This window comes from Lissotriton helveticus, chromosome 8, assembly GCF_964261635.1.
Source record: "Lissotriton helveticus chromosome 8, aLisHel1.1, whole genome shotgun sequence".
Taxonomy (NCBI): Eukaryota; Metazoa; Chordata; class Amphibia; order Caudata; family Salamandridae; genus Lissotriton; species Lissotriton helveticus.
This window is the reverse complement of record NC_136069.1, coordinates 1,245,227,881-1,245,372,059: the sequence shown is the minus strand read 5'-3', so window position 1 is coordinate 1,245,372,059 and position 144,179 is coordinate 1,245,227,881. Positions and strand designations below refer to the sequence as shown.

General features: G+C 48.4%; 1 protein-coding gene across 1 annotated transcript; it reads left to right on the top strand.

The window, feature by feature from the left end:
- Window positions 1-33,762: 33,762 nt before the first annotated feature.
- On the top strand, window positions 33,763-101,738 carry NIPA1 (NIPA magnesium transporter 1). The gene is made up of 5 exons (XM_078658233.1): window positions 33,763-33,949; window positions 35,933-35,980; window positions 46,744-46,834; window positions 59,853-60,013; window positions 99,220-101,738. Exons 1-5 carry the CDS (start codon window positions 33,826-33,828, stop codon window positions 99,729-99,731), a joined length of 936 nt encoding a protein of 311 aa, XP_078514359.1. The 5' UTR covers window positions 33,763-33,825; the 3' UTR covers window positions 99,732-101,738.
- The last annotated feature ends 42,441 nt before the right edge of the window (window positions 101,739-144,179 follow it).

Below are 144,179 nucleotides of genomic sequence, written 5' to 3'. Positions count from 1 at the left end.
CTGTACTGAGACTAATGTAAGCTTGCCTGCTACGGTTTGTGCTGTATCCTGGTGTGTGAGAGAAACAAGCAGTGCTGCTGTCAGTGCTGGAATATTCGACGTGAGGGAAGCTTGCACAGCTGCTGCCTGTGTTGTAACTGTTCTCTATGCAGGGGATGGTGTTGGGGTGGGGGGAGTGTGTGTGTGTGTGTGTGTGTGTGCGCGCGCGCACCCTGCTGCTGCCTGTGCTGCACCGGTTATGCAAGGGATGCTTGCACTGATGCTGCCTGTGCTATATCTGTGCGTGTGTGTGTGTGTGTGTGTGTGAGTGTGAGAGAGAAGAAACAAGTAGAACTTCTGTCTGAGATTTACATGTTCCATGTGTGAGGGAAGTTTGCACTGCTGCTGCCTGTGCTGTACCATTTTCTGTGTGTGCGGGACGCTTGCACTGCTGCTGCCTGTGCTGTACCTGTTCTATGAGCGAGGGAAGCTTGCACTGCTGCTGCCTGTGCTGTACCTGCTCCGTGTGTGAGGGAAGCTTGCACTGCTCCTGCCTGTGCTGTACCTGTTCCGTGTGTGAGGGAAGCTTGCACTGCTGCTGCCTGTGCTGTACTTGCTCTATGTGTGAGGGAAGCTTGCACTGCTGCCGCCTGTGATGTACCTTCTCTGTGTGTGAGGGAAGCTTGCACTGCTGCTGCCTGTGCTCTACCTGCTCTGTGTGTGAGAGAAGCTTGCACTGCTGCCGCCTGTGCTGTACCTGCTCTGTGTGTGAGGGAAGCTTGCACTGCTGCCGCCTGTGCTGTACCTGCTCTGTGTGTGAGGGAAGCTTGCACTGCTCCTCCCTGTGCTGTACCTGCTCTGTGTGTGAGGGAAGCTTGCACTGCTGCTGCCGGTGCTGTACCTGTTCTGTGTGTGAGGGAAGCTTGCACTGCTGCTGCCTGTGCTGTACCTGCTCTGTGTGTGAGGGAAGCTTGCACTGCTGCCGCCTGTGCTGTACCTGTTCCGTGTGTGAGGGAAGCTTGCACTGCTGCCGCCTGTGCTCTACCTGTTCCGTGTGTGAGGGAAGCTTGCACTGCTGCTGCCTGTGCTGTACCTGCTCTGTGTGTGAGGGGAGCTTGCACTGCTGCCGCCTGTGCTGTACCTGTTCTATGTGTGAGGGAAGCTTGCACTGCTGCTGCCTGTGCTTTACCTGCTCTATGTGTGAGGGAAGCTTGCACTGCTGCGGTCTGTGCTGTACCTGCTCTGTGTGTGAGGGAAGCTTGCACTGCTGCTGCCGGTGCTGTACCTGTTCTGTGTGTGAGGGAAGTTTGCACTGATACTGCCTGTGCTGTACCTGTTCTGTGTGTGAGGGAAGCTTGCACTGCTGCTGCCTGTGCTGTACGTGTTCTATGTGTGAGGGAAGCTTGCACTGCTGCTGCCTGTGCTGTACCTGCCCTCTGTGTGAGGGAAGCTTGCACTGCTGTTCCCTGTGCTGTACCTGTTCTATGTGTGAGGGAAGCTTGCACTGCTGTTCCCTGTGCTGTACCTGTTCTATGTGTGAGGGAAGCTTGCACTGCTTCTGCCTGTGCTGTACCTGTTCCGTGTGTGAGGGAAGCTTGCACTGCTGCTGCCTGTGCTCTACCTGCTCCGTGTGTGAGGGAAGCTTGCACTGCTGCTGCCTGTGCCGTACCTGCTCTGTGTGTGAGGGAAGCTTGCACTGCTCCTCCCTGTGCTGTACCTGCTCCGTGTGTGAGGGAAGCTTGCACTGCTGCTGCCTGTGCTGTACCTGCTCCGTGTGTGAGGGAAGCTTGCACTGCTGCTGCCTGTGCCGTACCTGCTCTGTGTGTGAGGGAAGCTTGCACTGCTGCTGCCTGTGCTGTACCTGCTCTGTGTATGAGGGAAGCTTGCACTGCTGCTGCCTGTGCTGTACCTGCTCCATGTGTGAGGGAAGCTTGCACTGCTGCTGCCTGTGCTGTACCTGCTCCATGTGTGAGGGAAGCTTGCACTGCTGCTGTTGGTGCTGTACCTGTTCCATGTGTGAGGGAAGCTTGCACTGCTGCTGTCTGTGCTGTACCTGCTCCGTGTTTGAGGGAAGCTTGCACTGCTGCTGCCTGTGCTGTACCTGCTCCGTGTGTGAGGAAAGCTTGCACTGCTGCTGCCTGTGCTGTACCTGCTCCATGTGTGAGGGAAGCTTGCACTGCTGCTGCCTGTGCTGTACGTGTTCTATGTGTGAGGGAAGCTTGCACTGCTGTTCCCTGTGCTGTACCTGTTCTATGTGTGAGGGAAGCTTGCACTGCTGCTGCCTGTGCTGTACCTGCTCCGTGTGTGAGGGAAGCTTGCACTGCTCCTCCCTGTGCTGTACCTGCTCCGTGTGTGAGGGAAGCTTGCACTGCTGCTGCCTGTGCTGTACCTGTTCTGTGTGTGAGGGAAGCTTGCACTGCTGCTGCCTGTGCTGTACGTGTTCTATGTGTGAGGGAAGCTTGCACTGCTGTTCCCTGTGCTGTACCTGTTCTATGTGTGAGGGAAGCTTGCACTGCTGTTCCCTGTGCTGTACCTGCTCCGTGTGTGAGGGAAGCTTGCACTGCTGCTGCCTGTGCTGTACCTGCTCCGTGTGTGAGGGAAGCTTGCACTGTTGCTGCCTGTGCTGTACCTGCTCTGTGTGTGAGGGAAGCTTGCACTGCTCCTCCCTGTGCTGTACCTGCTCCGTGTGTGAGGGAAGCTTGCACTGCTGCTGCCTGTGCTGTACCTGTTCCGTGTGTGAGGGAAGCTTGCACTGCTGTTGCCTGTGCTCTTCATGTTCTATGTGTGAGGGAAGCTTGCACTGCTGCTGCCTGTGCTGTACCTGTTCCATGTGTGAGGGAAGCTTGCACTGCTGCTGCCTGTGCTGTACCTGCTCCATGTGTGAGGGAAGCTTGCACTGCTGCTGCCTGTGCTGTACCTGCTCTGTGTGTGAGGGAACCTTGCACTGCTGTTGCTTGTGCTGTACCTGCACTGTGTGTGAGAGAAGCTTGCACTGCTGCTGCTTGTGCTGTACCTGCTCTGTGTGTGAGGGAAGCTTGCACTGCTGCTGCCTGTGCTGTACCTGCTCTGTGTGTGAGGGAAGCTTGCACTGCTGCCGCCTATGCTGTACCTGTTCCGTGTGTGAGGGAAGCTTGCACTGCTGCTGCCTGTGCTGTACCTGCTCCATGTGTGAGGGAAGCATTCACTGCTGCTGCCTGTGCTGTACCTGCTCTGTGTGTGAGGGAAGCTTGCACTGCTGCTGCCTGTGCTGTGCCTGCACTGTGTGTGAGGGAAGCTTGCACTGCTGCTGCTTGTGCTGTACCTGCTCTGTGTGCGAGGGAAGCTTGCGCTGCTCCTGCCTGTGCTGTACCTGCTCTGTGTGTGAGGGAAGCTTGCAATGCTGATGCCTGTGCTGTACCTGCTCTGTGTGTGAGGGAAGCTTGCACTGCTGCCGCCTGTGCTGTACCTGTTCCGTTTGTGAGGGAAGCTTGCACTGCTGCTGCCTGTGCTGTACCTGCTCCATGTGTGAGGGAAGCTTGCACTGCTGCTGCCTGTGCTGTACCTGCTCTGTGTGTGAGGGAAGCTTGCACTGCTGCTGCTTGTGCTGTACCTGCTCCGTGTGTGAGTGAAGCTTGCACTGCTGCTGCCTGTGCTGTGCCTGCTCTGTGTGTGAGGGAGGCTTGCACTGCTGCTGCTTGTGCTGTACCTGCTCCGTGTGTGAGGGAAGCTTGCACTGCCTGCTTTCTGCCTCTTTGCCGTCCCATCGAAGCCCTGTTCTTGTTCTTTCTGCTCTGCCAGGTCTAAAGTACAGAGTTTTGTGCCATCTGTTCACAAGATGTGCTGTACTCGGGATAAAGACCTCATCTTCTCCTGCCCAGCTAAAAGGAGTCTGTTTCCTCTTCTCCAGCATCCAGCAGCGGTACCTTGTCTTTCTTATCCCTCGCCCCACTCAGGCCCCCACCACTTCAAGCTCCACCCCCCAGCTCCCCAAGATGTGAGGTGTCGGAGCTCCTGGCCTCATTACTGCCAACTTCAAGCACTTCCAAGGAAACAGGAAACAGCAAGAGATGCCAACCTCGTTAAATTTAAAGAAAATGCTGAAATTTTGCCAAATATTGTTTTCTGCGCGTTTTAAGCACGTGTGTCTGATTTGATACCTGGAAAGACAGACTCGGTGGGGGCGGTTGCTCCCATCTCAGGCACCCTTTAACAGAGAGAGGGCTTTGCATATGTACCCTGGAGTGGTGGTGGGGTGGGGGGCGGGGGTGCCTCTAGCTTATGACTGGGGTGTCTGTTTCTCTCTCTCCCAACACACCTTTAACAGACCTCCCTCCCTCGTTTGCTGGGGGGGAGGGGATGGGGGGGTACACCCCATGTCCAGAGCATTCTATGGGGGGGGGGGGTGGGGGCTCGGATCCAAGTGAACAAAGATAAAGAACAAGCTTTCAAGCACCATTTAAAATAAAACATTGTTTTCACATATGTAGCAATACGGATTAAAACACCAGCGTTTCTCGAATTTTAACATTTATAAAATCAGCTGGAGCACGGATAGGTGTTACTTTTTGCAGGTCGCGGTTTCCCTGCAAGAACAGTTTGCTTCACAGCTTATGTTGAAGGTTTTGTATAGCGCGAACAAGACCCTTGCGGGTATCAGAGCGCTCTCCAGGGCATATTAGGTGACTGAAACACGCATAAGAAATAATATAGGTTAGACTAATACAAAAGTAGTAGATAATGCAGAATTTAATGCTACGAAGCAAAAAAAACTAGAAAAGGGGCGGGGCTTAAAAAATAGAGAAAAACGCCCCCGAATCGCGTTAAGACGGGCCTGAACTGAGTGACGCCCCTCTCCTCCAATGGCTGGCCAGCATTTACGAGGCCAGCCAATGGAGAAGAGGGGCGGGTTCAAGCCCCATATTAGACAACATAAAATCTCGGACTCCGCCCACTTCGTGGGACGCTAGTCCGAGACCTAAAAAACTACATCCGTGCTCCAAAAAAGGTGCTGAAGTGAAAAGTTGGTTCACTAGAGTAGCTCAGAAGCGAAAGGAGAGCGTGACACCACAAAAGACAATCCTGTTACTGTGCATGAAACTCCACACAGCACACATGTTTTCCTAGTAGTGCTGATTTTAAATACTGTGACAGTTAAAATGAAAAGTTAGTGGGAGGGTAAGAACTACATCCAGTCTCACAGCAACAGGTGGCACTAACTAATTGTTTAACTGTGCCGGTGCCTCAACCAGCCTTAAAACGCCACTTTGCACTAGGATACTACTCCAGGTATCACAGCCCTCAGCCTGCCTTTCACACCGCAGTCTTAATGTCAAAATTCACAGAATAGCTGCCACAGGCAGCCACACAACCAGCAGGGGCTCCTTCGTTATTACTCACGGCACCCCAGCCTCTTAATCTGAAGAGATCAAAGTTCCTTACGTGTTGAGGTCCAGATCTGCTATCACAAAAATGCTCCTGTGCCCGTCCTCAGTCACCAGTGTAGAATCTAAAACGAAGTGAGTATCAAAAGGGCAAGAAGATCACAGGAAGTGATGTTTATCTTCAAGTAAGCTTTATTCAGCTTAAAAGCAATTGACCACAGTTCACACCGTTGGTGCCTGCCGTCTCCACGCAGGGAGCTTGACTTCGACCCTTCGGTGCGGCACAATTCCACAGCATGTCAAAGAGGGTAGGAACAATAACACCAAAAGGGGAGGGGTGTGCCACAGGGAAGGTCATTCCCACCAAACAGACCATATCACAACACTCTACTCAACTCTAACACTATACTCCACCCTACGCCACTCGACTCACGCCACTCAACTCTACATCTTTCCACTCTACGCCACTGCCTCCATGATACTCCATAACACTGTATGCTACCTCCAAAACACTCAACTTAACTCAACTCTACTGTACGCCACTATACGCCACTACATAACACTCCACCCTACTTCACTTTATAATACTCCACTCCACCCCATTCCTTACCCCACTAACTTTTAGCCATGCTGAAGAGCAGCCACTCTGGATTCCAACATTGCTAAAACATATTGGCAGAGAACAAATGGGATCTCCGCCCAGCTCCTCAGAAGCCTCCAGACCATACAGAACACGGCAGCCAGACTCCTCCTAGACCTCCCCAAACTAACCCATATCGGCCCACACCTGAGAGACCTCCACTGGCTCTCCATCCAGAAGAGATGCCAGTTCAAGATGTCCAATCCTGCCTACAAAGCCCTCTACGCTACGACCTGCCTACATCAACCATCGACTGAACTTCCGTGAATCCTCTAGACACCTGTGCTCCTCCTCATTTGCCCTCACACACTTTTTTTTTTTGTTAAACCGTTTTTATTGCAGTTCCAAATATACAGTACATCAATTAGGATAAGTTCTGTTACCGCAGAATCCTCGCCCCCCTTAGTTGAGCTTCCGTGTGGTATACACAGCCATACTGCCCACATCCCGGAGGCCGGGCGGCGACACTCAACCACCTGTTACATCTTCACAATTTCAACAAGTACGGTCGTCGTGTGAGGAATTCCGCTGTCTGCTTTTAGAGTTTTCTCCCCACTCCCCCAGAATTCTCATGAATTTCGATGTACTTCATTAATTTGGTCTTGCAGTTCCTCCCTCAGTCCCCCCCCCCCAGTGTCCCCCACTGCGCCTAGCACGGGAAAGTTCGTCTGTGTGGTGGTTAACAGGAAAATCTTATCATTTACTGGGTGTGTGTGACTGGCGAGGGTGCCGGTGCTATGGTTGTATCAACTGCGTTATCAGGTTCTTCCTCCTCTTCCCCCTCAGCTGGACTGTCTCGCAGCGCCTGCACTAAGATCTCCCATGTCATTGCCGCTTCCTGGGCCCTCTCATCTGGTTTGCGGCGAGCCAGTTGGTACCTGAGTGTGCTCTCACTAGCCGCCCATTTCAGGAATTCGTTCAGCCATCTCCGGTGTGTGGGACCTGTTTTCGATTTCCAACCCTTGGTCACCTCCCTCTTGGCCAATATTAGGCCCATGTCTATAAACTTGCTGGATATCTTATTCTTGGGCGTATGTGGGAACCAGTGGAGTATACCAACGGCCTTATCGTATTGTAAGTCCCTGCCTGCTACTTCATTTAATGTGTTGCCTATCTCCCTCCAGTAGTCCTGCAGATGTGGGCAGTTCCTCAGCATGTGAACCAGATCTGCTCCTATCTTACTGCATCTGGGGCAAACAGCCTCTTCAGCCCCGAAGTATTTCTTTATCTTACCAGGGGTAAGGTACGCTCTATGGAGCACATAGAAATGAATCAGTTGGAATCGTGCATTTCTAGTGCTTTTCCTGGCTCTTCGCACTAGTTGTGTCCAAGTGGTGTCTGGGATCTCCAGCTGCAGGTCTAGTTCCCACTTGGCCTTTAACGCCGCCAAGGGCTGAAGGGTTTCGTTCAACATTCGCGAGTATAGGCACGTCACTGCTTTGAAGGTGCCTGCCGACATCATAATGTACTGGCAGGCCAATGTTGTCGGTGGCTCAATTAGTCCTTCCCCCCAATGTGCCTGTATGGCCCTCACCACCGACGCGTGCAATAAGTAGTCTCCTCTCTGGAGGTCATAGCGGTCCTGCAACGTTTGATACGGGGTCAGTACCCCGTCAACGTATAAATCCCCCACCATCTGCAGTCCTGCCTCTTCCCATAACTGCAGCCGCGACCAGTCACCCCCATGTGGGAGTGCCGTCACCATGCCCAGTGGGATTTCGGGCGCATATGGGTGCCTGACTCCTGCACGTTTCTGTGAGCGGTTCCAGCAGAGTCGGAACGTGCGCTCCTCCAGGGACAAATCTCTGAGTACCAGTCTCTGCTGAAGGGCAATGTAAGCCAACACATGGCGGGGGGTGCCGTTGTTCCTCTCCTGTTCCGGACCGCGGAATACCCTCGCTATTTCCTGCGTAAAGGTCTGCAGTTGAGCCGCCAGGTAGTAGAGCTCAAAGCCTGGAACCGCCAGGCCGCCTTCATCTTTAGGGCGGGTTAGTGTCGCCAACGCTATCCTGCGTCTGCCCGAGCCCCACAGAAAGGAGATTATCATCGACCTCAGCTGCCTGAAGATCGTGCTAGGCACCCAAACTGGGAGTGTCCTGAAGTAGTATAATAATCGGGGCAAGGCGATCATCTTCAGAAGAGATATGCGACCCGTTACTGACAGCGGCAGGGTGGCCCAGAAGGACATACTGCCCCTTAGGGCACGAATGCAGCGCCCTATGTTGCCCTCCAACATGTTCGCGGCGTCATGGTATACATACACTCCCAGGTAGTCCAGGCAACTGGGCTCCCATCTAATCAGCTGGTTGGTGAGGGGCTGCTTCTCACCCTGCCGCAGGGAGAATAGACAGGTTTTGGTCCAATTAACGTTGAGGCCGGACAGCCTGCCGAAGCGCGCCAGTAGTCTTTCCGCACCTTCCACCGCCCCTTCGGCATCCTCCAAAAAAAGGAGGAGGTCGTCCGCGTACAGCGATATAAAGTGGTGGTTCCCTCTGAATTCTAAGCCTCTGTAGTAGTTGCCCATTCTAGCCACAGCCGCGAGAGGCTCCACGCTAATGCAAACAGCAGGGGAGACAATGCACACCCCTGTCTGGTGCCGCGGCACACCTCGTATTGTTGTGACACCAGCGTGCCCACTCTCACCCGTGCCCTCGCCGAGGAGTACAATACTTTCGTCCAGTGTATGTAGCCGTCGCCCAGGCCAAAACACCGCATTACTCTGTATAAGTACTCCCACTCCAAGCTGTCAAAAGCCTTCTCTATGTCGACTGACAGCACTAGGGGTGCCCTTGCCGCCGAAGGCGGTTCAGTCACCAGTCTGAACAGCCGTCGGATATTGTGGGTGGTGTTACGGGTGGGTATGAACCCGGATTGATCCTTGTGAACTAGTTCTTGCATGTGGTGCAACAACCTGGTTTCCAGTATCGTGCTCAGAATCTTGTAGTCTGTCGTCAGCATGGACAACGGTCGGTAGGACGCCGGATCAGTGCTCTCCCTCCGTGGTTTCAGTAAGGGAATCATTATGGCCTCACTCATAGATCGCGGGATCTGTCCCTTGTTCTTGGCTTCATTGTACACAGTTCGGAGTCTGGGGGCCAATTGCTCCAGGTACCGCCCGTAAAACTCCATGGGCAGGCCGTATAAGCCATGAGTTTTATTGCGAGCCATCCGATTCACAGCTCCCCTAATTTCCGCTATCTCTATTTGTCCGCCTAGGGCGTCCGCCTGCTCTTGCTCCAGGCGTGGCAATCGCAGCTCATCTAGGAATGCTTCTATTTCTTCTCCCTGGGCCACTAGCGCGCTTTTGTACAATTTCTCGTAGTAAGACCTAAAGCTGTCCAGTATGTCCGGTTGCGTGGTACACATGCGTCCCTCCTCCCCCTGTACAGCTAAGATCGGGTGACTGCGCCTTGCAGGGTTCGCTAACCAAGCCAGTAGTGTCCCTGCTTTATCTCCTTCAGCGTGTGATTTAGTCAGATACGTCTTGTAGTCGAAGCTGCGAAGACGCTCCACCTCCACTGCCACCGCCTCCCGTGCCTCGCAGACCCTGTCTTGAAGCTCGGGCCGATTGGGGCGCGCTAATTCGTCCTCCCTCAGCGCGCGCTCGGCCCTGTCCAAGTCGTTCATCAAGGTCCTGCGCACCCTCGCATATTTTCCTATGCAGTGGCCTCTCACCACAATATTGAAGGCATCCCACTCCGCTGCCCTAGAGGTCGCGGAGCCTTCATTCTCTGCGAAGTATTGGGCAATCCTCTCTCCCAGCGCTTCTCGGAACGGTGGGTCATCTAACTATTCCGGCCCAAGCCGCCACGTAGGGACCCGTGGTATTTCATTCATCCAGTCTAGTGCCAGTAATAGGGGATTATGGTCGGATAGTGTGCGTGCCAGGTATTCCGTCCGGGCCACTGCAGAAAGCACTAACGGAGAGCACAGAAAGGTGGCGAGACGGACGTGGAGGTCGTAAAGGCTGGAGTAGAACGAGTAGTCCCGCTCCGCTAAGTGTTGTGCGCACCAAGCGTCAGCCAATTCCCATTTGTCTTGCCAATCTGATCTGCTTTTCGCTAGTCGGTGCATCGGGGATGTGGGTAATGGTGGATGTGACCTATCTAGTGTGGTGTCTGCTACAGAGTTGAAGTCCCCCCCTAACAGTACTGGGCCTGCGCGGTAGCTAGCCAGTTCACCAGAGAGCTTTGCAAAGTAGGTCGCCTGGTCCACATTAGGTGCATAAATGCTTCCTAGAACTATGTGTCTGCCCCTGAGCTTGCCCTCCAACGCCACATATCTGCCCTCCGGGTCCACTATGTGTCTAGTTATCTGGAAAGGTGTGCCCGCCCTTATCCAAATCAGCACCCCTCTAGCGAAGGCGGAGTACGTGGTGTTGAATAGGTGGCCCCTCCATCTACACTGCAGCGCTATGTCCTCCTTCTTTGTTAGGTGAGTTTCCTGCAGAAACGCAATTTGCACCCCTCTGCGGACCAGGTAAGCATACACTTTGTGTCGTCTTGCCATAGTATGAAGCCCCCTCACATTCCAAGTCATACATTTTATGGATCCTGCATTAGCCATTGTCCCACAGTGTCCGGCACATTGCGAAGATGATTCGTTCCCTGGCGCTTGTGGTGACGCTGTGCCCACCCCCCCTAGAACTTCCCACACACCCCCTCCCCTAGCCTCGCCCTGAGTCACCCCAACTTCTCCAGGCCCCCCTCCCCCAGAACAGGACCTAACTTCACAAAAGCTGCTCCCATCCAAACTGTGTTCGAGCAAACGTGCTCTCCCAACTCACCTATTCCGCAGTCTGCACTACAGAGGCCTTATGGGCCCTATGGAGCGTGAACTAGCTTCAGAGACCTCAAGTACCGTCCCATTCCCCCCGCCCAACAATGCTCATGTAACTCACGATAGTTCAGTCTTACTGCAGCCTGCTCATGTGTCTGTAGTGGCCAACCCCAGCCGCCGCCGTTCAGTAGGGGCCCCTTATCCGACACTCAGCCCTCGATTATTTACCCCGACGTCTGCGGCGTGATCACCGGGCCTTTCGTGCTGCCAAGTTCCGATAGTTCTGTCTCCGAGCCCGTCCCTTGGTCCTCCGAGCCCGAGGCCCGCCCCGACTGGGCCAGCGCCGCGCCCGATAAGTCCATCACTGCTTGTAGCGCTGCTCTTCTTTCGTCCTCCGTCTGGGACTCCGTTGGTTTCCTGGACCTGTGCCTGCGCCCTTGGAGGAGTCATGCCTCGGTCAGTCCGATCGCAGCCACCTGCCCGCAATCTTCGGATGTCGGGAATCTTTTCTCAGCGGGCACCAATCCGTCCGTCCCGCAGCCCTTCCCTCACTGCAGCCCCGCAGGTCGCCAGGGAGGCCGGATGGCCGCTAATATTGTCCCCTCAGCGCAGGTACCGAGTGTAGGAAGGTGGATACCTGACTATGGTTGCCCCCAACTTTTTGCCTAGTGTTTTGCTGGTTTCTGACTTAGTTGGCCTGGGATCTTGCTATCCAGGACCCCAGGCTTCCTGCTCTCTCTGTTAAAATGGACTCCATGTACCCTAGGTACATATCTAATTGGATACTGAGTCACCTTATCAGTCCCTGTATAGTATACCTTAGGTATCCAGGGCATAGGTGTAGCCAGGGCCTACCAGGGGCTGAAGCATGTATTATGCCACCCCTGGCTGGCTATCCAAAACTGACACAACTGGCTGCAAGACAGCTGGGGCAAGGTGGTGTAATCACCCTTTGCTTTAGATATAGTATACCTATATCTAACCCTAAAATGGACACATATATTCCTATCAGTCACTCCTATGGCAGGCCTTATCGATCCTGAAGGCAGAGTGCTTGGAATTATGTGAGATGGTGCTCTGGCATGAGCTGAGCCCGTTTGCAGCTTGCGGAACCAAGTCCAAATAGCTGTTCCATGATAACGCTATACCATATACTCTTAAGTGCATTATAATCCTCGCGGTTAAATGCTAACTTTGGTATAGCATTACCAAAACATGTCGAGTAAGGTGTCATACGAATTGGAATACTATCCCCTCGCCAATTCTGGCGACGGGGTTAGCATTCCACCCCTCTAGAGGGACACGACATGTATGTAACTGTGAACCCCGGTTAAAGTCAGACATAGCCTCAGCTCCACAAAATGGATGCTGCCACCGAGACACAAGTCTTCCCTCCTGCTGCTGGGAGTCCTTCCAGCAACGGAGGCATGGACAAAGGGTTTCCTGTCAGGGGCGGTGCCAGCACCATCCCAGACAGGATTTTGTGTATTCCAGGTAGGCAGGGCTGAAAGGAAGGTGACTGCAAGTGGCACCCCGGTGCTCACTGTGCATATGCCGGCTCAAACCAGTTCCTGGGGCACACCAGCCCCTGAGCTGGGGAGAGACCGGACAAAGGAGAGGGGTGTAACCACCCCCCTCCTAGTCCCACCCATAGGGCAGGACTTAGTCGCGTGCCAGCCCCTTTTCTTAGTATAAAGATAGGAGCAGGCCCCCTTCCCACATTAGATAATCTTGAATCTTGAAACTACTTTCCACGAAAGGAACTCTTGACTCTTCTGAAGACTCTCCCTTGTGGCTAAGGAGTAGCCACCCTGCACCAGCAGGCACCATCGAAGCTCTTGCGGTTTGCTGAAGTCCATCCTCTGGATCAAGACTGCCCAGCTCGACAAGACCCGGTTTCCCCTCCATCTCTGACCTCTACCTACATCATCCAGCACAGCTGAGATTCGTGGGTGCGACGAGACCCGTGGGACCGGCCATCTTCAAGACCTGCACGACGCTTCTCCAGCACGACCCCCGAGAGACCCTCGAGTAAGTGCACTGGGGGTTTGAGAAGCCCTAACCCTAAGCAGCTCCAGCACCGAAGTCCAGCCTCCCAGCATCCACGAGATCTGTGTGGGGCCCTTCTGCTTCTTTGCTGCTTGCCACGTTGTCCGGTCACTTGCACGTTGGCTAGTGACCCTCTTGACGACGTACCACGACGATTTCACCGCTGGTCTGGTTGCTCCAGACTGGCCCTTGCTCCCCTCCAACAGAGGAGCACCCTGGACACTCCTGGTCCACTCCAGACGCCATCTTGAGTCCACCGCGTGGGCTTGCCTTTGCCAAGGCTTGTTGCTCCAATCCTGGTTTCAGCAGCGCCGACAGCAGATACCCTCGTGGGACAGCTCGCCCCTCCATCCTGGTCGCCAACAACGCCTCCTGGTCCGAGAGACTGCAGAGCCAAGCGTCGCCCACTCACCTGGTCGAGGTGCCCTCATCCGGTGCCATCCTGGTGCCCATCTGATCACTGGCTAGTGATCAAGAACTGAGTCCCCTCTGCTTTCAGGTCATCTTCAACTCCGATCCAGGCTTGGATCCCATCGAACTTCATCACTGGTCGCCTGCCAGCAACTTCTCCTTTCAGGCTCCATAGACTGTAACGAGGATTCCCGACGTCTTTTGAACCCTATGCAGCCGCAGCCCCTGGGCTAGGTAACTCGAGCATTTCGGTGCTCCCACGTAGGTTCACTATCTAAGTGTCCAGATCCTTTTTCGTTTTCAGCCTAACTGGTCGGATTCGTCCGATAACACTAACTTTACGAAATCTAGCATCCATAGACTTTGTCCCGCATCCGGCGTGAGAGTGCACACTCTGCACCCGATCTCCCTAGGCCTCCTGCTCGTAATCTTAAGGTTCAGTAGCGTAGTTCTAGCGATCCTGAAGCCTCTGGATCTTGTTACTTACCTGCTAGTATTTCGCATTCCACTTTTGTAGTATATGTTTTTTCGTGCCCCTCGGGCATTTGTGTAAATTGTGCAACTTGAAGTATTTTCGTAAGAGTTTTGTATTGTGCTTAGCTCCCTGACTCATAAAGAGTTCAGGGTAGAACTGTTATTAATAAATATCCTATATTTTTATAACAACTTGTGTGGTGTCCTTTCACTTGGTGTTCAAGGGGTATATGTGATGGTGAAACAGCTGGCTTAACACGCCCTCTAGAGTTTAGCCTGAAGACTGCTCGTGTTCATGCTACTAGTATAGCTGGTCTGAAAGGTTAACTTACAACCAATCATCAATAAGGGTTGTTTGGTATGATACAAAGTGATCACTAGAATAGTGAGCACTATATATCAGGCCAACTTCTCACATTGGTGGCAGCGGTGGGATTTGAGCTTGCTGTTGTTTTACCTCGCACGTATCCTAAGAATATCGATTGAAAGATCACATAAGTACCCAGGTACATATAACTTAACTTAGAATACTCTGAGTTCTACTGAACCAGCTGTTGTAGTGTAACAAGGCTTAGCACACCTTGACTACAACTCTTAGCAAGGGATCAGTAGGTAAACCCATAGTGTAGGTAGGTGCATCACTTACACCACACTAGAAGCATGTCTACCCATGGAGAGTCTTCAGAGACTCCGCTTGTGGCTGTTGACCCTCCACAGGTCACTTCCAGATATGCAGGCCTTAGCTTCCAGGAGATGAGACAACTGTGTACCTCCAGGAAACTAAAACAGGGTTCTAACCCTACCACTCCTTTTCTGTTAGGTCTTTTAGAGACGTTTGATGCTAGGAAAGCTTCTCAGACAGATGGGAGCATGCCCCCCTTAGAAGGTACCCTTGGTGATCCTGACCTCCCTGAAACTGAGGAAGTAGAAGGGGAGGTGGAGGAAGAGGAAATCTCTGGGGATGAGGCAGACAATGGTCCTGAGCTAGTCAGGCTTACTAGGGCCAACTTAGACCTACATAGGGAAGGATCTGGGGGACCCCCAGTACTGACCCTAAGCAGGCCTAACTTTGGAGTTAGAAGAGATAGATCTCATTCTAGGGACTCCAACATCTCTGTGCACTCTCATGCCTCTGCTCAGAGGAGACTGACTTCTCCTCAGAGAAGAGAACATGAAGCAAGGATGAAACAGGCTAATCTGAGGATTCAGAGGGAAGAACTTGCCCTTGCCAAGGAGAAGCTTGCCTTTGCTAGAGAGCAACAGTTGTGTGGGGTAGTCCCCACTGGTGGCAGCATTATCCCCAAGGATAAAGACAGGAGTTTTGATACTAGACACCTGAGTAAAATAGTGCCCCCCTTTAAACAAGGGGATGACATCCACAAGTGGATGACTGCTTTGGAGAGGGCCTGCACTGTCCAGTGCATCCCCCCAAATCAGTGGGCAGCTATATTGTGGCTCTCCTTTGAAGGTAAAGGTAGAGATAAGCTCCTCACTACTAGAGCTGAGGATGCTAACAATTACCAAGTCCTGAAGAATACACTGATTGATGGGTTTGGCTTAACAACTGAGCAGTACAGGTTGCTGTTCAGAGACACCCAGAAAACTCAGTCTCGGGATTGGGCTGACTTTGTTGATTGTGCCAGTAAGGCTTTGGAAGGCTGGCTACTGGGTAGTAAAGTTACTGACTTCACAGGATTGTATAATCTTATTATGAGAGAGCAAGTCTTAAATAATTGTCAGAACCAGTTATTACACCAGCACCTGGTAGACTCTGATCTGACCTCTCCACAAGAATTGGGTAAGAGGGCAGACAAATGGGTCAGAACCAGGATTAGGCCTAAGAACCAAGGTGGTGACCAGAAGAAGGAATCAACCAAGCCTCAAGAGAAGGGTGGGAATAAATCTACAGATCAAACCACATCAGGGCCCCAAAAATCCTCTGAGGGGGGTAGGTCCCAGAATCCTTCCAATACCCAGAAGAAACCTTATTGCCAAACCTGCAAGCAGGTGGGTCATTGGAAAACTGACAGCAGTTGCCCAAAGAACCCCAATAAGGAGAACATACCCCCAAGTAACATTCCCAAGCCCCCTGTTACTACTAGTAGTAATCCCCCAGGTGGTGGGAGTGCCCCCAAGAATTTGGGTGGTTTTACTTTGGGAGTTCCTGGGGACTCTGGCCTAACCAGGTCCCCTAACTTAGATACTCTTGTCTGTGAGGATGGCATGGGGTTTGCCAATTTCACTGATTGTCCCAACACTTTGGGCAAATACAGACAGGAGCCCCTCATCAATGGTTCAAAAGTTGAGGCCTATAGAGACACAGGGGCTAGCATCACTATGGTGACTGAGAGCCTAGTCCCCTCAAGGCAACTTATACCTGGTGCCACATACCAGGTGACAAACATTGATGGAGTGCAGAAGAGTCATCCCATAGCAGCGGTAAATCTCAGCTGGGGAGGTGTCACAGGCCCCAAGAGAGTGGCAGTGTCATCAAACTTGCCTGTAGATTGCCTACTGGGGAATGATTTAGAGATCTCAGCCTGGGCTGAGGTAGAACAAGAAACCCATTCTAAAATGGTAAATCTTCCTGAACAGGTTAGGAGGGATGTGCCAGTCTCAGCCCAATCTCAAGTAGATTCCCTCCCTGAAAAGGTTAGCAGGGCTGTGATGGTAACAGCCCATACCCAAACTGAGTCCCTTCCTGAAAAGGTTGGTGGGGTTGTGATGGCCACAGCCCAAACTCAGACTGATAATAGTGTTGTGAAGCCTGAAACTATGGATCACTCCACTCAAACAGAGAGCATTGAGGAGGAAGAGAAATCTCCCTCCCACCAGACTTTAGGAAAGGATCAGCCTCCTCAGGGAACTGATCTTGCCCCTTGTGAAGGAGCTGCCCCAGAGGTAGTCAGGCCTAGCCTGGCAGAGCCCCTGATGTCAGTGGACCCTTCCAAGGTGGGACCCAGTCTGGAGCAGGTAACCTGCCCCTCTCTACCCTGCCTCAGTCAGCCCAGGGCTGTGGAGGTCAGGGAGGCCAGTGGTGGACCCCAAAGGGCCCCCTGTCCAAAAGAACTCCCCAATCAGCAGATTAAGGGCACTGAAGCTAGTAGTCCTAGCCAAGTGAAAATAAAACAAACTCCTGAGGGGTCCCCCTGAAAATTAGTTAGGGACCTCCCACAGATGGACACTGTTGGGCACAGCCAAACCTGGGACCTAAGGGCCCCAAACCTGACCTGTCCCTCCAGTAAGCCAACCAGAGGGACCCAGCCTCCAGCTTTAGGTAGCCAGAGGTTGACCCTGAGAGCATACAGCAACTCAGTCTTGGAAAGAAAGGCATGTATGGTGGATTGTGATTGGAGGAAGCTGAGCCCAAAATAAGTGGAGCCTCACTTCAGTACTCCATATCAGCACCAGCCTTTTTCTTTACCAAAACACACCACAGGTAGAGATTCCCTATGGTGGAGACCCTTAGATACCCTTAGGGTGAGGGATTGCTTAGTGGACCATGAGATAGGGGGTAACCATGCCAGTGCATGCACCTCTTCATATGGCCACTCAGGCAATATAGGCTTACCTGGTCAAGGATAGCCTTATCTCCTTTCGTTTGGGGGGGGGTTATGTATGAAGGTGGATACCTGACTATGGTTGCCCCCAACTTTTTGCCTAGTGTTTTGCTGGTTTCTGACTTAGTTGGCCTGGGATCTTGCTATCCAGGACCCCAGGCTTCCTGCTCTCTCTGTTAAAATGGACTCCATGAATTGAATTGAATTGAAAAGGTTCTTCTATAGCGCATGGCTACTCTGAAGCATCCCAGCGCTTGATATAAAGCAGAAGGAGGTGGCAAGGAAACTACAATATAGGAACCAGCTTATCTATATCTTGGGGAACAGTGCTGTTTTTAGTTTTTTTCGGAATGCGGGCAGGTTGGGTTCTTGACGAAGTGGGAGGGGGAGGGCATTCCAAAGCATGGCTTCATTTCGCGAAAAGAGACGGTCCCCTGAACGGGCTCTGTTGGTCCTGGGAATTATGAGAAGGTTTTGTTGTTTAGAGCGAAGATCCCTAGATGGTTTATATGGTCTAACCATATCATTTAAGATGGGGGGGCCATTCCCATGAAGAGTTTTATGGACCAAACAGAGGGTCTTGAAATGGATCCGTTCCTTTATTGGGAGCCAGTGCAGGGTCCTTAGTAAAGGTGCCGCTGAAGTACGACGGCTGGTACCAGTGAGTAGCCTTGCTGCAGAGTTTTGGGCAGTCTGAAGGTGTCAAATGACTGAAATGGGGGCTCCTAGGTAGAGTGCATTCCCATAGTCCAGCCTTGACAAAATAAGGGACTGGACTATGGTTTTCCTAGCACTTTCGGGTAGCTGGGGGAGAATTTTACGGATTGTTTTCATTAAACCAAAGCAAGTAGCCACAGTCTTTCTTGCCTGGGTTTTGAAGGACAGTTCTGTGTCAAGCCAGAACCCGAGACTTTTTATCTCGGATTTTGGGATGGGCCCAGGCCCCATGCAAGGAGGCCACATAGAAAGGGTGTTAAAAGTGGCCTTCCTTCCAAGCAGCATCAGCTCCGTTTTCCCCCCATTCAGTTTCAGGTGAGACGCATCCATCCACTCTGCAACCGCTCCCAGGCAGCTGCAGAGATTAGTCGGAGGGGATTCCACCTGGTTTAGGGAGACTACTAGCTGGGTATCATCAGCATAACTCACCAGCTGGATTCCAAAGGGGGCTACTACCTCTGCTAAAGGAGCCATGTACACATTAAACAGTGTGGGGCTGAGGGAGGAGCCCTGTGGTACCCCACACTGTAATGGCACTGGGAGGGAGCAGTTGGTTTCTGAAAAGACCCTAAAAACTCTGTTGCTAAGGAAGGACCCGAGCTACTCAAGTGCCTTGCCTGTAACTCCGATTCTCTCAAGGCGGGCTAAGAGGACACGGTGGTTAACCGTGTCAAAGGCGGCACTGAGGTCCAGGAGGATAATGGCCGCGCTGCCACCTGCATCCAGAATCCTCCTGGAAGCCTCGACCACCCTCAACAGAGCTGTTTCGGTTCCCTGTCCCTTCCGGAATCCAGTTTGGGTGGGGTGTAGCAGGTCAAAGGTCTCCAAATAAGATGCTAGTTGTTTATTCACCCATTTTTCGGTCAGCTTACTGATGCCGGGAAGGAGGGAGATGGGGCGATAGTTGGAGAAATCATCAGGGTTGAGATTTGGTTTCTTCAGCAGGGCCTTTACCATGGCTAGTTTCCAGTCCTGTGGTACTATACCAGATTCCAGGGAGATGTTGACCAGATCAATGATGTGTTTGCTAACTTGGGGTAGGGCCAGTTTCAGAATGGACATGGGAGCGGGGTCAAGTGGAGAACCGCTTTTTATTGAGTTGAAAAGGGGGGGAAAAGTTAATCACTGAGCGGGTGGAAGGATGCAAGGTGAGGTAGGATAGAATTAATGTCATCCATCGGGGGAGGGTTGGATTCAACTACGGGAGGAGGAGGAAGAGAAAGGAGAATCTTTTCGATTTTTGTAGCAAAGAAACTTGCTAGTTCGTTGCAACGAGCACCAGATTCCTCAGATGATAGTTCAGATGAAGGGGGATCGGGGGCTCTTATCAAAGTTTTTACTATTCTGAACATCTCTCTGGGAGCATTAGTGGATTTTTCAATTTTTTCAGCATAAAAGGTGGATTTGGCTGTAATGAGGGCAGATTTATATTTTTTTATTGTGAGTTTATATTTGATTTTCTTTTCCTCGTCAAAGTGTTTCCGCTGTGGTTCTGAAATTCTGGATCCTACTGTTGTCCCGGTATCGAGGTCCGATACCCGTGTCCCGAAACATCAACGTACCATGACGAATTTGGTGTCGACGAACCGATAATGATTAGGACATCATTCCTATGCATTTGCGTCATGATCGAGGCATGCTAACACCCCTGAATCGTAGTTTCCGTCCCGACCCCTCAGACTCCATTTTGTAAACGGTATCCATCTTGTGTCTTGCCCTCATGATAAGTCAATTAAAGGTCGAGCTTGATCTAAAAGTACACGTCCACCTTCCCTGACTCCCCCCTGACCTGTCCCAACTGACTCCCTTGCCTCCAGCCAAACCTGTTTGGGCAGCTCCTCGCCCAGTGGCCTAATACGATAGCATCAATGCATAACATGCCCCAAACCATTCACTACATCCAGATCATGTTTTCTACACACACACACCTGTCGGCGTTCCCTGTTTATGGCCAGTTTTATGACTAGGAGGTGCCTTCTTTTATTGGGGCTTCACCGATATCTGATGGGAGTTCCGGGCTTGGCTGGGTAATCTATCACGAATTGGACATCTAAAATACGGGCTTGCCTACATGACTTCGCTCTTTTGTATTATTGTAGAAATATGTGTATAGCCATATCATAAACTCAAGAATTCTTGCTTGCAGCTATTATTTTTGTATATAAGGAGAAGGCTGGTTCTGTAAAAACGAACAGTCTCCTGAGAACACATGACCCGTGTTTGTCGTGCTTCTAGGACACCTGTTACTTGGTAGCTGCCAATAAAACTTGATCTCTGACTGCGACTAGAAGACTCAGTGTTTCTGTGGTCCGGAACAAGGGAGAACTCAGAGGTCTTCGGGTGTTATCCCCTGGCACCAAACGGGTTCCTAAAAACCCGTTACCTCAGTTGGCGCCCAACTCGGGGCGGTATCAAGCGGTGACGGTCCAAGCCAGATGTTCGTGAGGAGCTTCGTGTGAAAATTCCAGAGGACGGCCAGCCACTTCAGCGACCCCTGTATGTCGACGTGGTTCCGAAGGTCTTTGCTGCGAGGTTCCCCGCGTCCCGACGGCTACGAAGGACTGCTGCCCTGACTATCGCCTTGTTTTGGACCCAGTGATCCTTGGTAGAGCGAAACGATAGACGAGTCTTCTAGCGACGTCACCGATCTTCAAATACTTCAGTTAAGTATAAGTGGAGCGTCTCCCAGTCCTTAGTTTGTCCTTAGTTTTTGGTATCCTTGAGATACGCTTTGATTTGGTACTTGCAAGCCCCAAAGCCGAAGGACTTGTGTATTCACGAGAAATATCGTAACAGATAATCCTTTGAAGTTTGAAGCTAGACTAGTGAGCAAAGATGCCTGGTTTTAGCAGACTTGGAAACTTGTTTTGTCTTGGTTATAGTAAGGACTCCCGATTAGAGGATTCCTGTCCGGTTCCTCCGATTGGAACTCCAACATATGAGCTCTATGTAAAGCACGGCGTAGGTCCTATCACATATAATGAAGTGTGGATAAAATACACCCGCAAGGATGGTGTTTTAAAATGGCCCCAATATGGTAGTTTCGACTCAGAAATATTAGATAACCTAGAGGTCAAATTATTCAAGAGAAAAGCCCGGCCGGTGATGTTTGACTCTTTCCGCTTATGGCGCAAAGAAGCCAAACAGAAAGAAATAAAATTAGCAAAAAGGAATAAAAGAGGTATGTCAATGGTGCAAGCTGCCGTTGCATACAGGGATAACGAGGAAGAGCAAGAAAGCGAACAAATGTTGAGGAGCAAGAAACTAGCAGTAGATAAATTCTACCCGATGTTACCAAATAAGGGACAAGGTCAAGAGGAGAGATCCGAGAAAGATCCATTAATGTCCCACTTATTAAGCTCACCTCCACCGTATGCGTTAGACGCTACCGCACCACCAAAGCATTTTACTATACCGCGCCCCGGCGCACGTAACCCAGCTCTTGCACGAACGCCAGCTCCTCTTCAGCTGGTTTCTACTTCTCCGGCGCAGCCTTCTCAAGGGCCGCCATCTCTGCTACATACTCCATCTACTTCTACGACTTTACCTACAGCTCTAACTGTTCCCTATGATACTACGTCTGCCACTGTTTCAACTTCCTCTGCTATGACCTCGATTTCCTCTTCGCCTCAGCCTGTCTTTTCTGATGCACTTACTCCTCCGCAAGGTTCTCCTTCTATTAGACAAAGAGTGACAGGTACCGTCACTGGTCTGCTTTCACCTTTCTTTGGGTCGCCTAAAACAACGCCTAAAACAGAAGATAGACAGTTACGTAGTCAACTGCCTGATTACGAGGAAAGAAAAGTGCTGAATGAACTAGCACGCCAATGGATTACGGATACTGTTAGATATGATGTTCAGTCTGTTATGGAAGTTTTCCGTCAATGGAATGCACCCACTCAGAGATACGTATTCGAAGAGATGTGTGTATATCTGGGCGAAGATTTGGAGACGAATGATCCCAAATACACAATGAACGAACTATGGCGTACACGCTTTAAGTTTCATGAAGGTATGATTACAGGGGCAGATGTTGAGAAAGCGATAGAGTTATTGCTCTCTTATAGGAGTAAGGGAAATGTCTCTAGATCATGTCACGAAGACGATGCACCAGGTGGGAAAAGAGCGAGACAGTACCCCATGAGAGAGGTTCCTCCGGTTTGGAGGGAAGGTGATGCGAATGCGAATTCACCAATTCTGCCTCATTTCCAGCGTGTATGGGTACATGTCCCCTGGAAACGATCCGGTCTTAGCACTCAAGCAGACACTGCCTGATCCTCGTAAAAACCCGACTGGGTATTATAAGGAGTTATCGCAAACTGCAAGCTCATGTATAATGAATTTAGCGGATATAGACATGTTGTTTGGGAACGTTGTTCCACATCCTTTATGGAGCAAAATACGTCATACGAACCATGACCAAGAACTAGGTGACTCATGGGCGAACATTGCCGCTATAGATGCTAGACAAATTGGTGGTTCTAAACCTGAGCCGTTAATAGCTGAACTTCCCGGTAGGATTATCGCGTACATGAAAACAATAATGCCTGAAGTACGCGTAAACTGGGACAAGCTATCTGCGTGCAAGCAGAAGAAAGATGAGAATGTGTCTGACTTTTTCACAAGATTTGAGGAGACTTTCACCGATCATAGTGGTCAGGATATGGCTACCAAGGGTGGTCAAAGATTGTTTGTGGACAAATTCGTATATAATTTAATTCCTGAACTGTGTAATAAACTGAAAGATTCAGAGAGTGCTTGGGCTGTCTCTACGTCAGCGCAAATTTTAGCTACAGCCCAGTACTATGAAAATAGGCGCAAAGACGAGCTAGATAAAGTCGACAAAAAGACAAAAGATTTAAAAACTAAAGTTCTTCTCCAGCAAGCCTATCCGCCTCGCACGGCTAGTCAGCCCAATTATCAACCACAACAGCAGTATTCGAGAAACGCGCAAGGAAACGAGTTTTCGCATCAGCGTATTGCTTATGGCCCGAATCAATGTGCGTATTGCAAGGAAGAGGGTCACTTTAAAGGTAATTGTCCGGCTCTTGCTCGACGTTTGAGCGGTGCTTCAGGTGTAAGGGGAAGAGGTGTTCAACATGCCCCTAGAGGTAGGGGCCGTGGAAATTTCACCCAGAATACAACTTCTTTTCCGCCTCAGAATTCGATGAACAGCTTTGACCAACAGAATAATGAATCGTCTAGGTCAGCTCAGTACTATGCTGACGACTATTACACCGAACACGAAAATGAGGGTAACGATTGCTAGGACAGCCATGGACAAAGAGAGGGAGTTGTTTCAGTTCCAGTAGATCAGAATGGACCTTATGTCGAGGTAATTACCTCAGGAGTGTCAGAGCCATTTCTGCTGGATACTGGTGCTACAAAAAGTTCTATCATGCACTTGAAACTTCCTGGCGCACCTTTGTCTGGCGAAATGAATGTTTCAGTAGGTTTCTCTGGCGCCCCTGTTAGAAACCCGATCTCTAGTCCTATATCCCTTTCTATTGGCCCATGCGAATTAGAAGCACCCCTCATTCTTACAACAGGTTGCGGTGAAAATTTGTTAGGTTTGGATTTGCTAAAAAGGTTATATGCGACTTTGTACTGTTCCCCCTTGGGAGTACAACTTACTTTAGGTAGGAAAGTCATTTCTCCAATGTATTTGTCAAAGGACAATATTCCGACTGAATTGTCATCACTTCCTGATATACTTTGGGATAATGGCTCTAATGATGTAGGTCGTTTGGAGATAGCACCGTATGTCATAACATTGAAAGCCAACGTTAGGTTGCCACGTATTCCCCAAATACAAAATATCTAGCGAATGTGAAAATGCATTATTGACGATTGTTTATGACCTGATTGATAAAGACGTCATCGAAGAAACAACAGGAAATGTTTGTAACAGTCCAGTTCTGCCCGTCTTAAAGCGTACTGATCCTTTACAACCGCCTGTGTATAGGTTCGTCATCGACCTCAGAGAAGTGAACAAGATAGTTATCCCACAGTTTCCAGTTGTCCCCGACATTACTGCTTTATTGACGATGGTTCCAGCTTCAGCAAATTGGTTCTCGGTGATTGACCTGAAGAACTCTTTCTTCAGCATCCCGATTGCCGAGGAGAGTAGAGATATTTTTGGATTCAATTTAGGAGGACGAAGCTTCCGCTTCAAGTGCGCTCCTCAAGGCTACTGCGAAAGCCCATCAATATTCAGTCAGGCCCTGAAAACACAACTAGACACGATTATTCTACCGAATGGTTCAACTCTGATTCAGTACGTAGACGATCTGCTGATCGCTGCAGACACTGAAGAAATTTGCAAACGAGCTACGCTGTCATTATTGCATCACTTATGTAACATGAAGCACAAAGTCTCTCTCTCCAAACTCCAATTTTGTCGATAAGAAGTTACCTACCTAGGTCACATCTTGTCGAAGGAGGGAAGGAGACTGACACCAGAAAGAATACAGGCAATTGCAGAACTGAGTGCCCCAAGGACACAGAGAGAGGTTCGAGCCTTCTTGGGCATTACATCGTACTGTAGACAATGGATACCGAATTTCTCACTACTAGCCAAACCCTTGCTGGCACTACTCTGTAAAGACACGCCAAATCCTATGCCCTGGTCTGAAGATTGTCAGACGAGTTTCCACGAGTTGCGTGATGCATTATGTTCGGCTCCTGTGTTGGGAAACCCCAACTACAGTAAGCCTTTTACATTATACGTCCATGAGAAGGAAGGTTGTGCATTATCAGTTTTAACACAACATTTTGGGGACAAACAGCGCCCATGCGCGTATTTTTCAGCAACTCTAGACCCTGTGGCTAAAGCCCTACCAAGTTGTCTGAGGGCTACCGCCGCAGCAGCTGTCTGCATTCGACAATCCGCTGGATTAGTCATGAATAATACTCTGATCGTTATGGTCCCGCATGCAGTAGACATTTTACTAAACAGGACGAAGACACAACATCTTACTAGCCCTCGACTATCCAGTTACGAACTTACACTGCTAGCAAGTCACATCCACATAAAGAGGTGTGATACACTGAACCCCGCAACGTTATTACCCATTCTGACAGAAACAGACAAGATTGATAACCATGACTGCTGTTTTAGGACAGAAGAAGAGACAAAAGGGAGAGTAGACTTACAGGACACTCCCCTTCCTGAATGCAACGAAACTTTATGGGTTGATGGTTCATGTTTCAAGCTGCCGAATGGTGATACGACTGCAGCATATGCCGTAACGACATTAAACACCATTATAGAGACCGCGCGCATTTCCCATAATTCTGCACAAGCTGCAGAGCTAATTGCGCTTACCAGAGCATGTGTGTTAGCGAAAGGAAAGCGAGTGAATGTGTACACTGACAGCCAATACGCCTTTGGCGTGGCTCACAGTTTTGGGAGATTGTGGCGTGAACGTGGGTTTCTTACGTCACATGGTGCAAAGATACAACATGGTCAGCTAGTTAATGAGCTCCTCGAGTCACTGACCTTGCCACTACAAGTTGCCATTGTGAAATGCAGTGCACACAAAAAGATTCAAGATGATGTTGGCCGCGGGAATGCATTTGCAGACGAGGTTGCGAAAGACACTGCAAGGAACGCAATGAGTCGGATGTATGTTGTAGGTCCCGCTAGATGGATTACGGATGTGGGAATGTGTGTGGACACCATTGAAAGCGTAAAATCTATACAAGCCGAGGCAACTGAGAAAGAGGTGAATGAATGGAGAGAAAGTAAAGGTAGATTAGACGCGAATGGTTGTTGGGTCGAACTGTCAGAACACCAGCGATGGCTATTACCTAACGCATATGTACTTGCAGTAGTAACCATGGCTCATGGAGTTGCGCACATTAGTTCGAGAGGAATCTGTAAAGTATTGGCCCCAGTATGGCAAAATGGTAATATCCCGAAATATGCAGAGAATGTGGTCAGAAACTGTATGGTGTGTTTGAAGTACAATCCCGGTAGGGGAACCCCAACTCCAGCTGGTCATTTTGCGCCTCCAACGTATCCGTTCGAGGTTTTGCAGCTCGATTTCATTCACATGGAGAGATGCAACAATCTGAAGTATGTGCTCGTTGTTGTTTGCGCTTTCTCCAGGTGGGTGGAAGCGTACCCCCTTAAGGACAATACTGCCTTGTCAACTGCCAAAGCCCTTGTCAAAGAGTTCTTTCCGAGATTCGGTATGCCTAGAATCGTCTGGAGTGATAATGGAAGTGAATTCGTAGGACGCGTGATGAAGAGAGTGTGTGAGTGTTTAGGCATACAACAAAAGTTTCACTCTGCGAATCACCCCCAATCAGCTGGATTAGTAGAGTGCTACAATGGCACTTTAAAGCTCAAATTAGCCAAGATCCAAGCCTGTACAGGTCTTAAATGGCCTGACGCCTTGCCCCTAGCACTCTTGTCAACCAGAATGACCGTCCATTCCAGGTTAGGACTTAGTCCTCATGAGATAGTGTTTGGCCGCCCAGCCAACGTCTGGGGCATGCCAAGGCCAAAGAAACTCAGCGAAATAGAGCACCCCGTACTGCTTGACTATTTGTGCGAATTAACAACTAAATTGTGTGTTTTACACCAACAGGTTCACAGTTCCTCTCCGCCAGCCTCTGACGATCCAGGTCACTCCATCGAACCCGGCACGTGGGTCTTGGTGCGGAATTTCCAGCGCACAAACAACGGACAGCCGAGGTGGACCGGACCGTACCTCGTACTTCTTTCCACGAGATCAGCTGTTCGGGTGGAAGGCAAAAAGAACTGGGTGCACGGGACCCATTGTAAACGGGTCCCTCTGCCCCTTCCATACGACCGGTGGGTCAACGAAGGAATTGCCGACTCCGAGACAGAATCCATACCTCGCTTCAATCCCTTTCAGCGATGCACGTTTAAAAGAAACTGGTACCGAAAAGGAGAGTGATCATATTTTACAAGGACTTGTGCCACCATCTATGCAGTTGGACACTTCAGAACCTGAGACATTGTTTGAAGACCACACCGTACCAGGAAAACGACGGTACAATTTAAGGTCTAAACAAAGAGACTAATAAAAAGCAAACTAATGTGATTTTCCCTTCCCCCAAGAACTATTTTTGATTTTTCAGCTCTCTCACTCTCAGGGAACTTGCTCATTTTTGATTTTTGAACCGCCATCCGGTTCTGCTGCTAGGGTCGCGGTTGAAGTCTGGGGAGTGCAACTGGGGACGTTTAGGTCAATGGTTCTGGTTGGTCCAAGGGAGTTACCCCGGACTGAACAGAGCGCACTCCCTGGCAGAATCAACCTACCGCCGCGGGCAGCAACTAGAGGATGGAGTTTCCTAGGGTAAAGAGACCTGCCAGACTCACGGACTTTGAAAGACAATTATGCCCGATACTGGCCAAAAGAAGTTTTTTGATAATATGTATTTTTATGTTGTGTAGCATAGCAATGTTCTTGACTGGTTATACTCTATTCGTCTTTCAAGTTTCCTTGTTCTCAAATGACACTCGGCCAACTCCTCCTCTCACTCTCTCCACACACTCCTTTCACCCTCTACCTGAACACGAGTCTGCCAGAAGACTCGAATTTGTAAATAACTCATTCATTCAACTTCTACACCAACACCAGTCCATAATGAACACATCGAACTGTTGGGTATGCGGACTCATGCCGCACACGACTGATAAGGGTATCCCATACTTCATCCTGCCTTTCAGTTATTATGGTTCTCTGTGGGCTTTCCAGACCATGTTCCTATTCGCCCTAGAACCGTACCAGACCCGTTCTACTGAGAGTGATTCCAGTAACAAGGCACTAGTAGCAGGGATAAGAAATATGAGTAGAGAGTTCGACACATATCTTACGATTCCCAAAGATGAACTCACTCCGTACACTCGTTGGAACGTAACTAAATATGGGGTTTACCTGAGTAAGAGCCAGACAGCAAAGAAATCCCGCCCAGTTTGGATAGTACCCAACCGAGGTCACTTATGTTTACAAGGTATCGGTAGGGATCCCAAAGCACAATTAGGAAAGAGTATATGCGCGGAAACATATGTGTTCGCTTCCCGAACTTCCCCTATATTCTTAGCAGCCAAAGGCACCTATTTCGTCTGCCATGACCAAGCCTACACCTGGTTGCCCCCTGACTTCTCAGGTACATGTTTTATCTCATTTCTGCTGCCTCCCACCTACACGGCCAGAGCAGATTACCATCGGACAAGGACAGCTAGAGGTGTCGTGAGTAAAGACGACACCGCGGGTCAGGAATTCGCTGACTTCGCAAAGGGTTTTCTGCCATTTTGGGGGCCTATGGTGAACAGCAGGAATATTCGCCAGTTATCGAGGATAGTTGAATCTGCCGTGATTACAACGGCCGGAGCCCTTGGCAATTTGACGACCGAACTTCAGTCGGATCGATTTATGACCCTTCAGAACCGAGTTGCCCTAGATATCATACTCGCCGATCGTGGTGGTGTGTGTAGAGTGATCCAATCCAGTTGTTGCATTTTCATCCCTGATAACGCACCGACAGTGTACCAGGCCATCTCTAAGTTACACGAGATATCTGGTTCCCTTCACGTAGAAAAAGGGGACTGGTCCTTACTAGGGTGGTTCTGGGAACTGATCGCTACCTGGGGATGGAAAACACTGATCTTCATTGGGATGATCTTAGCACTTCTGTTTATGTTCTGCCTGTGTGTACAGTGCGCTCCTGCACTATGTGGCCTCTGTGCTACCTCATGTGTACGGAAGCCTATGTCAAGGGACGAACAGAGCAACAGAATGATGCTACAGCAGCATCTCCACGAATTCCTTCATACAGATTTAGACTCGGATTGACATGAATTATTGCCTTATATGAGGGCAAAAGGAGGGTCTGTGGTTCTGAAATTCTGGACCCTACTGTTGTCCCGGTATCGAGGTCCGATACCCGTGTCCCGAAACATCAACGTACCATGACGAATTTGGTGTCGACGAACCGATAATGATTAGGACATCATTCCTATGCATTTGCGTCATGATCGAGGCATGCTAACACCCCTGAATCGTAGTTTCCGTCCCGACCCCTCAGACTCCATTTTGTAAACGGTATCCATCTTGTGTCTTGCCCTCATGATAAGTCAATTAAAGGTCGAGCTTGATCTAAAAGTACACGTCCACCTTCCCTGACTCCCCCCTGACCTGTCCCAACTGACTCCCTTGCCTCCAGCCAAACCTGTTTGGGCAGCTCCTCGCCCAGTGGCCTAATACGATAGCATCAATGCATAACATGCCCCAAACCATTCACTACATCCAGATCATGTTTTCTACACACACACCTGTCCGCGTTCCCTGTTTATGGACAGTTTTATGACTAGGAGGTGCCTTCTTTTATTGGGGCTTCACCGATATCTGATGGGAGTTCCGGGCTTGGCTGGGTAATCTATCACGAATTGGACATCTAAAATACGGGCTTGCCTACATGACTTCGCTCTTTTGTATTATTGTAGAAATATGTGTATAGCCATATCATAAACTCAAGAATTCTTGCTTGCAGCTATTATTTTTGTATATAAGGAGAAGGCTGGTTCTGTAAAAACGAACAGTCTCCTGAGAACACATGACCCGTGTTTGTCGTGCTTCTAGGACACCTGTTACTTGGTAGCTGCCAATAAAACTTGATCTCTGACTGCGACTAGAAGACTCAGTGTTTCTGTGGTCCGGAACAAGGGAGAACTCAGAGGTCTTCGGGTGTTATCCCTGGCACCAAACGGGTTCCTAAAAACCCGTTACCTCACCGCCATTGTCTTTCCTCTCGTTTGCATTCCTGTTTAAGAGACCTTAGGTCTGAATTGAACCAAGGCTGTTTATTCGAGCCTTTTTTGTTTACAATATGTTTTTTTGGGAGCACACTATCCAGTGATTGCTCAATCCATCGATTGAAATCTGTGTTGGCCCTGTCGATATTCTGATTGGCCAGAGGTTCGTTCTGCTTCAACGATTCTATCCAGTCGCTGGATTCTAATTTTGTCCAGCGCCTACCTAAGGTTTTGTGGGAAGGTTGTTTGGTGCTAGGTCTATTTACCCTAGGTACATATCTAATTGGATACTGAGTCACCTTATCAGTCCCTGTATAGTATACCTTAGGTATCCAGGGCATAGGTGTACCCAGGGCCTACCAGGGGCTGAAGCATGTATTATGCCACCCCTGGCTGGCCATCCAAAACTGACACAACTGGCTGCAAGACAGCTGGGGCAAGGTGGTGTAATCACCCTTTGCTTTAGATATAGTATACCTATATCTAACCCTAAAATGGACACATATATTCCTATCAGTCACTCCTATGGCAGGCCTTATCAATCCTGAAGACAGAGTGCTTGGAATTATGTGAGATGGTGCTCTGGCATGAGCTGAGCCCGTTTGCAGCTTGCGGAACCAAGTCCAAATAGCTGTTCCATGATAACGCTATACCATATACTCTTAAGTGCATTATAATCCTCGCGGTTAAATGCTAACTTTGGTATAGCATTATCAAAACATGTCGAGTAAGGTGTCATACGAATTGGAATACTAACCCCTCGCCAATTCTGGCGACGGGGTTAGCATTCCACCCCTCTAGAGGGACACGACATGTATGTAACTGTGAACCCCGGTTAAAGTCAGACATAGCCTCAGCTCCACAAAATGGATGCTGCCACTGAGACACAAGTCTGCCCTCCTGCTGCTGGGAGTCCTTCCAGCAACGGAGGCATGGACAAAGGGTTTCATGTCAGGGGCGGTGCCAGCACCATCCCAGACAGGATTTTGTGTATTCCAGGTAGGCAGGGCTGAAAGGAAGGTGACTGCAAGTGGCACCCCGGTGCTCACTGTGCATATGCCGGCTCAAACCAGTTTCTGGGGCACACCAGCCCCTGCGCTGGGGAGAGACCGGACAAAGGAGAGGGGTGTAACCACCCCCCTCCTAGTCCCACCCATAGGGCAGGACTTAGTCGCGTGCCAGCCCCTTTTCTTAGTATAAAGATAGGAGCAGGCCCCCTTCCCAAATTAGATAATCTTGAATCTTGAAACTACTTTCCACGAAAGGAAGTCTTGACTCTTCTGAAGACTATCCCTTGTGGCTAAGGAGTAGCCACCCTGCACCAGCAGGCACCATCGAAGCTCTTGCGGTTTACTGAAGTCCATCCTCTGGATCAAGACTGCCCAGCTCGACGAGACCCGGTTTCCCCTCCATCTCTGACCTCTAGCTACATTATCCAGCACAGCTGAGATTCGTGGGTGCGACGAGACCCGTGGGACCGGCCATCTTCAAGACCTGCACGACGCTTCTCCAGCACGACCCCCGAGAGACCCTCGAGTAAGTGCACTGGGGGTTTGAGAAGCCCTAACCCTAAGCAGCTCCAGCACCGAAGTCCAGCCTCCCAGCATCCACGAGATCTGCGTGGGGCCCTTCTGCTTCTTTGCTGCTTGCCACGTTGTCCGGTCACTTGCCCGTTGGCTAGTGACCCTCTTGACGACGTACCACGACGATTTCACCGCTGGTCTGGTTGCTCCAGACTGGCCCTTGCTCCCCTCCAACAGAGGAGCACCCTGGACCCTCCTGGTCCACTCCAGACGCCATCTTGAGTCCACCGCGTGGGCTTGCCTTTGCCAAGGCTTGTTGCTCCAATCCTGGTTTCAGCAGCGCCGACAGCAGACACCCTCGTGGGACAGCTCGCCCCTCCATCCTGGTCGCCGACAACGCCTCCTGGTCCGAGAGACTGCAGAGCCAAGCGTCGCCCACTCACCTGGTCGAGGTGCCCTCATCCGGTGCCATCCTGGTGCCCATCTGATCACTGGCTAGTGATCAAGAACTGAGTCCCCTCTGCTTTCAGGTCATCTTCAACTCCGATCCAGGCTTGGATCCCATCGAACTTCATCACTGGTCGCCTGCCAGCAACTTCTTCTTTCAGGCTCCATAGACTGTAACGAGGATTCCCGACGTCTTTTGAACCCTATGCAGCCGCAGCCCCTGGGCTAGGTAACTCGAGCATTTCGGTGCTCCCACGTAGGTTCACTATATAAGTGTCCAGATCCTTTTTCGTTTTCAGCCTAACTGGTCGGATTCGTCCGATAACACTAACTTTACGAAATCTAGCATCCATAGACTTTGTCCCGCATCCCGCGTGAGAGTGCACACTCTGCACTCGATCTCCCTAGGCCTCCTGCTCATAATCTTAAGGTTCAGTAGTGTAGTTCTAGCGATCCTGAAGCCTCTGGATCTTGTTACTTACCTGCTAGTATTTCACATTCCACTTTTGTAGTATATGGTTTTTCGTGCCCCTCGGGCACTTGTGTAAATTGTGCAACTTGAAGTATTTTCGTAAGAGTTTTGTATTGTGCTTAGCTCCCTGACTCATAAAGAGTTCAGGGTAGAACTGTTATTAATAAATATCCTATATTTTTATAACAACTTGTGTGATGTCCTTTCACTTGGTGTTCAAGGGGTATATGTGATGGTGAAACAGCTGGCTTAACACGCCCTCTAGAGTTTAGCCTGAAGACTGCTCGTGTCCATGCTACTAGGATAGCTGGTCTGAAAGGTTGACTTACAACCAATCATCAATAAGGGTTGTTTGGTATGATACAAAGTGATCACTAGAATAGTGAGCACTATATATCAGGCCAACTTCTCACACCGAGGCGGTGTCCATCTTGGCCGCCAGTTCCCTTGCGCTACGGTGTCGTCTTTCTCCCTCACCGGCGCGGCCGCCGGGGTGAAGCTGAGACCGGAGCAGGCCCAGGGATGTCCTCTGAGACGTCCCGGAGTTTCACGGGGATCCCAGGTCGATGGAAGGAGTATATTTACGGATAATCGGGCAGGGGTCAGGAGCCTCGTTAGGCTACGACCATCCTCACCGGCTGCTAGCCACGCCCCCTCATTTGCCCTCACACACGCCCACACATCTGGCACAGCCGCAGCGGTGGATGCTCCTTCTCCTACATTGCTGTCAAGACCTGAAACAACCTTCCCCTCCAGCTCAGGACAGCCCCCTTGCTGGCAGACTTCAGAAAAGAGACTCAAGACCTGGTTCTTCAACTGAGACACAGCGCCCAGATACCCCTGGGGGTGACAGTGTTGTGCTTTACCAAATGCTGTTCATTGATTGATTGAATAGCTCTTGCATAAAAGAGACCTATTAGCTCTGTCAATGCTTGTTCTAACCTTTGAACATAAAGATTCTAAAGTCCGACAACTCACCTTCTGCTTAAGTAGGTGACTGAGTGGACTGCAAACAGGCAGTATCTACAGTCCCAGATTGTGACCACCAGGTTTTATTTTTACCAGCATGACTAGCATTTTAATGTATACATGACTACCAGGCCGGTTTTTACCAACATGAGCAGTAATCTAATGGACTGGTCGATAAAAAGTAGGAAAGTCACCTAAAGCAGGTATTTCTCCCTCTTATCAGACAGCACCTATTCAAAACAACAAATATATGCAGACTACACTTCAAAATGTGTTCTAGAGCTGCCCCTGAACGATCCAAGAGCGATGAAGTTAACAAACGCAGCAACGCCCTGATTAAAATAAATACGGACGATTGTATATAATGTTCGGCCCTTTGCAAAATCTTAAAACATGAGTAACTTGCCGGAGCATCCCACTCCTAGTCACAGTCCCTCCCAGTGTGACCTTTGAATACACCCGGTGTAATTGCCGGTCAGGGAGGGCGGCTCCCTGCAGCAGGAGGGGCGCGGCGATTAGTCACAGCTCAGAGGGAGGAGCCAAGGTGAGCTGTTCTGTTGGCCCGGCCTTCTGGGGGCGGAGCTTGAGGGCGTGGCGCTCTCACCACCCTTAACTGCCGCCCCTCTCGCTAACGGCCCTGCAGTCTCATTGATAATGGAGGAGGTCGGCACGCCGCCGCTGTCCGTGCTAGGCGTGAGCTTGGCCGTGGCCTCCAGCCTGGTGAATGGGACCCCCTTCGTCTTGCAGAAGCGGGGGATGCTGCGGGCTCGCCTGCGAGGTAGACTGCCCCCTTCCGCCTGTACCTCAGCTCTGCGTCTCGCTCACACATCAGCACCGAGGCTGGCACGGAGTCTCCTTATTGGTGTGACGCGAAACCGCTTCTCGTGCCTGTCCCCGCTAGGGCTCGCGGATAAAGTGCCAGCTTCACCAAACCTGGGCCTTCATTACTTTGACGCCTATCAAGGCAGAGCACTTCTATGGGAAGGGCACTGCTAGCAGAGTATGGGAAACTTGTGAGTACCGACCGTACCCGCAAGTTTCCCAAACTGCTAGCAGAGCACTTCAAATAGGAGTAAATGCAATGTAGGGTTTCTAGTTCATTCTGCTCGTGTACTCTCCAGTTGGCAGTAAATAACACACACATTTTACGTTCAATGTCAATTTTCACTGCCCCCCCCCCCAAAAAAACAATATTTGTTCGTGCATGATCTATATTAAATATATTTTTCTCACACACAAGAAGGGGGAGAGGTACAAAACAAACCACTACTCTAGCCTCCCCAAATACAACTGTAAACACATCAAGGAGAGTAGTGTGTGGATGTCATGATTAGAGGTGGTAGGTGCTCAGTGGAAAAATACTGCCCTCACTCACAAAATTGTGACATGCCTCATCGGGCTTGCTTCAGTACACCCCTATATTAAATAATCACATGGTAGTACTTACTAGTAAATGCTTTTCTTAGCTATTCTAACAGGCTAGTAAATAAAGTTCTTTGTACAAATAACTTATTTTAGCCAACATTTGTAACGCTTTTAGTATGTACAAATTTAGGGGCGTGTGAACTGTAAGTCACAAGGAGTCTTAGAAAACTAATAAGTTTACCTGTTTTTGAGGAGGGCGAAATTAACAAAGATAGGGTCTGGTTCTAAGAACAGGTGCACGAGCCGTGCCGTTAAAATAATTGGCATCTAAATCACGCAACAAGAATCATGGGATATGGTAGCCTCTTAAAAGTAAATAAGAAAATATTTATTTAATGTGCAGAAACATTTAACCTTAATGCATCAGATTATTTTTGAACAGCGCACTCTGAACTCATGTATTGGAAGGCACACTCGTATGTAATAACAAAGTAAAAGGACTCTAAAACAACATATTTGCCTAGGATCACACAATCTATTCATAGCCGGCCATGATTAGTCCTAGGTTTTCTGGTTTCAAGTTATGCAAATCCCCCACTACATAGCTACCTCTTTCTCTCTTTTTTTTAAATTCTAAAGATGTATGCTTTATACCAAACGTTTATGCTTTGGTTTTAATTGTTGGTGCATTATGGTAGAGCGTGGGTGACAAGCAGAAGCCACATTAAAACTCAGCTCGTTTTGGGTTCGAGGGTCCAAGAGGACCTCGAATTGAGCCAGACCATGGCCTCTGGCTCGAGGTTTGAATGGCTCGTCGACCTCTACCAGTTTTTAAGTTTAAAGCTTTATTGAGAAGAATAAATATAAAACGAACAGGTTTACATTGACGTTCTGGTTATGTGTTAATGAAGACCATCTAAATCAAAGGCTTTTGTGAGAAATATTCAAATCCAAATGTCTGTAAACCAAAGAACCATATATTAATGAAATAACAATCTACAGAAGTTTAAATAAGGAATGAACATTTTCAGCTAAGGCATGAGGATGAGTTGAGAAAAAAGAAAAGAAGGGAGTAATGAACTCGTTTACTTGAATAATGTAATTAGTGCGTATTGGAAATGTCATCTTATTGATGTAAACATATTGTATGGGCATATTTGATTCAATACATTTATTGGGAGAACATACTATCGAAAGGAATCAACTTAATGTTACCCACTTTCATCTTTGAGTATTGTTTATCGGATTCACTGCTTGTTGAAAACAATAAAAATGATTACCGAACCAGACCCTGAAGACACTCGCCACGTATTATGCATGCAACCTTTTTTAACACAAATCCCAATGCTGGCCAGCGAATTGACCGCACTATTTCTTTTTATTTTTATTTTCACAGGTGCTTCCTATTTAACTGACATTGTTTGGTGGGCAGGCACGGTTGCAAGTGAGTATCTTTACTAAATGTGTGTGCTTGTTGCTCTGTTAAGATTTTAAAATGTCGCATTACAGGGTGGGAAAGCATCACTGGGAAGTAAATAAATCTTGGTGGTTGAAGTGCTTCATTGGGGATAAGATGTTAAGTCTGTGTGACATCCAATTATAAGGTGAAAAGGCATCTGGACACCATTAGCAGCAATATCAAGCACATTGAATTTGGATCTGTGTTGTGCTGCCTCAAAAGAACCTTAAAGTGCTTTACTACTCTACCTCAGGAACATGCCCATGCTATGCTTGTACTAGGTGCTATGCTTTTCTATTGTACCCTGTGTGTGTTGTTACAGGAATATTCCCTGCATGGTAAACAGATAGGTACTCCGCACTGCACGCTGAACGGCTTGTGAAAATGGTGTCTTCAGTTATTGTTTTACCCCGTTATCCCACTAATCTAGCATGGCGTACAGAGGCCTAGGCCTGCACCTTTTAAAGCGAGGTCCTGAATCAGTTTTGTGACTTTGAAAAGCACAGAGAGAATCTCCTCATGGACGATAAAGAACCAAAGCCCTCACCCGAGATGAGATACATCAAGCGGTGGTGACAGCATATCTAGATTTGGGAATCAGTATTGTGACCAAGAGTGTGAGTTAGACTGTTTGGTGAGTCTTGATACTGGAGCTATTTTTTTTTTTTTTTTTTACTTTATTTTTTCAGCAAAATGAACAACATAATCCCCCCCAAAATTGGCATCGGTAGAAAGAAAATACAGGTGTACACATTCCATAGTCGATACTGGAGATAGTTAGATCCAATTCCGATGCCCTGTGTTTCTCATGGCACAAGATGGAGGGTGAATACAGCTCCCCAAGGCAATGGAAGTGTATGTACTGCAGTCCTGTGCCTGGAGCTTGGAGACCCCGATACTAAAGTGAGGAAAGATGGCTCCCATTAGAAATTCAGTGAGCACCTTGTTAGCAAAGGGCTTCGGATTAGTTCTTCCTGAACAATGCCTTTTGGTCCAATTCTATGTTTGTGTTGACCAAGGAGGAGAGAAGTACTATACAGAGAACTGGAACTGCTGTGTGACCAGGCTGGTGTTTGTATAACAACCAGTCACCCAGAGGTGAGGGGGCATCATACCAAATCTGCACCTTCTGCTGGAGGAGCTTAGGGTCTTCGTAGAAGTTTGCCTGCTGAGAAAGAGGGAGTGTGCCTAGACCTGCTGGAGAAGAGACTGTCCAGGAGGTGAATCCCACTGTGAGTAATAGTCAGAAAGACGGAGACACTGTATGGGAGTGAAGCTAGGAGAGACCTGTGTGTGGAAGCGGCTCACTATCTCTGAAATACGTTTTGGTTGTCATCCGCATCAAGCCTTCTGCAAAAATGAAGTATCAAATGAAATCTGGAGCCCTCAATGACTGAGAGACTGGTGCTGGAGGAATTGGAGCTGAACCTTGATGCACCAAGTATCTTGCCTGCAACTTGCCTAGGGAAGCCGCAACTACTGAAGATTAGAGCTGCTGCTCTGAGGCGCTGCACTAATACTGTAGACGTCTTCAAGTTACCACCGACTTGTTGGCCCCAGCTGCGCGGTAGGAGCAGTACTCCTTCATGCATCTAACCCATACTCATCAGTATTGCAACTCCAAGATACTGTAGCCACAGGCCTTGAGTACTGTGAGAGAATGAGAAACTGAATGGCCGGATGAGATCTGCAGCAGATGTTTTGCGCACAGCCAAAGGGGTGTGAATTTCAAAGAAAATATCTTCTTCTCCAAGGGATGTGATACTTCAGAAATCTACTTGTCCTGTGTTAGAAATGGGGTTACCAATTCTACGGGGGGTAGCATGGAGCAGAGCGGGCAGGCCAAACTCCTGAGGACATGTGTGAAGCATCCACCCAGTACCCACAGACGACACACCAGGTACACTACAAAAGAGACACGACACTGGGTTGGAAGTAAAATAATAACTCATGTATTGTCTCCAACCTGCAAAGGTAAAACACAGTAAAGCGCAGTAATCACAATAGGGCGCCAACGGGCGCCAGGGCAGTGGATACCAGGGGTATAATTTACAAGGAAAATGGGAAAAGTAAGAAAAAGGTAAGTAAGTCTTAGTGTCCAGGGTTGAAAATAAAAAGAATGTTATCAATTGGCATGTAACACAAGGTCAGTATTGCAGGGCAAACACAGGCATTAATCCTTAGCATCACCTTAGCAGTAGGCTGTAAGCATAACATAGGACACTAGGCATAAACACAGCCGGCCTGGCATTAGCACTTCCTGGAAAATGGAACCATAAACACCTAGCATCAACATCTGGCATAGGCATGCAACTTTAATATCAGGCCTAGGCAGGCATAATCACATCTACCATGGGGCACATACCTTTGGCAGGGAAAACATTAGGCATGACATCAGCACCCCCTGCGAAAAGAACATTAAGCGTACAGCATTAACATTAGGCATAGACATGCCATAGACCTAAAACATGAGGCCGGGAACACTGCACATAAAAATGGCATAGAACATCAGCAATATCACTGTGAGGGGAAGAAACACTAGGCAACAGCCTTTGGGCATGTCAGCATGAAATAAAACATTAGGCAGGAAGGCACATCATGCATGAACTCATTAGGCCAGTAGCACTGTGCGTATAAACATGGCCTAACACCTGGGGCTTAACCTCATGCAGGTAAGTACACCATAGGCCTAGAAATGTAAGCGGCATAAACTACACAGGTACGCAGTAGACTCAGTGACTGTAACATTTCCTAGGTCCGTGCACCAGAGACAACCTTTCCTATGCACCTGGTCAACATCAACCACAGTTCCTGCTCAAGGACAGGCTGCAAAGAACACTCCCCTAGCCAGGGGTTAACTTTAGCACCAAAAGAAAACAGTATCAAGGACATCGACCACTGCAGGAGGATAAACAGAGCTTTGTAGACGCAGCGCTGTAAGAGACAGCAGTCCTGGCATAAGACAGTTCTTCCCAATAAAACAGTTCCTTCAGGCCAAGCAGCGCTTCTGCCGCACATCGTTTGGGGGCACAGTCCTCCTAATACTGCGCTTAGGAACCAGCAGTTCAGGCAGTAACACTTCCAGCATTGCAGCGCTTCGCAGGGCAACAGCGTCTTCACAGCACAGCGCTTTAAGGTTCTAGCGCTTAGAGTACACAGCAGCGCTCAGAGCGCTTGGGCCAGCAGCAGTTCCCAGGGCAATACAGCGCTTAAAACACTCACAGCAGGGCAGTCTTGGTCACGGCGCTTTGGGGACACGAGGCAGTCTCCTGCAGGCCAGAGCTTTCAAGGGCACAGCAGGCTGCAACAGTCCTGGGCAAGGTTAGAACTTTGCAGGCGCACAGCGCTTCATCTAGGCACCGCGCTTTAGGATTGTGGTGCTTAGGGGGCAGACAGTCCCAGCAGCAAGCCCCAGGGTAAGCCCACTTCCACACCCTCATCCACACAACCACTCACACACCCAGGTTACAGGGACGCTATAGTTAGGAAATAGCATTAAAAAGAAAACATTGAAATCCACTGAAAAAACAGCCAAAGGCTACAGGGACATTATAGTTAGGAAATAGCATAAAAAAACCATACAAATATACTGAAAAAAACAAAGGTTGCAGGGACGTTATGGTTAGAAATTAAAATTTACAGACGCAAAACCATATAAATTCAGCAGTTAGTTATCTCAAGTAACTATAACTCGTGCTGTAAAATAACTATAACTCGTGCCCTCGCTATGCACTGCTAATTGCCCCACATATCACATCACTCATGACATCTTCTATGAAATCATTGATAATATCACTGCTACATGTTGCAGGGAAATTATTGATGAGAAAAATTGATGAGTAGAAATTGGACACAAGTTAAAAAAAATACAGATTTTTATATAATTCCAGACACCAAGATCATCGGATTCAGGTATGTACTTTTAGAGATATAGATTTTACAGTAAAAATGCTCAAATAACGTTTTTGAGGTATGAGTCTAGAATGCAGTAATGTAACCCTATGGGAGAAACATACACTGCATACATATACTTGCAAGCAGTTCTTGAAGGTGCCTTATAGGACTTGAGGATCTAAGGGGGCCAAGGTCCAAAGAGCCACCAGCAGTTCGGTTTTACCTGCCCAGGTGTGTCTGGGGAAAGAGGTGTTGGTCTCATCGGTAGCCTTGAGCTACACGTTAAAGTCAGGGGAAGGGTACCTGTAACAAAAAGCTGCAAGGGGGGACTTGGGAACAATCCAGCAGATCCCAAAGGGAGGCTTGGCAGGGTCTCTGGAGCAAGGGGACGTAGTCGGTTTCCGTGGCCCTGGGCTAGGGGGTTCTGGTACAGAAGTGATGTATCTGGCGGGTTGCTTGAGCCTCTCACAGTTCTTAGGTGACCTGGAATGGGGAAGAAAAACAGGGCAGCAGGGACACTCTCGGTTTGGGCCTCTTTGGCCCTGAAGTCCCTCATCAGCAGGTCGGCTTTTACGATGGTGTTCGGGCAGGACACTTAACAAGCCTTGGTTGCGGCAAATGCTCTAGTACCCAGGGTATAAGGTGCTGGGAGGCTCCTGGAGGGTCTAGGATCTCGAAGTGTGCTGAAGAGGCTGGGCTGACCTCCTGGAACCCCAGTGACTTCTTCCTGATGAGATGCTCCCTCGGTGGGCCCAATGGCCAGCAAAAAGAAGTACCAGACATGTGCAGCCAGTGCCTGTAGATGCAGTGGGATGGTACCTTCAACCCAAAGGAGATGCTGCAAGGTTGTCAAAGGGCTGGACAGTCCTCCAAGGGTTTGGGAAGGATGTGCATGTTCTGGACAAGTCGGTCATGCAGTTGTCTAGGCTACCACCAGCCAGGCAGGGTTTGGCGCCAGTTTCGGAGCAGGCCTATTGTTCTTGCGGTGTCAGCTCTTCTTTGTCCTTCCTCTGTTCCCAGGTAGACAAATCTGTTGGTCTGGTGTCGTAGGCCCACCTAAGTAATGAATTCATGGGCGTTAAGGGAAGTGTAAGGCTTTGAAGCCTCTGTCCCTGATATGCTAACTTAACTAGCCATCCTCCAGGAGGAGGTGTGGACACCTTTCTCCAGATCAGGCATTGTTTCTGGCCTATGAGAGCATGGGCTCTTGCCTACAGGAGGTCAGTAACTTGTCTGTGGTGGCAGGCTGGGCAATACCAGTCAGCCAACACACTAGAGGACTAGTAGGTTTTCAAGGGGCCCCTCAAGGGTGCCCTCTCGGTGCATATCACAATACATCTGATACTGGCATCAGTTTAGATTTATTGAGACGAGGTGTTTGATACCAAACACCATTATTTTCAGTGAAGCCATTATGTAGATGGATAACTCGTAATGATTAGTGCCCAGTACATACCTTTAAAAATGGTTTACTGATCACTTGCAGTGTCTTAGCAATTGAACTAGACATAACAGGGGCATATCTACTCATGCAGATGTGCCCTCACATGTAAAGGCCTGCTGTAGGTGGTGACTTACATATAAGACATGCAGTGTACTTCGGCATTGCAAACAGGGAGTTTGCAATGTCATGTTTTCAGAATGCGTGCGCCATTTCACGCAGTTTTTCTGTGGGGCCCTTTGGGTGCCATAACACATGCTGCAATCCATAGGGGCCCTCTTTTGTACCCATGCCCTGGGTTCCATAGGTACCATTTACCAGGGGCTTACAGAGGTGCTAAAGTCCTTGCCAACTGAATTACAATTGAACATGTTGCAATTTTAGGGATAGAGCACTGGCACTGGGGCCTGGCTAGCAGGCACTCAGTGCACATCCAGTCAGGAACATCAGTGCCAGTGGGCACAAATGAGGGCAACCATGTCAAAAAGGGGCATTTTCCTACAACGTTATCACCAAAATTGTTACTTAACTAGAACGTTACCCACCCGGAGCCAAATTTCTTCAAAAGGGGGAGGGGCAGCGCACCCTACTCCCTGTGCCACTATTGGGTCTGGGGACCCCTTCTCCCATGCCGCAATACATTTCAGTGTCCCGGGGATCCTACCAATGGTGCACTATGGTTCCATGCCTGGGAGAATGCGGGCATTTCCTGCCCGCACTCTCCCGGGCAGGGAACTCAACTTTGCTCTTACCTTGTGGGAGAGAATACAAAAAGCTGCAAGAAAGTGCCAGCTTCCGCTAGTACCCAATATGGTGCTGGCTTGGAAGCGGGCTGGGGCCGCGGGAGCCTTGGGGCTACCCCCTCAGCCCCCAACCACCCCTACAATGTTAGTGTCCCAGGTGGGCACCAGAACACCCACAAAAAATATGCCAGTTCCCTCTGGCACACGCAGTGTATGCCAGCTGGGGAGAAAGCTGGGACTGCAGGGGCTCTGGTGCTCTCTCGCATCCCTCAACTAAAATTAAACACGTAGGTGTCCTGGGTGGGCACCGGGACACCCACAAAAAAATTATACGAAAACGAAAAAAAGTGAATAATAAATGAGTGGCAAGAGCCGTTCATTTTGTATTCACTCCTCCTTGAAGTTATGCCTCATAATGCCCTGCAGTGGGTATTTACAATTTTATTTGTAGCTTGATGATGTCCCTAGAAGGATCAGGGGCATCACCAAGCATTTTCTTAATGTTGTGTGGGGCTGCAGGGAGGTTAGCAACTCCCCAGCAACATTAAAAAAAACAGTAAGTCACCTAGGTCAAATCCATTAACCCAGAAACCTTACCATATTTTTATATCACTCCTAGCTGTAGCTCTATGTTTTTCAGCTGGAGTGCAAGGTGCTCTTATGGTTGTCTTTATGATTGTATTTTGTGGGCTGAAAAATGTTGAAAGAAAGACTCTGAGAATTTGTTGGTTTTATTGAAAAAAAAATGTCTGAGTCTTTCCTTAAGCATTTTTCCGCCCACATAATGCAATCATAAAAAATATGTTAAAAGAAAGACCCACAGACATGTTTTTTTATTTTTTATTTATTAAAACGGTATTAAACATTTTTATAATAATCACTTTCTATTAAACATTGCATTGTGTGAATTACCGAAATATACATTTGATAAAACATATTAGTGATTTTTGGACAAAGATGATAGATTTTCTTTATATATATATATTGAAATGCTTACCCCTTGATAAAACCGATAGCCCCACATTTTATATTTTGGTGTTGTGTAACTTGTGACTCTTTGACAAAGGCGTTAAGTTATGCTGGCCTTAGTGCGGTCAGGCCTTGTGGCGAACTTCACGGTGAGCACAGCTGAATGACGGATGCAGCTACACACGTCTTTTGGCTGAGCGCGGCGTCGGGTTTGGACGCATGTTCTGCGGCCATCTCCATACTGCGCATTGCCATGGGCCATGCGTGGCGTTGGCATTACATATGGTAATAAAATATTACTTTACGTTACAAAAAAATAGAAAAAAACCTTTGAAATTCACCGAAAAATAAAGGGTAAACCTGAGTTATTGCTATCATCATTTAGGCCGATTTCTCTAATTAATAGCGATTCTAAAATTTACTCAAAAATAATGGCCGGCCGACTTGTGCAGGTGATTACCCCTCTGGTCTCTGTGCATCAGCATGGATTCATACCGGGCCGGGACACAGCTGATCATGTCAGACGTTCCATTGCATTACTGGACTAGGCTCATGCTACTAATTCTCCCCTCGGGTTGATCCTGTTGGACGCCGAGAAGGCGTTCGACAGGGTCTCCTGGGGGTTCATGTGGGCCGTCTTGAAATGGAGGAGATTTCCAAAAGAATTGATACAGGCGATTTGTGCTATGTATCTCTTTCCTAGAGCGCACCTTCGCATTTGTGGCCAGCACACAAGTTCTTTCCCCATCACTAGGGGCACATGACAGGGGTGTCCCTGTTCACCCCTGTTGTTTGCCCTGTATATAGACCCCTTCCTCTCCAAAATCGAGGCTAATCAGGGTATAATACCGATAAGAGCTGGTAATACGTCGTATAATCTGTTAGCGTATGCAGATGATATAGTCGTTATAACATCAGACGTCTCATCTGCTTTTAGGGAACTTAAGGAATTAGCAGGGCATTTTGGGGCAGTATCGGGCTATAAGCTCAATGGCTCAAAGACCCAGGTGGTTCAGACTCCGGGTATGCCAATATCAGATGCCCCAGTTGTTTCGGATGCCACGTATTTAGGTGTGCGTATAACCTCTGCAGTGGCTACCATACCGGATTTAAATATCCTACCGGTTATAGATGATGTAAACTCTAAATTAGAACGACTAGATAACCTGCATCTATCCTTATATGGACGCTGTAGCATCATTAAAATGTTAGTCCGTCCTAAGTTTTTATATTTATTCAGGACCATCCCTCTTTTGATTTCCCAAATAAGTTTGACAAAGGCAGACAGGGTCTGTCATAGGTTTTTGTGGGGTTATAGGCGTTCACGTAGGGCAGCCAAATGTATGTGTCTTCCCCGTGATCGAGGGGGTTGGTCGGTTCCTAGTCTTGTCATATACTATTGGGCTGCAATGTTACAAGCAATGGGCGTTTTGCTTTGTGGAGATAAAGCGAATGTACCAATATGTAATAGTACAACTATTTTCGAGATCGGGTTGGGGTCTGCTGCAAAAGGTATTTTACTCGAGGTCCTCGAACCCAGTTACTACAAGAGAACACGCTTTAAAGTCCTGGTCGCTGCATGTACTATTTGGCGGCTGATCAAGAGGAAATTAGCTATCCCAAATATGAATCTATATACGCCTTTTAAAGCCACTCGAATGTTTCCTAGCATCTTTCAGGATCATGTTATGCATAGTTGGCAAAGTAAAGGTATTTATGGGTTGGGTGATATGGTGGAGGACGGAGCAGTTTTATCCTATAGCGATATTAGGGATAAATTTCAGCTATCTTCACGTGATTTTTTCAAGTATTTACAGATCCAAAGCTTTATTAAAAAATACTTGAAGAAAACACCTGCTATGCTGGAGAAAGTACCATTTATTGAATTGATCAAGAAGAGAAGTAGAATAGGAATATTGTATCAATATATAGTCTCAACACTTCCGGATGATCTTACGGCTCAAAGTGTTAAGTGGGACTCTAAATTAGGATGGGCTGGTATCGATTTAACCTCGGTGTTAGAACTTGCCAGTCAGGTTATTGTGTCAGGCTGACTTAAGACTCAAAGCTATATGGCAATGTTAGATTTATATTACACAACCTCTAAGATAGCAAAATGGGGTGCCATAAAGGGTAATGCCTGTGCACGATGTGGGCTGCTGGCTGCGGATGCAATACATATGTTTTATTCTTATCCATCCCTCTGTGGGTTTCTTGATGATATCGAGCGCTTTATCAATGGTACACTCAAGATTAGATGTATTATGACTCCGGCACTTGTGATTTTTGGGGTGGAAGTTGGTAATACACTAGTTGGCAGTAACACCTTAAATGAATTAGCCCTCGTATTTATTGCCATGTCGCAGGTCCGTCTGTGCATAACTTCTCAGTGGCTTTCTCCGGAAGCTCCAACATTTGTGCAGTGGCGTGCAAGACTTTTAGCTATACATCGGCTAGAATTCTCAGTTTTTTCATGTAGAGGGGGGAGGAGGCGGCAATTGGCAACTAGGATTTGGGCGCCTGTGGCGGATTGGGTTGGATAAAGGAAATATAATATTTAGGCCGCCGTATCGTTTACTATTTTCTTTTGTCTCTGTTTTGCTTTCTCTAGTCTCTATTGTTAGGAATGTTTTTTGCCTTGTTACTTGTCTAACTTGTTTAACGACTTTTTTTTCTGTATTATTAACTAATTCTGCTGTATAAGTAGGAATTTGTATTGTTTAATGTTTGGTCTCAATAAAATAAAATGAAAAAAAAAAATGAAATTCACAGAAAAATGCCAAAGGGTAAATTAACGTTATAGTTAGGTGAAAATTTCAGTGACGTTTTAAGCTAGAAAAAAATACACTGAAATTCACCATTTATATGTATCGCAAGTAACTGTAACTCGTGTCCTAAAGTGACTGTAACTTGTGCCCTCGCCATGCACCGCTAATTATCCCATATAATACATCACTCCTGAAATCATCTATGACATTACTGCAACACCTGAAATTACTTCATTGATGGCAAGACTGTGCATGTCGGGGTGCACGTTATAGTCACTTTAGGGCATTAGGGATTCTACACCAGCAAACTCTCCTCGATCCTCCCAGGTGTGATTTTGTTCCCCATCAGGGGTGGGGCGTAAAAAAATGAACATACCAGGGAAAGGTGTGCCCTTTCCCATTGATGAATATATGCGCCATAATGGTGACCTATGGACACCTTTTATGACCTAAATATGTCAATGGGACTGTGAAAGGATTTTGTGTAGAAGAGGTGTGATCTTTCCACTCACACATTTCAAGATAAAGGTCTGGTTTTGCGACTGAACTCCTGTCACTGTCCCTTCTGTTCGCACTTTTATCTTTGTCTATATTTACGAACAAAAATGTAATCATGAAAAACATAAGAAATACCTCGGTCATATCTGATGAAAAACAGAAAATAATGTGTCCGGCTAGTTCTGTTTTTTAACACCAGCAGTATTTATCACAGTTGTTAACAACAAACTTTGTTTGCTTCTGCAATATTGCAACACCACTAGTGGAAATAAGTAATGCCCTCAGCACAGATATTGGTACTAGAACAGACAAAAAATTAGAACAGACCACCCGCGGAGGATAGGACAAATGCAGACTCTGAAGAATATGGCTTGTCATAAAAATGAAAATAACATAATGTGACATACATGTAACTGTTAGTGTCCATTTCTTTAGTGGGCCTTGGGCAGATTCTGAATTTCCTGGCTTATACAGCTGCTCCTGCGGTGCTAGTGGCTCCCCTTGGTGCACTTGGCATTCCATTTGGGTAAGTATATGAGTAAATACTCGTTGTGAAAGTTGATCTTTCTTTTTTTCTCAGAATGTATATATGAAACCGATTGGTTTCTATATATAAATATTAAATGGGGGTTATTTTCATCAGCAAAGTAAAATATTTATTATTAAATACATGAAGTATGATTTTCTGATATTGTTAAGTAACTTTCTAATAGGTGACGTGTATTTATGCTAATGAAGATTTTATTATGAACTGATATCTTTCGTCTGATACTCATATTTTGGGCCTGGCTTCTCCTAGGCACACTTAATCAGCCATGGCTGTAAATGTGGACTATATATAGGATTGTGCGTATAGGTTCAAGGTATTTAGGATGTTTCCTCTTACTTAAAACAATACATCCATGGCACTATCAGATCTTCCCCATTAAGTGTTCTTACTGTTTTCATCTAACCGTGCATCAGTGTTCGCTATCTGTAGACTGCTGATCGATGGAACTTTATCCAATCCATTTGTATATATTGGAGATGCTGTACAATTCTAAACTAACTGCCAGCTGTAGCCAGTGTATATAAGTTTACACCTCATACTTCTAATATTGGCTGGAGGGACTTATTTAAAAAACAGCCCTGGGCTGGAAACACGAAGGGTGGCAGACAGGCATATAAGCAAGGGATCCCTCACTCGCTGGAACAACACACTTTCATCATCTGGTTTCCAGTTTAGGGAGCACTTAGTTTTAAATAAACGTAATTTTTGTTTTGAGGTAAATTGAGAATTATAAACAAGTTCACTGTACTTAGCATCCACAAGCGCACACCAAGGTACGTATACTGTGAAAAAAGGAATCTTGAGTATGGCAAGAGTTGCATCTATTTTCGAACTCTGATTATATGTCTCTCTGCTGCTATTATAGCATTTACATGCCCTGCTCGGAACATCAGTAGGTTCCAACTCTACTCCATTTGGTCTTACCTTTAGTGATGTCTCAAAGTCTTTTCTCTCTCCTAGTGGTCCCCCAAAGTTGTATCACCTCGCACCTCGGTCTCGCACATTTTGTATCTTTTATCATGGTTCAGCAGAAGCACACTTTCTCTTGAATGTTTTCCTGGTCTGGATATATAAATACACAAGCATTTACTTTGATACCAATTTCCTTCTGTTGTCCTCCTGGAAATCTTTTATCAGGAGGGTCTAAAAGATCTCGGAACAACCACTCCCACAACCAGTTAAAGAAAGCTTCTGTCAACTTGTTGTCTGTTCTTGTAAACCTCACCTGGGATTTTTCCACGCTAGCCAATTCCTGCATATCCTTCAACATTGGGTCATCTGTGTTCCAGGAGACTGCATCCAGTGGCTGGGTATTGTCCTTTTAGATACTATTTCCCCTAATGCCTCCTAGTATTTCATGTTCCCTTTGTTAGGCTGTCAAATAATGCTGAGTAGGCACTGCTTAACATCTAATTAATGTGGGAAGCCTTATCGTCACTATAGGCTGTCTAGCTAATACCGCTCTCCAGTATCTCACAGTCGTGAGGCAAACCCAAGTAATATGGAGAAATCCAGCTTTGCCTCCCGGCAACTGTGACATTCTGGTTCGGATACATTCTACTGATCCTGCCAGGCGTCTGGTATCTCCTGGTCTTGTAATTACTTCATAGTAGTATCAAAGTGACATTACTTGCTATCTCATTAACATGTGTGCATATTGTGGTCCATTCTCCATCTGTGTTGGGGCATTATGGTCAACATTCTACTGACCACTCGATTACTCCCAGGCCAGTATTGGTGGACCTAGATTATCTAGTTTTAGGGCACCATAAAATCCAGCAGTAAGAGTTCCCCCAGTTGTGAGTGAGAGTATTTGTAACAATGTCAGTGTGGCAAACTCCTCAAGGATGATGCTCTCGCTTAAGGGAGTCTTTTCAGTACTGTAATATTCGACCATTGCCAGATATTCCTAGCAGACAAGGGGAACCTTGATTTATCATAACAGGTACTTAATAAGTTGTATGGCGTAAGACCGCCATATCAGCTATCCGCTTTTGTAACTGCAGCGTCTATGCACTGCTCCTCTTTTCAGCTGTAAAAACCATCTGTTGGGTTCTTTGCCAACTTTTTAAGAGCTAGCCTCTTATCATGTTATCTATCTCTTCATTGGCAAACAATGCCGAACATTTGCAGCACTTCATCGCTGCTTATCGGAATCATTTCAGGGCCAACATGTTTTCTAAATTCGGCCATCACATTTGACCAAATCACAGCTGGAGGTTGAATATTTAATGTGATTACCATAGGATAAAAGTCACCCAAAGTTTACATAACTTTTGTGTTTTGTCAGACAGCCTTAGTATGAAGGATTTACCGTGACATGGTTCCCATGCTGATTGCCCTAAGATTCAAATCACACCTCACAGATGATGGCCAACATGGGTGAAAAATGACTTTGATTGGATCCCAGTCACTAGGGCCATGAAGCAAGTCCTGGCCGCCCCTGTGGTGCAGCGGGGGCCCCACCCTTTACGGGACCTCCATTAAGCTCAAGTTTTGGAATATCTGTGAGATACTGGAGAATGAGGGGCCATGTCACAACATTCTGCAGGAGAATGGGGGCATCCTTTTGTGTTACGCCTAAGCTAGTGGTGCTAGCTGAATTGTCTAGTTGGGACAGGGGCTAAAACTGATTTCCAAATTGATGGTGCCTGTCTGTAGTGGCGAGGTGAGAAAACAAATGATAGACTGGATTGTGACAAGCAGTAATTACCAGTGACAGAGATTAATTCAGCCATGCCTTCATCCTTAAAACGTTTCTAAATTTCACATCATACATTTTCTTTTATGGTTACTTTAAAGCTTTGCCGTACGAAATTAAAGCTGAGACCAGTTACTGCAGCATGTGCTGAGCTTTTCTTACCTGGTATTTGTGGTGCCTGCATCAATTTATTGCCAGTAGAACTCCTGAGTAGAAATATATGTTACCTGCGTCATGCTGGATGTGTGTTGAGCACTTTGACACATTTCGCAAACACCATTGACCAACGATTTTTCTTGCTTTTTCATTAAGCTATAAAAGCACAACAGTATTGTATTGACCCGTAAGTTTGTAGCCTATTAATGATTTGTCATCTGCAAAATGAAATTCAGCTGGAGGCTTCCCATTGCACAAAACATTGTAGTGAGAAATAAATAAATCTGGCATAACGCTCACAACCATTTTATCTAATTAGTGTGTGGACCAGTTTTATGTAGGCATACCATAAGCAGGTTCTTCATTTGTAGCACTGATACCAATATGACCCAGGCATCAATTTATTTCCGTAGCCATTTTTGATTTTCTTAATCAGATTAATTGCCAAGACGATAAACGTTCTTGGTAAGGTTATTCATCCCTTTTGTATCCCCTTATGTTATGTTGATTTTAATAGTGCATTGTCTGAGCAGAGGTGATAGAGGGTAGATTGGACTGCATGCGGTCAGAGAGACTGGACTTGGGTTGTGTAGTACTTTGTATGTGTGGGTGAGGAGCTTCAATTGTGCATGCTGATGTATTGGTAGCCAATGTATTTCTCTTAGGTGTGGTGTAATATGAGACCAGCGTGGGAGGTTAAGGACAAGTCTAGCTTTTGCGTTTTGGACCGTCTGAAGTCTTTTTGTGAGGTCGTTGGTGATTTCTGTATAGAGGGTGTTCCCATAGTCCACTCTGCTAGTAATGAGGGTTTGGGTGACGTATTTCCTGTTGTTGTTGTACAGCTCCTTAAATATTTTTTCCTCCATCCTCAGAGTAGACAGCCGGGCATGGAGACAGTGTTAACCTGCATGTACTTGCTGTCGATAATGACCCCTAGGTTTCTGCGTTGTGTGTTGGGATTAGAGGTGGGTCCCAGGTCCGTGGAGCACAAGGTTAGTCCCACAGCGAGGCACCTTTCTGAATATCACCACCTCAGTCTTTTTCTTGTTAAGATTGAGGCAGTTGAACTTCAGACAGGTGGCCACTTTCAGTCAATCACCCATTTAAAGAGTGCAGCAAATTAACCCTGAGGGTCTCGAGGCACTGGAGATGTTGCCTGATGCATGGTGGTTTGATAATTCAAACAGCCAGGTCTTGAGTTATTTCCTGAATTGGTGGAGCGACGTTGCAGTTCTGATGTGCAGGGGGAGGTTGTTCCATACCTTGGCTGCCTGGTGAGGAGAAAGAGCTTTCTTCCCTGTCGGATTGGTGGATCCGTGGGGTGTCTGCGAGGGAGAGGGAGGAGGATCAAAGTTATCTGGTTGGTTGGTGGAAGGTCAGGCGCCTGTTGGTGTATGCTGGTCCTTCATTGTGCAGGCCATGGCCTTTGTTGTGCATGTTTGGTATTGCTTGAGTAGAAGTTATTCCTGGTGTTGGGTCCTTTGACAGAGAGAGAGAGAAAATCATTTGTGTGACATTGGCGTAGATAAATATGTTGATGTTGTGTGCGCGGATGACGTCTGCCAGTGGAATCATGAAGATGTTGAAGAAACCTGTGAGACTCCACAAATGAATTTCCAGGGTTTTGAAGAGAGCACTGTGTTTTCCAGTCAGAAGGTTGCCTATCCATTGCAGAGCTGGTCCTTTGATGCCAGTTTTGTGAAGTTGTCTGATCCTGATGGGATAGGAGACTGCTGAATGCTGCAGAGAGTTCTAGTAAGACGAGGGCTGCATTTTTCCTCTATTGAGGATCTTCTGGATGTTGTATATTGCTACTATGAAGATTGTCTCTGTACTGTGGTTAGGTCTGAATCCTGATCCCTTGCATTAAAGAGCTGTGGTAAATGACATGGTCGGTAAGGTGTCTGTTGATAACTTTTTCTAGGACCTTGACCAGGTATGGAAGGAGGAAAATTGGTCAGTAGTATGCGAGTTTGGCTGGGTCTGCTGAGGGCTTCTCCGGGAAGGCATTGATGGCTGCTTGCTTTCAGGCTTCTGGCAAAGTGGATCTGTCAATGGAGATGTTGAGGAGAGGGGTGAGAAATTTGCTGATAGGAGTTGAGCCTTTGTTGAAGGCGTGGTGGGGCAAGAGTCAGACAGGGCTCCAAATTGGATGGCCTCCATTATTTCTGTGGTTTCCTCAGTGGTGATAGGATTCTGGAAGAGTTATTGCTAGATTGGGGTCTGGTTGAAGTTGGTATAGATGTGTAATTACGGGTGTGTTATGAGAGATGTATTTTTTCTAACCCATGTCTAAGTATCTGATATTCTGTTGTTTGTCTCTGCCTTTTTCCCAAGATGATGACGTAATAATTTAGCAAACGTTTTCTAGGATGACGCAGCATCTCGTATGTGTAATGAAGTTCGCTCTTGACCACACGCCAGGCTGTACTGCTGCACAAGATTTCACCTGCATATACCATGACCCCCTTCCATATTACACCATAAGAGCTACCCTCTTCTGAGGGTTGTAGCATACACCTCCATCTTCAGTGATAGCGGTGTGAGGAGGGGCCTGTGATGAAGCATGCAACCCTAGGGTTAGTGAGGACTTACACCGTTTGAAGTATAGGACCAGCTAGTAGTACATACGCAATAGCAGCCCCCTAGTTCCCTCCCCCTCTTTTTCTTCACCAGTTCATAAGGGGTTCCTCACCATTAGCAGCTTTTGTGACTTCATTGAAAAAGGAGGCTATGCTTCTTGTTCTCTCCTCCCTTTTTCACTTTCACGTAGATGCAGTTTACAAGGGGGGAGAGGCATTCGGATTACCGAGGCGCTGAGGAGAACACGCTACACGCTACCTGCCACCTGCTTACAGCCACACGCTTCCTGACAAGGCTCCTGGGTTCCTACCGCTGCAGTCTCGCCGCGCCGCATTGCTCCATCTTGCGGCCCGCGGCTGGAGACTACAGCTCCCAGGGAGCCTAGTGGGGACTTCCGGCTTTGACGCTACATCAGCGGGAGGCTTCCTCGGTGGAGCGGGGGAGAGGCATTCGGATTACCGAGGCGCTGAGGAGAACACGCTACACGCTACCTGCCACCTGCTTACAGCCACACGCTTCCTGACAAGGCTCCTGGGTTCCTACCGCTGCAGTCTCGCCGCGCCGCATTGCTCCATCTTGCGGCCCGCGGCTGGAGACTACAGCTCCCAGGCAGCCTAGTGGGGACTTCCGGCTTTGACGCTACATCAGCGGGAGGCTTCCTCGGTGGAGCGGGGGAGAGGCATTCGGATTACCGAGGCGCTGAGGAGTACACGCTACCTGCCACTTGCTTACAGCCACACGCTTCCTGACAAGGCTCCTGGGTTCCTACCGCTGCAGTCTCGCCGCGCCGCATTGCTCCATCTTGCGGCCCGCGGCTGGAGACTACAGCTCCCAGGGAGCCTAGCGGGGACTTCCGGCTTTGACGCTACATCAGCGGGAGGCTTCCTCCGCGTCGCGGGACGCGCGCGGGTGGCGCCGGGCAGAGGGCGGGCCGTCTGTGGCCGTCCGGGGACGGCAGAGGACAGGACAGGCCGGTTCCCTAACATTCACCACACGAAAATGGGTAAGAGAAAACTCCAGACCTCGATTACAGGGGGTACCAGCAAAGTTAAAATTGCCCGCAAAACTAATGCATCTGAAAGCATTTTGACGTACTTAACATCAGCGGTGGGGAAGCTTAATAAAGAAATTGCGGAGACAGAACGGGAACTGGGCGTGGAAGGTGCAATTGTAGACTCTAATGAGACAAGGATACCCCTAGAACCAAATGTTATCATCTCCACTACTCACGATATCGCATCTGACTGCCAAAATATATTGATTCATCAGGACCCAACAGTGGTTCCTGAGACTCTTGAGTCTTCTCAAACACCGGAGGGGGAAGCTAAAATCTGTAAAAATAGAAAAAGAAGAAGACTCATTAAGGCGCAAACCTTACGGTATAGAGTTAGCACCAAATCACGTCAATTCTCAACTAAACTGGAAGGTTCAATTAAAGACATGCTAGAAAGGGTACTCACAGATACCATAGAAACTATGTTGATTAAGATCTCAAGTGACATAGTAGAAACTTTAAAAGACTGTGTATCTGGTATCCTAAATAAATGCGAGAGAATGAACTCATTGTTGCTCCAAAAGGTGACGGACCACCTCGCTCTAGATCCTCAACAGACTCTGAAACACCATTACCAACCTATGGAGGTGTCCAGTAGTGCTAACCCAGTACTTTTGCCTCTCAAGCCCACCACAAGTGTCACAACTTCTATACTTAAGTCAAAATCTGCTGATAAAACCCCCCACTCAACCCGACAGAATATCTCTGACCCTATAAATAGCCCCAGACCTGAAACCAGAGAAGAGGGTGCTGTAAAGACAGCTTGCCATAGAACGAGTAATGGCCAATACCCTAAACCTATGGTCAATTTACCCCCAGAGGCAACACCGTTTGTGGCAGTTCTGGTCAATGTACCAAGGCTTAAACAAGGAGATCCAGAAACACAGTCAACCCTCATGGAAAATGTAAAGAGTTGGTGCGATAATAACTGCTCAGGACCTAGTGACATTTCTGCACTCATCAGCCTGGCGAGAAGAGTAACCTGGCTGGGTCCGTCCGCAAAATGCTTTCCTGACGATTGTGTCATCATCAATTTTAAAAACCCACATGTTTGCACAAGGTTATTTTGGGACGGAACAAATATCACTCATGGACAAATTCGTGCGGTTCCATTAGGTTTTTTCTACCCCGGCCCTGCTCAACAAAGTCCCTGGTTGTCTAAAAATACCAAGAAAAATACCCCACGATCTAATGTGCATTTAGCTAACTGGGCTACCGAACCTTTAAATTCCCATTTGACTCATAATAATAACAACCCTGCGGCCTTGTCTTCAGGCCTGGAACTCAGAAACAGTTTTGATATTTTATCAAACCTTGACGCCAACATCTGACTGTCCGCGCAGAAGGGGGTGGAGGATCAGCCCGGAATTAACATTGATACTCGAAACGTGAAGCTAATGACATGGAACATATCTGGACTTCAAGCCAAAAGGGAAGACACGATCTGGCTGGAAATTATTAAGCAACATGACGTGGTTGCATTACAAGAAACATGGGACACTGAATGCAATTTCTGGGTTGAAGGTTATACATCCTTTTTTGTTGCTGCACAAAAGTCGTCTAGGGGTAGGAGCAAGGGAGGCCTCGCGCTCTTAATCTCAGTAAAACATATGGGGGTGATGAAAATGCTAAATGTTAACTCTCCCAACTGTTTAATATTGGAGGTCCTGAATAATTCGGGGGAAAAAATCCTCTACGTAAACTTTTATAATTCCACAGAGGGTACACAAGGTAGTGAAAATATCCTCATGTTGACAGATTTTTTAAATGATTACAAAAGGAGTCAAACTACATTTGTTCATTATATACTTCTAGGTGATTTTAACACACACATATGTCTTCTTAATTGTTATCATGATGTTTGTTTGGAAGATGATTATTTGACTCACCCGCATTTTGAACACTCTGTTAAAGGGGGAGCTTTAGAAGAATTGCTGATAAATTTAGACATATCAGAACCCGTCTTTGTGAATAATAAAGACAGAGTAGCAACATATAGTGCTAGGGGGAGCAACACTATCATTGATTTTATTTTTGGGTCACCCAGTATACTCAAAAATGTCATTTCCTATAATGCAACACAGACGGCATTTAGTGACCATAATCCGGTTATTATGGAATTAATTAACGCAAATCCTACCATAATAAATACCGGACCACATTTAATCTATCCTACTGTAATCCGGGCTCATGATCAAGGTAGACGAGTTAAATGGTCTAGAATTATTGCCGATGATTTTTTTAATGATTTGTGTGATAAAGTAAGTCTAGAATTAAACATTTGCAGAGACCCATTGACATCCGGAGGGAATGTTATTAAAGCCTTTGAAGTAATTTGCAAAAATGTTGCCAAGGCACTTACGTGCAAAACTAACAACAAGACACGTAAAGCGCAAGGGTGGTTTAACGCCGATTGTTCCAAGGCACATAAAAACTTATTAGAAGCTTTGAAATGTACACGCGTAATAGAGCAGAAGTGTCTAAACTCAGGAAGGAATATAAAATCACGACTGAGGCACGTAAAAGAGAAATTAAAGATAAGGCCTGGGAATCACTATATGATAAACTTACACTGAGGGACAGCGCCAAGTTTTGGGCTGTAGTGAATTCACCACTGTTTAATGGCAGAGATAATGAAATACTGGAGGTTAACATCACCGATAAACAATGGCTGGACCATTTTGAAACTATCTATGGCAGTAAGATCCTTATAACCCCTTTCACCCCTACTGATTTTACAAACTCAGACACCCCACTAAGAATCACGGTGAAAGAAGTACAAAATGCCATAGAAAACACGGCTGGTGGTAAGGCCCCCGGCCCGGACGGGGTTCCGGCCGATATGTTCAAGACACACTCTCACGTGTGGTCCGTAGTTCTCGCAAATGTTTTTAATTTAGCCTGTATGGATAATTCTAACATACCTACCTCTTGGTCACACTCTATACCAATTTTTAAGAAGGGTCAAAGGGGTGACCCAAGGTGTTATAGACCGATATCGTTGCTCGACTCGTCATTCAAGATTCTAGGCAAAGTCATCTTAAACAAAATTAATAAATGGGAAAAGGAAAATGAAATTTTATGTAATACCCAATATGGGTTCAGGGTGGGGAGGGGTACTGAGGAACAGTGTCTTAACCTGTACATGACTATCTGTAAATATACTGTTGCTGCTAGGGGGGCAATCCATCTGGCATTTATGGACTTGTCCACAGCGTTCGACCTAGTTAATAGGTCGAAACTGTGGACAATACTTTTGGAGATGGGTTTGGACCCTGCTTTGGTAAACTTCCTGGCCTATTTGCACAGTGATCTGACCGCATCAGTGCGTATGTCATCTGATGGTAAATGCACTGCTGGGTTTAAATCAGCCAGAGGGGTAAGACAAGGGTGCATTTTAGCGCCCATGTTATTTTCATTGTATATAAATTCACTGTATTCAGCTCTATCAACAGTCACACCTGATATACCTAGTATGGGTGGGTCCCCTCTGCCCGTACTGATGTATGCCGATGATACGGTCCTCATCGCCAGAACCCCCAACGGTCTACAGTTACTCCTTGACACTTTTGGGGCCTTTATGCAGAAATTGGATCTGGTGGTTAACATGGAAAAGTCCCACGTTATGTCAATTGGGAAAGGCAAGGATAACACAAAAATCTTGAGATGCAACGGTGTGACATTGTCTAAAGTTAAGACATTTACATACCTCGGTGTAATTTTTGACAATTTAGCCACCTGGACCCCCCAGATTGCTAACAAAGCGATAGCTGTACGAAGATCTTTTGCAGCCATACTAAGTTTCGCCAAGAGGCTGGGAGGGAAACCTATTGAAGCTATTCTTTCCCTATATAGAGCTAAAACCCTGGCTCTGGCCAGATATGGGGCCGGGATTTGGGGTCATAAGAACTTAGCCCCTATACAAAAAGAGGAGAACAGATCTATGCGTTCTCTACTGGGTTTACCACAGTCCACTCCTTCGTTCTCTGTCCTCTCGGAACTGGGGCAAGGACATATCGAGGACGCCCTTAACTTGGCACCTCTACTGTTATGGGTGAAAGTATGGCTGAACCCTACTTTGTCATTAAATCGAAAAATTATCACCGACTGCATGGGGAGAGATAGAGCAATGGACATTAAATGGCTGAAACATATTAAATCCCTAGCTATACAATTAGGTCGTCCAGAATTGTACTGTAACCCGGAAAGACTTAGTAAAGATGATGTCAAATGGATGAAAGTCCAATTTTTAAACCTTAGAAACACTCACCGGGAAGCTATGGCAATTGAAAAAATTACAGTAAGGGCTCACTACATGGTAATTTCTACCATGACCATCCAGCCATACTTAACGGTAGTCAATAGGCCATATCATCGTTGGCTATTGACGAAATTCCGTTTTAACCAGATGCATCTTCTTTTGGGTGAATATCTGAAATGGAATAAGCCAAGGGACAATGCCCCGTGTAAATGTGATGCCTTTAATGATCAAGACTTGACGCACTTTGTATTTTTCTGTCCCTTTTTTGTTGAGGGGAGGAAAAAATATATTTTACCACTTCTGAGGGACATGGGATTCAAGCAAGTGAAACCCGCGTTGTTGTTTTTACAGCTCATGGAGACCCCTATTGTAATGTTTGGGGTTGCCAACTTTCTGGTAGCGGCGTTGCGTGCCAAACGGAAAAGATTATTGAATACTACAATGATGGAATGTGTTTTGGATTAGCTAAAGTTTGGTCAGATTAATTTTTGCCATCATGAGCTGTTCATTTTCATTTTTTCCCTGCTTGTTCACACCGTCAACAAGAAGTAACAAGACAATGAAATTAGTTATATAATCAATCTGATGGTTTACAGGGTATTATGAATTTTATTTTTAATTGCTTAAACTGCGCCTGATTATTTCTCACACAATTGTTTTAACTGTTTTTAACTGTGAATTTATGTAGATTATTTTATAAATATGTGTGTAGTATACTTTTATGATTTTAAAATAATCGAATAAAGTATTTTTGACTCTTGACTCTTGACTACAAGTCCTCACCTCAGAACGGACTTGAACTTTTGAGTTGGAGTACCTGGTCTAAACACAGTAGCGCCGCTTTATCTTGAGATCTTTAACTGGATCCCCACATTGTTGCTTATTGATATGACGCAGGGGCCCATGAGACAGCCTAGTTTCTGTAGACCAGCTTTCCTGAATATTTGTAAGTAAAGTTGCTGTGTCTAACGTGAGTTCTCCGATGTTTCATGTACTCACAGGGGTTTGAATCAACAAAAGACTCCTGCAAACAACCAAACATCCCAAGCATTAAATTTTCCCCCCAGTCGCACACTTTTAGTACAAAGCTTGGCTCGGTCCTAGAATTGAGTGGTCTTTTCATTGTCCTGCTGGCACTGCCTGCTCCCTACGGTTTTATCTCACAACCCAGTTAATACTGCCAGATCCTACCTTTCTACCCCACTGCCTCTTTACTCTACTTTGTTCCAATATCTCCACTCTTGTAGTCAACCTACCCTACTGCTTCATCCCTTGTCTGGTATCGCTCCCTGCCCCATTTCTATGTCCGGCTATAACTTCCCTTGCTTCCTTTAAGGGCCCAGGAGTGCATCACAGTACATTTCAGTAATTGTTATGCTGTTTCTTTATTTCTTTATAAAGTTTTATATAGCGCGAACTTGACCTTTACGGGTATCAGAGCGCTTCACAATTTTGGGTAAGAGGGATACAGTATTGGGAAACAAAACATTAGTTACATAATTATGCAAGACTCCTGTCTGGGATCGGACTCTTCACAATAGTATCTTGTATGTCGGCAACTGCCTAGGTGCAATCCATGTATGTTATTGCATAGCCATAAAGGGCCAAATCACAGAATCATTTACACCACTAAAGCACTGAATGGTAACACATGGTGTCAAATTCCTCAATTCCATCACAAATGCCAAGGCACTACCACTATGTGCCCATACACAATCAGCGTGTAATATTGTATAGCGTTTATGCCCTTATGGATACTCGTCATGATGGACATAAACCTTGGCCCCTCCTCCAAAAATTTGCACCACTGTATACAAGACAAATGGCTGAAACATTACCATGGCCTAGTTCCTGCAAGGTACTGACGAGGCTTGAATATATCCATGCTCTCCATCCTACAATCTAGAAAACGCCTAACAATGAGATCAGTCATCCACAGTCCAAAAAACTACAGATCTCTCTTGCCTGGTCACCTAGAGACACAGACTCTTCCCATCACAGATGACCCTACCTGACACTCGTACTTGCACACAGACTAAACCATTTAACCTAGAGGCATAAGTAATACTAATAAATATACCCATAGATCACCAGAACCGAAAGACAGATACTACAATGGATCCTGAACAAAATGAATATATATAGAACAACTATATTGCTTGTCGGTATTCTGAGTCTGTGGTGGTAAAAGTACATTTTTCCTCTTATAAAAGGCTAACCATCGCTTTTTTCTGTTAAGTGCCATTTTAGCCTCATGCCTTCTAAAAGAAAAACTCAACATCCTTGGAAAATTAGGATGTCTACTGAGCTGCGCCGGCTCCATTGTGCTCACGATACACTCTCCAAAGTCCAATAATGTCACATCTCAGGTGGAACTGGAAGAAAAGCTTGCTGATCCAGGTATTCTGCTTAATTGTTTCAATGTGATATTAATTGTTTCTAGGTGGAGCTGCATGTTAAGTTTCATTGTAGGTCAGTTTTCTTTCCCATCAACACTATTTGGAGGCTAAAAAATAGCTTTTTTGTTATGCTATTGTACGTACTCTACTTTAAAGAGAGGCGGTGGAATGCTTTCCCGCTCTATAATCTCGAAAAACATTCACAACAAAGCAGTAGCATTATAGTGGTGGTCTACTTTGCTGAATGTGGAAGAGGTGGAATATTGGTGGGACATTGGTGTGTACTCGATCCAGGACGCTATAGGGTCCAGAGATACAATTGATCATAACAATATACATACGGCTCTCACTGACCCTTTAACCTTCCACAGGCAGATTTTATTCCTCATGTTGATAAGATTTCATTACTTTTATGTGCTTTTTTGATATTTACAAATATCAGCAAATAGATGAACCCATTGATGCTTATTACACAAACATTCAGGCATATTATTTTTGTGAATCTTTTTGGCTCATAAAACACATAACTAATACATATAAATTAACATTAAGATAGTTAGACAAACACAAATTACATCCATGTAATTAAACATACGTTGTTTTCGGAGTCCCTATCGTTCCAGATAATCTCCCAATTGATTGGGTCTGCTAGTCCTGAATAATTTATGAGCACCTGCAGTCCATTGTACCTTGCTTCACTTAATTAAATCCCAAATGAGGATGACTTATCGGTGCCTGAATGTCATTTAGAAGTCATTTGCTGAGCTTTAAATGGATCATCCTCGTGCGTTCAGATGGCACTAATACTAAGAAATTTCCTACGTGTTTCGATCTTCAAAATTGTGAGATAACTATTCATGAAGATCTTCCTCTGTGCCCATATCTTATGGTGAGGTAGGAACTTGTGCATTAGGAAATTAATATTTCTTTTCGTGCTCAATACAAGACAGAAAAACTCCCTGTGGGAGTGGTCTGCCGTGCTTTTTGTATGGAGACTGCACTTTGGTCCTCATCTACGCCATTTTTATTGTACTGGCATTATGGAAGCCATCCCTGTTAAATGGTCTTTGAAGAATACCGCACTGTTGGTGATCGGTTTGGAAAAGTGGGGCCTAACTTTACTTAACGTCCCAAGTGCTTCACTCATTGCTTAACCCCTTCAATGCTGATGGCGAGCTCAGCTCGTCATGTAACGCGGTATTTACGAAAATGCCGCATACCGCGGGAAAAGCCGCCGCAGCGGAGCGGTTAACTGGTACCTGGGCTCGCCTTGTATCCATGCAACAAGGGCTCGCGTTTGGTGTTTCATTTGCACTCGTCCATTGTTGTGTTCATATATACATTTGAGGCATCAAGGGAAAAGAAGAGGCAATGCTCAGGGAGCACTGCTATACACAGTGGGAAGGGCTTAGTTTAGTTTGCTTAGGTTTTTATGCCTGCAGTTGACAGTGCATGTGTAGGGGGGTGTATGCGGGCATGGTCGTGGAGGCTGTGTGTTACAGGAACATGCCAGACTGGTGGCTGTAAATATAAGAACTCTCCCAAACGTTATACAACCTCAGCATCAGCAAGAGTTATGTTATGTTATGTTATGTTAAAACTATATTTCTTGAGCGCACGGCTACCCAGAGCGGGTGTCCCGGCGCTTTGGCAGAGTCCTAAACACAACCAAGAAAAACCCAGAGGCAAAAACACTGTAGACCCACTGGTTAGGCGGAAAAGAGGAACGTCTTGAGCTCCTTTCTAAAGGCCAGGAGATTGTTGGCCTTACGGAGTGACAGAGGGAGCTCATTCCACCAACTAGCCGCCATGAACTGGAAAGACCGGCCACCCATCCGCACGCGTTTGATCACTGGTGCCTCCACTTTAGCCAGGTCAGCAGATCTCAGACTCCTCCGGGGAACGTAAAAAGCAATCCACTTCCTAAGGTAAGCTGGGCCAATACAGTGGAGGGCTTTAAATGCCAACGTGAGGACCTTGAACCTAATTCTGCAAGCGATAGGCAGCCAATGCAGCCTGCCGCGCAATAGAGAGGCACTAGCTCTCCGTGGAAGGCCAAAGATGGCTCTGGCCGCCGAGTTTTGGACAATTTGTAGTCTGGATACCAGATATTTAGGCAGACCTGAGAAAAGTGCGTTAGCGTAGTCTAAACGCGAACCCACGAGTGCTTGCACAATGTTCTTGCGATATTGAAGGGAAAGCAGTGGGAGAAATTTCCTCACCATCTTCAAAATGCCGAAACATTTCCCCGCCAAGCCCGTGATGTGGGGACGAAAAGAAAGACTGTCGTCGAACACCACACCCAGATTTTTGACTTGGGCAGAGGGTTTCTCAGGGGGGAACATGTCGGAAGGCCACCACGATTTCCAGCCAGGGTCCTCAGCGCAGCCAAAAAAGAGCAACTCGGACTTATCCGAGTTACATTTCAGGTTCTGGTGCTGAAACCATGCAAAAACAGCACTCAGGCAGTCTCTGATTCTGTCGCCATTAAAAACCTCACCCTTCCTGCAAGTAAACAGGAGCTGGGTGTCATCAGCGTACGAGATGACCCGGGCTCCAAATGCCTCCGCGACCTTCGCCAAAGGGGCCATATAAATGTTGAATATGGTGGGGCTCAAGATAGATCCTTGAGGCACCCCCACCTCTAGCGAAGGCATTTCCGCGGAGAACGGCGGAGCCCAGATCACCTGTCGACGGTCGGCTAAGAAGGATTGAAACCAGTCCAACACCGTCCCCCGCAGTCCTACCTCCCTGAGTCTTAGGAGGAGGCCGGCGTGTGGGACGGTGTCGAATGCCGCCGACAGGTCCAGTAGGACCAACATAGCCTTTCCCCCAAGATCAAGCGTTTCCCTGATGGCGTCGGTCACCTCCACAAGAGCTGTCTCCGTACTGTAATTGGCACGGAAACCAGATTGGGAGTCATGCAGCAGTTTGTTATTCTCAATAAAGGTGGTAAGAGTATGCTGAACATGTTTCTCCGCCACCTTCGCCAGAGCAGGGAGGAGGGAGATTGGTCTATAGTTGGCCAACTGTAAAGGGTCAAGCAGAGGTTTCTTAATGAGCGGGAGAATAAGAGCATGCTTCCATTCCTTAGGGACCACTCCAGAACTCAGAGACATGTTGAGCAGGGGGTTCAGCAAGTTGTTAATAGCTGGCGCCACCGAGCTCAGGCATTTCGCCGGACACGCATCCAAGGGGGATCCAGATTTCAACCGGGAAAGCAGCTCCAGAGAGGAATCGCAGGATAGTGGGGGGAACGTCGAAAGCGTGGGCGTCAACTCGGCTGCAGCAGATGGAAGGACCTTCAGATCACTTTCCACAGCTGCAGCCACTTCCGGAGACCCCACCCGATCGAATGAGTCCTGAATCCTACGGATCTTATCCACAAAGAAGTCAGCAAGCTGCTTGATCCACCCCTCTGTATGGGAGTGTACTCTAGCGGCCGCCACCGGCTCCACGAATTCCTTCACAATTCGGAATAGTTCCCGGCTCGTATTATCCGCCTGGTCTATTCTATGCTCGAAGTAGATCTTTTTAGCTTCGGCAATCTGTCTGTGATAAGATTTTATCGCGCCCCTGTACTTCAGTTTCTCCTCAGGCGCATATCTGCGCCGCCAGAGTCTTTCAGATCTTTTGCAATCCTGGTGCGCTTTCCGTAGAGTAGCGGTGAACCAAGGAGCAGAGTCCTGGCAGGGGGCTGTCCTGACCGGTTTCAGGGGGGCAAGCTCCTCGAATCTTGTCCGAAGCCAGTCCTGGACTAGCGGCAGGTCGACTTCTAAGTTCCCAGTCGTAGTGCAAGGATGTGCATGGAGTGCGTCAGTGAGCATATCAGCTGACACCAGGTGAAAAGCTCTAGCTTGACGAGACCCGTCCTTATAAGTTCTTTGACTAGTCTGATGCTCAGCTAACAACACGAAATTAATTAAATAATGGTCGGACCATAAAACCGGCAAAGGGGGAGACACCTTAATCGGTACAGAGGAGAAGATTAAATCCAGCGTATGCCCTTTCACGTGCGTTGGACTGTCGATGAAAGAGGCCAGCCCGAACATCTCGGTGATGTCCCGTAATTTAGACGCATCAGCGTCAGTTGTCGAGTCCATATGCAGATTTAAGTCGCCCAGCAGTACACAGTGTGCCGAACGCATACAGGGTACTGACAGTGCCACCTGTAGATCCTCGAAAAACGAGCCTATTGGCCCTGGAGGTCTATAGATCAAAATCCCTGTTCAGGTATGTGAAGCAGACAGCTGGAGAATAAAGCCCAAAGCTTCACAACCAGCGATGTTATCTACAGGGTAGGAGGTGCATACAAGGGACTTGTCGACAACTAGGGCCACCCCACCGCCTCGGCCTCCCGTTCTGTCCCTCCTTAAGATGGTGAAGTTGGGGGGAAGGGCACTAGCGATGTCAGGTTCAGAGCCCGCCCCCAACCACGTCTCTGTCAAAAAAAGACAGGAGATTTTCGAGAGCGTAAGGAGGTCCCAAATCTCCAAGGAATGACGCGCCAAGGATCTAGTATTTAACAAGGCACACTGACATTCCGTGGGGGGGGAGGGGAGAGCGCGAGGTGGAGAAGATACGGGACGCCAAGCACATCCAGGACACCCTTTGCCCAGGAGCCGACCACCCGGGAAAAGACATATACAACCGCTCGTGGGGGGGCGAAGCGCAATTAGAGCGGCCGCACTGTACCTAATCATCCTAGAAACCTACCCAAGATGACAGAGTCCCGCCTCGCCCGCCTCCGAAACGCTGACGAGCGCAGACGGGCTGACTCTGGCGTGACTCCGGCGCTGAGGAGGCGTGTCCGCAAACGCGACCGCTAGCACGGAGAACGACCGTTTCCTTAAGTACAGGAGACTGGAGCGCTCTCACCCCCTCACCCAATATGGCCGCCGTGGAATCTGTTTGCTCTGCACCTCGATCTTCAGCCCTAAAGTCGGCTGGGATCGTCAAAACAAGGCGAAAATGGTGCCAAGTGGGTGCCAGGTGTGCTGAGTGCAAGCAGTGTGAAAATGAACAATTTAGAAGTAAAATTCGGCGATTTTTAAAAGTACAAGAAACGTTGCACGCAGTAGCTCTAAATTGCTCCTAGCGTGTTCTGATGACAAACAAAGTGTTGGCAAGGCTCTAGAATCTCGCGCCTGCCTCCTAGGGGCTCCTTAAGTACAGGAGACTGGAGCGCTCTCACCGCTCTCGCCCCCTCACCGAATATGGCCGCCGTGGAATCGGTGTGCTCTGCACCTCGATCTTCAGCCCTAAAGTCGGCTGGGATCGTCAAAACAAGGCGAAAATGGTGCCAAGTGGGTGCCAGGTGTGCTGAGTGCAAGCAGTGTGAAAATGAACAATTTAGAAGTAAAATTCGGCGATTTTTAAAAGTACAAGAAACGTTGCACGCAGTAGCTCTAAATTGCTCCTAGCGTATTCTGATGACAAACAAAGTGTTGGCAAGGCTCTAGAATCCAACAAGAAAGGGGCAAGGGACCCATACATTACACAGAGTGCTTCATTCTGGCAAACAAGAATGTCCTGGAACCTGGGTAGTCCTTTTGGATGGTTTTTCCTCAGGCTAGAGTAGCTCCTGGGTTAAGGGCTGGCCTTCAGATGGCTCAACAGGGACGGAGTCTTCATAGTGAATATGAAGAGGCCCTGCTCCTTTTTTTTTCCATTGGAAAACCTCCCACAAAGGTCCAGGCTCGTAGCATCCTGAGGCTGTGTCTTTCAGGGATTAGGTCTCAATGAAAAGCCAGTCAACTTACCAGGACCCCTGGCTCTCTCTTCTATGGGCAGTGATCATGGTTTCTTTGATGTCTTTTTCCCTCAGTGGGGTTGTGTCAAGTGGCATGCAAAACTTGTAGTTGAAGTGGCCATCTCAGGATAGATCTTAATGTTCGAGGCATGTGGGCTGCTAAATTCATATCTTAGCATTAGATCGCCGCCTAGTGTTGGGCTCGGATGATTGCACATTGTTGTCCTGGAAGAGTCTTCGAAGTATCCTGAGATAGGTGGCTCCTCCCCTGGACTACAGTGCGCATGGGCATCGGCTCCATCCCCAGATTGTTTTTTTCCGCCATTGGGTTCGGATGTGGTCTCGACGTCTTACTGTCGGAACCAAGAAAAACTAACTTTTAGCGGCCAAAAGGCCTCGATTTTCTTGCGTCGGTATTGTCTGCGCACGGTCTCGAGTCTTCCGTCTCTTGGAGCCGGAATAAGCGGAGTTTTCTTCGCTCTCGGAACTTTGAGGCCTTCTCATCGCGACACGACTGCAAGCCTTTTCGGCCATGGAGCGGAGCCCGTTTAAGTACTGCCCGCTCTGTGGGTCCAAGTACCCACACATCGATCTACACCCCGTGTGTAACAAATGCCTTTCGCCTGACCACGACGACGGCAAGTGCAAGTTGTGTGCACAATTCCGCTCAAAGAAGACTCTCAAGCTTCGGCGCGCGATGCGCATGGAAGCTAAACAAGCGGCCCCGGATCCGGAGAACATCTTCGGCGACCAAGACGAAGAGGACCAGGGTCATCATCTCCAAATCTCCCCACCCGAGACGGAGGTCGAGGCGGATCCGGGAGACGACGACGGAGTCGCGGGTCAAGGCCTCGAATACGTCGACGAGGTAGGAGACGACGATGAGATTTATGGGGCCGCGGCAGACAGCTCAGGGGACGAGCTCTGCCCCGAAGGTTACGAGGATACCGACCGGGACACGGGATCGCCTGTCGGCCTTACCCAGGACCCGTTGCCGCAAGCCACAGCCCCGCCTTCGGGCCCGGCCACGGACTTACTTGCTGGGCAGACTGTTTCGAAACCGAAACCGAAACCATCGGGATCGACAACACCTAAAATGGCCGACCCGAAAGCGAAACCGAAAGTTAAGGACTCGAGTGTCCCTAAGATGGCTACCGTGCCGGTGAAAGCGACCGTGCCCGCTACCCCATCGACTCCGTCGACCTCCGGTCCGCAGAAGTCGAAGAAGTCCGTCGATTCCGATGCTGCGAAATCGGCGGCTACGACGCCGTCAAAACCCGCCAAAGTCGGCTCCAAGGAGGCTACGCAGGCACACGGAAAGAAGTCTGTGCCCCGAACGCAGGAATCGGAGGCGGTAAAGACAGGATCCGCGCCCAAAGCGCACAAGGCCCACAAGGACGTCGGATCCGAGGGGAAAATCAGACCATCCTCGTCAGCGCCGACACAAACTGTGAGTGTGCCGTCCCCCATAGCCGAATCACTGAAAAGAATCAGGGAGAAGGCCTTTGCCCCGTCGGCTCCGATACCGTCAACGCAGCCGCGAAAAGACACTCCAGAGAAGCCGTCTGGGAAACTTCTCTTTATTTTGCCGCCGAAGGAGGCGCCAAAAGCATTTTCAACCAAATCGGCACCGAAACAGGTGATTTCTTCACCGACTGGCCCACTTCCACGTCAGGTACTCGAATCCGAGGACGATTCGGAGCATTTCATCGACGCTGACACAGGCAAACTGACCCTCTATAAGAGGAAAATCACTTCAGAGCCAGTGGACCCCTATGTCATCCCACTAAAGAAGAAGAGGGTGCCCCTTGACGCCTCAGGCCTCACGGAACCAATCCAGCCTCCTCCGAGACGGAGCCCTACTCCCTCCCCAGAACACTCTGCGGGTGAGGGGTATGATGAGGACGAGCAGTACAATTTCCCAATCAATGAACCTGATGTGCAACCGGATTCATATGATGACACTGGTGACCAGAACACCCAAGGTGCGGGGCAGGACCCGCAGCCTTTTAATGCACGGGCATCCCCGACTGAGGATTCAGCAGGCTTTCATGCACTACTCGAAAGGGCGGCAGCCAATCACGATGTGGACATGCATGCCGACCCTGTTGAGGAAGACTTCCTTTTCGACACTTTTTCAGTCTCTGAAAGGACAGTAAAGACACTGCCTATGCTTAAAGGAGTCCTCAAGCATGCTGGGGACATAATTAAGGAGCCTACGAGAGCGAGAGTGGTCAACCCTCGCATTGAAAAAAAGTACAGACCTGCTCCTGGAGACCCCGCATACATTCGGGGACAATTGCCACTGGACTCTCTTGTGGTCGCCAATGCCAGGAAACGTGCCAACTCCCAGACTACGGGTGAAGCTCCTCCCCCGGATAAGGAATCCAAAGTGCTAGAGGCAGGGGGCAAAAGAGTAGCTGCACAGGCATCAAACTTTTGGCGCATCGCCAATACACAGGCACTCTTGGCGCGTTACGATAGGGCGCACTACGACACCCTAGAACAGATTGTACAACACCTGCCTCCACAGTTCCAAGAGGGCACCAAACTGCTTATTGAGGAGGGAAAGCTAATCTCAAACGCAGCCATCAAGTGTGCACTTGACGCTGCGGACACAGCTGCTAGAGCTATCAACACTAGCGTTATGCTGAGACGACAAGCGTGGCTCCGCATCTCAGGGTTTAAACCGGATATTCAGACAACAATTCTTAATCAGCCAGTCAATCCTGAAAGTCTGTTTGGTCCGGATGTTGACACCACCCTAGAGAAAATAAAGAAAGACACAGAAACTGCTAAGTCTATGGGGGCCCTACAGTCACAACAGTTTCGTGGCAGCAATTTTCGTCGCTCAGGTGCACGTGGAGTCACCAGAGGACAAATGGGTCAACAATCCCAGTTCTCAAAAGGTGGGGCACAATCCTCGTTCACTAAACAGAACAAGGGAGGTTACAGGAATAACAGCAACAGAGGTCGCGGCAGAGGAAACAACAGCTCCCGCACCTCTACTCCAAGCAAACAGTGACTCTCTGTCACTGCCCCCCGACCACCTAACACCTGTCGGGGGGAGACTGCAGCAGTTCCTGCCCGTCTGGAGAAACATCACCACAGACAGGTGGGTGCGACAACTAGTCCAGTATGGTTATTGCCTAGAGTTGAAGTCCACTCCACCCAACATCCCGCCAAGGCAACGGCCTATGTCCGCAGAGCACTTGCTCTTATTGCAGCAGGAAGTAGTGGTGATGCTGCAAAAGGGAGCCATCGAGCTCGTGCCGGTGGGGGAGGAAGGCACAGGGGTATATTCCCTGTACTTCCTTATTCCAAAGAAGGACGGATCTCTCAGGCCCATTCTAGATCTACGTCCCCTCAACCTGTACATACTATCAGAACATTTCCACATGCTTACACTGCAGCAGATTCTTCCCTTGCTAAACCAGGGAGACTTCTTAGCAACCTTAGATCTCAAGGATGCTTATTTCCACATTCCACTACACCCGTCACACAGGAAATACCTCAGGTTCACTATTCAAGGCAGGCACTACCAGTTCAAAGTCCTACCCTTCGGAGTCACAACAGCCCCGAGGGTGTTCACCAAGTGTCTAGCGACAGTAGCGGCGCACCTCAGGAGGCAGAACATCCATGTCTACCCCTACCTAGACGACTGGCTCGTGCAAGCCAAGTCGGAGCAACAGTGCGCCGCAGACATGTCGACTACAATTCACCTTCTTCACGATCTGGGTTTCTCCCTGAACTACCCAAAATCGCATCTTCAGCCGGCGCATGTCCGGCAGTTCCTAGGTGCAACGATCAACACCCTGACTGCCATGGCTCAGCCAAACCAAGTCAGGATAGACAGCATGCAGGCTCTGATCCAAAAGTTCAGGCCACAACACTCGCTTCCAGCGAGAGTGTTCATGCAGTTGATAGGCATGATGGCCTCCTGCATCTTCATAGTCCCTCACGCACGGCTACATATGCGCCCGCTCCAGGAGTGCTTAGCGAATCAGTGGACACAGGCTCGTGGGCAATTGACAGACCTAGTGTTGGTTACCAGTCGGGCATACGACTCTCTGCATTGGTGGACTCCACACAACCTTTGCAAGGGCCGACTGTTCCAAGAGCCCGTGCCGCAGATTGTCCTGACAACGGACGCATCTCTCCAGGGATGGGGAGCTCATGTGCTCACTTACACAGTGCAGGGACTATGGACGACGCAGCAACAAAAGATGCACATCAACTATCTGGAACTGATGGCAATCTTCATGGCGCTCAAGTCCTTCATTGTACATCTGTGCAACAAAGTCGTGCTAGTCCGGACGGACAACATGACCGCGATGTACTACATTCAAAAGCAGGGAGGCACCCACTCGCCACAGCTGTCTCAGCTGGCTCAGAGCATGTGGAAGTGGGCCATTCAGAGGAACATTTTCCTCATGGCAGAACACCTCCCAGGAAAGGACAATCAGATGGCGGATCTGCTCAGCAGATACAGCCATCAAATGCACGAGTGGGAGATACACCCATCTGTTCTCCACCCGTACTTCCAGCAGTGGGGTCATCCGGAGATAGACCTGTTTGCCACAAAGGAGAACGCAAAATGCCAACTCTTTGCCGCCAGGTTCCCTCACCCACAGTCGCAGGGGAATGCGATATGGATGAACTGGTCAGGCAAATTTGCGTACGCTTTTCCGCCAGCCCCTCTAATACCGCTGGTCGCAAGAAAGCTAAAGCAGCACGAGATGACTCTCATCCTGGTTGCTCCAACGTGGGCGCGCCAGGCTTGGTACACCACGTTCCTCGAACTCTCAGTGGTGCCGCATCAAAGACTGCGCCTCACGCCAAGTCTTTTGACGCAGAACCATGGAGACATTCAGCATCCAGATCCACAACAGCTCAACCTGGCGATCTGGCTCCTGAAGTCCTAGAGTTTGGATACCTTAACCTACCTCCGGAGTGCATGCACATCATCAAGGAGGCGAGGAAACCAACTACTAGAGCATGCTATGCTGCAAAGTGGAAGCGTTTTGTCGTTTACTGTACAGCCAATGACATCAACCCGCTAGATGCATCTATCCCCAACATCATCTGCTATCTGTTGCATCTTTACAAGTGCAATCTAGCGTACACTTCCATTCGGATACATCTATCCGCCATAGCGGCTTATCTCCAGAACAGGCAGCACCTCTCTGTCTTCAGAGTGCCTGCCATTAAAGCCTTCCTTGAAGGTCTGAAACGAGTCATTCCCCCAAGAACACCGCCAGCTCCGGTGTGGAACCTCAATGTCGTTCTCACCAGACTGATGGGACCGCCATTTGAGCCACTGCACTCGTGTGAACTCCAGTTCCTTACGTGGAAAGTAGCTTTCCTTGTTGCTATTACGTCTCTGAGGCGTGTCAGTGAGCTGCAGGCGCTCACAATCCAAGAGCCATTCATTCAAATCCATCCAAATAGGGTAGTGCTACGCACTAACCCCAAATTCCTTCCGAAGGTGGTGTCACAGTTTCATCTAAACCAAACTATTGACTTACCAGCATTCTTTCAAAACCCGCAAACGGTGGCGAAAAGAATGCTCCATACCTTAGATGTACGGAGGGCGTTGATGTACTACATAGACAGAACACAACCCTTTAGAAAAACAAAACAACTCTTTGTTGCCTTCGCACCACAACACAAAGGCAACCCGATTTCCAAAGCAGGGATAGCCAGATGGATTGTTAAATGCATCCAGATATGTTATCAAAAAGCCAAGCGCACTTTAACAATACCCCCCAGAGCGCACTCCACACGCAAACTGGGGGCATCCATGGCTTTCCTAGGGAACATTCCTTTAGAGGATATTTGCAGAGCAGCCACGTGGGTTACACCACACACCTTTACTAAACACTACTGTGTTGATGTGCATTCCAAGCAGCAAGCTGCTGTAGGACAGGCTGTTCTGAAGACACTTTTTCAGGTTTCTGCAGCTGGCACGGGCAACCGCCGCTGATGGAGGGACTGCTATGTATTCTATGCTAAGATATGAATTTAGCAGCCCACATGCCTCGAACTGAATATGCTACTTACCAGTATGCATCTGTTCTTGGCATGTAGGGCTGCTAACATTCATATCGCCCGCCCTCCTCCCCGGTGCCTGTCGCAGCTGCAGATATACTATTGTATTTATTCATTAGCATGGACATCCTTTACACTTTTCACTCCATCTTCTGCCACAATGGCGAAAAACAATCTGGGGATGGAGCCGATGCCCATGCGCACTGTAGTCCAGGGGAGGAGCCACCTATCTCAGGATACTTCGAAGACTCTTCCAGGACAACAATGTGCAATCATCCGAGCCCAACACTAGGCGGCGATCTAATGCTAAGATATGAATGTTAGCAGCCCTACATGCCAAGAACAGATGCATACTGGTAAGTAGCATATTCATTACTACTCATATGGCCGAGGGTTTGGCCCATTGTTGCGGTGAGGCCTTTGCTTTGTTGTCCATGATGGTTGAGCAGCTATGAGGTATAGCATGGTCATTTAGACCCACCACTACACATACTTCAGTCACTGAAGAGGGTTTAGACTGGTAATTTCTCATAACCACATATATTACCCTTTCAGTGTCTTGTTGCTTGGTCTTCAGCAGGAAGTACCAGTTTCCTAATTGCCCGTGATACCTATTGCTCAGTCTGTTGGTTCTTTGTACATTTGCAAGCGCTATTTCCATATGTTCCACGTTTGGCTTTGACAGTTCTGTACACCTTACTTGCACCACCATTTTCTGCAGCAAGTAGCATGATACTGCAATATGTAAAGTACCTCTCCTTAGTTTGGGTGAAATTACTTGGGTACAGATCTCTTTGATGATGTGTCATGTTGCAGGTGTTCATTATGGCCCTTCTTTATGTACTCATTTCCCCGTAGTGACAATGGGTTGAAACCTAAGATAAGTTAGGCCTTGGATCCTTTAGTTTAGCATGGGATGTCCTAAGGGTTTGACCAGGATCTCGGCAAGCTTGGTAAAGTATAATTAGTTGGTTTAGGTTTGGCGGCTGCTGTGCCCAGATTCTCAGCCAACCTATTAAAGGGGCAACAGCAATCTGATCTGAAATATAGCCAGCCCCAAGGTCCTCATGAATATTAAATGTAGCAGGGGGCGTGGCTTGAGCGCCGAGGGAGATGGCGGCGTGAGCTCGGAGCTCCGTGCCTCTTCCCCACCAGAATCCTGAATTAAGGGCCGGAGAGCCCGTGTGTGCCCCGGCGCCGATAGCTTGACCGGCGGAGACCACCTGGACGAGGTTTGGGCGGCCGGCGGCACCGCATCGCCGAGAACGGCAGCCGATCGGTGTGGCCGCTGGAGAGGAGGGGAGGACGGCGCCGCGCAAGATGGCTGCCGCGGCGGAGCACTGAAGGACGGAGGGCTGTGCCGCGGGACACACTGCCGGCGCGCACAGAGGAGGCGCGGTCTCCGCCAGCGTCGAACCCCGCACAGCGGAGGACGATCCTTGGACCCGGCGGCGGTGAGCAGCGGCCTCGGAGGCGTGAGGTAAAGGCCACCCGGGTGCGCCGCTGCGGGAGAGCCTCACGGCCGGACTCCATTGCCGCGAGGGTTGGGTCCGGAGCTTCGACCCTGGCCGGTGCGCCACACGAGCCAACTGGTGGACGGGGGCCGCCTGGAGAGGGGGTTCACGGGGGACGGTGCGCGGCGCTGGGCGGCTTGCCCCCCCCCCCCCCCCCCCTCGCCCCCACAGCGGAGGCCTAAGAAGCACAAGGGGGCAAAACGAAGGCGCCCAGGGGACAGTGGCGGGTCTTTGGCGGCATCAGGCTTCCGGTAGAGCGTCCAACCTACCGCGCCGCTCAGGGGGAGTGAGAACAATCCTCCACAGCACCCGGGGATTGTACGACACGGCGGACGCCACCTCTGATGCGCAGTGTTCGAACAGCGAGGCCCCATAGCGCGCAGGAGCTGGCCACGTAGCGGAGGCCCGGAGACATCAGACAGCCGAATAAGGCGAGGACGGCGAGGCCAGCTACTATGGGGAAGCCAAGAGCTAAGGCGGAGGAGGCGGCGACGTCGGATGTGGCAGAGGGGGGCCCTGCTGAACCGACGGAACTACAGCGATTGCAGGATCGAATATTGGACGCCATAACGGCCACTAGAGACACGCTACATAACGATATAGCGCAGGTGGCGTCGGGGCTGGGCTTGCTCCGGGCGGACCACGACAAACTAAAGGACAGGGTCAAGGATGCTGAAGCGGTGCTCAATGACCTGGCGCCGGCTCACAAGGTGATGGAGGGTAAGCTAACGGAGGCCCTGGACCGCATCCGCACCCTGGAACGGCGAGCGGAGGATGCAGAAAATAGGAGCCGACGCAGTAATGTGCGGGTCGTAGGCGTGCCAGAGACGGAGGGGACGGGGGACATGATTGCCTACATGGAGGAATGGCTGAAGACCGTGGTGGCGCCGGAAGGGCTTTCGCCATTCTTCACCCTGGAGCGCGCTCATAGAGTCCCCTCGGGACCTCCCAAACCCGGGCTCCCACCCAGACCGATCATAGCCAAGTTACTCCACCACAAGGACAGAGATCTACTCCTGCAGAAAGCTCGAGAGGATGGCCCTTACCAAATAGCGAACAGCAGAGTCACACTTTTCCCAGACTTTACTTTCGAGACGCAGAAGCAACGGGCCTCCTTCCTCACAATCAAGAAGGAGCTCCGAAATGAAGGAATTGCCTACTCCTTGCTTTTCCCAGCCCGGCTGAGAGTAGTAGTGGACGACAAGGCGATCTTTTTTGCAACGTCAGCGGAAGCCTGGGACTGGTGGGAGACATATAAGGCCGGGACTGACGGCGCCAAGGCAAGAGAAGAGCGGGAGAAGGTGCGGGAACGCTCGCCCAAACGGCTGCGGAAATCGAGGAGACTATGGAAACGAGGGCGGGGGAAACTGGGACCGACGGCCTCCCAGACTGAAGCGGAACGGCAGGCCGCGCTGCTAGAAGTAGAGAGGCTCGGACGGGCGGAAGGCACCGGATCTACAGGGGCCATGGACTCGGACACTCATGTATCGGCCTCTGGCTCGGAGTCGGATCTGTCGGAGATCCACCGCACTGAGGGACCGCTAGTGACACCGCAGACGGCGGACGAGATCCTGAATGTTTGAACTGCTGGCCTTGCTCAGTGGGTAATGTTTGAGGGGCTGGGTGGGGAACCATTGCCTATGCACATAGCGGGGGTCGGGGCACACCAAGGGGTTCGGGGCGAGGTGGTTGTGGGGATTTGGGGAGGAGGCGAGGAGCTGGGCGGCGCAGCCCCCCACTGGACGAAGCCGCGCTCCGTAGGCCCTTAAGGCACCCACAGCTACGGCTGTGTAGTTGAGACCTGGGTCATCAGGTGTGGGAGTTTGGATGGGGACTGATATCTCGATATTGGGGCCTGTTCTGGGGGAGGGGGGGGGCTCCACGGTTGGGGATTGTTTACCTGTTTTGAAGTTGTTGACCCTGGGTGTACCAAGGGATGGGCTGTTGAGAAGTTTTGTTTTGTTCTGGGGGGGCACCACCACCGTCGAAGGGCTGGAGCTGGAGGGAGTGTTTCGTCCGGATTACTGGGACAATGGCTAATGTGAATGGATTGACCTGTATTACTTGGAATGTCCGGGGCCTACACACTATGCAGCGCAGACACAAAGTGCATGCCTATTTGGTGCGCAGGGGAGTACACATCGCGATGCTACAGGAGACGCATCTTACACGACAAGAGGGGGCAGCGCTACAGAGGCGATGGCGGGGACAGGTTTTTCACACCAGCTACTCGGCCTATGCGCGGGGAGTACTTATATGGGTTAGAGCAGGCACGCCTTTCCAACTCACGCGCCAATGGGTAGACCAGGATGGGAGGTATGTGGTGGCAGAGGGGAAGCTAGAAGGTAGAGATATAGTGTTAGCTAGTATATATGCCCCAAACACAGACCAGTTGGCTTTCCTCGCGACGCTTTCAGGGACGCTGGCCCACTCCCTGGCGGGCCCGGTCCTGCTGGGGGGCGACTTTAATTCCATTGCCGACCCCTTGCTGGATAGGTCCCACCCCCCTCTGCGTGACTCCCCAGTTCACAGGCTATCCAGGGGTAGGAGGGAATGGCAGGAGCGCTGGGAACTGGTAGATGTCTGGAGAGGGCAGCATCCGACTGACAGGGATTACTCATTTTTCTCTGGACTGCATGATCTGCATGTCCGGTTGGACACGATACTCTGCTCCCGGGGGGTGCTACCATGCGTCACTGGATCGGAGTACCTGTCAAGGACAATCTCGGACCATAACCCACTCCTGGTTCGGCTAGCGTGGATAGCAGAGAAGCCCAGGGTTCCGCTCTGGCGACTGCGGCCTGAGACCCTGGAGGACCCCCTCTTCGGGGAGGCCCTTGCGGAAGGAGTGGCCTTATATTTCACGGAAAATGAAGGGACGGTGGACTCTAGAGCGACGGAATGGGACGCCTTTAAGGTAGTGGTGAGGGGTATCTGTATCAAGGATTATGTAGGCGTGCGGAAAGTGTTGCTGGGCGACTTGGCTAAGGCGGATGCTAAGCTGAGGGAGGCGGAGAGGGGGCGGCCTGGACACCCAGAACTCCAGGAGACACTTTGTTCGGCCAGGGAGGCGGTAGCCGTTGAAGTGGAGAGGCTACGAGCCTTTGACTACAAGCGATATGTGCTGCGCTCCCATGTTGAGGGCGACAAGGCGGGCACCCTCCTGGCATGGCTCTCGAACCCCACGAGACGATGCGCTCCCATACTTCAACTGAAGGATAAGGCGGGCGTGGTACACCACACTCAGCTGGGCATAGTCGCCGGCTTCCAGGAATATTACGAGGGTCTGTACAAGAGTACCCCGGGAGATAGGAGGGGGCTGGTAGAACCCTTCCTGGCTGATCTACCCCTGCACCGGCTGGAAGCAGAGCAGGCGAAAGACTTAGGGTCGGACATTGGCGCGGGAGAGATACGATCGGCGGTGCGGCGCATGGCAAGGAACAAAGCGCCGGGAATAGATGGGCTCCCCATAGAATTCTATAGCAAATATTTAGACGTACTGGCACCACGACTCCTGACCGTATATAAGGAGGCCAAGGCGACGGGCCGACTACCGCAGTCGATGCGGGAAGCATTGGTGGTCCCGCTACTGAAGCCGGGCAGAGAGGGTGATGACCCAGCGTCCTATCGACCACTATCTATGCTCACCGCGGACTATAAGATCCTGAGCTCCATACTAGCGGCGAGGCTTCTGCCTCACATGACGGGGCTTGTGCACGACGACCAGAACGGTTTTATACCACAGCGCAACACCACAATAAATATCAGAAGGCTTGTCCGTCTCATGAACGGGCTGGACGGCGGGGCAGGGACGGAACTGGTCCTCTCGGTCGATATTGAAAAGGCCTTCGACAGTCTCGAGTGGGACTATCTATACGTTGTCATGGAGCGCTTTGGGCTGGGAGCTGGTTATATTAGTTGGACGAAGGTCCTTTATGCGGGGGCGTTAGCGAGGGTGAGGGTGGGACCGGCGGTGTCCCACCGCTACCCAGTGGAGCGGGGCACTCGACAGGGCTGTCCCCTATCGCCGCTGCTATTTGCGCTGGCTATTGAGCCGCTGGCGGCTGCGGCCAGAACGGGGCGGCACGTCCGCGGAGTGCGGGCCCGAGACGGGCAACATTTCATCTCGCTATATGCCGATGACCTACTACTGTTCCTCTGCGACGGGGGTGAGGACTTACGGAGAGCGGAGGCCCTACTGGAGAGCTTCGGAGAGATGTCGGGCCTAAGGGTTAACTGGCCCAAGACGAGTTTGTTCCCACTGTTGGAGGGCGCTGCCCAGCCGCACCACCGGTCGGAGGTGGCCTGGAACCCTACCTGTATTAAATACCTGGGGGTCCATATTTACCATAAGCCGGAGGACCTGCTTGAGGGCAACCTGGGGCGATGCATACGCGGACTGAAGGGCTGCATGGCCTTCTGGGCCACGCTGCCACTATCGGTAGCGGGCCGGATTTCCCTGCTGAAGATGGTCGCCCTACCGAGATTATTGTATTATTTCCGGACGCTCCCAATCTGGCTACCTAGCTCCTTCTTCAGACTCTTTAAATCTCAAATTACGACGTTCATTTGGGGAACGGGACGATGCAGAGTAGCGCTAGCCACGCTTTCTCGCCCGAAAGATGAGGGGGGTCTGGCGGTGCCGGACTTTGAGCTTTATTACCTTGCGGCCCAACTGCAAGTCTTCACGCAGGAGGTAGCGAGGGTGTTTCGGGGCCCTGAGAACGACAGCTTGCGAGGGACGCCCAGACACGTCCTGGCATATATAGTCCTCCGGCAACGGCTGGACAGTCGGGATCTGTCGTTGGAGCAGGGCACGTATCGTCAATGTTGGAATCGGGCCCAGAAGAGGGCGGGTATCCAGCGCCCATATGCGCCTGAGATTCCCCTGGGCATGCTAACGGCCTTGCCACATGGCGGCGACTGGTCGCGCTTACAGGAGTGGGAGGAAGCAGGAATACAGGTGATTGGAGACCTCTTTGAGAACGGCGCACTGCTCCCATTCCAGGAGTTAATAGAACGCTTTGGCATACCGAGAGGGGGATTTCTACTTCATGCAGCGGTAACCAGGGCAATGCAAGCCCACTGGGGTACGGGACTTGAGGAACCTGGGACGGCAGCGGCGTGCCAGTACACCATGATGGCGGCGGGCACGATCAAGGCGGTGACGTGCCTCTATAATCGAATGATTAGGGAGAATATCCCTCCTCTCACGGCCCTGAAAGCCAAGTGGGAGGCGGACCTGGGTAGGGACGTACCTGACACGACGTGGGCACAGCTGGTCCGTAGGGCTCGCAACAGCACGAGAAACGCTAGGTTTCAACTGATCCACTACTATGTGTTGCATAGGGCGTACATGACCCCGGGTAGAATCAGGCGGTATTTTGGAGATGGGACAGTGACCTGTCCCCGATGTCCGGAAGAGGGGGCCGAGCTAGTGCACATGTTGTGGGCATGCCCGGCCCTGCGGGACTATTGGCAGGACGTTGGGGAGGTGCTGAATGAGGTGACTGAAAGATCAATAGAATATGGGCCAGGGGAATGTCTTTTGCACTGGTTTCCCCATACCCCCAAAAATAAACTCACGAGTAAGTTTATCGACATGGGACTGATGGTGGCTAAGAGGGAGATCACTAGAAACTGGAAGGCGAGAGTGGGGCCAACTCCGCGGAGGTGGCGGCAGGAATTTCTAAAATGGGCTACGGCTGACAGCACGCATAGGTACCAGCTTGCGCGCAGGTCCCCCAGCCAAACAGCAGCTGACACTGCGACCTCATGGGAAGTAATGGTGCAGGCACTTAGGGACAGCGAGGCTGAAGACGAGGAGGGGGCCCCCGGGGCGGAAGGGGCGGAGGAGGCAAGCTGAGGCAAGCTGAGGCCCTAGGAGCAGCAGGTATGCAGGGGGGTTGATGCCAGCAATCCAGACATAATCGCAACGTGGCCTTAGACGGGGGGTGGTGTGAGGGACGGGATAGGGGGGGAGTTTTTAGTTTTGCGCAGGGAATGGGAGTTGGGGATTAGCGCGTAGGTTGGTAGGGATATAAAAGTAGTCATGCACATAATCCGGACACTATCCGCTCCTCAATATTGAACGTCAGGCAAGGATGAGCAGAGATAACAACGCCGCCCAACCCCCGGGTTGTGGGCATGACGGCTGTGTACTGATTGCCGAAGCATATTGTGTATCTGCTAAATTTTATGGTGCTACTTTTATATGTAATGACCTGCACATGCATGACTACAATAAAAATTATTTACAAAAAAAAAAATGAATATTAAATGTAGCAGCAGAAGAGGGGAGTGACAACACCTTTCTCGCTCGCGTCTGAGTAACCCCATACCTCGCTCCCATATAGCACCATTGGGACACACTTTGCGTTGTAAATTTTCATGGGGGCCGGAAGTGGTTTACAACCTAATCGCTTTGCAAACCCTAACAAAGCCCCCGACGCCCTGGCAAGAGTATTCTTTTTATGGGCGCGCTGCGTGACCCAAGACCTTCTATCATCAAAAAGGATCCCTAAGTATGGGAAGGCTGGGACTTGAATGAGCTCCTGCCCTTTGCAGAAAAATGTGGCCTTTTTTGCCCGTCCCCCACCTATCGACATAGTGTGACTTTTTAAAATTAGTTACCAAGTCTAGAGAATCCATAAAATTAATAAAACAATCTAAAAGCGATTGTAACCCTTTTGCCGTTCTTGCCACTAAATCTGCATATAACAATGCGGGAATCATTTTTAAGCCAGCTCTTGGGATATCTTTACAAGATGAGATTAATTGGTCTCCCAAGTTATTAATGTAAAGCGTAAACAGCAAGGGTACAAGGATACATCCTTGCCTTACCCCTCGCTTAACTGGCCAAGCATCTGTCAGGCTCCCGTTCTCATTATAACGGACCGCTGCCGTAGTATTCGCATGGATATCAGCCAGAAAAGATATCAATACAGGGTCCAGTCCCATGCCATATAGGGAAGCCCAGAGCTTATCCCTGTTCACAAGGTCGAAAGCAGTGGATAAATCCATAAAAGCTACATTGATATCCCCCTGCTTTGCGACCGTGTATTTCCCTATAACCAGATGTAAATTAAGGCATTGGGCCGTTGTACCCCTTCCCTGTCTGAACCCATACTGTAGGTCCGAGACAACTGAGTTTTTATCCAGCCAAACTGTCAAGCGGGCCAAAACAGCTTTTCCCATAATCTTTGCAGCTGAGTCCAAGAGCGAGATGGGCCTATAACAGGCCGGATCTTCTCTTGAACCCTTTTTAAATATTGGGACTATAACTGCATTACCCCAAGACGTTGGCAGACCGGCTTTAGAGGCTGCATTAAAAAGGAGGCAGCGACAGGGCGACGTCTCCATGACACTGTTGACGATGATGGGAAAAAAGTCTAAGTGGGAGAAGCAGGATTTCCAGACCGAGGAGGTCACAGTCGTTGATAGGGACAGTCGTTAATGGGGAGCTGGACGCTGTCATTCCTGGTGAAGAGTTTTACCTTTGGACTTAGACAATAGGTCGGATACCATTGCTGAGAGGTCCTGCTGAAAGGGATTCTTCAGGGGCCACTGTAAAAAACAACAACTGGCGAGCGTGCATGTCACTATTCTGTGAAATAAATGAAGTTCTGCTGTTTGTTTTCTCAGCTGTCGACTAATTAATCATGAATTTCAAAGTTGAAGGTGGACAAAAAATACCTGTCTTTAAAACATGGAAAATGTGCTCAGATAAACCAAAAATCAGAAATGCATCACAGAAAAGGTGGAAAGACACCCTGTCTTTCATATAGAGCATTCACCTGAATGAAAGGTAACCCTAAGAGAAAACACTTTTAAACGGACCAAATTCTTAACCAAACAATAGTGAACATTGTTTGCAATGTCTCCCGTGCTCGAAACTGCAAGTGAGTGTCTGACTTTAACGATCAGTACTTACAACACAAAATGATTGTGTAACACTCTCTCTATGTATAAACTATTCTGGTCAAAAACTCTTGAATACAGGGTCTGCAAATGTTAACCGACAATCAGAAGGCATAAAAAGGAAAGGTACCACTTTCCCTTCACCATATGTTTATGACCTGTGAGGACATACCTGCTATTAACAACCGCTATGGATGCGTAAAACGAATCTTGTTGTAAACTAAAATATACAAAATCCTGTTTCTATACTGTACAGCAATACATTCTAAGCAAAGCTACTTCTGTATGCTAATAATCTAGAATATGGGCAAAATGCTTACCCCATTTGTGTTAAAACTGCATGACTTTCTGTGGGTATTCTGTCCTTGCTGCAACTGCGTTTAAGCTGCCGAATATAAATGCGCGCCTTCTGTGTCAGACATAGACATAGGACAAAGGTTCTCTGAGTGTGAGTGACCTAACTGCGGGCGCCATGTTATTACAGTATAAAAGGTTTATTTTACCAAGTAGAAATGTCAGTTTAATACTGCACTATAGGTTGCAATGGCAGGCCTGAGACATGTGTTTATGGCTATTTTAGTGATGCACAATAAGTGCTACAGGCCCACTAGTAGCATTTAATTTACAGGCCCTGGGCAACTAGGGACGTACAAGTGCATTAAATGTATCAATTAGGTGTAGGCCAATTGTACCATGTTTTAGGAAGAGAGCACAAGCGCCTTACCACTGGCGAGCAGGGAAAGAGTGCACAGAGTTATAATACCAACAAAATCGGTCCAGCAATAAAAGGCAGAAATCCTGGGGAGACCCTGCAAAAAAAAAACACGTTCAACATATGCCCTGGCTGGATCTCCTCAAGTGAAGTGGGAGTGCCAGACTCCTCCATGGTATGCAGCATAGATGACCAATCAGACTCCTCTCTTTTCTAGGGTAAAGAGACCTTCGTTAGTTTCGGGGCAACTTCAGGGTTGCCAAAAAGGGTTTCACATTGCAAAAGGAAGCATATCTTGAAAGATAGGTGTTAACTACCTTAGCTAACCACATACCAAACCAGAGGTAAAGTTTTCAACCTTGGGTTGAAACTATAGAAAGAAAATATTTTGAGACAGGATAACAAACAGCCATAAGCCTGCAGATCTCCCTGGAGCTCCTTTAAATGTTGCTCACTAGATTTGTAATGTGGAGACGGAGGCACAGTTTCACAGATTTTGTGAAAGCTAGAGTACAAGAACTATCACAATCCAGAAAGAGAGTTCTGTTCCTCAACCAAGCATCCCTGCTCAGGCCCTAAATTCTCAACTCTGTAAGCACACTAGGATATGAGTGAAAAGGAGGATTTCTACGTAGGGTTTTAAGTATACAGGAAAAAATTGGCACACATGACAGGTAACGGTGAGAATAGGAATAAATAAATAGTGTAAGGACGGTGCTACTAGGTCAAGGGGCAACCCAAGGCCCCTGAAATAGAGTAGGCAAAGGCCAACCCTGTACACATTTGAGAACAAAAGTCCTGTGCACACGTTTGAGGAAATCAATTCAAAATAGACCACATGTTTCGGCAATATTCATTCATAAAACAGATACCAGAGAACAAGGTCGACAACAGGTAGTAGCTTTTCTTTGTTTTATGTGATAATTGGTCCTCCTTCCAGAGGAGACACCAAGAACAGACCAGCCGACACGTGTTTCGTCAAGCGGGTAGTTACCCGTGACTCTTCAGGGCTGAAAACAGGCCAATCTACGTAGTATCGGGAAACCGGTGATAATTCCAACCCGGTTCTGTAACGGGTTATAACGTGTAGACAATAAGCCACTGATGGTGGACTGGAGGTTAAATGAAAGACCCCCTGCTATGGGAGCTGGAAAATGACGGGCGGATGCAGCCGTCACATCTGAAATGCTGCACTATGCAGAATGGTGGATGTGGAATAGAGCTCGATCCGGATCCGGATATGGTTATGAGCGAAAAGGAGACCACCCCTTTTTTCTTACCTTTGGCCTTGTATGGATTCATCAATTTCTCTAAGTCTAATCAACATGAGCCCATTATTTTTACATAATAACACAGAATGGATGCTGAACTGCACAACACAATCCGCTGCAGTCTCTCAGGTTTCTATACAATGCAGCCTCAAAGAAAGTTCTTCTAAAACACTAGACTGTCAGTGTCTACATACTGAAAGCACTTTTAACAGATTAGTGATAATGCACTGTATGGATTAGTCTGTTATTTGAAAGGTTGAGGCCTGAGGCCACTTATATTTTCGATGTCTTCTGGCGAATCTGGAGCTTTCTTCCATGGCTGCCACCCGTCAGGAAGCCTCAATGTGAAGCAGTGACTTCCAAGGGCCTAGCTTGAATAACCTTAGATTTGCAAGTTAGCTGCCAAGACTTTGAGGATCTTGCGGTAGTTGCAAGAGCACCTCAGCCACTAAGAACCTGAAAAAGAAAAGAAGCACAGCTGACGCCACTAAGGGCCACTCCAAAGGCACAGCCCCAACCTCTGACCCATCCCCATACATTTATAGGGCAACATTTTGAGGCATATCCGATGAGAATTATTTTAAGGTAAGTATTGTGTTAAACTAAAGGTACTCTACACTCAATATTCCTGGGGAATATTTATGCCATAGCGCTACCCAGGAGGAGCAAGGAGTAGATTTATTGGAGATCCTAAAGAGACCCTATACTTTAATCTTCTCAGTGTAAACTCTTCTCCCCATATTTTACCTTCCCAAAATATTTCCCCTTTAGTGTCATCCCTTTAAGAGGTGAGCCAGGCAGCCCTAGAGGGCTCAACTGATAGAAATCTCTTACTATCCACCTGTGTTTTTGACTAGCCATAATCTATGCCTTCATGGATGGAGATTGAGCAGAACCATCTGAGGGGTTTTGATCTGCCTGATATAATATGGGATGCCACTCTGGCTGCTAACTGTTCATCCACAAAATTTGTCTGTTCTGGATGTTGGGCTAAGTTTGAGGCCTGGTGTGTGGAGCATCAAGTCCATCCGCTGCATACTAAACTTTCTCATCTTTTGTTTTTCCTGTCTTTTGCTCTGGAAGACCTTGCTGCTGTTACAGTTTAAAGTTGTCAGTCCTTTTTTCCTTTCTACATTTGTTTGATCACCCCTCTTTATTTACTTGACCAGTTATGATTCTTTTTCTGACAAGGCTTACATATCTTTCTTCCTGCACCGTTTTAATGCTGCAGTGGGACCCTAATTTAATTCTTATCTTCTTCATGAGCACATCTTTTAAGTCTGTTTGCAGCTGATCTTTCAGGCTATTGTCCCTTAGAACTTTCCTTCTCATTGCGATTACTTGGGCATGCTGTGGCATTCACCTTCAGGTGCCATTAATGCAACTACCATATACCTCCTTTTCTGACCAGTTGATGCTGCAGACTCGGTCACTGTCTCTACCAAAAGCGAGGTCTCCTTTCCATTTGGGGGTGTCCATCATGCACCTTGCTTTCTTCTCTCCACCACATCACTTTTAAGGAGTAGGAGAGACTTAATCGGTTGGACCTCAAGAGAGACTTTGTTTTTATCGATGAGACTCAGGAGCAACAAGTGGCTAACAACATTTTTGTGAGATTCTTTGGTGCTGAAGGAGGGTCAGTCCTGAAACAGACCATATCCAGATGGATATTTATTTCAATAAAAATGTGCATTGCTTGTTCAAGAAGGAGCCCTCTAAGGGTCTTTGTGGCTCATTCAACCAGAGCTAAGGCTGCCAGGACAGCCTTTTCAGGTGTATTCCTGTGCTAGACATCTCCTTGGTAGGTACATGGGCGTCCATCCGCATCTTCACCGGGTATTACCGCCTTGACTCTCAGGTCCACAGCGAGAGCCATTTTGCCGGCTTGATCGAAGCAGCTCTGTCCCAGCCGTAACCCCAACTACAGCACCCACCTGAATACGCCTGTCACTTACAGCTTTCAGTCAGCACCAACCTCACCATTCCATCCATATTATGCTTTATTTCTTGCAGTATCATGTGTTTATGGGTTTATCTGCATTTAAAAAGTGTATATTCTTTACTGGATCATAAGTGAACTGGCAGTCATTTTGTAGATGACTGCTTTCCCACCTGGAGAGGACAATTTTGTGGACAAGAAGTCCTTCTATACATGCTTTTGGGGGGGTGTGGCCAAGCCGCATGGCCGACAGAACGTGAGCTCCGCTAGCTCCCAGCCTCGGAACCCACAAATCCCGTCTAAATTATCCTGTGAGTACCTGTAACTGATCGCGGCGGTGGTCGGAGGTCCCCCTCCTGCGGAAGACCTCCATCTGCGAGCGGCGTCGTGGAGCGCCGGACCGCTCGGCCGACCCGCAGCTTGTTGGAGGTGAGCCCCGGGCCTCTGGCTCCACGAGGCCGGGGTCTGCAGCCGAGTTGCCCGCGCCGGAGGTGAAGCGGCCCGATCGCCTGTGGCTCCTGCGGGAGCAGGCGCCTCCGTCCCGCACCGGAGCCTGACGTCATCTGCGGCTCCTGGCGCGAGCCCTACACCCTCCTGGCTGCGAGCCTTGATCGTGCCCCGGGCCTCTGTCTACGCGAGACCGGGGTCTGTGGCCTAGCCGGAATTGCCGGAGGTGGTGCGATCCTGTGCCCCTGGGGCTCCTGCGGGGCCTGGCGCCTTCGTCCCGCACCGGAGCCTGACGTCAACTGCGGCTCCTGCCGCGAGCCCTGCACCCTCTTGGCTGCCTCCGGCCGAGAGCTTTGATCGTGCCCCGGGCCTCTGACTACGCGAGGCCGGGGTCTGCGGCCTAGCCGGAATTGCCGGAGGTGGTGCGATCCTGTGCCCCTGGGGCTCCTGCGGGGCCTGGCGCCTTCGTCCCGCACCGGAGCCTGACGTCATCTGCGGCTCCTGGCGCGAGTCCTACACCCTCCTGGCTGCCTCCGGCCGAGAGCCTTGATTGTGCCCCGGGCCTCTGACTACGTGAGGCCGGGGTCTGGGGCCTAGCCGGAATTGCTGGAGGTGGTGCGATCCTGTGCCCCTGGGGCTCCTGCGGGGCCTGGCGCCTTGGTCCCACGCCGCAGCCTGCTGCTGCCTACGGCCCCTGTGGCGGGCCCTGGGGCCTCCTGGTTGCTGCCCCGGACTTGCCTGCCTTGCGCCCCGGACTATACCTACGTGGGGCCCGGGGTCTGGGGCCTAGTCGAGGACCCTGAGAGTGACGCGGTCCTGATCCCCGGTGGCTCCTCCGGGACCCGGCGCCCTCCTGCCCACTCCGGACCCTGATGCCCTCTGCGACCCCTGTGGAGAGCCCTGCTGCCTGTTGATTCCTGCCGCGAGAGCGCCATTTTGAGGTAGCCGCTCTGAAGGGCCTTTCCCCCAGCACCGCATGGCAGACTGAGAGGAGGCTGTGGGTGACGCCGATGGGGACGGCAAGGGGTCCTAGTCGGCCGGGCGACCCCGTCCTCTGGGTGCCCGGTGATACGGAGGCTGCCTGTGGGGGTGGCCTGGACACTACTGCCAGCGACGCCCTGATACTCCTGGGAGTGGAGCTGACCCATGGACATATCCACCCTATCGCGTGAGGATTGAGAGTCCGGGGGGCGCTCTGGTGAGTGAGATTTTGATTCCTGACCCCTCCCCCCCTCCGCGACTTACCTGTTCTGGGAGCCGGCATATCGAGGGGGACTGGTGTGTGGTGTGGCTCCACTCCTCCGGACTGCGGCTGCTGGGGCCTGGACTTTGCCTCATTACACGCTTGGTGCCTGGGGGCCCGCTACCTCCCTGTGCCCGTTGGCTGAGTATCGACTGGACCATCGGTTCGGAGGGTGCCCGGTGCTGTTCCTATCTGAGGGGGGCCCCCGTGTGGCCCTGGCCATGCGTAAAGACAGAATGGCGCGTGCCACACAGCCCAACACCATCACCCAGTACACCACGCAGCGGCTGCCCTCCCAGCGGATTACACGCCAGTCGGGCCAGGATGAGGGTGCGGAAGGCCCTGGGGAGCCTACACGGGCGGAATTGTTGAAGGCCATACAGGTCTCGCATACTGCTCTGGAGAGGCAGATCGAAACGGTCTCCATTGACGTCAACCTGCTTCGCACTGACCTCCGAAAGGTTGCTGATAAGGTCACTGATGCTGAAGGGAATATTGTGGAGCTACAGGGAGAGGTGGCCACTCTCAAAAAGACAGTCACGCACCTCACGGCTGCGACCCGAGCTCTGGAACGGAGGGCTGAAGATGCGGAAGGGAGGGCCCGCCGCAGTAATATTCGGGTTCTTGGGGTGCCGGAACGGCTGGAGGCGGGGAACGCTGAACGCTTCCTGGAGACATGGATCCGTGCAAAGCTGTGCCGGTGGGCCTCTCAGACGTCTTTGTGATCGAGCGAGCGCACCGCGCTCTGGTCCCTCCACCGCGCCCCGGGGAGCCCCCGCGAGCTTTGATCGCTAAAATACTGAACTATAAGGACCGCGATTGTGTACTGCGGGAGGCACGGGAAACAGCGGATCTCACCATCGAGAATAGCCGGGTGTCCATCTACCCTGATTACACGCAACAAGTCCAGGAGCAGAGGAAATCCTATTTGGGAGTGAAAAGGAAACTCCGCGAGATGCAGATGCAATATATGCTATTGTACCCCGCAAAACTCAAGGTGCTCTCGCAGGGGAAGGCGCACTTTTTTGACTCCCCTGCGGAGGTTTGGGAATGGCTGGAAATCCGGGGAGACGACCTGCCGCCCGGAGAGCGGGGGGGACCCCAGGAGACCTGGGGAACACGATCTCCACGGAGACGACGTGGCAGGCGGAGGCGAGGATCTGAGTCGGCTGACGCAGTGGAACCTAGGATTACGGTGGGCCGGGACGGTGCTATGCTTCTAGAGCCGTTGCCAGGTGCACTTGACTTGGGGGACCCGCATCAGGTGGACCCCGAGGAGGTCCTGGTCCCTGACACCTTACAAGACACGACGCAGAATACGCTACATTCTACCTCTGTGGTCCCGGAAACCGGAGGAACTGAGTTGTTGCAGGTACCGGTTTCATCCTGAGGTGATATGACTCCAGGCTGTTCTATATCTTTGATCTGCTTGCCTGGGTATGGGCCGCACTCCTGCTTGAGAACTACTGTTGGCACCGTTAGACATCTGCTGCATACCTGCCTTAAAGAGCCTCCTTTGTTACTGTTCTATATGGGTGGTCTGTAGAGAGTTTTGGGGGGGGGGGTTGCTTGCTTACCTGTTGGAACGATACTTACGTTGCACTGTTAGCACGGGGAAGGTACGACTACTCTTTGTTGGGTCCGGTAGGGGGCTTGGGGGGGGGGGGGGGGGGATGATTGCTGTGGTTGAGTGTGTGTGTGTGTGGTGTGGGGTGGCTGTGTACGTCCTGGCACTGGCAGGGGGAGGGCGGGGTGGCATGTCTTGTTGTTGCGCTACTCCTGCTCGTGGGAGGGGGGGGTTCTTTACAGTTTGAGTGGTTTGGGAAATTGTGGGGTTGGAAGGGGTTCTGCGGGGAAACTGTTTTTGGCATCGTGTGTACCATTGTTCGTGCCCCTAGGAGGCTGCTTGCGGATGCAGGAATTGGTTACCCGGATGGGCGTGGCCACTGCTTATGGGATACACATTTTTAACTTGGAACGTGCGTGGTTTGGGCACTTGCACTAAGCGCCATAGAGTACTGTCCTTTCTCCGCCGTCATGGGGTTTCTGTGGCGTGCTTGCAGGAGACTCATCTAAGTGAAGAAGGTGCCCTTAAATTAGCCAAGAAGTGGAGGGGTCAGATGTTCCATTCCTCCTTCTCTACCTATGCTAGGGGGGTCCTTGTCTGGGTGGCACCCGGGGTTCCCCTGGCGGTCCAGTTTGTTGAAGCGGATATTGAGGGCAGGTATATATTGTTGCGGGTGAAGCTGGATGGGAGGGATTTCCTGTTGGTGAATTCTTATGCACCCAATGTAGATGATCCATGTTTCTTCTCCACCTTACAGGAGCTTCTAGTGTCAGATTTAGATTCCCCCCCCTCCTATGGTTTGGTGATTTTAATTGTGTACTGGATCCACTCCTGGACAGGCATCCTCCCGCGCGGGCACGAAACCACGGATGACGGCACGTCTCCGGGAGGTGATGGATAACCTGGGTGCGGTCGATGTATGGCGCCTCTGTAATCCGGGACTGAAACTGTACACCTGTTATTCCCCCACACATAATACACATAGTAGACTCGATAGAGTCCTTGCTGCCAATGTTGATCCATCCCTTGTCTTGATGGTCACCCATCAGGCTAGGTTTTTGTCCGATCATTCGCCCGTAACATGCGTTCTGCAATGGGCAGACCGGTCCTCCCGTCCACGGACCTGGAGGATGCCGGGAGATCTCCTGCAGGATCCGGTAGGACGGGACCATCTGGAGACGACCCTACATTCTTATCTGGATCTGAATTGGGGAGATGGCAACATACCTTATGCGACCAAATGGGACGCTCTTAAGGCGGTTGTGCGGGGCGCATGTATGGGCCTGACTTATGGAGTCCGGAGACAGCTGCTCCGTGAACTCGAGTGCGCTGAGGAGCGCCTCCGCCACTGTCAATCTTTGTCGGAACCGGATGAGTCGGACCTGGACTCTGAAAGGACGGCCCGTGAGGGCGTTCACGACATCACAACATCCTTACCCGGCTGGATAAGTTTACTCTCGGCCGATATCGCCAGCGACTCCACCGTGAGGGGGACAAATCGGGCCGACTATTGGCCTGGATCCTCCGAAGGGAATCGGCACCTGCGCGGATCGTGGCGTTCAGGGACTCCGCTGGGGACCTGGTGCACTCGGAGAGGGACCTCCTTGAGGTGCTTCGCATGCATCTACAGACAGTATATACCGCGGACCCCCTAGTAACGGAGGCATCGTATCAGTCATACCTTCGAGGTTTGACTCTCCAGACCCTCTCTCGGGCGGACGCAGAGGAACTGGACGCTGCGTTGACGCTCCAGGAGGTCAAGATGGCGTTGGCTGCCCTACCATCGGCTAAGACGCCCGGTGGGGACGGTTTTCCCCCGGAATTTTATCGAGCATTTGCAGAGACCCTCGCTCCCTGTCTCCTCCAGACCTACCATGAGGCGCTGGAGAATGGCACGCTCCCTTCTACCATGCAGCAGGGGGAGGTTTGCATGATTCTAAAGCCGGGCGGCGATAGCTGTGATCCCGCGGCCTATCGGCCTATCACCCTAATTAACACCGATGCCAAGGCCCTCACTAAGGTCTTGGCCACGAGGCTGGCACCGCATATGGCGCACTTAGTCCACCAAGACCAGTGCGGGTTTATCCCGGGCCGCAACACCGCCATGAATCTTCGGCGCTTGAACCACGTCCTCCATGAGGTGTGTGATAGGGAGGTTCCTCAGGTGCTGGTGTCGATAGACCTTGCTAAGGCCTTTGATACTGTCAGCTGGGGGTACCTTTTGGAGGTGCTTCATATGGCTGGGGTGTGACCCCTTATCTGCGCTTGGATCCGACTCCTTTATAGTGCGCCTACAGCCAGAGTCAGGCTCGGAGCGGCCCGATCGGACGAGTGGCGACTGGGCAGGGGCACCCGCCAGGGGTGCCCCCTGTCGCCGCTTCTATTCGCACTGGCGATTGAGCCCCTGGCTGTGTCGCTCCGAGCGGAGATGGCCCCGTGGGGGATTCGAGTGGGAGACGCAGTGCACTTGGTTTCGTTATACGCAGATGACGCGCTGTTCTACCTTGCCTCCCCCCGGGAGTCGCTGCCACTCCTATTGCAGCACTTGGATCGCTTTGGTGCGGCCTCTGGTCTACGCCTTAATTCAGAAAAGTCCTTGATCTTCCCTCTTGCGGGATGTGGTGAGGACCCTAGAGTGGGTTTTCTACCCCTGGGATTTAGGTGGGAAACGGAGGCCTTCCGATACCTGGGATTTCAAGTGGCCGTCTCCGATGAGCAGTTGCTGGCCCGAAACGCCGACCGAGTCCTCAGTTCCTTACGACAGTCCGTGTCCTTTTGGAATACACTTCCACTCTCTCTTATGGGGCGATTGGCCATCTCGAAGATGGTGATGTTGCCCAGAGTGTTGTATACCTTACAAAATTCCCTGTGCCCTCTCCCTCCTCGTATATTCCGCACCCTTGATACGCTACTCACCTCCTTGCTTTGGGCGGGTGGACGCAGCAGAGTTGCATTGCGCACGGTGGTCAGGCGCTGGGAGGAAGGTGGCCTAGAGGCCCCGAGGTTCGACCTCTACTACTATGCGGCCCAGCTGCTACCGGCCGCGCGCTGGTTTGCCGGTACGGACAACTGGGAGTTGCAACTACTGGCGGGCAGAGCAGACGAGAGGACCCTACAGGTGGCCCTGATGCGTGGTAGGGGAGCGGATCCCTCCCTACCATACATTGTTCGACACACTGCTGGACTTTGACAGCGAGTAGTGGAGAGAGTGCTGCGACGGGCCCCATTTCATAGGGAGCTCCCGGTGTGGATATTGGCATCGGTGACGTTGATGGAGGAACACATGTCGTTCCAAGAATGGCACGACGGCGGCTGTGAAACTTTAGTGGATCTGTATCCCGACGACTCATTCGTGACCCTGGAAAGGGCTACGGAGGCCTTTGGTCTTACTGGGGGACAGTATCTCCATTATAGAGCCCTGCAGGATATGGCGATGACGGCCTGGCCGCAATATCCGGAGGCGCCCCCGATGTCCCATACTTTGAATATCCTATTGTCGTGTGGCAGGGGACGGCGACTGATAACACTGTTGTACACGGCGATGAGATGAGATTCAACCCCCCCCCCCCGATCGCCCCGTCCTGGGCAGCATGGGAAGCGGATCTGGTGGTCGCCCTAGACCCGGGACAACGTAAGCGAATAGGGACACTTACCAAGAAGGTGTCGTGTAATGCATGTTTCAAACTGCTACATTTCAATTTTATGCATCGTACTTACATAACCCCAGTTGCTTTACACTGTATTGCCGCGGATAAGTTGGATGCCTGTCCTAGATGTGGTGCAGTCAGAGCCGGATTTCTCCATTCGGCTTGGGAATGCCCGCTGATCGGAGACTTCTGGGAGGCAGTGGTAGTCCGCATCAGGAGGATCACTTGCCTACACATTGAACTAACCCCACTTCACTGCTTGTTGGCCCTAGTCCCCAAGCCTAGGAAGAAGAACCTTTCCTATAAAATGTTGCAGCTGCTGCTGGTGCTGGCTAGGAGACGGGTGGCTATTACTTGGATGGGACAGAGGGCACCAGACGTGTTATTGTGGCTCCGGGATGTTGGGGAATGGACATTGGCTGAGGAGACGCACATGCAGCATACTCGTAAAGATGAGCGCCTGCAAGAGGACTTGCTCGCATGGAGAATGATGTGCGCTGTGGGGTCAGGTGGCAGCGATTCCGAGGCAACTAGTGCTGAATTGTACTCCTCAGCCGGATCGGGACCTGAGGATGGGGAGGTGGGAGATGGGGAGGGAAGGCTGGTGTTGGCGTAACGCCCTGAGGACCACGCACAAGATTCCTTAATGACAGTTGTATTGTATATGATTGCTTTGCATCCCAAGGATTTGAATTTCGTATCTACTGTTATATCTGCACTTGCTGGAGCTGTACTGGAGCTATGACATGTGTACACTTGTATTTTTCTTTTTACCGATGCCAATTTGGGGGGGGGGGGGGGGATTCTGCTGAAAAAATAAAGTAAAAAAAAAAAAGGTTAAAAAAAAATACATGCTTTTGGACTATTTTACAATATTTTCATAGTATCTGTTGAACAAGCCCCAGGAAGAGCCACGTGGATATATCCTTAAGGTCTGAGTTTTTTTCCTCTATCTCTGTATACATTAACTTTGCTGGAGGTTATATCTGACTTTAGTGTGGCCAGGTATACTGATTTCCAATGGACACCTTCCCATTTTGCTTAAGGGTAGGTGATTAGTAAAGTTATCATACCTGATGTATGTGAATTAATTGAAAAACGAAAACTGAGAAACCACATTGGAAGAAACCAAATCATGGTAAAAAAAAAATGTTAAGGAAGGAAAAATCCTATACTACATTACAATTGGGTGGAGCTTAGGGAGGGCCTTTTTCCGTGGCTTGGCAAATAAGAGGGGACAGGGGGCTTCCCTGCCTGGTTCCACTGCTGATGGGGAATGGGTAGGAGAACAAACAAACTACACACACAGAAGCCGCTAGTTCTATGTACAGCAGATGAATGTAAGAAACAAAACGAGGGTCCATGTTAAGGCATCACAGAAGTGCGAATAGATAGGTCCAACTTACAGAATCAAATGCCTTTTCTATATCTGCTAATAGTAGCGCAGCTGGACGTCTCAGGTGATCCACGCTCGTTATTGCATTATGAGCACGACAGATGTTGTGGTGCGTAGCACGATGAGGCAACAAGCCGGCCTGATCTGGCTGCACCAGGTCGGTCATATGGGCATCAATCTATTGGCTAGGGCCTTGGCCAGCAGCTTGGCCTCTATATTTAAAAGGAAGATCGGGTGGTATGAGGTCCGGGGGGTCGACCAGGCTTTAGGAACACTACTATCTCAGCATGTTACCAGCACAAGGGCATGTGCATGTCTTCCAGCGTGGCCAGGATCGTATCCAGGTAATGTGTGCCCAGCTGCGGCATATATGCTCTAAAACATTTGCTGGGAAACCCATTTGGATCTGGAGCTTTTCCCGGAGCCAACTACAATAGGGCTGTTGCCAATTCCTCGACTGTGAGAGAGAATCTAGTGATGCTCTTGCTGCAGGTCAAAAGCCTTCGGGGTAAATAGTCTATGAACTTCACAACCTGTGCGTTAGACAAGGCGCCTCTATTTGCGTATAGGGCATGATGAAAGCCAGCAATACTATTGACCACTGCAGTTGGATTAATGAGCACCTCACTGTCATCATCGCGAATCGTGGGGATCTGGACTGACACCAGGGCGTGCTGACACAGCTGTTGTAATGATTTCCTGGACTTATCGATCCTGCTCTGAGAGGCCAGCCATGCACACCTAGCCTCTACCAGCAGCACCCCCTGGTACTGCTGTTGTGCCAGGCCCAATTGTCTGCTCCCCCATCCCCCCTCCTCCTCTCTCCTTCATTTCTGCAACTCCAAAATTCGAGCCTCAATCTGCAAGAGTTTATTTCTGCACTGTTTGCGCTCTGCCGCGCAGAAACTGATATCAACTCCACGAATAGTGGACTTCATTGCCTCCCATAGGATACCCTTGGAGGAGGCAGTCGCCTCGTTGAGGTAGAACTATTCAGTCATAGCGCGGTGTATACGTGTTCTATATGTCAAATGCCAGGGGGAGAGTCGCCAACAAAATGGAGGGCTATGAGGGCCTACCAGGCGCCACAGCGCCATCGAAGAGTGAGCTGAGAGCCCCCTGAGTAGTATTGCAACCTCAGACACTCTGAGTGTGGCCCATTGGCTCGAAAATATAGTCAAGCTGGGTGAATGACCCATGGACTGAAAATTAGAAAGTATAGCCTATCTCATAGGGGTGATAATCCCTCCATGTATCCACCCATCCCACCATGTCCGCTAGCGGTCTCAGGCGGGATTCCAGCATCACTTCCGTCACCCCAGAAACTCTTCACCTATCGCTGTCCGGATTCTTAACATCATTCCACTCTCCACCAATGACCGCCATTCCTACAGCGTGGATTCCCATATGTCTACAAGTCGATCTACAAAAGTTTGACTAAGTGGTGGAGAGGCATATATACTGCCAACAGCTATGGGTTCCCCTAAAATGGTCCCCTATGTTTCTACCCAAGGCTTTAGAAGCTGAAAGGGAACTCTTCTGTGACTAGGAATAGCCACTCCTCAGGAGCCCCTCATAAATCCTGTATAAAAGGTGTGGTCATAACCATAGCGGGTCAGACAGGGAGTTTTAGACCCCAAATTTAAATCACTGTGCATTGCCCATAAATCATTCCACAACTTAGGCCCCCCATCCTTAATAACATCATCCAGCGCAATGAGCCCAACAGAGTCCTCTGATCCAAATCCCTTAACCTGGCATCCATCCCTATAGTAAAATAAAGCCAGAAGTGGAGACCGTCAATTCTCCCTGCACACTGCCAAACTCTGGAGCTCCCTCCCGCCCTACCTTCAAGCCGAACCCAACCATCTCTCCTTCCGCAGATCCCTAAAGACATTGCTGTTCCCTTAACTCGCTCTGGTCGTCTGCCTCTGTCTCCATAAAGCTCTGGGATGCCTCCGGGTAGCCATGCGCTATATAAATATCGTTCAATTTCAATTTCTCTTGCCTCGACCTTTAGGTGCTTGGCCTGGTGAAGCACCGAACCCTGCTTCATCTTATCCAGGACCCCCGAACATTCCAACTGACAATATGAAGCCTCCCCAGTGGAACATTAGCATTCACATTGGTCATCTGGCCACAAAATTAACATGTGTTGGACTATCCGTACACAGGGCCACTACACAAAGAACATCAAAATTCCGCATAAAATAGAAGAAACTGACCATAACTGTGCAGCCTCCCCACCACAATACCTCAAAACCATTGAAGCATCTGTCGCACCAACCTCAACAGAGGCTGGATGCATGCCCCGTTCAATGGATCCCCAAACACCTCATCAACAAATAGTCTTTCTGGAAGGTTCAGGGTGCAACTCTCCAGATGTGCAGCCAATATGGAATGCCATCATACAGAGTATTCAAGCTTGGGCAATGCGACCTCAAGCCCTTCAAAGGAGACCATCCAGGCGCAGCATGCTGTGGACCCAATCCCTACTCCCCGGGACGTCCATTTGTTCCGCATTTCAGGGCCTGGAATGCCATTATGATCAAGATCTATGTTGACGTTTCTCTTTAAGCTTAGTCTGTTGTTGGTGTGGGTCGCTGGCGGATGAATATGAGTCAAGACGCAGTGGTATATGAGGTTTTACAGGTATCACTTCATCAGTCCAGATGAAAATCTCCTCTGGGGTGTCAAAGAATAGAGTGTGGGAGTAATAGATCACCCACAGACATGCTGGAAATGTTGCCTCCATAAAGGACTGGTGCTGCTGCTTGACCACTTTGGGGTAATCCAGGAAGATCATAATGCGATGGGATTCAAAGCAGAGAGTTTCCTGAGATCTTACCAGTTTAAGAATAGTGTATCAGTCATGGAAATTGAAAATCTTGGCAATGATAGGTCATAGTCGGACGCTGGTGCGGGGGCCTTCTTTACCAGAGCTATGTGAGCATGTTCAATTAGAAAACCGGGGGAGAAAGCATCTGGTGGAATCCACCTGGTAATCCAATGGGCTAGGAATTTGCCTATGTCCTCTGCATCGCAGCCTTCTGGAAAGCCACAAAGCGGAGGTTATTTCTGAAGCCCCGCTCCTCAGCATCCTCCACGCGCGTTGCCAGACCCGTAGTCAATGACTCAAGGATATCAACTTTCTTTCGGAGCATAGTGAAGATATCTTCAACGCCATAGACCTGGGTTTCAGTCACAGTGAGAAGCTCTACTGCATTTGCCGAGATCATGGCACAGCTACTTATATCTGATCCCACTGCCCCAATCTTGGCATCCAGCATGTTCCTGGACTGGGTAATTGCAGCCAGCAAAGTTGCATTATCTGGTGAAGCACATGGGGCTCCATCAGTATCAGTTGTTTCTCCAGTCCCTGTATATCGGTCCATCGCACTCTGTTTAGAGGTGGACCCCAATGGTTTGTCTTTTGTCATTGAGGATGGTCTATTAACTGAGGATCGTCAATGTACACTATTGTGACCCTGGCTCCTTTGACCGCGTATGGCGACTATTCCTGGTAGGTATGTACACAGCTGATGATGAATGTGCTCCACAAAACTGTGAGCTGCCCTGCTATTTAGCGAACAGGAGGGGAGGGGAGAACCACCACCTCCAGCCGCGCAGGTGTGGGCTGGGGGGAGCCCCAACTGCAAGCCGCACCAAGACCTGGCATGGACCCCTCCATGGACAGTAGTACGCCCCCACACCCTAAAGGGCGAATCACCTGATGGCACCGAGGCAAACCAGCACAGAAAACAACTTCTCCTGCTGGTGGTCGCAGACTATAGAGATCTCCAGGGCAGGGACCGCCAAGTCCCCAGTCGGCCGTGCCCACAAGCCTTCAGGCCACTGTGATGTAGCATGTCAGGGCCACCGCTCCACTCACCGCCGTCAAGCACTGCCGCCGTAGGCCCGGTCAGGCTCCTGCCAGGCAAGCGAGCTGACCCAGTACTCTGCAGTGGTCACACCGGCAAGACTCTCTCCGATCCCTGTGCGGCCTTGAGACCCCAGCTCTGCCTCTCAACAGCAGGGGCACGGTGAAGCCGTACCAGGCAGTGTTTCTTGTCACGTTCAGGTGGTCAAATGCCAGCCCAAGGCCCTCGAGGCACTTCTACTGTGGTAGGCCGAACACCGCCTCTGCGGCCCGACATGGCTGCTGACACCCACCAGGCTGCAGGCTGCTGGGTCCAATTTCTTTGGATCAATCCACTGGTGCCACCATGTCACGCTTTTCACTTCATGCACCACGTCAGATGGTGCAGTTGTGGTCTCCGGGCCAGTGCGAGGCAGAGAAGGGGAAATTGGCGTATAATCCAGCAGAATTACGTAGGATGTAGCTGATGTCTGCCAGAGCTCGCCTAAAGTGTGTCCGACATGATGGACCGCTGGGCCACCCCCTCTAGTTACAAATGATTTCAACAATTTGATTCTCCCTTGACAAAAATAGATCGCCTCATTGCAGAATTTTATTGGGCTTCAAAAAATTCTAAATTTACCATGGAGAATCCTAGACTACACAAGAGAAGAAGGGACGCATTATTTAACTTTAATAACTATGAAACAGACTTCCTAGCTTGGCATTGCATGTGCTTGCTATTTTTTCCATACCTTTATTGTCTTGCAGCATATTTGCGGTTCTTCTGAAGGGTTTATAATGCATCAGCAGCAGCATATATCCTTTCAGTCATCATATGTGTTCTAGCCTTGGTGCAATGCAAGCCATTGCTCATACTTAAACAGCACTGATTATCAAGGACTTTCTATCCTTCCTTACTGTTGAATAATGTTTAACAGTGTATCATTCTTGTTGAAGGGATACTTGTGTCTTTGGTGTCATCTACTTATATTCCCTCATGTGTTTGTAAACTTTGTGTTATTTCAATAAAGATTTGAATTTAAAAAAACACTTAAAGTCAATATGTTTTACTATTTATGCATTACTTAACTAGAAGGGTGTACAGGTTCTACAAAGGGTAAATACCTCCAAGTGTTAGTGGGTGCTAGCACTACCTAAATCACAAATGTTCAAAATATCAAATCAATTCTTATTTTCTTGTGTGCAAAATATGTGTTCTTGGAAAACTTAAAGAAAATTCGAGGCATCAGTCACATTGTGGTCTGCTGTATCTCAACGAAACCACATTTGTGACTCACTCTGCATTGCTTGCAGTCATAACATTGGTAAGTAGTTCACTATTGTTGAAAAAGAAGTACCAGAAGTCAGCCCTGTATTGTTATACGAGTTTCAGAATATTTAATGGTGTCAAATGTGTAGACATTATCGATCTAGATGCAAAGAATTAATAAGTAAGTATGACAAATGAAAGCATTATCCCTTAAGGCAGGGTTTGTCATAAGTTTCATTGGTGTAATCTCATTTTAATTTTGTAAATCTGGTTTGACAGTAGCGTGATATGACCTCCCAAATTTCTTACATTACTTCGTTTATTATGCTGTCTGATTGATACCCAATCATCACCTTCATCCAGCCCCCCCCCCCTCATGGTCTAGGTGAATATATTTCTTTATATAAAGCTGTATAGTATTTCTGTCTTGAACTAAACATATATTGATTTCTGGTCTGTAAACTTCATATTTCAATCCAAGTACCATAAAGCTACCTGGTCTGAAAAGAAATTACGATTTGCTTATTCGCTCACACTTCAGAATATTAAAAAAAGAAATTTATTGACTCTCTTTGATTATCATCTTTGGAACTGACTTCATGTTTCCTTTTTTCAGTGTTCCTGGGATACCTCTGTATCATTCTGCTTCTGCTCCTGCTGCTCATCTGCTGGATAGCTCCAGAACACGGATCCTCGAATATCTTAGTTTACATTAGCATTTGCTCGCTGTTGGGCAGCTTCACCGTGCCCAGCTCCAAGGGCATTGGACTGGCAGCTCAAGAGGCTTTCTCAGGGAGCCCATCGAGTGCCCGGGCAATGTATCTCTTCCTCATACTACTCGCCGTGTTGGCGTGCAGCATCCTCATCCAGTTCATTTACATCAACAAGGCCCTTGAGCGCTTTGACACTTGCGTCTTTGGTGTCATCTACTTTGTGATGTTCACGCTGCTGGTTTTGCTGGCCACAGCCATCCTCTTCCAGGAGTGGAGCAAGGTGGGAGTGGTGGACTTCTTGGGCATGGCCTGTGGATTCACCACGGTTATCATTGGAGTGTTTCTGATTCAGATGTTTAAGGACTTCAAGTTCAGCCTTGCAGATTTAAAAAAGTCTGCTCTAAAGACTGATTGAAATGGTGACTCACAACCTCAGTATTACTTATTCAAGTGGAGTATTAGATTTTTGTAATGTGTAAGCTTTCCAGGTGAGGAATGGTGACACTACTACTGTATGCACTGACATATAGACCTCAAGTGTATTGCTGCCTACAGATTGCTACAATGATGGTAATTCATTGAATCTTGGGGGCTGATTAACAAGTAATTAGAAAATCCTCTGATTTGCATATCTTGCAGGTCTCAAACTCGCCTGTGTACTTATCGCAAAACTATGCCCTATGTCTGAACAATGTCTGCTGAGTGGATAATCCGGAGGCACAAGGCTACGCAAAATGAGGAAATGTACGTTTTCTTAAAATTATTGTTGTTAATAATAGCATTTTGTAGACATTGTCCTTTCATGCATTCTTAAGCTACCCTCAGGATGTGTGGGACTGTCAGTGATAATCAGGTTAGGGGGTCCAAGACATTGCTCCTCTGATTATGAAGAATGATATCTACAGGCATTGAAAATAATGAAGTTGTGGCACTTACTCCTGTGCGAAGGAGAGGTGTACCTTTAAAAGTGCAATGAACATGTGGAGAGGCATTCCACATGTTTGAGAATACACACATAGAACTTTGTGGGTGTCCAACACTTTTGCAATGACCACTCCTCTGACATTCCTACCGAAAAATGAATTTCCTAACCTCTACCTTGCATTTAAGACTACAGAAAATCCAGCCATGCAGCATATATGTATACATCAGGTTGTGCGATTGCTTGTTGCACATGCAGCATTTTTTGGCAAGAGAGCTTAGCTTGGGCGTGCAACGAGACCTCTGAATCGACTCTAGAGCGTTATGAAAATGGCATGCAGTCGATCTTTCTCATACCTGTGTTCCTTTCAGTGGAACAGGCTCCCGTTTCATATTCGCGCCTGTTTTGATATTGCCTGTTTCAAAAAGCTACTCAAAACCTGTCTCTTTGCTGCACTATTTTAGGTTTTGATAAAATAACATGCAGGATACCGAACACAAAAGTACAGGGAGCAATTCTTATTAGGGTCTGTGTGGGGGAAAAAAAGGTACAATAGCTAACCAGAACTTGCATTTGTGAAATTCGTTACTACTGATTTTATGTTTTTCAACAGTCCGAAACAGATAGTTAAATTAATGTGACATTTCCTATTTAAAGCTGCCTGCCTTTTGACTTTGGGCCTCTGTGTTTCGTAAAGTATATTAGGGATTGAGAAATGCACATTGTGATAAGTAATATGACATGTTTTCTATAATAGTCAACCTGTATTTTTGAATAGATTCAGCATCAGTAGTTGATTTTACAGTTTGGCTAGAAACATTCAAACAAATGCATCACCGCCTTGTCAGTCTTCCTCATCGTAGTCCTTACTGATTGAGGTGGAATCTCGTCTCGGAGAGACACACTTGCCTGTGACCCTACAGACGTCAGTTCTCTCTGCAGAAACTGCATACATGTATTTTCCTTATTTTACATTATTTTTAGTAATTTGTTAAGTGGAACATAATGTCAGAGCCATAAAGTGCATTTTATGCATTTATATAAAATATAGAAAATCGCAAAACACCTAAAATTCTGTATTTAATATACTATGCAGCCTAAACTATCAGTCATGATGCATGCACTGTCACCTGATGTGAAGAACAGAGCAAATATGGGTGAAAGGCTTTACTGGTGAATGACTACGTGGTTTAAATCAAAGATTGAGTGAGTTCATTGCCAGCGATATTTCAAAAAGGCAAAATCAACCTTTTAAAAAAAAAAGTTCACAGGTGGAGCAAAATCTAGGTCCAGAATTTGCTCCACAAGTAGATTCCAGGGAACGGGTGGATTTGGCATTACTTTTTTTGTACTGCAAGTGACTTGTGATGCAAGAAACATCATGGCTTGTCTGACAGATGACCCTGTAGTGCTCCTGAAAGGAACTTCCGTGGCGGCTTCTGATGAGCATATTTAGCAGCAAAAAACTTCATCAGTTGCTGGGGAAGCGGTTTGCTATAGGATCCTAATGGAAGCAAAAGTTCATCAACACCTTGCATACTCATGACGAGCTCAGCTCGTCATGAGCCACGGTGCTCGTGTGCTCATGACGAGCTCAGCTCGTCATGACCGTTAGAACGCTCGCACGCTGGGCAAATTCCCCTGCTGTGCGTTCTAATGAAACAGGTGTGGTCATGACGAGCTCAGCTCGTCATGAGCACACGACCACCGTGGCTCATGACGAGCTGAGCTCGTCATGAGCACAGGGGGCGCTGCGCGCCCTACCCCCCAGAGGGGGAATATGCCCCGCACGGAAGGGGTTAAAGTTCTGTAGAGGGATGAACATCAACAAGCGCATTTCTGATAAATGTGATGGGAGAGAAGATGGCACCAAAGTGCCATACCGAGCTCATACTGGAACTAAGGAAGTTGCGTTGTGTATGTCAAGACTGAGATATAGTAGAAGGCTGTCTTTGCTCTAGCCAAGCTGGCTGCACTTGCCTAGGAAGACAATCCTAAAGTGTCTTGTTGGTCAGTAGAGAAATCTGGACACCTTAGAACAATGAGTCACCTGGTCCAGTGAAGCTGAACTTTGTCTTTAGCCCTAAAGAAGTAGATATAGAGAAGCCAAGTAGAGTGTAAAGGGTCAGATATGCTGGCATCCTGTGGTCAACAGAGAAATCTGGAATCTTGGAAGAAGGAATCCCCTGGACCAAGGGAGACGAACTTTTCCTGTGGCCCTAAAGAAGTTTGGGGTATGAAGTCCAGTAGAGGGCCCTCGGTCGTTCTCAGCCAATATTCAGAAGAAGGGACATCTAAAAGTTAAGGGGAATAAACCTAATAACACTTCTCGGTGAGGTAAGAAATATATTTCCATTTTTAGCGACCTTAACTTGATTAATCTCTCATTTCTCTCCACTCACCATTGGAGCATCAAGTCTTTTTTTTTAGGTTCTGATAAAAAAGGGTTACCGTGGCATTCCCTTCCATTTTCCCCTTACTATTATTGGCATAGGACAAGCCATGCACATCTTTCCTATTACAATAAACCTTTGTGCCACAACTCTGTGAAATCACCACATGCTTTTGTTGTGTGCGGTGTTGCTCACCAGTTTAGACAGAACATGTTTTTATGGGTTCTACGAGCATTCTCTGTATGACATCAATGTTTTAGAGATACAAATATTTGTAACTCTGTTTTCACTAACCTTAATATATCGTTATAATGTCATTTTTAGTAAACAGAACGGTTAGTATTACTGTGAATAAACCTTTTTCCAGCAATTTTATGTTGCTTGCGTGTGTTAACGCCTCCACCAAACATCAGTTAGGGAAAGACAGGAGTATAGTAGGTGTGAGTGACTTTAGAGGTCGTTGATCTGGATGAAAGCCTCAGACACTACATGGGGCACACAGTGAATGGCTGAAACATGTTGACCTGAGGATGAGTGGGAATATTGACACCCAAGACTTACCAGTAAACTCTTCTTTGACTTATTGTAGGGATCGCCGCCAGATAATTTTAACAGTTCAGTTCAGTTCAAAATACTTTATTCGGTTAAAAAACAGAATAACCATAAAAGTAGCATGAAGAAAATACAGTTTTACACGGGAGTCATATATTCGTTGTTTAAAATGCATATGTACAATAAGGAGGTTAATTCATTGAGATCGATTTACGACATTTAAAATTAGATTTAAAAAATTCGCCCAAAGAGGCTACCATAAAAACAGTTTCCATTTTCTGGCATTCTAAGAACGCTAAGCGACATCTTCGTATATTTAAGTCTTTGAGAATCGGGATGATAAGTTTCTTCCGAGAGAAAGTATAAAATTTACAAAAGAATAAAATATGAATATCGGACTGTGGGGAGACATCATCACATGGGCAAAAGGGTAATTCTTTCAGCCAACAATTCATCACAGGAAAGGACAAGACTCTAAAAACAATATTGAGTCTAAACCGGGTTAAAAGGAAACGTTCATGATTAGACATATATAAGGACAAATGTGGCTGTAATTTATCTCCACATAAAATGTCCTGGTGAGCAGAGACAGTCTTTTTTCTTGCCTCCTCTAAGTGTCTTTTGTCCCTAAGATGGGCAATACACAAATTTTTCAAGTCTCTTCTCGATATGTATGCCATAGTTGGTGGGTCCTCGAAGTATTGAACACAATTTATTTCACTGAGAAAGTTCTTGACATAGCATATCCATTTGGAATCATTGATATTGTCCAATACTAAAACGTCCTTTAAAATAGCCCGATTAACCAGACATTCATCATTTGTCCACACCCTGTGCCAAAGAAGGATTGGCTGAATCTTAATCGTATCAGTAACATAAATTACTCCCAATTCAACATGGCATATCATAGTTGCAGTACTCTCAGGTACAGACAGGATGTGGCGTAAAAATTTATTTTCCATAGTTTGAATTGTGTTAATATTTGAGTAACCCCACAGCCCTGATCCATAGGTGGCTACTGCTAAGCAGGTTGCCCTATAAATAGTTAAAATCTCTTTTATGGGTTTTTCCCCTAATTTTCTCATAAAGCATTTTAAGGCCATAATAGTTTTGGAGAACAGCAGAGATCTAGCCTGGATTGCACTAGTCCATGAACCACTTTCATGAAACAGAATTCCCAAATAGGGAAAAGTGGAGGTCTTTTCCAGGGGATTGGAATTTATAAAAATGGGTTTCAAATGCTTGTTTGATCTTGGCCCACAAAACATGGACAGTGTTTTTGAGCAGTTAATCTTTAAGTCTAAGCCAAGCATGAAACTGTTAAAAGAGGTGACCAAGGTTTGTAACACCATTGGAGTTCGTGCCATCAAAACGGCATCGTCCGCGTACATCAAGGCGGGGACAGGCCTTCCACCCACCATAGGCATGTCCCTACCCTCCTGCACCAGTCGTTTCTCCAGGCCATTTATGTAGAGCAAAAATAAAAATGGGGCTAAAACACATCCTTGACGTACACCCCGACCAATCCCAAATTGTCTAGTGCATTTACCATCATTCCCAAAACGGACACTTGCATTGGCCCCGGAATATAGATCTCGCAAGAAGCAGATAATGGCATTGTCTACCCCCAACTCAGTCATAATTGACCACAATTTATTGTGTGAAACACAGTCAAAAGCTGACGATAAGTCAACAAAGGTGAGATATAGACGTTGTTTTTTAACCTTTACATACTTCTGCTGCAGGATTAACAAATTCAATCCTTGTTCTATAGTCCCTAAGCCTCTTTGGAACCCAAATTGAAAATCACATAGCACCCCATTCTCTTCTGACCAGATTCGCAATTTATCTAAAACAACTCTCCCTAAAATTTTGATAGATGAGTCCAGTAAGGAAATTGGCCTATAACACATGCAATTCTGCCTGTCCCCTTTCTTAAATATTGGGACTATAATCGATGTAAGCCAGGTAGGAACTAAGCCCTTAGCCAGAGCAACATTAAAAAGCTGGACAAGCAAAGGCCCCCATAATTCAGTGTTGGCCTTATAGAGGTCTGCTGGTATGCCATCTGGTCCAGCAGCCTTACCCCCTTTGGTTGCCTTCAAGCTCGCCAGAACTTCGGGCAGGGTTACGACCAGTACTTTGGTTGGATCTATGTTTGGGCACATAAAGTCCTGACTTATGTCACAGACTGGTTCCACAGCCTTATAGAGCGAGGAAAAATGCGCCACCCACTCATCTTCAGGGATGGCAATTTCCATCCGTGCCTTATTTTCATAGAGGAGCGGGGTATTAATTACCCTCCAAAAAGCTGCCGGGTCCTTTGATTGTGACGCCTCGCATAAATCATCCCAAGCCTCGTTTCTTATAGCCGCCTTCCTATCCTTCAGTGCTGTGTTATAGTCCCTCCTCAGGATTCTAATTCGAGTTACATCCCGCGGTGTTTTATGGATCGCTTGTCTAAGCTTTGATAGGGCAGTAGTACATTTATTATCGAACCATTTTCTATTGTGCTTTAGGGAGTTTTTCTTTGCAACCCACAGCGCCTCCTTGATTGCAATAGAAATAATATAAAAATAATTTAAAATTTCATCACTGTCAGCATGCTCGTTCAGGCAGGTCAAAAAATTACTCCTACACTTATTCACTAATTTGAAAAGAAAATCAGCCGGGACCACTCTACTCCATTTAAGGCTATATCCATTTTGGGTACCTAGATTCACGTCCGGCGCCTTAATATTGGGACCTACAACATGATCCACAACGGAAAAAAGATTCTCCATTTTTAGTACCCGTGGGTAGTGGTCACTTAAGGGTAAGTTCATGATACTAGAGCTAATCAATCTGCCCGCCGAGCTACTTGTACAGAGGCTAAAATCAATGGTAGTCGAAGCCCCCCGCCCCACAAATGTTGGAACAAATGGCATTGTGTGGTGGGCTAGCTCATTCGTAAAACCAAGATCAAAATTAAAAATCATCTCATTTAATGAATCACCTAGAAGGGTATGTTCAAAATGCGTCAAGCTGATGTCCTGCTCCAACATCAGACCGCAAATACCCTTCTGGCCCTTTTTGCACAAAGAACAATTAAAATCACCCCCCCCATAATACCATGACTTCACCCTTTTTTTCCTCAAAAACATTCTGTATATCTGTACTTATATTAGCAAAAACATCCTTAATTACGCTACTTAGACAGTTATTGTAAAAATTAAAAAGGACAATCGTAGGACCCTTCCTTGTATCAATGACAATTTTCTGGTAATAACTGGAACCAGGAAAAAAAGTAATTTTATCGGTAACTAGGAGGTTCGATATATACACGGACAGTCCCCCCTTTGGTCTTCCGTGTGCTCCCCCCACTGCAGGTGTAAAATAAGTTCCGTAACCATTAATGTGTATTGCTGTGGTGGTCCAGGTTTCTTGTAAAGCTAATATACCCACTTCAGCAATAACATTACACCAGGACGGGTTTAAAATTTTCTGCTTTAGTCCTGCCACATTCCAAAAAACCACCTTACAGTGTTCTTCTGTAAGTCGCTCTTCGAGAATAGCTCCAGTGACACTGATGAGACTCCCTAGTATAGTCTCATCCACCCCATGGGTTTCTTGTGGCTCAACATATAGTTCCTGAGTCACATCATGCCCCAGAGATGTTATAGGCCCCAGATGCACAGATTTAGATGACCTTAACGCCTCATTTTTTCTCGTTGGGAGTCAATCCACCGCTTCCAAACAATCAAACCGGTTAAAACACGGGAAGATTGGAGGGAATTGTGGGTTGCCCAACCATCCTTGGTCAAAACTCTGTGGTCGATAATGAGGGGACCTTGATCTATATTTCACTACATTCCAACCATCCTCTCCTCTCCCTCCTCCTTGCGTGTTATACTGATTTCTATCGGGAGCCCAACCCATGTTACCCCCTTGATATCTGTTGTCCCTAGTCCAACTCCACCTATTGTCAGGGTGTTCGCCCTCAGGATAAAAATAAGATAATGCCCTAGCCGTAACAGAGAGACCATGATTTCTAGGGGGTCTTGTAGTAATATATTTAGCAGTCAATGGATTCTCAAATGTTATTACCACACAATCGCCGTGTGCCCTTTTTTTATTATACCCAATCCATGGGGCCCTTTCAACCATCAGAATATTACTTTTAACTGCTGACGGGAGAGGGTAATTATCATTCAACCAATGGATGGTTTTATTTACAAGTCCGCTATTATTTTCATTAGAATTATCATTTAATTGCGGGACTCCTGTAAGGACCACAACGTATGGTGCGGCTTTTGGGGGTAAATGTATATTTCTGCGGACATCCCGCTTATTAGGCTTATCTTTTTCTTTATCATGTGGTGGTTTAGGAAGTTCTTGGACTGGCACTACTATATCAGTCGGGACAGGAGTTTTAGGGATTGGTATGGTTTTTGGCAGTGATTTTGTGGTAGTTAAATTTTTAGCAGCTGGTGGCGGCCTAGTCATTTGGTTTTTTCCAGATGGAATTCTATTATCTAGATTAAAGCTAGGGGCACTTATATCTTTATGGATGTTTTTTAGTATGGTTTCCAAACACCGTAGCCTAACCTCAATTGGTTCGAGGAGGGTCTTTAACATGACCAAGATGTTATTATTAGCCATATTTAGGCTACAATTGTCCTCGCTACCTTCATCTAGATTCGTGACAGCGCCGCTTAAATCCAAAATATCCTCCAGACTGCTATCTAGGACAGTATCATCTGGAAGACTCAGTGGTAAGCCAACATTGCAATGATGGACTGCCCCATGATCACTAGTATGGAGAACTCGATTGATGTTCGAATTCGGAGGCACAGGTTCTGATGTGGCCGGGTCATTATTCTTGCTAGTATCTACCTTTCTCCCTTTGCTCGTGGTAGATTTAACAATTTTTTGAGTGTTAATCTTTTGTTTAGGGATCGCCCCCTCTTTCAAACCCCTATGGGTTAAATCACTAGCTATAGTTAAAATATCGGTCTCCTTTTCAGCTGAAGTGCTAGTCACAAGCAGAGAAAGATTAGGTGTAGCCTCCAGGTCCTCCTGTGAGCCTGGGGCGACATGACCCCTATCAGTATGTACATTTCTAGGATTGCCCAAAGCGGAAACATTGTTAGGAGTACGAGCTTTAGCGATGAGACCTAGGGAGGATCGTCTCGCTGCGGCTAGGTCCTGGGACACCCTCCTATCCATAATTACTATCCCTTCATCGATTAAAGCATTAGTCCGAACAATGAAGTCATCCAAGGTGCCAGTCAATTTCTTTACAGCAGCAGCCCTGCTTCTAGTTTCTGGGCAACTCATGGCAGACCCAACGGGTACCCAGAAGTAAGGCAGGGGGTATAAATAACAAACACAACACTTGGTCCCAGAAAGTCAAAATCTTGAAGGTTACGATTGATAAGAACGACGGATAAGTCACCTACTTACAGTTCAGTTGTGACCATGTCCGTATGCAATAGGTAATGAAGCAGAGTTTCTGGCCCAGGCCCGGCTCCTCAGGCCTCTGAGGGCCACAGAGGGCCCGCCCTTTGCCCGGGCTTAGCCCCGGGCGTCCCGCTCGCGTCCCGCGTAGCTGGTCCTGGCCGCTTTAGAGCACCTCCCCTGGCGCCCTCGCGGTGTCAGAGCGCGCGCGCCGCCGCGTAGGCTGCCGGGATTCGTAGTCCCGGAGCGGCGGCGCGTCCCAGGTGCTGGCAAGATGACTCTCAGCGGTGGCGGCGTGGACAGTGATGTCGGTCTAGCTGCGGCGCTACTCCGGTAAGTTTTGCTCTCCCCCAAAGGCTCCGCTGGTCCTGGCCGCTTTTAGAGCACCTCCCCTGGCGCCCTCGCGGTGTCAGAGCGCGCGAGCCGCCGCGTAGGCTGCCGGGATTCGTAGTCCCGGAGCGGCGGCGCGTCCCAGGTGCTGGCAAGATGACTCTCAGCGGTGGCGGCGTGGACAGTGATGTCGGTCTAGCTGCGGCGCTACTCCGGTAAGTTTTGCTCTCCCCCCAAAGGCTCCGCCGGTCCTGGCCGCTTTAGAGCACCTCCCCTGGCGCCCTCGCGGTGTCAGAGCGCGCGCGCCGCCGCGTAGGCTGCCGGGATTCGTAGTCCCGGAGCGGCGGCGCGTCCCAGGTGCTGGCAAGATGACTCTCAGCGGTGGCGGCGTGGACAGTGATGTCGGTCTAGCTGCGGCGCTACTCCGGTAAGTTTTGCTCTCCCCCACATAACAGTTTAACATTTTAACAGTTCTGCATGGAGGATACCCCACATAAAACAGAATCTTTCATAAAAGATCTCTGACATTGGAGGCCACCCAGTCATACCTGGACACCTTGGTGGGGCGAGGAGAAGACCTATGATGGGGCCTGCCACCTCAGTGGTTGAAGTTCTGAAACCCTATCATTAGGGAGACCAATAAGGCACAATATAATTTATCTTATTATAAACATTGAGTGAACGTTTTTCTTTGTCATTTTCCTTAATCCAGGGTCTTGTATCATATATTATTGGGGATAGAGACGTCTATGTGACTGTGAATCTGACTTGGACTCCTCAGGAGAGCTCCTTAAAGGTTGGGAGAGTTGTGAGTATCGTGGAAGAACTTGTGCAACTTCTGACAAAGTTGAGACTCAAAAGGTTTTGAACTAAGACAAGGTGTGGAGGCTACTTAAGAAAGGCCGTAAACTAGACAGTCAAAATATCGTCGTTCATCCCAATAGTGTGAAAAAGTGGCCCCATCAGAGAGAGAACTTGGGAAGTTACCGTTTTCCAGTTTGTTTCGCTCTGAGCTTTTCACAGCAAAGCTCAAGTTTTTAGCGGGGTTCCAAACTTCATATTCCTAACCTTGTGTGAAGATATGTTAAATCATATGTGAGGTTAGGAGAAGTGCATGGCCAGGTTTGTAACATTGTGCAATTATCCTTCTCTTCGAGTTAATAGATGTATCAGTACCTTAATTGGCCAATTTCAAAGGTTTAGGGTTTTATAATGTAGGTGCTCACTCCACAACCTTAACTAAAGCTTAACGAAGTTTTTTCAATCAATTTCAAGTGTTTTGCAATGGTAAGCCAAGCAATAAGCCGTTTTTCATTATATGCACATATTTGCGGCCATAAATCGAAACAAATTGTTTGGAAGCATTTTTTTAGTTCCACAAGTGTTTGCCATCATTATTTGAAAATGTTAACTGTACAGTTATTTATATAACATACATTTAAAAAAGGTGACCAGAGGCATCCATATTCTGGTTGATCAATGCCCCCTGTTCACAAATGCCAAAAATGTTAACCAATCGGAAATCAGATTTTCATGGTTTGAGAGTTTCTGATGATCACAATCATTTAAAGCATGAATGCACACTGGACAGTGCTATTTTCCTACTATTGTTGTTATTTTTTGCCAATTAAGCATTATACCAATAAAAGGCACCAAAGAAACAAAGTACTACGCTCCTGCCACATCTGTTGTACATTTGCTTAGCTGTTATTTGAGGTTTTCACAGAGAACTTTACCAATGAGAGTTTCCGTGGAAAAGAAAAACTGTGCTTTTGGGATCCTGCAAATTACCCCTCACCTATAACTTTTCCCAGCCTTGATCACTCACAGTGGTAATGTACTGAAACAATATTTTGGAAAATATGGACGGGGCAAAGTTGATACTGATCCAAAAAGGTCGTTGTACAGAAACCATGTTTCAGCCTTACTCACGGGACTGGAAATGGCACCCCTGGAAAATATGGCTCCATTACAGTCTGATATCAAAAGTCGGCTCCCCTTAGTTCTTGTCTAGGAACTGTGTGCCCTCCCTATTGAAAAAATGTGGTATTTCTTTTCCGTATACAATTTGCTTCTGTAAATCATGCAAAAATGTACCTTTGCATGTAAGGATAATGTTTTTCTTAACAAGGAAAATATTCTCAATTCCTCCCCACCCACGTCAAATTTGTAAGCGGTGTCTTGCGTTTCCCACCCTTGAAAGTTACATCTGCCTTCAACAGGCGTAGGTTCATATGTTTTTGTGGGTGGGAGACTACCTAATGCTTCTGAATACTATAAAACATACAGTTTTGAGGGTTTCAGTACATTATGTACCGCATCTACTCTTTCATGCTTTTGAGCTTAAACTTACAATGTAGTTTACTATCTTAATTTATTTTAATTTGTTCACTCTTCAGATTTACTCACACACAAACATTTTTGTGAAATCCTCTTATGGGAGTTACACACATTTTCCTATTCCAGCTGAGCGTTTGCTGCCTTTTTCGGTTCCAGAAAATGTTGTCAGGCTTTGTGTCTGAACAGTACCACTTCAAAAGAGTGTAACAAGATGTGATGACATAAACATTTAAAACCATCACTGGATTGGTCTTCTAAATAATTTATTGTGTTGTATCATTCACCGGGAGTCGGATCACTGCTGACATCCAATAGATATAATTTTCTCAAGTGTGCCTAAGAAACTCTGGGGTATGTGGGTGAGGTGAACTTTTCAGAATGCTAAAGGCCTGAAGCCTGCCTTGCAGTCCTGAACCAAGGATCTCTAAATGATCTTTTCGTTTCAGTTTCTATGGCCCATGTGTTATACCTTACATTAGAAGTTTGATGGGTCGAAACCAGATTTGCCAGCGCTGGTATAATGTCAGCAAAACACAATGACCGCTTTCTTTAAATAGTGTATTCAGAATTGAATGGGACAATAAGGATGGTGTGCAGTTTTTAATTTATTGTTGACAGCTGTAGGAGAGTAGGGTCTGCAATCCTATGATCACCCAGATTTTTGCTTTTTGCTGCACTGGTTTACGACTTTCCCTGGCTGTGGGCCTGCTAATCAGACCCACAGCCTAGCTGTTCTCTCTATCCAAATTGTACTCAGGTACTGAATTGGCACTGGGCCCTCTCCAAGTCCCTGTACCCAGGGCTGAGGTGCACCCAGGAGTCTCCCAGGGGCTGAAGCATGTATTGTGCCACCCCTGGGCTGACTACCTAAACTGACACAACTGGCTGCACGACAGCTGGGGCAAGGTGGTGTACTCACCCTTTGCTTTAGATGTAGTATACCTATATCTAACCCTAAAATGGACACACAAATCTCCTATCAGTCACTCCTATGGCAGGCCTTAACAATCCTGAAGGCAGAGTGCTTGGAATCGTGTGAGATGGTGCTCTGGCATGAGCTGAGCCTGTCTGCGGCTTTCGGGATCTATCCCTTAGCCGTTTCCATGATATCGCATACCATATACTCTTAAGTGCATTATAATCCTCGCGGTTATATGCCAACTCTGGTATCGCTTTATCAAAACATGTCGAGTAAGGTGTCATACGAATTGGAATACTAACCCCTCGCCAATTCTGGCGACGGGGTTAGCATTCCACCCTTCTAGAGGGACACAACATGTATGTAACCCCTAACCCCGGTTAAAGTCAAACAGAGCCTCAGCTCCACAAAATGGATGCTGCCACCGAGACACAAGTCTGCCCTCCTGCTGCTGGGAGTCCTCCCAGAGCAGGAGATAAGGACAAAGGGTTTCCTGCCAGGGGCGGTGCCAGCACCGTCCCAGACAGGATTTTGTGTATCCTAGGTAGGCAGGGCTTCAGATGGAAGGTGACTGCAAGTGGGACCCCGGTGCTCACTATGCATAGGCCGGCTTGAACCAGTTCCAGGGACACTCCAGACCCTGAGCTGGGGAAAAGCCCGCCAAGGAAGTGGGTGTAACCACCCCCCTCCTGGTCCCACCCATAGGGCAGGACCTAGTCGCGTGCCAGCCCCCTTTTCCCAGATAAAGGTAGGAGCAGGCCCCCTTCCAAATTAGATCATCTTTGGAATCAAGACACGACTTTCTGCGAAAGGACTTCAAGATTTCCTTCTTCAAGATTCTCCCTTGTGACTAAGGAGTAGTCACCCTGCATCCGCAGGCACCATCGCAAGAACACTGCGGTCTGCTGTAAGTCCTTCCTCCGGAATCCGACTGCCCAGCTCGACAAGACCCGGCTTCCCTGGCACCTCCGACCTCTACTCACCTCTACAGCCAAGCTGAGAACCGTGAGTGCGACGAGACCTCAAGGGACCGACTATTGCCAAGACTGCACGACTTCTGCACAGCAAGCCCGCCGAGTAATTTCCTGGCGAGTGCTTTGGGGTCCAAGAAGCCCCGACCCTGAGCAGCTCCAGCACCGAAGAGCAGCCCCCCAGCATCTCCACGATCGGCGTGGGGCCCTTCTGCTTTTTGCTGCTCACCGCGTTGTTTGGCTACTAGCCCACTGGCTTGTGGCCTTCTGAACGACGCCCGACGACATCACTGCTGCTGGTCTGGTTGCTCCAGACTGGCCCTTGCTCCCTTCCCGAAGAGGAGCACCCCGGACCCTCCTGGTCCACTCAAGACGCCATTTTGAGTCCACCGCGTGGGCTTGAATTAGCCAAGGCTTTGTTGCCCAATCCTGGGTTCTTCGACGCCGACAGCTTCATCCATCGTGGGACAGCTCGCCTCTCCATCCTGGTCGCCGACAACGCCTCCTGGTCCGTGAGATCTGCAGAGCCAGCGTCGCCCACTCACCTAGTCGAGGTGACTACCATCCGGTGCCCTCCTGGTGCCCACTGACTACTGGCTAGTAGTCACGAACTTGGTCCCCTCTGCTTTCAGGTGTCATCCATCTTCCAGATCCAGGCTTGGATCAACTCGAACTATCTTCACTGGTCGCCTGCCAGCATCTTTCTTCCAGGCTCCTGGTCCGGCAACGAGGATTCCCGACGTCTTTTGAGACATATGCAGCTGCAGCCCCTGGGCTAGGTAACTTCGGCATTTCGGTGCCCCAGCATAGCCTCACTATCCAAGGGTCAGGATCCACTTTCGTTTTCTCCCTACCAGGTCGGGTTCGCCCGTGAACACTAACTTTAGCGTTACTAGCTACCATAGACTTTGTCCCGCATCCCGCGTGAGAGTGCACACTCTGCACCCGAGTCCCCTAGGCCTCCTAGAAGTAATCTAACGATTCCCTAGTCAAGTCCTAGCGATTCCAAAGCCTATTAGTACTGTACTTACCTGCTAGTAATTTCGCATTCCACTTTTAGAGTATATGGTTTTTCGTGCCCCTCGGGCATTTGTATATACTGTGCTAACTTAAGTATTTTCGTAAGAGTTTTGTTGTGTGCCTAGCACCCTGTCCTCATAAAGAGTACAGGGTTGTTGTGATTCTAATAAATACACTGTTTATTTTCATAACACTTGTGTGGTGTCCTTTCACTGGGTGTTCAAGGGGTAATGTGATGGTAAAACAGCTGGCTTAACACGCCCTCTAGAGTCTTAGCCTTAGACTGCTCGTATCCATGCTACTAGGATAGCTGGTCTATAAGGTTGACTTACAACCAATCATCAATAGGGGTTGTTTGGACTGATATATAGTGATCACTAGAATAGTGAGCACTGCACATCAGGCCAACTTCTCACATTGGTGAGCAGCGGTTGGGATTTGAGCTTGCTGTTGTTTTACCACACATATCCTAAGAATATCTTGTGAAAGATCACATAAGTACTAAAGGTACATATAACTTAGCTTAGAATACTCTGAGGTCTACTGAACCAGCTGTTGTAGCTCCTAGGGCCTAGCACACCCTAAACTACAACTCTAGCAAGGGATCAGTAGGCAAACACATAGTGTAGGTAAGTGCACCACTTACACCTCACTAGAAAAGCATGTCTACCCAGGGAGAATCTACTGAGACTCCCCTGGTCAGTGTTGACCCTCCACAGGTCACTTCAAGATATGCAGCTCTCAGTTTCCAGGAGATGAGACAAGTCTGTACCTCCAGGAAACTGAAGCAGGGGTCTAACCCCACCATTCCCTTTCTGATAGGTCTCTTAGAGACATATGATGCCAGAAAGATTTCTCAGTTACATGAGAATATGCCAGTCTTAGAGGGAACCTCTGGGGATCCAGACCTCCCCAACACTGCTACTGCAGTTGAGGAGGAGGAGGATCAGGAGGAACTCTCTGGGGATGAGGTAGACAAAGGTCTTGAGGTAGTCAGAAGGCTAACCAGGGCCAACTTAGACTTACTTGGGCTAGGATCTGGGGGACCCCCAGTACTAACCCGAAGTGGGCCTAACCTTGGAGTTAGGAGAGATAGATCTCTTTCTAGGGACTCCAACAGATCTCTGCACTCTACTGCCTCTTCCCAGAGGAGGAGAAACTCTCCACAGAGGAGAGTGACTTCCCCTCAGAGAATAGAGCATGAAGCTAGGATGAGACAGGCTACTCTGAGGATTGAAAGGGAAGAACTTGCCCTGGCCAAAGAGAAGCTTGCCTTTGCTAGAGAGCAGCAGATGAGTGGGCTAGCTCCCACTGGTGGCAGCAATCTCCCAAGAGATAGAGAGAAGGGTTTAGATACTAAACACCTGACTAAAATAGTGCCCCCCTTTAAGCAAGGGGATGATATCCAGAAATGGATGGCTGCTTTGGAGAGGGCCTGCACTGTGCAGTGCATTCCCCGAAGTCAGTGGGCAGCTATACTGTGGCTCTCCTTTGATGGTAAAGGTAGAGATAAGCTCCTCACTACAAGAGTGGAGGATGCTAATGATTACCAGGTCCTGAAAAATGCACTGGTTGATGGGTTTGGTTTAACCACTTAGCAGTACAGGTTGCTGTTCAGAGACACCCAGAAAACTCAGTCTCAGGACTGGTCTGACTTTGTGGATTGTGCCACTAAGGCTTTGGAGGGCTGGTTGCTGGGTAGCAAGGTTACAGATTACACAGGATTGTATAATCTAATGACGAGGGAACAAATTTTAAACAATTGTCAGAACCAGTTGTTGCACCAGCACCTTGTTGATTCAGATCTGACCTCTCCCCAAGAATTGGGAAAGAAGGCAGACAAATGGGTCAGGACAAGGATCAAGCAGAACCAGAACCAGGGTGGTCAGAAGAAAGCAGACCAGAAGGGTAATGTTAAGAGTGAACAAAATGACCAGAAGTCTTCACCAGGTCCCCAACAAACCAAAGAGGGTGGGAGTCAGGCTTCCCAGAAGAAGACTCAAGAAGGCCAGTCAAAAAGGTGGTTCCAGTACTGCAAAAGTAAATCTCACTGGTTTAGTGAGTGCACCAACAGAGGAGGACAAACTCCTGCCACTACAGCCCCTAAGGCAACTGCACCCCCTAGTACAGTCAGTAGTGGTAATGTACCTCCCAAGGCATTAGTTGGGTTAACCTTGGGTACTGAGGGGTCTGACAACTTAGTTGGCACACTCACTCAGGCTGTCCTTGTCTGTACAGGGGATATGGATATGTCCCCTGAGATAAGTCCCAATACTTTGGGCAAATACAGGCAGACACCTTTGATAAATGGCTCAGGCCTATAGGGACACTTGTGCCAGTGTCACCATGGTGACACCTAACTTTGTGGACCCTGGACAGATCATGCCAGGTACTGATTTCCTGGTGACCAATGCCAGCAATGTCACTACTAGTCATAGTGTGGCAATTGTGGCTTTCTCCTGGGGTGGAGTGAAGGGACAAAAGAAAGTTGTAGTCAGTTCAGACCTCCCAGTTGATTGTTTGTTGGGCAATGATTTGGAGTCATCACAATGGTCAGAAGTGGAGCAGAGGACTCACATGGAAATGTTAGGCTTGCCAGCACATGTGCTTGCTGTGACTAGGTCACAGGCCAGAAGATGCCCCACTGAACAGGTGCTGGATCCTGAAATTATGGACCAGACACCTCCCAAGAAGAAGAGCAGTAGGGTTAAGGCTTTGCCTTCCCCCTTGCCCCAGGTTGAGGATCAAGTCTCTGAGGAGGCTGATCTGAGAGAACTGAGGGAAACTGAGCCTAAAGAGCTTGAACTTGATCAAGTTGAGTTTCTGGGCTCAGGGGGACCCTCCAGAGCAGACCTGGGGAAGGCACAGTTAGACTGCCCTTCCCTTGAACCCCTCAGACAGCAGGCTGCTGCTGTGGCTGCAGGGAATGCCACAGGTGCCCACAGGGTATACTGGGAAGATGGACTCCTGTACTCTGAGTCAAGAGACCCCAAGCCTGGTGCAACCAGGAGGCTGGTCATCCCCTTGTCTCTGAGAGGTTTCCTTCTCACCTTGGCCCATGAGATTCCCCTTGCAGGTCACTTAGGTCAGACAAAGACTTGGGACAGGCTTGTCTCACACTTTCACTGGCCCCATATGAATGAGAATACTAAGGAGTTTTGTCGCTCCTGTGTCACTTGCCAAGCCAGTGGTAAGTCAGGTGGCACAACAAAGGCCCCCCTCATACCACTACCTGTGGTGGGGGTTCCCTTTGAAAGAGTGGGGATTGACATTGTTGGTCCAATGGAACCCCCGACAACATCAGGGCACAAGTTTATACTGGTGGTGGTGGATCATGCCACCAGGTATCCTGAAGCTATTCCCCTTAGGACCACTACAGCCCCTGTAGTGGCAAGAGCCCTAGTTGGAGTGTTCTCCAGAGTGGGTTTCCCTAAGGAGGTCGTTTCTGACAGAGGTACAAACTTCATGTCAGGATATCTGACTGCAATGTGGAAGGAGTGTGGTGTGAACTACAAGTTCACCACACCCTACCACCCACAATGCAATGGGCTTGTTGAGAGATTCAACAGGACCCTGAAAGGGACGATTCATGGACTACCTGAAACTCTTAGGAGAAGATGGGATGTCCTGATCCCCTGCCTCTTGTTTGCTTACAGAGAGGTCCCACAGAAGGGGGTTGGCTACAGCCCTTTTAAGCTTCTGTATGGGCATCCTGTAAGAGGACCCCTGTGTTTGGTGAAGGAAGGATGGGAGAGACCTCTCAAAAAGCCTGCAACCAACATAGTGGACTATGTACTTGGTCTCCGCTCCAGGATGGCTGAGTATATGGAGAAGGCATCTAAAAACCTGGAGGCCAGCCAAGAACTTCAAAAAGCTTGGCATGACCAAAAGGCTGTTCTGACTGTGTACCAGCCAGGACAGAAAGTGTGGGTGCTGGAGCCAGTGGCCCCAGCAGCTCTGAAAGACAAATGGTCTGGGCCCCACACCATCATTGAGCAAAAGGGAGAGGTTACCTACTTGGTGGACCTTGGAACTCCCAGGAACCCTCTGAGTGCTCCATGTTAACAGGCTCAAGGCATATGTTGACAGGAAGGACATGAGCTTGCTCATGGCCACAGATGAGGGACAGGAGGAAGAGAGTGACCCTCTCCCAGACCTGCTCACTCAGAATCCTGATGATGGATCAGTTGATGGTGTTGTCTTTTGTGGCAGCCTCACTGAACATCAGCAACAGGATTGCAGGCAAGTTCTGCAATCCTTCAGACATATGTTCTCTCTGACACCCAGCCAAACTGATTGGTGTACCCATGATGTTGACACTGGGGACAGTCTGCCTGTCAAGAGTAAAATCTACAGACAGCCTGATCATGTTAGAGACTGCATCAAAACAGAAGTGCAGAAAATGTTGGAGCTGGGAGTCATTGAGCCCTCAGATAGCCCTTGGGCTAGCCCAGTAGTTCTAGTGCCAAAGCCTCACACCCAGGGTGGTAAGAGAGAGATGAGGTTTTGCGTAGACTACAGAGGCCTCAATGCAGTCACTAAGACTGATGCCCACCCAATACCAAGAGCAGATGAACTTATAGATAAATTGGCTTCTGCCAACTTCTTAAGTACATTTGATTTGACAGCTGGGTATTGGCAAATCAGGTTAGCTGAGGAGGCCAAACCCAAGACAGCATTTTCTACCCCTGGTGGGCATTATCAGTTTGTGGTAATGCCCTTTGGTTTGAAAAATGCACCTGCCACCTTCCAAAGGTTGGTGAATCAAGTCCTCACTGGGCTGGATGACTTCTGTGCAGCATATCTTGACGATATTGCTGTCTTTAGCTCCACCTGGGAGGATCACCTGGTCCACCTGAGGAAAGTGTTAGAGGCTCTGCAAAAGGCAGGCCTCACTATCAAGGCCACTAAGTGCCAGATAGGGCAGACGCAGGTTGTATACCTGAGCCACCTTGTAGGTGGAGGCCAGGTTCAGCCACTGGAGAGTAAGATACAGGCCATCAAGGACTGGACTCCTCCAATCACCCAGACTCAAGTTCGAGCTTTCTTGGGCCTGACTGGGTACTATAGGAAGTTTGTCAGAAATTATGGGTCCATAGTGACCCCTCTTAATGACCTGACAAGCAAAAAGATGCCAAAGAAAGTGCAGTGGACAGCAAGCTGTCAGAAAGCATTCAATGACCTAAAGCAGGCCATGTGCACAGCACCCATCCTAAAGAGTCCAGATTACTCCAAGCCATTCATTGTCCAAACAGATGCTTCTGAGTTGGGTGTGGGAGCTGTTCTGTCTCAACTGAATTTTGATGGTAATGATCAGCCTATTGCTTTCATTAGTAGGAGGTTGACACCCAGAGAGAAAAATTGGTCAGCTATTGAGAGGGAGGCCTTTGCTGTGGTTTGGGCCCTGAAGAAGCTGAGGGCCTACTTGTTTGGCACTCACTTCACCATTCAGACCGACCATAAGCCCCTCTTGTGGCTAAATCAGATGAAGGGTGAAAACCCCAAACTGCTTAGGTGGTCCATTTCCCTACAGGGGATGGATTTTACAGTGGAGCATAGACCTGGTACTGATCACAGCAATGCTGATGGGCTCTCCAGGTATTTCCACTTAGAGCAAGAAGACTCACCTGGTCAAGGTTAGTTTATTGTCCCAAAGTTCGGGGGGGGGGGTCATGTAGGAGAGTAGGGTCTGCAATCCTATGATCACCCAGATTTTTGCTTTTTGCTGCACTGGTTTACGACTTTCCCTGGCTGTGGGCCTGCTAATCAGACCCACAGCCTAGCTGTTCTCTCTATCCAAATTGTACTCAGGTACTGAATTGGCACTGGGCCCTCTCCAAGTCCCTGTACCCAGGGCTGAGGTGCACCCAGGAGTCTCCCAGGGGCTGAAGCATGTATTGTGCCACCCCTGGGCTGACTACCTAAACTGACACAACTGGCTGCACGACAGCTGGGGCAAGGTGGTGTACTCACCCTTTGCTTTAGATGTAGTATACCTATATCTAACCCTAAAATGGACACACAGATCTCCTATCAGTCACTCCTATGGCAGGCCTTAACAATCCTGAAGGCAGAGTGCTTGGAATCGTGTGAGATGGTGCTCTGGCATGAGCTGAGCCTGTCTGCGGCTTTCGGGATCTATCCCTTAGCCGTTTCCATGATATCGCATACCATATACTCTTAAGTGCATTATAATCCTCGCGGTTATATGCCAACTCTGGTATCGCTTTATCAAAACATGTCGAGTAAGGTGTCATACGAATTGGAATACTAACCCCTCGCCAATTCTGGCGACGGGGTTAGCATTCCACCCTTCTAGAGGGACACGACATGTATGTAACCCCTAACCCCGGTTAAAGTCAAACAGAGCCTCAGCTCCACAAAATGGATGCTGCCACCGAGACACAAGTCGCCCTCCTGCTGCTGGGAGTCCTCACAGAGCAGGAGATAAGGACAAAGGGTTTCCTGCCAGGGGCGGTGCCAGCACCGTCCCAGACAGGATTTTGTGTATCCTAGGTAGGCAGGGCTTCAGAGGAAGGTGACTGCAAGTGGCACCCCGGTGCTCACTATGCATAGGCCGGCTTGAACCAGTTCCAGGGACACTCCAGACCCTAAGCTGGGGAAAAGCCCGCCAAGGAAGTGGGTGTAACCACCCCCCTCCTGGTCCCACCCATAGGGCAGGACCTAGTCGCGTGCCAGCCCCCTTTTCCCAGATAAAGGTAGGAGCAGGCCCCCTTCCAAATTAGATCATCTTTGGAATCAAGACACGACTTTCTGCGAAAGGACTTCAAGATTTCCTTCTTCAAGATTCTCCCTTGTGACTAAGGAGTAGTCACCCTGCATCCGCAGGCACCATCGCAAGAACACTGCGGTCTGCTGTAAGTCCTTCCTCCGGAATCCGACTGCCCAGCTCGACAAGACCTGGCTTCCCTGGCACCTCCGACCTCTACTCACCTCTACAGCCAAGCTGAGAACCGTGAGTGCGACGAGACCTCAAGGGACCGACTATTGCCAAGACTGCACGACTTCTGCACAGCAAGCCCGCCGAGTAATTTCCTGGCGAGTGCTTTGGGGTCCAAGAAGCCCCGACCCTGAGCAGCTCCAGCACCGAAGAGCAGCCCCCCAGCATCTCCACGATCGGCGTGGGGCCCTTCTGCTTTTTGCTGCTCACCGCGTTGTTTGGCTACTAGCCCGCTGGCTTGTGGCCTTCTGAACGACGCCCGACGACATCACTGCTGCTGGTCTGGTTGCTCCAGACTGGCCCTTGCTCCCTTCCCGAAGAGGAGCACCCCGGACCCTCCTGGTCCACTCAAGACGCCATTTTGAGTCCACTGTGTGGGCTTGAATTAGCCAAGGCTTTGTTGCCCAATCCTGGGTTCTTCGACGCCGACAGCTTCATCCATCGTGAGACAGCTCGCCTCTCCATCCTGGTCGCCGACAACGCCTCCTGGTCCGTGAGATCTGCAGAGCCAGCGTCGCCCACTCACCTAGTCGAGGTGACTACCATCCGGTGCCCTCCTGGTGCCCACTGACTACTGGCTAGTAGTCACAAACTTGGTCCCCTCTGCTTTCAGGTGTCATCCATCTTCCAGATCCAGGCTTGGATCAACTCGAACTATCTTCACTGGTCGCCTGCCAGCATCTTTCTTCCAGGCTCCTGGTCCGGCAACGAGGATTCCCGACGTCTTTTGAGACATATGCAGCTGCAGCCCCTGGGCTAGGTAACTTCGGCATTTCGGTGCCCCAGCATAGCCTCACTATCCAAGGGTCAGGATCCACTTTCGTGTTCTCCCTACCAGGTCGGGTTCGCCCGTGAACACTAACTTTAGCGTTACTAGCTACCATAGACTTTGTCCCGCATCCCGCGTGAGAGTGCACACTCTGCACCCGAGTCCCCTAGGCCTCCTAGAAGTAATCTAACGATTCCCTAGTCAAGTCCTAGCGATTCCAAAGCCTATTAGTACTGTACTTACCTGCTAGTAATTTCGCATTCCACTTTTAGAGTATATGGTTTTTCGTGCCCCTCGGGCATTTGTATATACTGTGCTAACTTAAGTATTTTCGTAAGAGTTTTGTTGTGTGCCTAGCACCCTGTCCTCATAAAGAGGACAGGGTTGTTGTGATTCTAATAAATACACTGTTTATTTTCATAACACTTGTGTGGTGTCCTTTCACTGGGTGTTCAAGGGGTAATGTGATGGTAAAACAGCTGGCTTAACACGCCCTCTAGAGTCTTAGCCTTAGACTGCTCGTATCCATGCTACTAGGATAGCTGGTCTATAAGGTTGACTTACAACCAATCATCAATAGGGGTTGTTTGGACTGATATATAGTGATCACTAGAATAGTGAGCACTGCACATCAGGCCAACTTCTCACAACAGCCGATACAGACCTGGCTCCACCAGGGGCGCCAGAAATGTACAGTAATTGTTAATAATACTGATATCAACATTTTCAACATTTCAATAACACCATTTTTGGTATATGAATGTTTGAATAAAAACATTTTGAAACATACAATAGTGCTATATTAAACGTACAGAAGAAATATAAGATCTGAGATACATAGGACCGAGTCTTCCAATGTGAAAGCAAATATGATCAAAATCTGGGTCATGATACAAAACAGTCATATTGGCAGTCCCTCAATGGCAGAAACAGGAGGAATAGGTTACAGGTAAAGCCCTCTGAAGTCTGCCCACCTCTTCTATATTTTAGGATGTTTCTCGGGGCATCCCCTCACCTTGAAAACAGGTATTTCCAGACCTATAGAAAAATCTAGGCCCTCCTTCCATATTGCGACAGAAGGCGGAAATGACTCCTTCCATGCACTGGCAATATCGCGTTTAGTTAATGTGAGACTTACAAACAACAAGTGATGCTTGTATCGGTTGCCACCCTGTCCCTCAGTAATGTGGAGCATAGTCACGCGTGTCAAAAGTGGGATATCCCATCCTAGGACCTCCGAAAGGCAAGTGGTTACACCCCCCCTGCAAAACCTCATCAAGGTTGTATACTGCTTAACCATATATATGAAGGTAAGCCCAGCTTGCCAAAGCCTATATCTAGAAAAGGAGACCCGATGAAGGTATTTAAATTAAATAAGTCTCAAGGGTGCCGGAATCGCAGCGCCGGGACTCCAACGCCTCCACCTATTCATCCTCATCCAAGGGGCCAAGATCTAGCTGCCACGCGTCCCAAGTTTTATTTAGTGTAGTGGGGCTATTATTCGGAATAGTGCAATATATTTTAGTCATTTTGTGATCTCCCAGATCCCCCATAAAGCCTTTATCTTCTACTGGGTTAAAGTAAGGTATGTCTGCTTGCTGTGCTAGATACAGGGAGAAGGTGTGCCGGAATTGGAGTTATCTGTAGAATTGCGAACAGGGCATGGCATATTCTGTCTGGAGTTCCTGAAATGACTTTAAGTTCCGACCATGCATAACTGCCCCCACTGTGTCAATCCCAATAATCTCCCAGCCCCGAAACCCAGGCAGCTGCGCCAGCTGCATCAACAGGCCATTATGCCACAGAGGGGGTTCTTTGGTCAATTTACCCTACCCTCCCTTTGTGCCTAGTACTCGTTTCCAGGTCATAAAAACTGTCCTAGTTGCAGGCAGCAGCCCTCCATGTGCCTGGTCTAAATATAGGACCAAATGTAGTGGCATGGCATCCATCAGCCAAAGCTCGACTGCATGTGCAGGATCTCTTCTGTCTCCATACCACCAGTCATTGAGGATGAGTAAATGGGAAGCCGCATGGTAGGCCTGGATATCTGGAGTGGCCATGCCACCACAGTAGGTAGACTGGAAACAGGTCCTCAAGGCCACTCGCGCCGCACCCCTCCCCCTCCAAAGAAACAGAGCAAGGATTGCATTTAGTTGCCGGTACCACAAGGGCCTGATCCGGTATGGGTATCTGAAGCTGGTATATAAGACGGGGCAATGAGAACATTTTGAATATTCATAGAAAAGCGCTGGTTAAACGTCGCCCAGTGTCCCCTCGTTGCTCTCCTGGGGGATCAATGACCCTTATTTAAGGTTCAAAAACAAATTTAGCCAGATATTTGCCTAGTTTCCGTTTGTTTATTATCTTCTTTTTAACTCACAATGCTATCCATCACATGTGAATTTAGCGTTGTTCTTTAATACAACTTTTCCTTGATGCAATTAGACACAGCATTACCATATTCCCAATGCACTTAGGGATAAACCCTTCATCAGGGAATAATTTCTCTGAAAAGAAGTAGAACTAAAAATCAAGCGCTGACCGCCTCCAGGAGAATGTAAAAAAGATGAATCAGAAAAGCCAAGGTGCACGAGAATCGGAAAGGTCAAACGAGTGGAAAGCGAAAAAATGCAGCCCAGGTAAAACGAAGTTAAGTGCAATCAAGCGTGCCCCTGGTCCAACGGTAAAAAACATGCAATGACGTAGTCAAGTGCAATCCCAAGCGTATGTTTTTAAAATAAAATTGTGAAGCCGATCTTGGAGGACGTGTTTTGAGCGACCTCTGTAGCCTGAGCTCAGGACTCCTGTTTAAGACCGACATTTTGCCTCCTCTGCGGGATGCTTTAGCGGCAGACCGAGCAAGGGAAGGAGTTCTGCTTATCCCAGTGTCAGAGCAGTTCCGGCACATGGAGAAGACCGAGAGCCGAGCGTCGGCCTACGAGGCAGCTGCTTGCTGTGTACGGCATAGCTGACGGCCTATGTGAACCTGCGCTGACGGCTGTGAACCTGCTCGACTGGCTGTAAAACTGGGGGTGACGGAGCCGGAACACCAGTGACACCACCAGTGGCAAGCAGCGGACAAGAGGTACTGTGGAACAGGCCCCTGCCCCACCCGAGAACCTGGACATGGTCCGTGCAGGCAGCGGCCCTCGTTTATGACTGCGGCCGGCTGTACCTGCGTAGTTACGCGGTGGCCAAAGGACTACAAGCACAGGGCCATGATAAGGGAGACAGGGCCCTATCCGGATGAGTGCTGCGCTTGGGGCTGGGAGCAGGAGACAGATGAGACGCCTGCCTGATAGGATTGACTGCAACTCCCGAGGCCCTGAAGCAGTGGTGTTGTGCTGACCCTTGGACTCCTTGCCGAAGGGTGGAATAGAAACTCTGTGAGTGTGCCGGGTGAGGCGCTGGGGATCACTTCCGTTTGCTCATACTGCGGGTTCCCCGCGACTGGATGTCTCTACTGCCCTGTTGAACCCACAGACTGGGGGAGGTGCCCCACCAGGAGGCCCCGGCATACTCCTGCACAGTGTGCATCCCAGAGGGGCCACTGTGATAAGGATCGTGGCGGACTGGCCTGAGCCCGAACCCTTCTTGTCCCAGCGGGAGAATGAAGCCACTGGCAGGGGTAACCATTGACGGTCGGCTGTAGGAGATCATGGGGCGCCCCAGGGGGAAAGTACAGGAGACAACTGCCCCTGCCTCAAATGACACGGATGATCAGAACTTGAATACCGCCACTCAATCGTCTGATTACGTGTCACCCACGCATGCAACTGGGGCCCAAGATAAGCTGGATCTGATACTCAGCGAAGTGAGAGAGTCCAGAAAAGTTATTGAGCTACAAATAGACACTATCACCGCTAATTGCACTCTACTTAAGGCAGATCACGGTAAATTAGCCACCACGGTGTATGACCACTCCCTAACCCTCCACGAACTGCTACTTCAACAGAAAGACCATGCAAAACAACTACGATCTCTTCAACAGCAAGTAGTGGAACTCATGGATAGGGTGGAGGATGCAGAGGGTAGAACCCGGCGCAATAATATACGCGTCATTGGGATGCCGGAATGCAGTGAGGGATCAGATGCGACAACCTACATGGAAAAATGGTTCCGATTTCATGTGGCCCCAGAGGACCTCTCTAACGTTTTCTGTAGCGAGAGAGCACATCGTATCCCTAAGGGGAGGCCAAGAGCGGGGGCTCCACCGAGATCCTCAACTATAGAGACTGTGATACCCTGCTGCAAAAGGTGCGAGAAAACCCACAGATCCAATTTGAGAACTGTCAGGTGTCGTTGTATCCCGACTACACGCTACTGGTCCAAAGGCGACGCTCTTCATATCAGGCGGTTAAGAAAAACCTCCGAAGGTTAAACCTCAAATATGCCTTACTGTTCCCTGCATACTTGAAAATAATACATAATCGGAAAACATACTTTTTTGAGTCCCCGGAATATGCGGAAGAGTGGTTTGAAGTTATGGACCCAACACAATTATCTGGTCAGTCTCCTCAGAAGCCCCTACATAGCCCCGGGGGCGCCCAGGGACGACGTTCACAGCTTACTGCGGGGACAACAGACAAATTGATGTTCTCAAGCCCCACACAGGAACAAGCGCATCAGAGCAAGGAGTTGGCACTGGTAGCGGCGACCTCTTTCAGGGACATAACTGCACGTCGAGACTCGGAGTCATCCGAACAAAGTACTTTCCGCTCAGACTCGGAGAATAGCCTGACACTTTTCCCTGATGTGACGTCACAAACGGCGGATAGCCTATAGGACATGCAAGTGTCTAATCTTCCTTCCCTTCCACAAGCAGGCGCCGGGGCCCGGTGTGGCGCTGGCATGGAGACTCCTTTTGCTATGGTATTTCATGTCATAAATGGTCTACCATATTTGTCCTTTTCTATGCTCAGGCTCGGAGGAGCTCTCATATGTGAGATTTTACCCTATGATGGTACTGGCCGCCAGACCCCCTTTTGCGACTGCTAACGTTTGCTTAGTAACAGTTAAAATTGTGTTATGTTTAGTTTGGCTTTGTTTAGTTCACTGGCAAGGTCTGGTATTCAATTTAATAGGGCGGTTTCTGGGCTCTGACATGATGCAATTGCTAAGTCTCACTAATCTGATTGTTATTGTTAATTGTAGCTTATATAGCGCGTAATCACCTGCAGGTCTCTTAGCACTTGTAGAGAAAGCTCAGGTAGCCACTGAAATCCCAGAAACACACAGGTCAATGTATTATACTGTAGCCAGCGCTTCCCTAAACAAATAAGTCTTAAGACTTTTCCTAAAGGAGAGGAGGGCAGAATCCTTCCAAAGGTTCTCTGGTAATTCATTCCAGATTCGGGGAATTAGAACAGAGAATGCTCGGCCACCTTTCGATGCCAATTTGGCTGTTGGGAGGGCCAGAAGGCCTGTCGTGGATGATCGCAATGTGCGTACCGGAGCATAATTCATCAGACGCTCCTTAATGTAGCATGGCACCTGGCCAAAAATGGCTTTATGGACAATGCAGACGCCCTTAAACTTGGCTCTCTGTTTAACAGGGAGCCAATGTAGCCTATGCAGCAAAGGGGTGGTGTGAGCCCATCTAGGCAGCCTACAAATCAACCTGCATTGTTCATGAGCACCTGCATCTTGCTGATTAGTTTCTCAGGGAGGCCGATATACAAAGCATTGCCATAGTCCAATCTGGATACAATCGTGGCAGATACGATCATTTTTAGAGTGGTAGGTGAGAGCAGGAGGGCCAGCTTCCGCAACTGTTGCATTAGACCCCGGCAGGTGCCAACCACCAAGGACACTTGATTGGTCAAGGAAAGGTTGGCATTGATCTTAATGCCCAGGCAACAACAGGCGCTTGCCTAGGGGCAATGCCAAGTTCCTGCGGCCAAAAGAGGTTGTTCGAAGGGTTCCCCTTAGGAGAGATTACAAGAATCTCAGTTTTGTCCGGATTAACTTTTAATGAGTTGGCTGTCATCCGATTCACAGAGTATCTGAGGATGTTGTGGGTGCAAGACTGAGCTTGTGGAGAGTTATTAATCTGTCAAATAAGTTGGGTATCATCTGCATAATTAAATACTTGACAGTCCATAGCGGCTAATGCTGCCACTAATGGTTGCAGATACACATTAAAAATGAAGAGGAGACAAAGCTGAGCCCTGGGGGACTCCACAGGTGAGGTCACCCCTGTTTGATATTTAGTCACCCAATTTAATCCTTTGGGACCTTCCTGACAGAAAGGACTCAATCCACTGGTGAGTCAGCCCGCCGGTACCCAAATTAGCAATTGCCAGCAAGAGTTGTGCATGGTTGACCTTGTCGAACGCTGCTGACAGATCTAACAAAATCAGGGCGCTTGCGTCTTTATTATCAGCTCTAATTCTGAGCTCATCAAGCACAGCCACCATCACAAGTTCAGTGCTGTGATGAGCCCTGAAGCCAGGCTGCCTCGCTTGGAGTAGATTATGTTCCTCTATAAAAGATGACAGTATTGTGAGGACATGTTGCTCCATAACCTTTGCTAGAAAGGGGAGTTGGGTCTATAGTTTTTAAGATTGGCCACATCCGCCCCTGGCTTCCTCGAAAGAGGGGTGACTCTGGCTTCCTTCATGCTAATGGGCAGGTAACCTTTCTCCAAGGAGTGATTGAGTAGCGAAAGAATCTTACTTTCTAGCCCGGGAAGGGCCATACAAAAAATCCTTGGTGGGCAGGGGTCGGCGGGGGAACCTGATTTGATCCCATTCATCAGACATGATATACGGGCTAAGTTTAGGTTAGGAAAAATGGTGAGCCTTGCATCTGAATTACAGGGAATTTGAGTCTGGTCCGGGTCCACCCGATACATTAGGCGAGTGGTTCCCAAACTTTTTTGACCCGTTGCTCCCTTGACCAAATTGGCAGTTGACCGTGGCTCCCAACATTTTTTTACCGGTGGGTCAGGCAGCAGACTATCCTAGCACAGATTTTTAGCTTAAGTGTTTTAAGCCACGCCCTTTATTACATCGGCCACGCCCCTTTGAGATCCCCCCCAGTTTTTTCCATCCCACTTAAAGCCCTGCATTTACATAAATAATATAGGAGTAATGTGCATGCTCATCATGGAATCGGGGCACTCTATATTTCGTTAGTGATTACAAGAGTACTGAGTTTTGAACTGTTTTAGTTGTTCTTCTTTGTAAATTTAAAGATTTTTGTCTTTTTCCTCTAAATACTGCAAGGAATCACTGTTTACAAGTTACTAATAAAATCGCTTTTGAAAACTTTACTTACTATTAAATGGACACACACGGCAGCACTCTACATTTCCTGAAATTATTAATTATGAGTTTAACTTCCCCCCGGCATTCTACACTTCTGTGGCAAAACATGCGTTTTTTTTACCAATCCAAATATTGGAAAGTAGTATGAACCACCCAAACCTACAAAAGAATTCGTAATGCAAAATACAGACAGAGTCTAGCAGAGATACTCATGCGGCCATGGCGTTGACGTGTTTGTACACCCTTTCGAGTTGTAGCAGCAAAAAGAGATCGTAAATCTATCTGTGAAAGGTTTTAGTTTGGAAGTAGCAATCCGTGGTAAACGCTTTTGAGTACTGACTGTGGTGGAAGGTGTGTAACAGCATGTACATCTCTAATATGTGTCAATGAGCATCAAAGGAGAGTGTTTTGCGTCGCTTATTCGATTTACAGGCACCACGGAGAGCCCGATTGTGATGCGTGTTGAAGGTGACATTTCTTTCAAACCCCCCCACATCCTGTGTGGCGCTGCGGTGCCCCTGGCTTCTCATCACGGCGCACCGGGGTGCCGCGGCACACACGTTGGGAACCACTGCATTAGGGAGTTGTCTATCTCAATGAGAATCTCCCTGACTTTCTGGAGAAATGTATTGTATTGCATTCCGTTGCCTCAGCTGCCAATTTTTGTTCTGACTTCTGGCTAAGCTCCTTGAGAATTCTAAAAGTTTTCTTCTGTTTATTAGCGGCCTCCGTTATTCTAGCCCTTCCTGGCTATTATGGCTTTTTTTATATAACGTTAATAGGACTTTATAGTTTGCAAGTGCATCTGGATGGTAAAGTTCGCGCCGTAATCTTTCAGCTTGACAAAGGATTTGTTTCCTCTTTCGCAGATCTTCATTAAACCAGGGGGCTCCCTTACCGTTATCTTTTATTCTTTCCGTCCGGGCCGGTGCCACCTGATCTATAGCCCTGCTTAGATTTCCTATTAGCGCTTCACACTCCTGATCAAGGTTGTCATTTGAGGCTTTATTTGGGGAGCTACTGGACAGAGCACCAATTAGGTTGTCAGCCTCAATTTTATTCCAACTGGTCTTCCTCCTGAGACATGTAAAATGCGAATCGAACACAATGCACAATTTAGATACCTATAACTTTGTCACACGGAATGTCCGTGGTCTTGGTTCAGTATATAAGGCAGCACAGGGTTAACGCACAGCTGTAGTGCCGGAAAGCGCATATTGTTTTCCTCCAGGCATCGCATCTGACCGACTCGGAAGCCACAAAGATGCGCAAAAAAAGGAGAGGACTGGTTCTATCTACTAATTACTAGGCCTTCGCCAGGGAGGGGGGTAACAATATGGATAAGAGGAGGGGTCCCGTTTGTCATAACTGATAAGCGGGTGGACACCCAGGGAAGATATATATTTCTAAGGGGTACATTGGATGGAAGACCTGTTGTACTGGGGAATGTATATGCACCAAATGTTGATCAAAACAAGTATTTCTTAGGTCTGAATTCAATATTGGCGGGCTGGGAGGCAACCCCAATGGATAATAGGGGGTGACTGCAATGCTGTCATGGATGTTGGTCTTGACAGCTCACACCCTCCCCTAAATGGCATAGCAGCTAGTAGACAGGCTGAAGCTCTGCGCAGCTGGGTAGATGGCTGGTTCCTTAGCGATGTGTGGAGACAGAGGAACCCATTGGGTAAGGAGTACTCCTATTCCCCAGTGCATCAGCTACATACACAAATAGATAGGCTACTATGTTCCCGCTACATTGCTGATCAGGTGACACATACCATCTACCTGGCCAAGACCTTCTCTGATCACAATCCTTTAGAGACTGCTAACACCTGGGGAAGAGTACCCACACCGGTTCCTACATGGAAACTCTGGCCCCAATTGCTTGAGGACAGTGTTCCGCAGTACTCTTTCACACGACACACCAAAACTATCTTTCTGAAAACACAAACACCGCCTCCACTATTCTGGTTGAGTGGGACACACTAAAGACAGTTATCAGGGGGACGACTATTAACCCCACGATGGGTGCAAGGCAGGAAGTTCACAAGAACCTAAAGGCAACTGAGGATATGGTGACAGTGCTTGAGCGGGAGGCAGTGCACAATCCCGATAAACGGACTAGCTTGCAGGAGATGCGCATCACACATGCAGAACTGCTGGAAACACTCCGGCTGATTGATTATCGTTCCTACATCCAATTAATGCACTCTGATGCAGATAAATCAGGTACCCTATTAGCCAAATTAATTAGGAATGACCCACCCCTACCATCATTAGCCATATCCATATCAACCTCCCCGGGGGACACGGTGCGTATACAATATGATATAAATGAGGCCTTTTGTGCATATTACGAGGGGTTATATGGTGCACCACTGCCATTGGACGAAACCCATATCAATGATTTTCTTGCAGATCTACCATACCCACAGGTCCCGGAGGATATGCAGAACACGCTATTGGGACCCATAACTAGAAGAGAAATTAAAGCAGCTATCTCGGGGCTATCATGTAATAAAACACCAGGCATGGATGGCCTACCAGTGGAATTCTTTCAGGCTTATTCAGATACACTAGTACCCCAGCTTGAGGCAGTGTACAATAAATCCCTTGAACTAAGACACCTACCCGGTACTACGGTTCAGGCGCTGGTAGTATCACTGCCAAAGCCGGGTAGAGACCTGGCTGACATGTCAGGCTAGCGCCCCTTGTCTTTACTATCCACAGAATACAAGATATTAAGTAAAATCCTAGCAAACCGGATCCAAGCATATTTAAACTGAATAATCCACATTGATCAATGTGGATTCATACCGGCGAGAAGCATATCACTAAACATACGGAGATTGCACCATATAATGTCGTCAGATCTAGCCCCCTACACTCAGGCTGGATTCATCACATTAGATATGAGACAGGCATTTGACACACTGACCTGAGAATATATGCTTAAGGCCATAGCACGCTTCGGGTTACCCCCGATTATATTAAATGGGTGTGCTTATTATACGAAGCCCCGACGGCCCGGGTCAGAACCGGAAACCATATCTCACGGGAATATCGTGTCTTTAGAGGCACGCGACAGGGCTGCCCCTTGTCCCCAATTCTATTTGTGTTAGCGCTGGAGCCCCTAGCACTGAGGTTGCGAGCAGAGGTGTCCCAGTGTGGTATGCCCGCTCGTTAAGTCCACGCACTTGGTGTCGGCATGCGCAGACGACTTAATTCTTTATGTGACGGACCTCTTTGGAGGCTTAGACCCCATGCCGAGAATATTTGCTGACTTTGAGAGGATCTCTGAGTTAGCAATTAATTAATCCAAATCCAACGCCGCCTTCTTTCATGATCAGCCCCATCCAGACACCGTTCCTTTTGAGGGATTAACCTTACAAACAGCTGCCCATACTTTCAAATACTTCGGCATTAATCTATATCGCTCCCACTAGGACGTTAGAGGGTTATCCAGGCAAAGCTATCAGAGGGATAAAATCCCAGGTGGCATTCTGGACTATGCTGCCTCTCTCAGTCATGGGTAGAATAGCATTATCAAAGATGGTGGTGCTTCCACGTATATTATATTACTGTGTGAGCTTGCCGCTGACGGTGCCTCCATCTCTTTTTAACACCTTGGATACCATCCTGTTGGATCTTGTCTGGGGAACGGGACGTCACAGAATAAGCCTTAAGAAACTGCAGATTGACGTGTGAGGGGGTGGCCTGGGTACACCAGACTTTAAAGCCTATTATTACTCCTGCCAACTGCAGTGGCTGTCCTACTGGACGGCAGGACGGAACTTACAGGAGATTGGCTATACCGCAAAGCACCTTAAACAGGGGATTCTACACACCCTATTTTTACTGAACAGCAAAATCCCCCCGGCCCTAGCGCCACTGCTGAAAACGGCACTGGACTGCTGAAAGAAGGCTATGAAATATACGTCTAACTGCAGTCCATACGCAGGTAACATCCCGCTTGTGGGGATTCCGCTAGCGAGCGGCAGGTTGACGAAGCAGGTGCTTGGTCCATGGTTGGAAGCGGGGGTGGACATGATTGGGTCGCTCTTCGGAGGCGAGACACTTATGGACCCTGATAATTTTATACAAGAAACCAGGGCTAGTAGTACCCTATACGTCACACATGCTGCGATAATACACTATGTCAAGAAGCAGTGGTCCCGACCGGGTGGAACCTCCAAACACATGAACTAGTTAAAGCACTCTATCTTATGGGCCGGGGCAGCCACCTTATTAAATGGTTATATTTGAGTATTCGTGCACATGTGAGGCTTCCCCGTGAAGCTCCCGGAGCGCAATGGGTGACAGACATGGGAAGAGAGTTCACGGATAAAGAATGGGCAGAAATCCTGGATTACACCAGGAAGATCCCACGGAATGCAAAGTTTAAGGTTATACAATCCATGATTACACACCGAGCTTATCTGACACCACACAGATTGCATGAGATGTATCCGTCCACTACCCATCACTGCCCTAGATGTCACCTGTTGGAGGCCGCCCTCCTCCATATGCTGTTGGCATGCTCTGGATTGAGAGCTTAGTGGTGGAGGGTGGTACAAATACTTGAGACGGTTACCCATCTCGATGTGGGGGACTCGGCGCTAGGGTGCCTTCTTCGTCTCCGTAGACGCAGACCATTGCAAAAAATACAGCTGCGCTTTCTGGACCTGGCGTTGTTGTTAGCCAAAAGATCCCACACCTTGCGTTGGAAATCGGCTAAGGCTCCCTCACTACATACATGGCATAACGAAATGGTTAGATGGGCGGGGGCTGAAAGTGCATCCCTGCGTAGGGAGGAAGCCAGAGGACTCCAGAAAAACCCAATATCGCTAGAGTGGGATGTACTACTGGAGGCCTTCAAAGGAAGTAACCCAGATGGAACGTTGGACGTTCCACAATCGCAATGAGCGTATAGAAACCACGGACAATCAGGACTATAGCATGTTGATCGAGAGAAACCTCTCCCTGCGGAACGGGGTAGCCCCACTTAGATTGAAGGAAGAGACGCAAATGAGGCCTAGGAGTTATTATAAACAGAGCCCAGGGGAGGGAGGGGTGTGCAAAAGGGGTGGGGGAGTTCAGTGGGTTGCAATGGACATATTATCAATTATGTCTTTGCTCTACTCTAACGCAATAGTGTGTATTATGTGGGAGACTTTGTACTAGACTTCATAAATGGAGCGACACAGAGATACGTAAGTAGAGTTAATACGCATACGCTCCTTGTATAATAATTGCATAATGATAAAGAAGCTTTGTGAACTGGAAAAACCCAATAAAGTTTGTTTAAAAAAAAATAAGGGTCATTGAATCCCCAGGAGTGCAACAAGGGGACACTGGGTGAGGTTCACCCAAAGCTTTTCTATGATTATTCAGTCCTTACGCCCTTAGGTCAGGGGGCGTTACCCACCTGCACCAAAGTTGATTAATTGGATTTAAGAGATAAATTAACTTTTTTTAAAGAAAAATAGTGTGCCTCACCACTTCTATATTTGAACATTTTGAATATGGCAGATCTGCCAAACAGGGACAGAGGTAAGTGCGACCACGAGCGCAACTGGTTCCCTGTCTGTGTCCACAGTGGGGCCAAATTTCTGTCCCATGAGATGGACTGAGAAGCAGAGAGGAACACCCCTAAATATTTGAAACCATTGGGGACCACCGTCACCACCCCTGCGAACATCCGCCCAACTGGTCTCCTCCACTCCAGGGCCACAAAAAGAATTTATCCTGATTCATGTAGAGGCCAGAGGTTTCGCCCAAAATTTGCATAATTCTGAGCAGGCGTGGGCAGTTCTATTGGGCTGCATGAGAAAAAACAGCACATCATGGTATGCAGTTTTCAGATGCAAAATATCACCAACTGCATTACAGTGGAAGCCTGGCAGATGGTGTGGCACCACATACCAAATAGCATAAGCAGAGAGTAATACTCCTCTGTGTGGAGCAAAAGCACGCTATTTGTATGTTATAAAGAACTGGTAACAATACATATTGCAGAAAGCTGAGCTGTTTAGCCGGACCTAAAAATGGAGCAAGTCAGGCATTTAGCAGCCAAAAGTTTGGAAAGGGCACTCCTGATATAGTCTATTGTTTTTATGGTGTGCCAAGCAATATTGACTAATCCTGGGATGTTTAGGCAGTCACTTGCTCCAAGAATGTTTTATGAAAATGATTAATTGTTCCAGTATAAGGTTTGTAAACAATGTCTAAAATCCATAAGTCATACAGGCAAGTACGAAAATGCAAATTCACATGGCCTATCATTTTTCATAAGATCTAACCTTTCTTCGTCATTTCATTTCTCTTAATTTTTCCATTCTGTTCCAGCCAAGGAGATTTTACTACTCTATTATATATATGTTATGACATAAAATCTGCTTGTGAGGGGAAGGGTGTAAAATTCTTTTTAAAAAATCTCAATATTTCAGGCCACATACAGTGGTGGCTCCTCCGCTATGGCAGAGTAGCGTTGCTACACTGCTTTGAGCAGAGTAAAGGAAAGGAAATATAAAATTATAATAACTTTTAGTTATTATCATTTTATGTTTCCTTCCTTTGCTGGTGGGTGGGTGGGCAGGGCTGCTCTCCTCTCGGTTTGCCCACTTCTAACTGCGCAATAACTATTTGGTCGGCCCTCTCAAGCCGTTCAAACCTGCCATGCGCACTTTCACCAGTCTCAGCCTGCATGGAGAACAAGCCCAGGCCCTGATTCCCTGGTTGGGCGTCGAACCAGGATGCTCGAAAACAATCACAACGCTGCATTGCTGTGTTGTGATTGGTCAGGGGAGCCTGGTGCTTCCCAATCACAATGCTGCATTGCAGTGTTGTGACTGGTATGGGGAGCCAGGCTTCCTGTCCCACGAGGAGAGCAGGAGCAAGGAGCAGAGACGCGGCGGCCGGTCTGGCTGTAAGGTAAGGGTGTCATTTTTTTTGTTTGTTTGTTTGTGTTTCATTGCTCTTCTTCACACCCTTGCCCCCCCCTCCCCCTGCACCAGCGAGTCATGCCGGCCGCCACTGGTCACATATGGCAAAGCTAGATGTTGTACATCTATGCTCCTGATCTGGTTTTAGAGGCTTACCAGTTCACACAATGGACAGGTTGCACCAATCATGAAACTAGAGGGTCTCCTTCAACAACAGTGGTTGTAACTCAAATGTCAGCTTTATATTTTAAATTTAATATTTTTGTCCTCAAACATTGGCTTTTCATTTTGAAAATACAAACATTTTGCTATTAAATACACATTTTCAATTTGGAATAATACAATCAATTCTACATACCAAAAGATAATAATTTTCTAGGAAAAAACTAACTAATGAAAATAATAATTATTTTCAAATTAATACAACAGTCTGACGGCAACATATTTGTTTTCACTTCTCTGCGGCCTGCTGTGGCAGCTGGCCATCTCCAGCTTCTTAATTTATAATTCCTTCTTGACTCACTATATCCTGTCATTCAAAACCCCAAACCCCAATCCCACCACGTGACAGTCCATGTGTCACATAAAGGCTATGGCATGGGAGTACAATCTCTCCGCTCCCTCCCGCAATCACCTGTTTAAGAAGTGGTTGGAAATATGAGCTATGGGGACTATGTGCACTACGTGCACCTGGTTATATGCTGTAGGTGCACCTTCTCTATTATTGTATTATTCCGAATTGAAAACGTGTAGGAGAGTTACCCCCACTTTTTGCTGATGTTTCACTGTTTTCGAAGTAGACTGGCTGGGATCCTGCTATCCAGGTCCCCAGCCTAGCTGCTTTCTCCTTCAAATTGATTGCATGTACTTTAGGTGCACTCCAGATTGGATTCTGAGAGTACCCTTATAAGTCCCTAGTAAATGGTATACTATGTACCTAGGGCATAGGTACCCCAGAGGCCTCCCAGGGGCTGCAGCGTGTATTATGCCACCCCTGGGAGACCATTCAAAATGACACAACAGGTCTGCTACTGCAGCCTGTGTAAGGTGGTGCATGCACCCCTTACTTAAATATAGGTTCACTATATATACCTTATATCACTGCACATATAACCCTATCAGTCACCCCTATGGCAGGACTCATTAATCCTGAAGGCAGGGTGCCGGGTTTTGTGTGAGAGGGTGCCCGTGCATGAGCAGAGCCCCTCTGCAGCCTTCGGAATTAATTCTCCAGGCTTGTTCTGTGATGCAGCCAACCATATACTCTTAAGTGCATTATAACCTTGAGGTAAATGCTAACTTTAAAACGGCTGCAAGGAAACATGTTGTGTTTTGTGTCAAACACCAATGGAACTTGCGGGGGAGGTATAATTCCACCCTCCTAGAGAGAGAAATATGACAACATCAGTACACCCGGTACCAGCTTTCTCAACCCTGGCATCACAAGATGGATGCTGCCAGCCAAAGACATGAGTCTGCGCTCCTGCTGCAGGACAAAACTCCGACCGGGGAAGGCTTGACAATAGGTTTCCTGTCACAGGGCGGTGTAACCACCTCCCAGACAGGCTTTAGTGTATTGGTGCTGGGTGAGTGCACTCTCAGAGTGCTTTCATGTCTGCACTGGGGGCACATTTGGTGTCCCTGTGCATAGTCCAACTCAGACCAGTTGCAGGAGCCATTTGCTCCTGCTATGGGGTGAAATTGGATAAAGGACATGGGTGTAGCCACCCCTCTGACCTGACCCCCCCCATAGGTGGGTCCTTGGGTATAACGTAGGAACCCCTGACTACAGGACTTTAGATTTTACCTGGACTAAACTCTGCTACAGAAACCAAGTACTTCGACTATCTGCACGACGCTGTACGACTGAAGAATCTCCCTTGGAGTAAAGGAGTTACTCCCCTGCTAAGCAGGCACCAAGACGCATCTGACCGATTTGCATCGATGAAGCTCCCGAGGACTCCAAATATTTCTGCAACACAGAAGGTGTGTTCCCGTGGTCTCTGAGGTTGATCTGTGCTCTCAGCTATTCTGAGGCCTGTATCCCTCGTGGGGACCATGCAACCTGAACACCTGTACACCATGTACATTTGCAGCAGCATATGCTTTCCGGCAACCCCTTAGGCTGTGCTTTGGGTTACTTGTAGTCCTGACCCAGGGCAGTGTTTCCACCGAAGATTTCCACCCTACACTCCACGAGTGTTCTGTGGGCTGGTATTTTGTGATTCCTCTCAAGGTCTCTTCGCGATCCCTGGTCTGTTGGCCTGTGGGTCCCAGCGAAGGTAACTTTGACTTTCTGTGGGCTTACCTGGTTGCTCCAGACATGCCCTGACTCTCCATTGCTTGGAGAGTCCCCAGGACCTTGCTGGTCCTCACCGAATCTGATTTCCTCTGACTGCGTGGATTGTAGCAGCCAAGGCTTGTTGGTGTTCCATCTGGACACTGACCCCCAGCACTCGACATCCTTCGTGGGATATCTCACCTCCAGACTTTGGTCATCCTCAACGTTTCCTGGTCCCCGTGGCTGCAGAGTCAAGCATCGCGTCAACTCACCTGAAGCACCCGACATCAGTGGACATTCGTCTACTGAGCCCCTGGTTACCCTGAAGTGACCCAGACTCTGTCCCCTCTGCTTTTAAAATACCAACCACGACTTTCCCATAGAGTTGTACGGAGCTCGCTCCTGTGTTCTCACACTGCACACGTCCTCCGTGGGTCCCCTGGGTCACTAATTTGGGTGTCAGTCAGTCAGTCAGTCAAATTAACTTTATTCGATTTGTTAAAATCATACAAAGTACATAAAAACAGTATTATTTACAATTTAAGAAAGAATTAAACAATTTCATTTACGAGCAAGTTAATTTGGATAAAAAACACATTATGTACATCAAATTTCCAAATTCATGCCCCTTCTGGCTCTGGATGCTGCCACAAGAAAATTGGCCATGGCGAATGTGATACAGATGTTACCCAGTGATTTTAAATATAACATGGCTGGTCTCACCTGGGAGAAGCCCGCTTCTCTTAAGACTGGTAGCAGGTATTTTTTCCTTTGGTCGGAAAAGAAATCGCAAAACATAACAAAATGTAAACTGTCCTGAACAGAAAAATTGTCACAAGTGCAAGGGGGAGCTAACTCAGGTTTCATCCAGGTATTAAAATGGCCCAAATAAAAATGAATAGTGTTAAATCTGAATTTTGTTAACAAGAATCTATGAAACGGATTAGTAACAAAACATAAATAGGGTTCAATTGCAAGTGACTGGAGTGACAAAAAATGCATTCGAACAGAAGGTTTTGACAATTCGACTTCTTCACGCAACATGTATGCCCTAACCATAAACTGTTTTTTTATAAGACTCACATCCTGCTTAGTGATACACGAAGGGGAGGTAAATAAATCTGGACGACCTAGTTCAGTAAAAGATTTGTGCAAATACGCCATCCATGGTATCTTGTGACTATACTCTAAACTCATCACATCCCTCATGATCGTGTGATTTAACACAAGTTCAGGATTTAACCACGTCTTAAGCCAGTATATTAATGGGGCCAGTCTCAGTTTGTCCTGGATGTAGTCCAAACCAAGTTCTGTATGGATTGAGAACACCGGGGAGGATTGGGGGAGGGACAGGACAGAGCGTAAAAAACTATTTTCAGCTACCTGGATTTCTTCTAGTCGTGCATAACCCCATAAAGAGGCACCATACAGGGCCACGGGAAGGGATTTACTGTTATAAACCTTGATGATGGCCTTCATGGGTCTATGTCCCAGCCTTTTAGCGAAACTTAAAATCGCCCTAGATGTTCTTGTAACCGCTAAGCTTGTTGCGCGTATCTGTGGGCCCCAGGTACCCCTGCAATCAAAAAGCACGCCCAGGTATGAAAACACGGGAACTCCCGACACAATCTCTCCTTTGCAAAAGAAGGATTTAATTCCTCTCTTGCCGCTTTTCCCTTGTGTCCCTACAACCATGGTGTGCGATTTGGAGGCATTGACCTTCAAGTCCAGCCGGTCCATAAAAGTCCCAAAAGCGTCCAACAATTTTTGGAGACATACCCCTGTGCGTGCAATGAGTACAGCATCGTCCGCATATAGGAGAGCAGGAATCTTAGCTTCTCCTACATGCGGTACGTCACATGCTGCCTCAAGTAGATGCTTACCTAGGTCATTTATATAGATGGTAAACAACAGGGGGGCCAATATGCATCCCTGCCTAACGCCCCGTACAGATCGAAAACTTGACGTACATCTTCCCTCTTTGGTTACTCTTACAGCAGCGAATAAATCCTGATGCATAGAAGCTATAAAAGCCACCAAATCGGCGTCAATTCCCATATTCGTTAGGATTTCCCAAAGTTTTGATCTGTTTACCAGGTCGAAGGCCGAGGAGAGGTCCATAAATGCTAAATACAAGGTCCCCTCCTTGGCCACCGTATACTTGGAAATCAGAAGGTGCAGGTTTGAGCACTGTTCTAACGTGCCCCTTTTTTCCCTAAAGCCGTACTGTATGTCAGCCAGGCCACCACGCTCCTCCAGGCTATCTCTTAATCTCACTAAAAGGACTCTGCCCAGGATCTTAATGGCAGAGTCCAGGAGAGAAATGGGCCGGTAACACCCTGGGTCATCCCTTCTGCCCTTTTTAAATATTGGGACGATGGTAGACGTAGCCCATGTATTTGGAGGGGGCGAGGTGTTTGCGGCTGTGAACACATTGGCTAGGATACCAGCCCAGAATTTGGGGGAATGTAAATAAAAATCAGCTGGTACCCCGTCTGGTCCGGGGGCTTTATTCTTTGTTGTAGCACAAATTGCTTTTTCCACTTCCCCACTATTAAATTGTATAGGTGTGGCCACCAAAACCTACATTGTTTTGTGGCAACGAACAGGCACCAGACTCGCCATAAACAGAGCTGAAGTGGGCCAGCCACTTCTCATCGGGTATTACACAATCGGTATCTAGATTTGGAGAATCGGAAAAATAAGGGTGATTTACTACAGCCCAGAATTGCCTGCTGTCTCTCAAGATGTTAATGTCGTTTAGTTGGTCCCATGCCTCATGCTTAATACTATCCCTTCTAGACTTTGTTGCGGCCCTGTACTCTTTTCTCAAGGCTGAAACCAAAACCCTATCCCTAGGTTGTGCTTTAAGGGCCATTTTTAAGGCTCTAAGGGCCCTGGTGCAGTCAGAATCGAACCATTTATGCGGCTTTTGTTCACCCCTACCCCTTAATACCGTAAGGTTCTCGGCCACTACATGGCATATTGATTGAAAGGCGGACATGGTGTCATTACCTGGCACAGTCGGATCTTGGCAAATTTTGATGTGCTCTTCGATCTGCTGACCGATATTAGTGTAGAACTCCTCTGCCACCACGTTCCCCCATTTCAAACGCCTGCCTTGATCTGTTGTGCGAAGGGTGAGGCCCTGTTTGGAATGCCCTGGCATTGGACCTAAGGCACCCCCCCAGCAGATGGACAGGAAAACAGGATTATGGTCGCTAAACGGCGAAAACACAGTACAATAGGTAATAATGCATTTACAAATGGCAGAATAGCGTATTACGAACGGGCAGCAGGTACAGAAGAGACTGGAGTTGTTGAGGATTGCTGAGAGGAATCTAATTTGGGTGGTTTCTTGGGGTCCGAGCGAATCTACATGCTCTAGGCACTGTGTCTAGTCAAGTCGTGGTTGTTATACCACTGTCTTAGTATATGGTTCGGTCTCCCCCTGGAGCCCGCTGTGTATCGTGCTATTTACTGTTCTAGTAATTTTAATATTGTGTGCTTTGTTCTCCAATCTCATAAAGAGGTTAGTAGAGAGTGTTTAGTAATAAATACAAATATTTTATATATTCCTTGTGTGGTTCTCCTTTCATTTGGTCGTTCAGGAGGTTATAATCTGGTAAACCAAGCTGCTTTACATTCCTTCGAGATTTAGCATGAAGGCTGCTCTCCATAGCTACCACTAGGATAGATTTCAATAAAGATTGTCTTTAACCTAATCATCAATAAGGGTTGTTTGGACTGGTACAAGCTGCCCACTATAATTAGTGGTCAGCATATAACAGGCCAACTTCTCACAACATGTGTTTAATAAGCCTGGGCAGAGTTTTACTCCGAGGAATTCTGTGAAGTGCCAGAAAAACTCTGCCGAGCTTCACGGAGTTCCGTCAGGGGCGTAGTCTGTTAAGTCGAGCTGCTTGCACTGATTTTTAGCACAGAGTTTGTCCCACACTTTAAAAACAGCGCGAACGGCACTACGCGACACAATAGAGGACGCTGCTGCTCGCTGCCAGTTCGATTAGACATCCTACTTGAGCTGCAGTATAGTATTTGTCCATGCAGCACATGTAAATGGCATTTGTAACTGTGTTTACAGTCATTGGCACATTAATGCCAGACCTGTTGGCTTTGCCGATGCTTGTTTCAGCATGTTCTGGGCAAAGTTAGGCTTTATCGCTCCACTCAATCATTCACTCCAATTCGGGCCGGTAGTTAGACTCCACAACAGGGAGAGAAGAGAGTGAAAAGGGTGAGTAAAATTAGCACATTACTCGTATAACAGTATGTGCATAACTTGTCATAATATAATGGACAGTCTTCTCAAGGCGGATTGATGGTTGGTTATTCTGTGACATCAGTAGCCTATATTTATTCAGTGGCAAAAGGATGGGCTTATTTTATAGTAATATGATTGGTGACTATTCTATGATAAAATGAGTGATGAAATCATTATGCATTTACAGCACCTTGTTTGGGTATTAAGATTCACTGAAAAGTTTAAAAAAGTGTGCGATGAAGCAGTTCAGTTTTGGTGGCAGGCAGCGTTTGGGCAGGCAGTGCTTGAAACTTGGAGCAGGCCAGGGATTCAATAGACATGGACCCCACCCCCTAACAAATTCCAATTTGGGAAGAGATTATTCATATTCATCATCTTCTTAGGAGCGTTTTCAGCCTGTTATCCTCAAGAGCTTAAACCCCCATTAGTGGTTGGGGATTCACCAAAGAAAATAGCTTCTAAAATGCGACCAGTTTAAAAAGCTTAGGAGGTTTTAATCATTCCCAGGTCTCTAGGGCTGCGCCCTGAGCCTCAGAGATTTTGGTCCAATTTTAGAGCAGCTTTGGTGTTTTGCACTATTGTTGACCTTGATACTCATGCCTGGGGTGACAATCAGGCGAGAAAAGGCTACCTTAAGTCACCATATTCAAGGGGTAGAAACGACAGCTGTCTCACAGCTGAGTGTTGCAAATACCCTGCTCTTGCTGAGAATGTGGAGTGATGCCATGTGCAAATATATGTAATTTTGACTCTGGTGCCAGTAATTCTTCAACTGTTAATGCTGTTCAACGTTTGTCCACACGAGCTGCAGGGGGCCCCCTCAGCACAGTACTCGGGCCTGAGAACTCCGTATTAAATCCGGAGCAGGAGCCCCTCCGTGTACCTTGCAGGGGGCCCGCACAACTTTCGTTACGCCAGTGTTTGGGCATGCCTGAGTTACTAACAGCAGGGTAGAATCTGTTTCCACAATTTCCTTGGGGGAATTAGGGTTGTCATGTTCTGAGGTTGCTGACACCATCAGTTTAAGGGTCCAGATGGCGCATGGATAGCTATCCTAGAATTAAGTCGACATATTCTGAGTGGATTCAGTCCCACATAGTTTTGAAGCTTATGTTACCTAAAAGCACAGTCTGACTGAGAAAGCAGGAACTGTACAACATGGCGCCACCAACGTTCAAGTTTGGTTATTTATTTAATGTGTCTCCCAAGTAGTATTCTTAAGTGCGCCCAAGGACCCTACTCGCCAATTAACCAGAGACATATGTGGTGTTAGGGATAAATCCTCCGCAGCTATATAGGGAACCCCTATTTCACTTGTAGGTTGTTCAAGCTTGAAACTTTTCAAATGATCATCTCACTATAGTTAACTTCTCTGAATTCCATAAATTAAAATGGCTAATGCAGCACCAGTGGTTATACCAGTAGACTGCTGACATGTAGTTACACAGATGCTACAACAACATGAG

Coding starts and splice junctions, on each gene's coding strand:
- NIPA1 (XM_078658233.1), top strand. CDS start 33,826: ATGGAGGAGGTCGGCACGCCGCCGCTGTCCGTGCTAGGCGTGAGCTTG. Junction 35,981..46,743: donor GTGGGCAGGCACGGTTGCAA/GTGAGTATCTTT, acceptor CCATTTCTTTAG/TGGGCCTTGGGCAGATTCTG. Junction 46,835..59,852: donor GCACTTGGCATTCCATTTGG/GTAAGTATATGA, acceptor TTTTCTGTTAAG/TGCCATTTTAGCCTCATGCC.